Source organism: Podarcis liolepis (assembly GCF_965112155.1).
Source record: "Podarcis liolepis genome assembly, chromosome: 5".
NCBI classification, from domain to species: domain Eukaryota; kingdom Metazoa; phylum Chordata; class Lepidosauria; order Squamata; family Lacertidae; genus Podarcis; species Podarcis liolepis.
In genome coordinates, this window is record NC_139556.1 from 8,360,636 (window position 1) to 8,502,899 (window position 142,264).

Sequence of the window (142,264 nt, forward strand, 5' to 3'; positions counted from 1 at the left end):
TTTACTACATGCATAGCTTTACAGAATAAAACCAGCTTTTTCCGTTAAGGTGGACTCATCCATCCGCAGGTTGGAATCAGACCTGGTCCAACTCCTGGCATCACCAGTCTGTGGCCGGGCAACCCTAAACTGAGCTTTCTTTCTGCCAATACTACCAGGAATTCTAGTGTACACTCCCTGCCTTTCCAGAAGCAAGCTACATGGTAGGGCTGTTCCTGGATCCAATCTCTGCTTTTAATGTTTTATTTTTAGTGAGAGAGCATGTGGCTCATTTGGAGAGTGCAATATCCTCACCCCTTTAGCTCCTGTTACAACCTTGATTACTGGTGTGGGTGGCGCTGTGGTCTAAGCCACTGAGCCTCTTGGGCTTGCCGATCAGAAGGTCGGCGGTTTGAATCCCCATGACGGCGTGAGTTGCCGTTGCTCTGTCCCAGCTCCTGCCAACCAAGCAGTTCGAAAGCACACCAGTGCAAGTAGATAAATAGGTACCGCTGCGGCGGGAAGGTAAACGGTGTTTCCGTGCACTCTGTCACGGTGTCCCATTGCGCCAGAAGCGGTTTAGTCCTGCTGGCCACATAACCCGGAAAGCTGTCTGTGGACAAATGCTGGCTCCCTCGGCCTGAAAGTGAGATGAGCGCCGCAACCCCATAGTCACCTTTGACTGGATTTAACCGCCCAGGGGTCCTTTACCGTTTTACCTTTACCGGTGTTCTGCAGCCCTGTAGAATCAGGATCTATCACTGGTGTGTGTTTGGTGTGTTAAACTTCACTGGTTTGCAGTGCAAAACTCTTCAGCCATCAGATAGCCAGGGAATGTATCATAACTTTACGTCAAACACGCCAATTCTGCCTGGAAAAGCATGTTTGGGGGGAAATGACCTTCTCCCACAGTCTGCCATGTTTTCTGTTACAATATTAACAATTTACAACATTCCATTTTTCTCTTTCATGGGTGGGTATAATGGGAAGCAATGGCAGAACTCATACAATTTGCAGCACATCAGTAAGAATTTCTGATTCACAATGGTTTAACAAAAACAACATGAGAATCTGAAAATCTGAATTAAGTTGCTGAAATGAAAGAAAGCAAGGTAGAGCCGACCAGGAGGGGTTTTGTGGGGGAAGGGATTGTGAGCTCTGTTGTTTTCAGTTAATAATTATATTAAATTTCATCAAACTGGTAAATTAAAACTGGTCAAGTTCACCATCTAAAAAATTAAGAATATACAGACACAGCCAGAAAAATGAAAATGACATCTCAGAAAGTAAAGTAAATAAATCCCACTCAAGAAAAGAGGAAAGTAATATTTCTAGCTACAACATCATGTAAATAAATTTCCCATAATATGGAAATAAAAGGTGCAACAGTTCTTCAAACAATCATTAACCAAAGAAAATCTATATCACTGAAAAAGATGTAGAGGGAACTAGATGGGAGAAAGTAACACTTTTGAAGTGAAAAATGCCAGAAAATGAGAGAAAATGAGAGGATCATAAGGCACGATTTCTTACCTTCTCTGCTGTTGAAGATTTCCAGAGCCTGTTACTTTCTCTAAACTTATGTGTTTCTCATGTACAAAACTGAGCATTGCTGCTGTGCATGTTTGCTTACCTGAGGACCCTCTGCTTTCCAAACATTCAGGTGTAAATGTTTAGTAATAGTGACATGTGATAGGCAGCTTCCTGTAGCTTTGCTAGAGCCCATGCAGCTGAAACCTATCTAGTTATTACAGTTACAAAATTCAGCAAACAAACAGGAGTCTGAGGGAATGTTCCCAGCCGCCTCAACCCCAAAACATCTAAAAGTGCTTTTATTTGTTTAAATTCCCATCCTGCCCTTTCCTCCCAATGGAGACCACGGCAGAAAGCGACACAGTAATAAAACAATACAATTAAAAACCAAACCAAAATGCATTTAAAAACAATTGAGGGTGTCTAGGAACTTTTTAAAATAACCACACACAGAGAAAGCTATAATTTCAAGGTTACAGGTGCCAACTGGGCAGCACTCAGCTTACGTCATCAAATTGCACCCCTATTTTCCCTGTGATATTCTTAAAAAAATTAAAAAGGAAATCTGAATGGAACAGAAGTGTAGTCTCCACAAGTCTGGATCTAATTGGCACCGTTCTTGTGTCTTTTCAAGAAGTGTAGTTTAGATGTGTGCAGTAGCATATCGGGCATGCACCTTTAACTTTCCACACCTTCACTATTGTCTTTCCATCTCACTATTGACGTTTAGTTTTTTTAATGGCCTCCTTGAGCGCTTTGGGCTAGCTGGAATATGTCCTTCAACTGTGATACTGTCTCTTACTTGCCTGGATGGAGAACAGAAAGGTGTGTGAGTGGAAAGCAGCCAAGTGTATCAAGGTAAAAATAGCATCCTTTGCCACACTCCTTTTTGCTTCTTGCCCTGCCTGCTTTTGCCTCTAACCTTGGTCACCTGCGGGCAGTTCCTAGACATTTGCCTGTGCAGGGATGCAATCCTCAGCTGAACAGAAGATTCCTTATCCCTGCAAGAGAGGACCAAAGAATGGGCAAGAGGGTTTTCTCTTAATCCATCTAAAGTCCTCTCCAGGTGAGGGCCAACAGATGATCAGAAGTGGGATGGCAGGCCTAGTGCGCATGGGGACATTTCAGGCAGGGCTGATGAGAGCATCTCACCACACTTTTGTCCTCTTGTGTCCAGAACAGCTGAAGAGGACAAGTTGCAGACGAAACAAGGTCTTAGGGTGTTGAAAACTCCAATGTACACGTTCCAATTGCTCATCCGGATTCTTCGCCTCATTTCCATCTCATCAGAGTCTAGACACCCACAGGGGCAGGAGTGGGAAATCTTGTTGGCACCAAGGGCCCTACTTGGTAGTGGATGGCGAGTGAGAAGTTGCACATGCTTGGATACACACACATCTCACAGGTAGGAAAGCAGTAGGATCTCAGCAATCACACTGTGTAATACCCCCTTCTCAGCTGCCCAACTGATTGGCTCTGGGAATTGCTGAGAAGCATGATGATCTGGTGCCTGCTTCTGCTCCAGAGCAAGGGGGAGACTGAGGGGACCACAGTGAATCCACCAGCAGTGGGGAGGTGGGATGGGTAGCTCACTCATCTCTGATTTAGAGGATATAGAGAGGCCAATACCCATATGTCTAGCCCCTTTGAGGACATCAGCTTCCTAGCTCATAAATGTTTCAAATGCTGGTTTGCTGGAAGTGCCTTGGGCCATAAAGGTAAAGGGACCCCTGACCATTAGGTCCAGTCGAGGCTGATTCTGGGGTTGCGGCGCTCATCTCGCTTTACTGGCTGAGGGAGCCGGCGTACAGCTTCCGGGTCATGTGGCCAGCATGACTAAGCCGCTTCTGGCGAACCAGAACAGCTCACGGAAACGCCATTTACCTTCCCGCCGGTGTGGTACCTATTTATCTACTTGCACTTTGATGTGCTTTCGAACTGCTAGGTTGGCAGGAGCAGGGACCAAGCAACAGGAGCTCACCCCGTCATGGGGATTTGAACCGCCAACCTTCTGATCGGCAAGTCCTAGGCTCTGTGGTTTGACCCACAGCGCCACCAGCGTCCCGCCTTGGGCCATAGCGGGGAGTCAAAAAGGGTCCAACAAGATATTCAGATTTTGTGTCTGACACCACATATTTACAGAATCAGCTGCACGGAAAGGTGGGGAGAAATGAAAATATCCTTCCCTTACAAAGGAATGGGTTGATCCCATCAGTGGGAAGCGTTGTGATGTCAGAGGCTTTTTCCAGATAACATTTGAACATGTCATTAGTGCCCAAAAGCTTACTTTGGAAGCGGCGTAACCTCCCCTAAGAAACCTACATGCATTCCTTTTTTGCCCCCGCCTGGATTTGTTGAGGTCTCAGGACACTCCCAAAATATTGCTATTACAAAACAAAAGGGATCCCATGTCACTCCGCTGCCCTTTATAAAGCTGCTGCAAAAATTGTAGGGAGCCTATCTGAGGATTCACTCCAAAGGAGAGGGAGACACAGGCGAAGGGAGGAACAGATTAACGGATCGAGTTTCAGGTTTCAGCCACTCAGAAAGAAGAGCCATGTGCCCGGTCACTCGCTGCAGCTTCCTGAGGTTCATCCTGCTGGCCGCCTGTGGCTGCAAGGCAGCTACTGCTTTTCCCAACGCCTCGCCGCTACTCAACCAGAACTGGGGGAACACAGACAGACTCCTGCACTTGTACACGTCCACAGCAAGAAACAGCTTCCACCTGCAAATCAACTCCAATGGCCATGTGGATGGAAGTCTTCACCAAACCGTTTACAGTAAGTACCAATGAAAGGTTGAGGGGAGGCGGAGATGTTTCTCTCAGTTTCTCATTTTTCCAGTAATAAATCCAGTTCACCACTTTACAACATTGCTTGCCTTTTTAAAAAAAAGTCCTCGTGAAAATTTGTCAGCATTTCTCCCCATCCACACATTTTCATCCACAATTATGCCTAACATCATTCATTTCTGTATGTTGTTTTCATTTCATCTATGCATTCTTACGGAAACTAAGCCCCTAACCTTTTGTGAACTGCTTTGGGGTTTTGTTTTGTTTCTTTTACAATCAAAAGCCGTATAAACTTTACGAAATAAATCGATGGCAACATAAGCATTTCCGTGCACGTTATTTGCTTGGAGAACTGTGTGGCAAAGTTTGGAGAAGTGCGGATTGTGAAGGGCAGATTTCTTTGAGTTTGCATATAGTTTGGTAAGGTGCGAACTGCGGAGGTTTGCAATAAAAATGTGACCTAGAACGACATTCCCTCCATCCTGCCCCTCCAGAGGAAGAATGCTGGGAATAAACAAGGGAAAATGGGCTGCCTTCATTTGCTGTTAGTGGATTCCTAGAAGTATTATTATAACAGCTGCATTACCCAGTCCACTATTAATCCCATTTTAGGTGGAGAAACATGAAGCCCAGAGCTGTTCTCTAGTCCTAATGTTTAATATGGAGATTTAATATTTCAATATCTGTAAAAGTGGCAGACTTATTAGAAAGAGAACGTGCCCATGGTTTGTTTCCATTAAGAAAAACCAGAAACTGAGCTCTAATTAAAAGCACGATTCAGTCAAAAAATAAACGTCAACTGCATCGTGCCTTAAATTTCAAATATATACAGAAACGGATTTATTCATTCCTTTCACTGCAGACAAACTGAAGCACAGCTTTGCATAGAGGACAGGGAGCGTTTCCTGGACACGTCTGCATTTTCCAAATTTTAGGGGGAATTAGAACCTATATTTTGTAAGTGGAAATATTCATTCCACAAGCAGGGACCCACGATAGAAAAGGGCTGTTCTCGTGTTGTCTCTGGACCAGGAGCCTTGGAGGAAATTTGTTTCCTAGATCCATTTCAATCAGGGTTTAGGCCTGGTTTGTCAGGAGGAGGCACATAAAGAAAGGCCCCAAGGGATGAGTGCAGGGTCATATCACGAGAGACTTGGGTATTATGGTCCTGAGCTATTTATGGCTTTATAGCTCAAAACCAGCACTTTGAATTGGGCCCGGAAACTAATCGGCAGCCAGTGCAATCGGGCCAGGATTGGTAAGCTCAAACAATCGGTCCAGAAAGATATCATGGTCGATGGTATCAAAAGCCGCTGAGAGGCTGAGGAGAACAAGGACACGGTTCCCATGTCTCTCCAGACAGAGGTTCTCATAGAAGGTGACCAAAGCAGTTTCTGTGCCAAAGCCAGACCTAAACCCCAATTGATCTCGATCTAGAAGACCAGTTTCCTGCAAGACATCTGGATCGGGTCCACAACCACCTGCTCAGAAACCTTGCCCAAGAAGGGGATATTGGCGACTGGCCGGTAGTTACTTAGATTTTCCAAATCTAGGGAGGGCTTCTTGAAGAATGGTTTGACCATTTCAAGCCGGCAGGGGCAGCCAAATCTTGCAAGGAAGCATGCATACACACATACAGTGGTGCCTCGCAAGACGAAATTAATTCGTTCCGTGAATTTTTTCGTCTAGTGAATTTTTCGTCTTGCGAAGCACGGTTTCCCATAGGAATGCATTGAAAATCAATTAATGCGTTCCTATGGTCAAAAAAAGTCCAAACAAAGCCAAATTTGGTACAACAAGAGTTTATCAAGTGCTCTTTAAAGTCACACATACTGTAAAGAGCATTTCAAAATTCAAACCCAGAATTTTTTAAAAAAAACAGCAGAGTGGCCCAATGGTCACAGAAAATCATGAAAATGAAAGAAAAAAACCACAAGCTTCCAGATTCTTGCAAACCCCTTCCCAACACCAAGTCCTTGAATTCCAAACACCCCAACCCAAAATCCAAAACCCCCCAAAAAAGTTTTAAAAGCTTAACTTACCAAATGCCTGCAAAAGAAGTTTTGGAAAAGCTTCAAAAATCACCAAAGTCTTTAAAAACCTCAAAAAAGGCTACTATGTACACTGCGTTCTATGAGTTGCTCCTCGAAGTCAAGTCGCAACTGTATTAACGGTGTTAAGAAAAAGGAAACAAACTTGCAAGACGTTTTCGTCTTGCGAAGCAAGCCCATAGGGAAATTCGTCTTGCGAAGCAGCTCAAAAACCGCAAAACCCTTTCGTCTAGCGAGTTTTTTGTCTTGCGAGGCATTCGTCTTGCGGGGCACCACTGTACACAGATTGCGGCAGAGGTATTGTTTAGGGGTTTTTGTTGGGGGAGGGAGTTGTTAATTTTTTATATCTTTATTTTGGATCTTATGATTTATGTGAAAAATTTTCAATTTGGTTGTGTACTCAATATTTTGTTCATGACTACTTCTGTTACATTTATAGTTACATATTTTGCGTGTGTTGTAAGCCGTCTTGTGCATGGTTTGAACTTTGGAAAGGAGGCATACAAATAAATGATTGATTCTTTGCTTTTCCACGGGGTCTAGCAAAAAGGGAGGTGTGGTGTGATGCCTCAAGATCAATGAACTGCTTGCCAGAGCAGGTGAAAAGTTTTTAATCAGCCAATCACTTTTTGCCTTAGCACTCCTTCGCTCGATATGTACCTTCATACTTATCTTTGGATAAGTGAATAATAATAATAATAATAATAATAATAATAATAATAATAATAATAATTTATTATTTATACCCCGCCCATCTGGCTGAGTTTTCCAGCCACTCTGGGCGGCTCCCAATCAAGTGTTAAAAACAGTACAGCGTTAAATATTAAAAACTTCCCTAAACAGGGCTGCCTTCAGATGTCTTTTAAAGATAGGATAGCTGCTTATTTCCTTCACATCTGAAGGGAGGGTGTTCCACAGGGCAGGCGCCACTACCGAGAAGGCCCTCTGCCTGGTTCCCTGTAGCCTTACTTCTCGCAATGAGGGAACCTCCAGAAGGCCCTTGGCGCTGGATCTCAGTGTCCGGGCTGAACAATGGGGGTGGAGACGCTCCTTCAGGTATACAGGACCGAGGCCATTTAGGGCTTTAAAGGTCAGCACCAACACTTTGAATTGTGCTCGGAAACGTACTGGGAGCCAATGCAGATCTCTCAGGACCGGTGTTATGTGGTCCCGGCGGCCACTCCCAGTCACCAGTCTAGCTGCCGCATTCTGGATTAATTGCAGTTTCCGAGTCACCTTCAAAGGTAGCCCCACATAGAGTGCATTGCATTAGCGGGAGATAACTAGAGCATGCGCCACTCTGGTGAGACAGTCCACGGGCAGGTAGGGTCTCAGCCTGCGTACCAGGTGGAGTTGGTAGACAGCTGCCCTGGACACAGAATTCACCTGCGCCTCCATGGACAGATGTGAGTCCAAAATGACTCCCAGGCTGCGCACCTGGTCCTTCAGGGGCACAGTTACCCCATTCAAGACTGACATCCATCCTCCAACCGCACTTATATGCTATATGCACTTATATGCTATATGGGAGGCTTAGAATAATAGAATTGTAGAGTTGGAAGGGACCCCAAGGGTCATCTAGTCCAACCCCCTGCAATTCAGGAATCTTCTTGCGCAACGTGGGGCTCAAACCCACAACCCTGAGATTACGAGTCTCCTGCTCTACCGACTGAGCTATCTCCAGAGCATCAGTCAGGACCAGACATTACAATGCTTGCCCTGCACCTGCAACACGTATAGCTTCCCAGTCATCCAAATACAATAGTTACAACCAAGCTGGCAACATGAATCTATCCATCCAATTTATTCAAGCTATCCAAGTGTGTAACCAGGAACAGCTCATCCAGGGGCGTCTTACCCATAGAGGCTAGTGGCGCGGGGCACTGCGGTCATCTGCAAGGGATTCCCACATGGCAGGGTTAATGCTGCCAGCCTTAATCTCACATTTGCAGTCATCTTTGTAACACAAGAGTTGGTTTGCCAATTGGCCAACTCCTCATACATTTCAGCATGTACAGTGGTGCCTCGCAAGACAAAAAGAATCCGTTCTGTGGTTCTCTTCGTCTAGCGGTTTTTTCGTCTTGTGAAGCACGGCTATTAGCGGCTTAGCGCTATTAGCGCTATTAACGGCTTTTAGCGGCTTATCTGCTTATCGGATCAGCTGATAAGCGGCTTAGCGGCTTAGAAAAGGGGGGGAAGGGGAAAAACCCGCAGGAACTCGCAAGACATTTTCGTCTTGCGAAGCAAGCCCATAGGAGATTTGTTTTGCGAAGCACCTCCAAAACGGAAAACTCTTTCGTCTAGCGAGTTTTCCATCTTGCGAGGCATTCGTCTTGCGGGGCACCACTGTACAGAAGTATAGCATTACATATAAATATTAGCATACATATTGTAAACCAAATTCGAAATGAAGTGATAGCATACCAGAATACACTATCTTTTCTTAGAACTTTCCTGTTCCGATTAAAATTGTGGGCAAGCTTTTTTGCCATACCTCAACTAAAAAATGGAAGGGTTAGCCAGATAACTCTTAATACTTTGGGACTGGGTCTTGCCCTATGGCCACCAGATGGGCATCGTTGGTTTACGGCATTAAATTATCTCCTAATGTTTAACCATTTAAATTTCAGGTGCCCTGATGATCAAATCTGAAGGTGCAGGCTATGTGGTGATAAATGGCGTAAAAACTGGGCGCTTCCTCTGTATGGATATTAATGGCAATATCTTTGGATCGGTGAGTTCTCATATGAATTTTTCTGGCATCTTTCAAGTGGTGCCATGTGCCACAACAGCCAAAGTGTGATTCTTTAACTTGGAAATGCAATAAACCGGTTCTGCTGCACTTCTAAGGAAACCATTGTCTTTTACCCTTTCGCTTATGCCTGGGATATCGTTTTCCTTCAGGCCCTTGCAGTTCTTACGAGACACAATGATTTATGAAGGATGTCCCACATTTCTTTCTGCCTGCACAACACCACCGGCATGCCACACCTGTGCTACAGACAACACAGAGGGCTGCACAATTTGCCCTCTTCAGTTTGATATTGTGAAACCCAGGGCTTTACATAACTGTGAGGCTGTTAACCTAAGAATAGGTAAAGGTAACGGGACCCCTGACCATTAGGTCCAGTCGTGACTGACTCTGGGGTTGCGACACTCATCTCGCTTTATTGGCCGAGGAAGCCGGCGTACAGCTTCCGGGTCATGTGGCCAGCAGGACTAAGCCGCTTCTGGCGAACCAGAGCAGTGCACGGAAACGCCGTTTGCCTTCCCGCTGGAGTGGTACCTATTTATCTACTTGCACTTTGACGTGCTTTTGAACTGCTAGGTTGGCAGGAGCAGGGACTGAGCAATGGGAGCTCACCCCGTCGCGGGGATTCAAACGGCCAACCTTCTGATTGGCAAGCCCTAGGCTCTGTGGTTTAACCCACACCGCCACCCGCCAAACTTGGAAGATGTGAACTCTCTTTCCACCCACAAATATGCACACAATCCTGGCAATCACTCAAACAACTGCCAATCTGCATGTTCCTCAACAAGTATTTCAGATCAAAGTATGCTGCTTTATATCAGGGATGGAGAAGCTTTGGGGCAGGCAAGAGGGGGCGCATCTTTATCTCTTCCCCTGCAGACCAACGGCTTAGTCATGTTGGCCACATGACCCGGAAGCTGTACACCGGCTCCCTCGGCCAATAAAGCGAGATGAGCGCTGCAACCCCAGAGTCGGTCACAACTGGACCTAAGGGTCAGGGGTCCCTTTACCTTTACCTAAGACAACCCATCTGCCCATCACCTTATGACATAATGACATCAGATAATTGTCCAGTGCGTGGTCTAGTCCAGTGTTTCCCAACCTTTTTTGGGCAAAGGCACACTTGTTTGATGAAAAAAATCTCGAGGCACACCACCATTACAGCCCCGTGACGTCAGCGCACAGCGTCACGCCGGGAGGAACGCACGAAAGTGTAAGTTTCAATTTTTCCCCCTCCCCCTTGCCGGGGAACCTCCAAGCTTTGGGGGTGGGGGGGGGAGGAGGCAGCAAAGCGAGGGACTGAGGGACTCCTCCAACAACAAGGGTTGGGGAAGAAGAGAAAGGGCTATTCCGCTCCAGTCCTTTCTGAAGGAGCTGAGGGTGGGGGTCCTCCGGCGCCTTCGGCGAAACGGCGCCGGCCCAGAGCGCTTCTAGGAGGCTGCCTTTGTGCGCGATGTAAAGCCCTCTTTCCCTCCCTCCAGCCCCGTGTCACCTGTGGAAAAGGGGGCTGGATCCAGTGACGCAACTCGGAAAACTGTTAGGGAAGCCAGAGCAGGAAAGTGAGTGGGGGGCGTCGCCACCGCTTTAACCCACGTTTCCTTTTTGAAAGAGAAACTTAAGACTAGATGACCCTTGGGACCCCTGCCAACTCTACAGTTCTATGGCCCTTTGTGGACGGGGGGCAGCACCTGGAAAGACGGGCTAGGGGATAATTGGGGCGGCCGCCTTAGGCACACCAGAAGCGAAGCACGTCCTGAGCTACAAAAACAAACCCAATTCCTGCCTCGTTTTTTGCAGTTTCTGCAAAGCGAGGGAGTCTCCCCCGCCTCCATTCCTCGGTGCCTCCTCCTCCCCCTGCTCCCCACTACAGGTCTCCCCTGCACTTGGCCAGGCCGCCTCGCCCTCCTTCCTTTCCCAGAGCAGTGGCTCAGAGCGCCTCCTTGCACCGCAGGTACACTCCGTGGGGAGGGGAGGGAGCGGAAGCCCAGACCAGCCCCCAACCCGCTTAGTCCGACCCCTCAAACCTTCCCAAAATAAGAACTCTGCGTTCTACAACGTAGAGGAAGCTCATGCAACGCGGAGGCAGACCCCGGCTGGCGTGTGTTAGAGCAGTGTTTCCCAACCTTTTTTGGACTCGCCCGCCTCCCTCCAGGCAACATCTCGCGGCACACTAGTGTGCCGCGGAACACCGGTTGGGAAACACTGGTCTAGTCCACCGGTTGATGTTTTATTGAAACTGCTGCTAAAAAGGAGCTTTTCCTTTCCATTTTAGCAGTGGTTTAAATGCAAACCACTCTGTGCTCCTGGAACAAGGCCCACTCCCACTACACAGCTGGGCACTGTTTGCAAGGAATAGTTCTATGGGCCAAAGTGGTACCCCTGCCAAGCCACATTTGGCTCATGAGATGGAGGTTCTCACCCCTGCTTTATATCTTTATTCACTGCAAAAAAAGTCCAGGTGTCCATTTATTAAATGGTAGCTTATCACGGGACATATAACCATTTGATAAAGCTTAGTTATCACACTTTTAAAAAAAGGATTTCATCACTTTTCTGCTTCTGTGGATTTCTGATCCCCTCCCCCCAGCATTATTTGTTTTGAATGTGGTATTTTTCTGTGCAGAATCTGGATTTATTTTTTATTTTGTTTTATTTTTGGTAAAGGTAGAAGGGTTATCACTTGGAGAAAGAAAATAAGTAAAAACAAAGAACCATTGACAATGCAGTGGGAAAGACTAATAACTCATGAGTTCAAATGTTTTAGATGTGAATGGTTTGGAAGGTACCAAACATCTCACAAGCTGTAATCTGTCAAACAGTAACACTCTTATCTATAAAATACTGCCAATGCTAATTCCATTGAACATGCAATTAAAAATACTAAAATATAAAATGTTGAAATCAAATATCGTAAAGACATTTAGACATACCAAATACAGTGGTGCCCCGCAAGACGAATGTCTCGCAAGACAGAAAACTCGCTAGACGAAAGAGTTTTCCGTTTTGGAGGTGTTTCGCAAAACGAATCTCCTATGGGCTTGCTTCGCAAGACGACAATGTCTTGCGAGTTCCTGCTGTTTTTTCCCCTTCCCCCCCTTTTTCTAAGCCGCTAAGCCGCTTATCAGCTGATCTGATCAGCAGATAAGCCGCTAAAAGCCGCTAATAGCGCTAATCAGCTAATCTGCTAATCCGTCAATGGGCTTGCTTCGCAAGACGAAAAAACCGCTAGACGAAGAGAATCACAGAACGGATTCTTTTCGTCTTGCGAGGCACCACTGTATGTGATAATAACCCGGACACCATTCAACATCTGTAGCAGAGAATTTTGATGAGCATTTTCCACTCGAATTTTAATACTGTTCTGATTGTGGTTGTTGTTTCTTCCTTCAGCACTTCTTCAGTTATGAGGACTGCACTTTCAGACATTGGACCCTGGAAAATGGCTATGATGTCTACCAGTCTCCCAAGTACAACTATCTCGTCAGCCTAGGAAAAGCTAAGCAACCTTTATTCCCCGGTATGAATCCACCACCGTACTCCCAATTCTTGGCCAGAAGGAACGAAATTCCTTTAGTCCAATTCAACACACCAAAACCTAGCAGACATACGAGAAATGCGAGTGCCGATCCCTGTGGCAGTATCATATCAGCCGGAAACCTCTCTGACAACCCAAAGGCGCAATCATCCACATATCATGATGTAGATGATTCACATGCCGAAAATGGAGACCCCAACGGTGCAACGTTCAGCAGGTGGTTTTCAAGCCCTAGGACTGATATCAAAACCTGAACCAATCTGTAACAGTAACCCGTTTTCTGTCCTGACGAGGACATAATCTGAACAATTATTTTAAAGTATTTGAAAAAATGCTTTAGGACTCTTGATACAGTTCACAGTATCAGTTTAGAATAAGGGTTTAAGAAATAATTTCTATATATTTTTAAAATTCTGGAATGTTTAGGCATTTTTGTCTATATATAAAAAAGAAAACGCAGCAACTTTTGGGGTGCCCTGGTTTTTACATTTTGAAATATGGCAACTTGAGGCTAAACAGTACTGAATCAGAATAACCCATGGTCTGACAATATAAGGCAGCGTCATGTTGAGAACTTGTCTTGGAAGCAGCCATAACTCACAGAAGGGATAATTTTGTAATGTCCAGTATCCCCAAGAGTTGTTTCCTGGCAGGTAGATAGATATAGCATGGGGTAAGATGGACCAATGGTCTGATCCTGTGTCAAATACATCACTGTTTTCCTCCCTTCTCTCCTTCGCTGCAACTTTTACTACCAATTGTCCACTGTGTCTAACCATCCCTTATTAAGAGCAGAATAGGTAAAAGGTAAAGGGACCCCTGACCATTAGGTCCAGTCGTGACCGACTCTGGGGTTGCGGCGCTCATCTCGCTTTATTGGCCAAGGGAGCCGGCGTACAGCTTCCGGGTCATATGGACAGCATGACTAAGCCGCTTCTGGTGAACCAGAGCAGCGCACGGAAACACCATTTACCTTCCTGCTGGAGCGGTACCTATTTATCTACTTGCACTTTAACGTGCTTTTGAACTGCTAGGTTGGCAGGAGCAAGGACCGAGCAACAGGAGCTCACCCTGTCACGGGGATTTGAACTGCCGACCTTCAGATCGGCAAGTCCTAGGCTCTGTGGTTTAACCCACAGCGCCACCCGCGTCCCTTGATTAAGAGCAGAATACAGTATAACAAATATGAATCTGCTTCTCTCCTGCGCAAATCATTGCCATAATGTAAGGGATTATTTGAATATTCTCACATGAAATGAAGCAGTGTAAGTGTGACAGATTGGCTACTAAACCATTATAGTCTGAAACAGAGCAAAACTTGGAACAACGTCCGCTACAGCTGAATTGGAACCAGGAAACGTAGCAAATGGACTTGCCTGGTTCTGTTTGCAAGGACCAAATTTTTCTTGACTGAAGCTGTGGGTGAATATATAAGCCATGGATGAGGAAAATAGAAATAAACATCTGTCTGGGGTTTTAATAATACTTGGCATGTGTATGGGAGGGTGGGGGGGGGGCAGAGATACTAAGCAAATACATTTGTTTCAGCCCTAATGTTTTCGTAGCCTTTCAAGCTCTGAATTTTTGGTGTAGCGTGAAGAGATGGCAAGTTATTAATACTACCACAATGGAACATATTTCCTTCAACTTACATAATCCTGCTGAGCTCTAAGAAACAAGCCAAGCTACATGATCAGCAGAATTATATGCCAGAGCTCTTAGTGGAGACAGTATCACTTCAGACTGCAAGTTAAAAATTACATGTTTGAATGCTTTTAAAATCTGTTAACATATCCCTTGCTCTTTGACTTATAGCCAACTGTCATACTCGAAGCAGAAACACTGAAATCTGTAGACTTTAGTTAAGTCCACAGATTTCTGTGGGCAGACTCCAGAGTATGACTTAATTGGATGCCACCCAGATCCTCCACATTTGATGTACACATTTTGTTCATCTCTGCAAAAGCTGGTCCAGGAGCTCCCATGGGGTGCTTCAAGACTTCAAGCTGGTATTCTTCCTTTCTTCAAATCTCTTGAAAGTCCAAGTAGGAAAATAAACCTACAATACGCTGGAGAGATTTCACACTTTTCCTTAGCACACTATAATAACCTATAGTGCTTTTCAGAACGGCTTTTTGTTTGCACTGAACTATGAACTCTTCAAGATAGAATCATAGAATCATAGAGTTGGAAGAGACCACAAGGGCCATCGAGTCCAACCCAAGATACTAGACCTTATTAATAAAGAGACAATTTTGCTGACCTGTTCTTAGGATAAGGGTGCCAGACAATCGTGGTCATATTTACTCAGAAGTAGGTCCCACCGTAGTCACTGGAATTTACTCCCACAGAAGTATGCGCGATTGTGGCCCCAATGCTCAGTTCTAAGGAAACATTGATATTATACTGTCAATTAACCAAGCCGCAGGACTGGCTCCCTGCCTATCACTATTAAGATGGTATACAGAAGAGGTTTCAATGTATGCTTTCCCTGTTATGAATGATTATTTCCCACACTATTAAAACTACAGGACTCTTACATCACTGGAAAATGTAAAATGGCTTTCTCCATAGGTGGATATTCCTAATCTCAAACAACAAGGGAATTGTTGAAAAAAAGAGCCCCTGGATGTTTCCTAGCTAATAGGGAAAATGTGGTTTAATGCATTTTATGTTGTTCTATTTATTTATTTATTTATTTGAATTCTTTGCCGCATTTAAGAGTATTTATTAATATTTATAATGATTATGTATACCCACCATTTCCAATTTGTAATGAAAATACAAATAAACTTTCTGAGAAATAAATCATGCCTTGTTTTCTTCCTCCTGTGTTTTAAAAATGCCCCTTTCCAAGCCTATCCAATGTAATGATTCCTAAGCTGTGAGCCAGGGCATCCAACTGGACCACGAGAATTAAGTAACTGAAAGGTCCTGGGGTCACGGTCACACCACACGTTTAAAGCATTGAAAGTACATCATGGGTACGTAAAGTGGTATCTTAGTGGTGCACTGGCTCCCGGTGGAGTACAGGATCAGGTTTAAGGTGCTGGCTTTAACCTTTAAAGCCCTATACGGCCTAGGACCCTCGTACCTACGGGACCGCCTCCTGGTATGTCCCACAGAGGACCTTATGGTCTTCAAATAAAAAGATCTTGGAGACCCCGGGTCACAGGAAGGTTAGGCTGGCCTCAACCAGAGCCAGGGCTTTTTCGGCTGTGGCTCCGATCTGGTGGAACGCTCTGTCACAAGAGACATGGGCCCTGCGGGACTTGACATCTTTCCGCAGGGCCTGCAAGACAGAGCTGTTCCACCAGGCCTTTGGCCAAGGCACAGTCTGACCCCCTCCTTTGGTAATCCTCACAGAACTCTAGCCCAATGGTTGCCATTAATTTCATTTTGAATTGATTTTAGAACGAATTGATTTTAGAATGTATTTCAATTAATTGATTGTGATTTTATGTAAACGGTATTACTTTTATTGTTGCTAGCCGCTCTGAGCCCGGCTTCGGCTGGGGAGGGTGGGATATAAATAAATTATTATTATTATTATTATTATTATTATTATTATTATTATTATTAAATATATAATATGAACACGGCCTTGTAAGCCTAGCAACAAAGGAAGCTACCCTTTACATCTTTGCATCATGTACCGCACTGGCCTTGATACCTTCCAACCAGCTGTTACTGGTGACGGGCAATTCTGTTCTTTCTACACTTGGAGTCACAGGAGTGATGCATCACTCCCGAAGAAGCCAAATTTTTGAGAGACAACAGATCTGGGTTTGACTCCTTGCATGTACCTGCGCGTTCTAGTACTGATCCAGCCTGAGTCCTGCCTAACCTTTATAAAGTAGAGGTGGGGAGACAAAGCGTAGTAGGGATGGACAGGAACTCTTCCACCCAATCTGTTACTTAATAATAATAATAATAATAATAATAATAATAATAATAATAATTTATTTGTACCCCGCCCATCTGGCTGGGTTTCCCCAGCCACTCTGGGCGGCTTCCATAGAAACCAAAAATACAGTAAAATATCACAGATTAAAAACTTCCCTGAACAGGGCTGCCTTAAGATGTCTTCTAAATGTCAGGTAGTTATTTATCGCTTTGACATCTGATGGGAGGGCGTTCCACAGGGCGGGCGCCACTACCGAGAAGGCCCTCTGCCTGGTTCCCTGTAGCTTTGCTTCTCGCAATGAGGGAACCGCCAGAAGGCCCTCGGCGCTGGACCTCAGTGTCCGGGCAGAACGATGGAGGTGGAGACGCTCCTTCAGGTATACTGGACCGAGGCCGTTTAGGGCTTTACAGGTCAGCACCAGCACTTTGAATTGTGCTCGGAAACGTACTGGGAGCCAATGTAGGTCTTTCAAGACCGGTGTTATGTGGTCTCGGCGGCCGCCCCCAGTCACCAGTCTAGCTGCTGCATTCTGGATTAGTTGTAGTTCCCGAGTCACCTTCAAAGGTAGCCCCACGTAGAGCGCATTGCAGTAGTCCAAGCGGGAGATAACCAGAGCATGCACCACTCTGGCGAGACAGTCCGCGGGCAGGTAGGGTCTCAGCCTGCGTACCAGGTGGAGTTGGTAGACAGCTTCCCTGGATACAGAATTGACCTGCGCCTCCATGGACAGCTGTGAGTCCAAAATGACTCCCAGGCTGCGCACCTGGTCCTTCAGGGGCACAGTTACCCTATTCAGGACCAGGGAGTCCTCCACACCAGCCCACCCCCTGTCCCCCAAAAACAGTACTTCTGTCTTGTCAGGATTCAACTTCAATCCATTAGCCGCCATCCATCCTCCAACCGCCTCCAGGCACTCACACAGGAGCTTCACCGCCTTCACTGGTTCTGATTTGAAAGAGAGGTAGAGCTGGGTATCATCTGCATATTGATGGACACCCAGTCCATCAATAGCACACCCTAACTGTATTCCAGACATTTTTCTCTTGTGAGGGGTTACTTCCAGTTTCAGACTCAAACTGTAGATCAGCTACAACATTCTCTATGGCAAAAAGTGCAGGCAAAGCCCAACTCCCTACCATGTCTGAACTTTCTCTCAGGTTAATAATAATAATAATAATATAATAAATAATAAATTTTATTTATATCCCGCCCTCCCCAGCCGAAACCGGGCTCAGGGCAGCTAACAACAATAAAACAGTACAACACAACACAACACAACACTCTAAAATCATTCATTATAAAATTAATTAATTCAGGCCACTGGCAACGATTGGGCCAGAGCTCCGCGAAGATTGCCGAAGGAGGGAGTCAGGCTGTGCCCTGGCCAAAGGCCTGGTGGAACAACTCTGTCTTGCAGGCCCTGCGGAAAGATGTCAAGTCCCGCAGGGCCCTAGTCTCTTGTGACAGAGTGTTCCACCAGATCGGAGCCACAGCCGAAAAAGCCCTGGCTCTAGTTGAGGCCAGCCTAACCTCTCTGTGGCCTGGGACCTTCAGGATGTTTTTGTTTGCAGACCGTAGGTTCCCCTGTGGGGCATACCAGGAGAGGCGGTCCCGTAGGTATGAGGGTCCTAGGCCGTATAGGGCTTTAAAGGTTAAAACCAGCACCTTAAACCTGATCCTGTACTCCACCGGGAGCCAGTGCAGCTGGTGTAGCTCTGGGTGAATGTGATCCCGCGGTGAAGACCCCGTAAGGAGTCTCGCCGCGGCATTCTGCACCCGCTGGAGTTTCTGGGTCAGTCTCAAGAGCAGCCCCACGTAGAGCGAGTTACAATAATCCAGTCTGGAGGTGACCGTCGCGTGGATCACAGTGGCTAGGTCAGGGCAAGAGAGGTAAGGAGCCAACTGCTTAGCTTGGCGGAGATGAAAAAATGCCGCCTTTGTCCTAGGTGCAATCTGCACCTCCATGGAAAGGGAGGTGTCGAAGATTACACCCAAACTCTTAACGGACGGTGCTGGCACTAATTGCACCCCCGCAAGAGATGGGAGGTTAGTACTAGAGATGAGAAGGCCTGGGGGGGGGGGAAGCCAGAAAAATTGGGAAAACCCAAGCTTTTCCCCAGTTTTCCCCAAAGCTGGAATATTTTACACACTTTTTTTCAAATTTTTTTGGGGAAAATGGCTTTGGGGGGAAAACGGGGATGGGACGCCCCCCCATTTCCCCTCCTAGGCCTTCCCATCTCTAGTTAGTATTGATCCTACAACGGCAGCCTATAACTAGTCCTAATGATTTTCCATCCTATATACATAAAAATGTAATGCTGTCATCAGGCAGCCCCCATTGGATTTGTGGCACTGCATCACAATCCCGGATTTGCACGAAGTCAGGGTGACATAAGGGAGTAAAAGAGAATGCAACCTGTGAGCATGGCATGGGAATGAGAAGGGAGAGACAGTGATGTGGGGGGGGGGATAGCGGTTTTAAATAACAGCAGAGGTTTGAATAAGTGGGAACCGAGAAAACTGGGAGGGAAAAAGTGATAATCTTAAACAGTGGCAGAGGTCTGAGTAGAGTGAGTAAGGAGCGATGGCAGTTTAAAGCAAGGTTTGAGGACCCTGAGAAGGGGGCTGGGTTCTGTTGTATTAACTTTCTGTGTTGTGCCCATCTCAGCTATTTCTCCTTTTTAAAACTGGTTGATCTCTCTACTCCACTTTACTCAAACGTCTGTTGTTGGGTGAACAGTGAAAAATGAGAAACACTGAAGGGGGGGGGCTGACCAATGAGGAATTTATCAGCAAATGGCAGAAAACCATGGCTAAAAAAGCCACCTCTATTGGTCTGTCAGCCCCCCCCCCCAACTGTATTACCTGGGTTATGAAGGTGCCCAAAAGATGTTAAAGCAAAGATTATGGGATAATACACACAGTGACTTGCGATCTCAATCACACGCAGTCTGTAGTCCGCTGGCAGTAGGGCATGTCTTTAAGTTAACATCTTACATTAAAAACCTGACAGTACCAAACTATCGAAGGCTTTTCACCAAAGCCAGACTAAACGTCTTTCCTTCTGCAGTGTTGGAAGGCAGGTTGAGAAGAGTTCCCTACCAGGACAGACTTTGCATGTGTGCTCAAGACATCGATTCCATAAAACATATTTTGTTGCACTGTGCAAAATACGAGCAAGCCAGGGCTGAACTGATACTACCCTTGCTGGTACTTTTCCCGGGAAAATCAGAGGCTCACTATGTCAGGTTCCTATTGGAAGACCGGACAAATGCTAGAACATTAGCAGTGGCAAAGTTTTTATCGGTGGTTGCAAGAACCAATGATCCCTATATTCTGAACAAAATGCTTGTTTAACCTGGAGGTAGGCTGTATGAATTGTGTATTGCTTTGTAACGATTTTTTGGGGTCTCTGGACCGTAATAAAGATTGTTGTTGTTGTTGTTGTTTAAACTTCTCCCTCCTCCATGACTCAGCGGCATCATGTGAGAGAGATAAAGAATGCACAGCCCTCAAATATTCCATAATACCTTCCCACAACCATGGATTTCACTCTTGGTACCGTGTGTCGCCTACAACAGGAAGTTCCAGATTCAATGTAGAACAGATACTTTATTAACAAGCAAACATCCACACATGTACAATATTCATCAGTTGAACTTAACATTCTCTGATTGAGCTGACAGCCTTAAGAGTCTATTCAACATAAAGATACAGTAACAGACATCAGCTTGGAGTGCATGCGCCAAGGGGACTGCAGAACAGAGGAGAGGGGGAGGCACAGAACTGGAGGTGGTCTGTGTGCAAGGGAGAGCAAGGAGGAGGGAGGGGAAAGGGAGTGCAGGTGCCAATGGTGTGTGAAAAGGGGGCTGCACACTAGAGGAGTGGATGTGTGTAAAAGAGTTGAGAAATGCAAGGGAAAAGGCAGTGCAAAGGGGGTTACAAAAAAGGGGAAAGTGGGGCTGAAGGGAGGGATGCAGGCTTCATATTTGGGTGGAAGGCGAAAAAGGCGCTTAGCTGCAATGTGTGGGCATTGTTTGTGTGCAGGGGGCTGCACAAAAGGGGCAGGGAAGGTGCAAAGTAGGATTGCAGAAGAGAAGAATGGGCTTCAGAAGGCGAATGGTTGGGTGAATAATGAGCTTCCTAGTTGCATCTCTAGGGAGTTGATATGGGGGGGGTGGTGGCAGGGGGTGGTTGACGAGCAATGTGTGTGTGCATGTAAAGTTCCTTAGACTTGATTACTATTTCTGTGGGTCTCATCCATGCATCCATGGAGATATTGGAATTACGGTATTTCCACGTGAGTGGGAGGACTGAAATTTGGTACACATGTAGTCCAAAAGCGGAACACTTTTCGGACCTCTCCCGAAAAGCGGACCTGCTGTGTAAACCAGGATGTGCAGCCCTCACGGCAAACTGAAATTTAACACACACATCTCCTGAAACACACTGGTTATATCAAAAAAGACTGAAAGAGGACATTTCTACATCTCCCTTAAAATGAGAAGCATGATTTTTATCTCCCAGTATAGGGCAAAATGCATGCTCCTTTACTAGGAAGGGGATATCTGAGACATGCCAATTTTAAGTCAGATAAATCTAATTCAGATTTTCATTTGCTCTTTGAGGTGGAGGCGTGCCATGCAGTTGGAACGATGCCCTCTCAATGAGGCATTACTGACTGCTGTCAATCAATGGGACAACGCTATTTTGATTTAATTAATAAAAATCTTTGGGTTTAACATGTTGTGTTAAATGCTTCCCATGTCAACTGAGCACTTAACAGGTGAATCATTTAGACAACACTGATATGTTTTGGTATCGTATAATGCGCTGTGGTTAGTTGCAACCCTAATTCATAACTTCTTCCATCTTTTTTCAAAAACGCATTTGTTGCTACAGCTAGAAAAGCAGTGGTAGCCAGCAGTAGTTGGCAAACCCATAAAGGATGGAGAAACCTGCTTAGGGAAAGGAGGTGGGAACTCTTACTTCAAACCTTATTTCGCTTAATAAATGAGCTGTTTGTATCTGGGCCACTGGAAGAGCAATGAAGTGCTTCACTAAACTTCTCCCGCCCACCTCCCCCTCACTGATAGGAGATAGTCATATAAATACCTTTACTATCATCTGAGAAAGCAGAAATACAGAAAAGGGGCCTAAAGGATATAACATTATGTGTCAGGTGCTCTACACTAAGATGCAACATTGGGGGAAATTTGCTGGGTCCACTGGTGTGAACTATCCAGGACAACTGCTTGGAGAGGAAAGAGGAGGTGTGCTCTCCACTGTGTGTAGGCCCAGGTGGCTGGGCTGGTGGGGTAGGCAGGAGGTGGCATAGGGGGCACAGTGGCAGAGCACACTTGAGCTTCTCTGTGCTGTGCTGAGAGAAAGGATGTCCTTTTCACCCAGCCCAACCACCAAAAGGTCTTCTCATGGCTCCCTGCCCCTGCTTTAAACCAAAGGAAGCGACAAACCTGCTTTCTGCTCACCTACTCCTTCCACTGTTTACCATCTTGGATCTGAGTTAGCATTGCCTAAACTTCTCCCAGCTTCTCTGTCTCAGAACAGAACTTCGGAGGCAGCAGTGACTGGTTGGAAGCACCCAGAATGAACCACGACTGGTCCTGGGACACTAAATTGGGGCGGGGGGGATTGAAGCGCTTGCAGCGGATTGGGTGTGGCACTGGTCTGTTTTCAAAAAGTGCACTAATGCTCTTTTGCTCTTGGGTTGGCAACTGACGCTAGAGGTCTTCAGTTAATCCTTTGTATATAATACACCCACCTAATCTCTGCAGTCTGCAACTTCATCTAATGTTAGTTGTGACAAGCAACATGTCAAGATCACATTACATAACCATCAGATTCCAAAAACACATGAGGACACTATGCATTGTCACCAACTCTGTTCCTGGATCTGCTCTTGGAAGAAAGCAATTTGGGGCAGGGGAGGAGCTCTTTATCAAAGGCAAGGCAACCAGAACGTCTCCGACGCTGGGCAGGAGTTGCTGTTCTTCTGCCAACACTGGGCAGGAGTTGCTGTGCTTCCAGACAAGAGGAACTTGTGCTGGAGCTTTCTTTTCCCTCTTCCCTCCCCTTACTTTTTCCTCGTGTATCATGTCTTTTTAGATTCTGAGCCTGAAGACAGGGACTGTCTCAATACTGATTTTTGCCATTCTGAGAGCCTTTTTGACAAAAGGCCAGGGCGTGAACGTCTTAAAGTGAGTTAGTACAAAATAAAATGAAATGTACTTATTAATTTATACAGATTAAATGTTCACACAGCAGAGGAAAAATGCATGCTCAAGGGCATCAGAATGGCAGGGCTCTCTGTAGAACTGGGCTACGCACCTGAGTGCTACAGTGAACAAGTTGCTGTGAACCACACGCATCCAGGTTTAGCCATTTTAAGTCTTCATGCAGCAGAAATAAGCGCAGGGGGTGGGAGGAAATACGAGGCCCCCGCTCCATGTTTGCTCATGCTCCTTCATGCATATTGAAACAAGCAGCCAGGTTTAGAATGGGGTCAAAATGGCTACAGAGGGTGAAATCTTGCTTTGCAGAAGAGCCACCACTGATAAATAATCCTCCGGTAAATACATGGCGTAACCGTATAGAGTTCTCTGTGCACAAATAGAACGTTTTCAGTTAATACTGCAGCACTTGCTAAAACGTTAAGGTAATTTCAGCCGTGTATATGAGTAAACAAGTGCTGCTTTCCATTTATGCAATACTGGGCTGTATGGCATGCTACCAATAAGCAGTTGCTACAAACTTTCCAAACTGAATCAACTCCATTTTTTTCCCTCCCGAGTAAGAAGACCTTTGCCTTCCAACAGGCAAGTCCACTGAAATATGCTTTTACAGACTGCATACATAAACTTTGTGATTTTAATCTTTCAGAGCTCCATGTTCCCAGCCATCATCTTTTCACCTAAATGATCATCTCTATTAAGAAAGACGCATTGGATTTTAGGTTTACTGTCCTCTCTCATCTCTAGTGTTATATTGAACCGACTAATTCCAGTATTGGGACTCACAGAAGACAGCTCAGTCTTTGACAAAGCGCTTGGTAAAGTGCACGCCAGGTCTGAAATGAAATAGCCCACCCAGCTTCTCATGAATGCCCCGTGACTCACAACCAGTATGTTGGCATCCAGTATTTCAGCACCTCGGTCGGAATTAAATTCCAGTCTGTTATGGTGGTTGGTCAATGAGCTGCTAGAACTTCCACTTGCCATTTCTGTGCTACTTCCTTCTGTCTCGTCTTCAGCTTTATTTTCTGGACATGCTTCTTGGGCAACAAGACAGCAAAGGTGTTCAAAAAAATCCTTGCCACGTGCTTTTACCTAAAGCAAGGGGGAAGGACAGAGTAAAGTGATTGCAAATTATTTCAAAAACGCTTTACCCTATTAAGGGACACTGTTTGCTTCTTTTGTGCCAGGCCCTGTATCACCTGTCCCTCCTTCCTTCTTTTTAAAAGTTAACTTAAAAAACATACAAACTTTTCTTTCAGGGTGGTTGGTTGCACTGCAACACACAGTGCCAGCCACATGCAATCTTAAGTTGCTTTCTAGTTGTGGCACATGTTGTATTGCTCTGTGGTTACTTCCTGCAGCCAATCAGAAGCTGCGCTTTGGTTTCCAAACGTTTATGGAAGTCAAACGGACTTCCAAAACGAATACTGTTCAACTTCCAAGGTACGACTGTATCGACTTGCATACAAAAGAGCGAAAAACATGCACACAAACCATAAAAGGGACTTTGTGGGGTGACTTTCTGTATATGATAGAGCTCATCTTCCTAGGCATTTTGGTATATGTTATATTTATGCCACATTCTTTGAGGCTAAGTACTATCTGAACCAGGCCAACTTCTCTGAATGGCAACTAGAGACCCTTCAGAGATGCTACCATTCTTTGGCATTAGGCAAATTCCACTAAATAATAGTTCTAGTGAGATAAAGGCTGGACTTGCAGTATGAAGATATATACTACTGATACTGTATAGAAAAGTTTTTGCATGACAGCCAGGTATAAGTAAAGGTAAAGGAACCCCTGACCATTAGGTCCAGTCGTGACCGACTCTGGGGTTGCGGCGCTCATCTCGCTTTATTGGCCGAGGGAGCTGGCGTACAGCTTCCGGGTCATGTGGCCAGCATGACTAAGCCGCTTCTGGCGAACCAGAGCAGCACCCGGAAACGCTGTTTACCTTCCCGCCAGAGCGGTACCTATTTATCTACCTGCACTTTGAGGTGCTTTTGAACTGATAGGTTGGCAGGAGCAGGGACCGAGCAATGGGAGCTCACCCCGTTGCGGGGATTCAAACCGCCGACCTTCTGATCGGCAAGTCCTAGGCTCTGTGGTTTAACCCACAGTGCCACCCACATCCCGACAGCCAGGTGTACTGGACAACAAATCACTACGAAAAGTACTGCTTACTTCTTCAAGTGTTTCTCCTCCAGGAGGTGTAAAAGACGGACACTGCTCCCCTGCAGCTTTTGCCATTGTCCTGAGATCACTCAGAGGCCTCCCTTCTGCCGCTCCATATTTCTGTAAAAAATAGTAATAGGGCTGTATTAGGTGATGGTGATGCAAATCAAGTGTTGAGGAGGCTAGAAGGCATCCCATGGGGAGAGAGCGGAGCCCTGCCAAGGTGATTTACAATAAAAGTCTTCTGGCTAGGAAAACTCTTCTGCCAAGCATCCAATATGCCTGAAAATCCAGTAAATGCCAGTTTCTACCAGGTTCTTCCCATGCCCATAAAGATATAAAAGGTAATGGTAAAGGGATCCCTGACCAATAGGTCCAGTCGTGACCGACTCTGGGGTTGCTGCGCTCCTCTCACATTATTGGCCGAGGGAGCCGGCGTACAGCTTCCAGTCATGTGGCCAGCATGACTAAGCCGCTTCTGGCAAACCAGAGCTGCGCACGGAAATGCCATTTACCTTCCTGTCGGAGCGGTACCTGTTTATCTACTTGCACTTTGACGTGCTTTCGAACTGCTAGGTTGGCAGGATCAGGGACTGAACAACGGGAGCTCACCCCGTCGCGGGGATTCGAACCGCCGACCTTCTGATCGGCAAGCCTAGGCTCTGTGGTTTAACCCACAGTGCCATCCGCATCCCTATCATAAAGATATGCAAGGCTTCCTTAAATACACACACACCAGGTTCTGTCCTGCAGAGACCAGCACTTAGGGAATCACTGCACAAAGGCGCATGCTGAGGAAACGGTTCTATCCCCTGCTGTCCTCTTCTGCATGCCCCGCTAACTCCCCTTAAAAACAGAGAAGTGGTAAGCAATGTAGGAACTGCCAACAGAGCTGCCCAGCAGGGGAAATATGAATCAGGCCTATGCTGCATAACAGAGAAGACACAAGCAGACTTAATTCATATCACTTGGCGACTCGGCTTCCTCCTCTTCTGCTTTCAAGGGGGCTTTTGCTCTTGAATGCTTCTTCTTCTTTCCATCCTTCCTTTGCTTTTCTCAGGGCATGAAGGTCCTTAGTTTGATTTTAGTGGTCTCTGTGCTGTGGAGTGTTGGCAGGCTACCTAATTACTGACTGCATACGGGTTCCTTCATTTTGACATTATTGGGGGTTACTTCTGGCACTTAACTGACATAAATTTGGCGGATGTGGATTGCCTAATTGTGGGGAGGGGGGAGGTACTGCCTTAGGTTGTTTTTTTGGGTGGGCCTTTAGATCAAATAGAAGTAAACACAAATAATAAATAGAAATAAAATACATTTCATGGCATATTTTTTTAGTTTATCATACTTTTTTTAGTTGCAAAAAACAATTCAAAGGCTATTGAAACTACCTCCAAATTATCTTCGCCCAAGAATTGGTACACTGCCATACATATTCTCATCCTATCTAAAGCCACTTTGCGCACATGAATTCTGACATGGACAGACATACATTACAGAATCACAAATGCTGAAAGAAATGTAACAGTAGAAATAATAGTTTCTGTTCTTACCCGCTCTCTGAGTCTTGCATCATATTTTACAGCAACATCTTTGCAGAACTTACTCTTCTTTAGAATTGCGTCTGTTGTCTGAAACATTAAGCAGGCAAGTCATGCTTAAAAAACACACAAATACTATGAAAGATAAAGGGCTTAAAACTTGAAGTTCAAACCAGGCAAGACAGATATCACAGAATCATAGAGTTGGAAGGGACCGCAAGAGTCATTTACTCCAACTTCCTGAAATGCAGGAATCTTTTGCCTAAAGTGGAGCTCAAACCCCATGACCCTGAGATTAAGAGTCTCTGATGCCCAACTGAGAGATATGATCCCTTCTGTTTGCCACTGGTGGCTGCAATGATTTCAGCAGATCTTGGACGGACTGCGCAAGCAGTGGCAGCATCACAACCAGATACAGTGGTGCCCCGCAAGACGAGTGCCTCGCAAGACGAAAAACCCGCTAGACGAAAGGGTTTTCCATTTTTCGATGCGCTTCACAAGACGAATTTCCCTATGGGCTTGCTTTGCAAGACGAAAACGTCTTGCGAGTCTTGCAATTTTTTTCGCTTCCCCCCCCTTTTTCTAAGCCGCTAAACCGCTAATAGCCTTTTAGTTGCTAAGCCGCTAAGTCTTTAATAGCCGCTAAACTGCTAATAGCGCTAATCTGCTAAGCCGCTAATAGGGTTGCTTCGCAAGACGAAAAAACCGCTAGACGAAGAGACTCGCGGAACGGATTATTTTCGCCTTGCGAGGCACCACTGTACTTAAAAGCAGTGGTGGTGGCACTGTAGAAATTGCAAGTAACAAGCAGGCAAATATTTCAGAGTTCCCATACAGCCCTGAACAGCTACAGCAGAAGTTTCTGAATAAACATATTGATGGGGAGGGGGAGTAGGGAGACTGGGTCCATAAGCACATGAAACTATCTCTGGCAGAATTTTGGGATGTAAGCCAACCTCCCCTTACTGATCAGGTGGCGGTGGTAACGGAATGGCAGGCTCATCTAGAATAAGAATCATTCATTATTTGATGACTTGAGAGAGAATAGGGTTGCTGCTGGCGTCCTGCCCATGATGCAACCCAACAGCCACCCTGACTAAGCTATTGGCGACTGCCTCTGATATGGCGTTGGAGGCTTCCTCTTCTGTGGTGCTGGGGAACTTCAACATTCATGCTGAGACCTCCTCTAGTGTGCCAACATGGGACTTCAGTGCCCTCCCTCCATGAGAACCAGGGATGTCTCAATAGAGTCACAGCATATATGATTGAACCTGCTTTTTTTGCCATGGAGTGGGCTAGTGGGAATCAATATATGATTAGGGAGGTGGATGGCAAGCCCGTTGCCATAGACTGTTAATTCTCTAGGGAGAGTGAGACTGTCAGCGGCAGCGCCCCCTTAAGACTGCCCAGAAACATGTGGCATGGCTGGGGCTCCTTGTTGGAATACTCTAGAAGAAACTTGTAAATGGTCTTGAACAAGTTGCTAGGCAATGGGAAATTTCCTCAGCAACAGGTGTCCTTATCAGGGCAAGTTACAGGGAACCAGGCAGAGGGCCTTCTCGGTAGTGGCACCCTCCCTGTGGAATGCCCTCCCACCAGATGTCAAAGAGAACAACAGCTACCAGAAGACATCTGAAGGCGGCCCTGTTTAGGGAGGCTTTTAATGTTTGATCCTAGTACAGTATTTTAATATTTTTGGAAGCCGCCCAGAGTGGCTGGGGAAGCCCAGCCAGATGGGTGGGGTATTAATAATAATAATAATAATAATAATAATAATAATAATAATAATAATTTATTAATTATGTGATTAACTAAGTCTGGGTCAGTGTAAATGAGTATGTGAATGAGTCAGCATTAGGTCTCTGGCCGAATGGCTAGAAAGAGAAAAAGATTATGTTGCTTTATTTGTTTTCTTTCTTAATGGCCAGTGTAAAGTTTCTGTAAATAATAAAGACTCTGAGAAGCAGAACCAAATGGTGTTTATTCCTGTAATGGGAATTTCACTAAGAGATAGCTGGAATACTGCTGATGCTATAAAGAAGTAAGAGATTCTGGAAAGCTTTTCTGTAAAAGGAACTCGGCTGCAGAAAGAAATGAAAACCGAAGAGTAGATGCTTATGCACCAACACTCCTACAGAGACTTTTCTTGCTTTGCAGAGCCAACTATAAAACTGCTCTCATGTGCCCTCATCAATGTTCTGGAGACCATGGAAAATCAATGGGACTGACCACTGGGATCACTGTGCATCTGATCAGACACAGGTGAGAACATAATATTGTGCCTACCATCACCACTGCATCTTTGTTGAGTGGCAAGTCAGTGAGTAGCATCTGGACTGAAGGAGAAGATAAGGGTACCTGGACACCTGCTGTGATAAATTTGAGAGGCACTTGGGCGATAAAATCTCTCATATTCACACAGAATTACCGTATATATTCGAGTGTAAGCCGACATTTTCAGCACATTTTTTATGCTGAAAAAGCCCCCGACTTATACTCGAGTGAGGCAGGCGGCGGAGGGACGAGTGGCCCGAAAGGAGCCCTTTCTTGCCGCTCACCACTTGCAAGGGCAGGCACAGGAGCTGCGGTTGGGAGGGATGCTGTGCCTCCTCCTTCTCTGCCTTTGCCGCTGTCAGTGGTGGAGGGACAAGCAGCCTGAAAGCAGCCCAGCTTATACTCGAGTCAATAAGTTTTCCCAGTTTTTTGTGCTAAAATTCGGCTTATATTTGGGTCGGCTTATACTCGAGTATATACGGTAGATGCCTCACAAAAACAAATTAAACTGAAATTACAGAACGTTTGATCTTGCATAATCTCAACTGCATCTTATACAAGCTTACCTGCTTTGCCCGAAGCAGATCACTTGTGAAGACATGAGTAAATTTTATGTTACTGAGATACAGGCCAGCTGCATTGGCTTGTCTGAAGCCAGTCTCTGAGAGGGGCTCATCTATACCTTGGCCTATAGGAGTCAAAATAGGCCAAATTATTAAGGAAAGCCTGTTTTACCAATCATCAACTTATATACAGACAATTTGTGCATGTATCAGGTCTTCCACTGAAATTACTGAGAATCCTTTAATGTGCAAAAACCCCACCCATGAAATCTTTGGCTTGACCCCTTAGTTTGTAGACAGAGAAAAATCAAAATTGTACTAGATTCATTCCATAGCCCTTGTCTTTTCCCAATCCCAATTCACATGTTCCAAACTCAGAGGAAATCTTGTCGGAGCAGAGAACTAGCTTTTGCTTTTGTTACATTCCTCTCAATAGTACCATATATATGAATGGCATGGTAGAATTCATGTATGCTTCTGAAAATTCCAATATGTCTGCCTCTTCCCCCTCCCACTGCTTTTCTGAATTCCACAGAGGGGGAAATTCTTATTAATTTTTGCCTACTCTGCTAATTTGAAAGGGTTCAATTGCTTTAAAATAGCTCTACACAGAATGAACACATCTGTCTGCTTGCCCAGGTAGAACTGCAATTCTCCCAGGAAGGCTAGTTATTAAATTTCTGGTTTTGAAAACTTGAAATTGGGTCACCCCAAGCTAGTCTTTCTTGTGCTCTAACCACTGACCCACAGCAGTTACATAGCTGGAGATATCCAAACGTTGTTAAATTTGTTCCTATGAAGCCTTGACTGATAATGAAGTTGTCACACAGAAAAATGACCAGATTTCAAGGTACTACTGAGCCGTGTCAGCAAAGGCACTTAAAGTGAACAGAGTCTAGAGAGAAGATAAACCCTGTTAACAATTTACTGAGGATACTAAACAAAAACAGTGTATAATTTAAGAAGGAACAGAAGTTTTTATCTTTCTTGCACAGCAGGGAGACATTCAACCAAACATACAGAAGAAAACTCCCTCAGAACTGCACAGCCAATCAGAGCATGTGCTATCTCAGCAAACACCATGCCACTTAGGTTTTAAGCAACACTTCTCCCCTTCAGTTGACTTTAACAGAATTAACCGTTTAGCTGCACACAGAATAACATTGCAACTCCAACATTTACTACAAATGAAAGATCTTCATTGGCTCCCAGTATGTTTCCGAGCACAATTCAAAGTGTTGGTGCTGACCTGTAAAGCCCTCAACGGCCTCAGTCCTGTATACCTGAAGGAGCGTCTACACCCCCATCGTTCAGCCCGGACACTGAGGTCCAGCGCCGAGGGCCTTCTGGCGGTTCCCTCGCTGTGAGAAGTGAGGTTACAGGGAACCAGACAGAGGGCCTTCTTGGTAGTGGCGCCTGCCCTGCGGAACGCCCTCCCAGCAGATGTCAAGGCAATAAACAACTACTGTATTTTACTTTTAAAAGACAACTGAAGGCGGCCCTGTTTAGAGAAGTTTTTAATGTCTGATGCTGTGTTGTTTTTAATATTCAGTTGGATGCTGCCCAGAGTGGCTGGGGAAACCCAGCCAGATGGGTGGGGTATAAATAATAAATTATTATTATTATTATTATTATTATTATTATTATTATTATTATTCATCTTGCAAATCTTCACCTGATGTTTGAAAAAATGCAGGGCGACACACAGAGAAATGATAGCTGAGACCACTCGGTGATGGACTTAGTCTGTTCTCAGGATACTGAACGGAAAAATGTTTCTGCCCTGCTTTTTCAAAAAACCATGCCCAATCTAATTAGGGCTCTGTGTGCACCGAAGCAAGCTTCTATGGGCGTTTATCAGCTGTTTAAGAAAGTGTATGTACCAAAGGGTGCCTCTGTGTTTCTCCAAGCTGAAAAGGCTTGGGAGTCAGAATTGTCTGGATCCAGCCACCCACCCGATCTGGCAAGGTACTGCATGCTGCTTGAGTTCTTTAATAGCTTTTCAGCCCAAGGAGCTGCTGGGCAGAGGCTTGAGGTACTATTTTAATACACTCAACATAAATAATCATTTGACTACACAAGACAAAGCCAAAAATATTTGCCAAAATATTTCAGCATGTAATGAGAGTGCAGAACTGAAGCTAAAGGCAATTGTGACTTGTTATGAAGCATGACTTATTACTCTTGCTGCAACAGAAGAGACACACACCTTGCAGAATCTTCTCTTTGTTGTATCTTGTTTCCCCACTGAAAGAGAGAAAATATTTTCAAAAAAAGAATTCTTATTTATGGAGACAACTTACATAACACAGAGGAGGAGGGTAGAGAGAAAGGGAAGGGGTAGAGCCATGCTGGAAGTGGCCTCACCATAAAATTCAGGTGTTTATTTTCCTTATTGGTCAAATTGAAAAAAATATGGTTCAGCAGATTGTGGCTGAAGCGGACTGAGCATACCATCTATTGCCAACCCCAGACACCAGTCAACACACAAACACACATACATGCATGCACTCCCCAAAGCACTTTTTTAAAAAAAGAAAACAAATGAATTTATAAATGCATGAACATTCATATAACAGCAGACAACCCACCTGAAGCAAGGGAATAAGGGCAAGGCTGATAACCAAGTCAATACTTAATCTCCTGCTTGCACATTTCAACAGGGAACCTGGGAGGAAGCCAGGATCATTCCTCGGCTGAGGAACATACTGCAAGCTATTTTTAGATTTATTCTGCCTCTCTTTAACAGATCTCAAAGCAGCATATGAATTATTTCCCTGGGGAGGTCACTTTGGTGCAGCTAGCACAATCCATTGTCTCTGAAGACAGATGGATGCCAACAAATGTCTGATTTTTTTTGTATTTATTGATATTATCAACAAGTTGAATGAATACAACTTAAAAACAAGATTAAAATACATTAAAATATTAATTTATGGACCTCATCTAAAGCCATTTGCACATGCAGAATGAGAGCCTACACAACACAAAACACTGTTGCTGCATGTAGGTTTTATTTGTTTTTTAGCTTATATTTTGGAAATGTACATCCAGTTTCCCCCACCCCCCGTAATTAGCATGTTTAGCATATATGTAAATCCGCCCCTCCCTCAGGTTCCCGAGAGGCTCTCTCCCTCCCCCCCCCCACCCGAGCCAAGGGCAAAGGGCGGCCGCGTGAGGGGGGCCGTACTCACTGCCGGACGACGGTTAAGCCGAACGCGGCCGGCCTCATCCTGGCCATTCGCCCGCCCGGCAGCCGCGCTCCGGACCCGCCCCTCCCCCAACCCAACTGCCGGCCGGCTTCTTCCTCCACCGCCGCGCGCGGAGATGACGTCACGCGGCGCGCCAGCCTCTCCGTTCCGGCCAAGGGGCGGGGGAGAGTTAATGGTTCCGGATCTGAGCCGGGCGGGGGGGGGGCGCAGGGTAAATACCTCAGGCCGCCCGCAGGTCACCTTCGTTGAAAGTAAAAAGTTCTGATTTTGGCAGAATAAAGGCTCGCGCTTGCTCAAGGCTAGCCCTTAATGGGTGAACAAAACCCCCGCTTTGGTTTCCCACGTGCCTCGTCCCCCCCCTCCGGGTGAAAGAGAAGCGGGCGGGAGCTCCCTTTGGCAGGGCCGGATTGAGGTTTGATGAGGCCCTAAGCTACTGAAGGTAACGGGGCCCTTGATATGTCCAGCTGTCCTTCGTCAACAACAAATGGCCGCTGTTTTGTGTGTTGAATATATGCTATATATGGAATATATGGTAATTTATGGTATCTAAAGCCTTTTGCACATGCGGAATGTAGGCACCCTATATATAAGGTAAAGGTAAAGGGACCGCTGACCATTAGGTCCAGTCGTGGCCGACTCTGGGGTTGTGGCGCTCATCTCGCTTTACTGGCCGAGGGAGCCGGTGTACAGCTTCCGGGTCACGTGGCCAGCATGACTAAGCCGCTTCTGGCGAACCAGAGCAGCGCCCGGAAACGCCGTTTACCTTCCTGCCAGAGCGGTACCTATTTATCTACTTGCACTTTTGATGTGCTTTCGAACTGCTAGGTTGGCAGGAGCAGGGACCGAGAAATGGGAGCTCACCCCATCATGGGGATTCGAACTGCTGACCTTCTGATCGTCAAGTCCTAGGTTTAACCCACAGCGCCACCCGCGTCCCTATATATATAAATGAACAAATCAGCGATATGGTAATTTATGGACCTAATAAGTATCTAAAGCCATTTGCACATGCAGAATGTAGGCACCCTATATATAGAAATGAGCAAATCGGTGATATTTTGGGGAGCAGGCTAGCAGGCGGGGCAAATGACTTACATCATAGGAGCCTACGCAACACAAAACACTGCTGCTGTATGTAGGTTTTGTTTTATTTGTTTTCTATCTTATATTTTGGAAATGTACATCCAGTTTTTTCCCCTTTGAATTTTTTTTGGGGGGGCCCCTAAGTTATAGCTTGTTTAGCTTATACGTAAACCTGGCACTGCCTGTTTCATTCACAGACCTGTTGCACATGGTGCGGCGGAGTGGCGGCCCGAGAAAGTGCTTTCTGTTCCCCTGTGCCTGCAGCATTCTTGGGATCGCAGCCTTTCCCGCTCCCCCCCTAGCACCAGGTCTGCCTTTCTCCTCTGCTGGCGGCAGCCACCGCATGGCCCGCTTTGTGCGGCAAATGACTGGCCAGATGCTGCGGGGGGGGGGGGAGAGAAACTCATAAAAGCGCCATGTGGCATCTTCACAACCGTGACTGGCACGGGAAATGGTCCTGCCGCCTGGGCCTTAGGCAGCAGCAGCACACAACAGGCCCGGCGTGTGGAGCGGAGGCAGCAGCAGGACAGTGCCCTTCGAAGGCACAGCAGGAAAAGCAACAGGCGGTGGCTCCGGAGCGCCCAGAAAATCGTGAAAGCGAGCTTGCATTTCCTCGCAGGCGAGTCACTCTATCACTGCTCGGTGTTGTGGCTTTGCAAGCTCTGACCATAGCTGTCAACTGTCCCTTATTTGGCAGGAAACTCCCTTATCCCAGCGCCGTGTCCCACTGCTGTCCCTTATTGATGATGTCCCTTAAATTTCCTGGGTTTCATGCTCGCCCGGCTCGGGAGGGAAGCAGCGGCTCGGGGTCCTCTGCCGTGAGAGAGAGCGTGCACACGAGCTGCCGCATCTCTGTCTCCCTTTTCCCCTTCAGGGGCATGTCGTGAGGAGACAGGTGGCGACGGGCAGGCAGGCAGCCCCTCTCTTGCGAGACTTCCGTCGCGCTGCCAGGGGAAGCCGGAGGCGGCAGTGGTGGCTGAGGAGGCGAGCTGAGAGAGGAGGGGATGGGGAGGGACGCAGAAGGGTGGCACTTCAGCGGCCGCCATGGCGCTGCAACCGCCTCATGCCGGGCTGGTGGGCGGCGTGGGCAGAGTCTCCCTCCCTCCCCCCCTCTCTCAGGCGGGGAAGGGCCAATGGAACTCCTCGCACCAGGACGACGGCAGCCCCGACGTGCTGCTTCGCATCCCCTCCAACCAGTGCAGCATCTTAATGTAGTGATTTCCCCCTCTGCATCCCTTTCATAACTCTATTTTTATAAATCATTTGTCCATCCATAGTTCAAATTTCTACTACAAGTTTTCTGTCAATCCTACCAACGTATGTAACTCTTGACAATAGCTTTTCAACTAAATTATAAACTTTCCCCATTCGTTATCAAAGTGGTCCTCTTCCTGGTTTCTAATTCTGCCTGTAAGCTTTGCCATCTCCACGCCGTTCACCAGTTTTGTCTTTGGTGGGAGCTGTAGACCCTTAGGGTCATCTAGTCCAACCCCCTGCAAAACACAGTCAGTGGCAGCAGCCAAAGCAGCCTGGCTCCATCAGTGCATAAACTAAGCCCAAATCCCTTATTTTGGCTGCTGATCCCTTCTTTTCCAGGCTTCTGGTCCCTTATTTTCAAATCTTGTAAATTGACAGCTGTGGCTCTTGACAGCTGAGAGGCGGCGGAAGGGGCGGGCACGAGAGGGCGGAAGCGGCGGGGAAGAGGGGGGCGGGGCGCGCGCCCGTCAGTCAGGCGGGGCAGGCCACGCCCCCTCCCCGCCCCCTGCCTGAAGAAGGGAAGCTCCGCCTGAGGGGGCGAAGGAGGAGCGGCTGCCGCCAGGTGGCTCTTCTGCGTTACATGTAAACAAACGGCCCCGGAGCTGCCGGTTCGGCGCGAGGAGAAGCCGGTGGGGGTCCCGTTCCGCCCGCCCGCCGCGGCCTCTTTCCTCCCCGGCTCCCTGGGCGCGAGGGAGAAACCCGCGCTCTGCACATGCTCTGGGACACCGCCGCCGCCGCTGAAAAGGCCAGAGCAGCGGGGCGGCCCCGGATAGCGCTGGGGAGGCTGGCTGCGCTTCCGCCCAGCGGAGCCCTCCCCGGGGGGCTCGGGGTTTAGCGCCGAAGAGGCGCCTTCCGAGCCGGGGGGGGCAACTTGGGGGGGCAGGTAAGCCTGATCGATCACCAGACGTGGCACACGCAATGCCCCTCAACTTTTGGAAGGGAATCCGGCCCCCTTCAAATATTTTATTTGGGGTGGGGGGGAAGCAAAGGGACCACGCAGAGACACCCCCCCAAGAGCTGGCTCCGGTGCTTCCCGGTTGACTTGGGGACCACTTCTTCCTCCCAGGATGCGCCCCCCGTGGATGTTTGCAGGTGAAATTGCAGAACAAGGTGTTGGGAGTAGGAGGCAGAGGTTGACAGGACACCACCCGGAGTGTCCTTAAAGGGCTTTTCCCCTGTGATTTGAGTCCTCTATGAGGATCTGTAAGAACTCTGCATCGGTTTTAAACTTTGGAAATGTTTTCTTCCCCATCCCCCTCAAGAATTGCAAGCCAGCGAAAGTTTTTTGCGACCAGAATTTCACTCCTGCAACTGCTCTGATTCTTTCAGGAAATGTCTGGACCGTTTCAAGAGATGTCTCAGGGAGCAGATGAGCTCTCTCATGATATGGCAGAGCACCTCGAAGAAATGGACACGTCGGATACCCAGTGGGGTTGGTTTTACTTGGCTGAATGTGGCAAGTGGCATATGTTTGAGGTAGTCATTTCTGTAGATAGCCCACCTTATTCAACATTCTGTTTTCCTGTCCTCGCACTCTGCAAAGTAGGTTGTGGTTTTCATTTCACAGATGGAAAAGTGAGGCTAAGAATCTCTTGCAAGTCGTAGTATATTTTATAAATATATTAAAATACATGAATGAACAACAACGTGCTCTGCTGGAAGTATCAGAGGGATCAACTTTTATACAAATACAAATATATGCACAATTGGAAAACAGTTTTAGGTGTTAGTTTCAATACCATATTTTGGTTTACAAAAATCAGATAACTGATTGCCAGTTCTTCACGTCTCTGCTCCTCCACGTGCAGCTGCTGGGTGACCTTGGGCCAGTCACACTTCTCTGAAGTCTCTCAGTCCCACTCACCTCACAGAGTGTTTGTTGTGGGGGAGAAAGGGACAGGAGTATGTTAGCTGCTTTGAGACTCCTTCTGGTAGTGATAAAGCGGGATATCAAATCCAAACTCTTCTTCTTCTTCTTAGCAACCTTTTGCATTATATTGTTTACTCTTGCCTTCACTTAATTTAGATAGCTTTGCTTATTGCCATGCTTTCTTTATCAATTATTTTGTTGTAGGAAATTTTGCAGAATGCCAGTTACTTGCAATAACTGATTTTGTGATAGTGGATAAATCAATTCCTTTGACTTCAGTGGTGCTTACTCACATCCAGTTGTGTGTAGTATTGCAGTTCAAAACAAGGACATTGTTCCGATTAATAATAAAGGTTGAAGGAGACCCCAGCTTACAGCTTTTGCAGAATTATGCTGGGTTTATTAGGTGTAAGATACCATGAATGCAAAATCTCAAACAAGGAATGTTCTAAAATTTAAATGAGAACTTTGGCAGTTCTTCTTTACTTCCGATATTTACATAATCTTGTAGCTGAAAGTATTAAAACTACTGAGGCACCTCTGTATCTATTCTCCTAAATTCTTCTAAAATTCACTCTAAAATGTTGTTTATGTGCTAATAATTATTGGGTCACTTTTTTATAACCTTTAAAAGTGTGCTCTTCATTTGTTTTGAAGACTGATTCTACTAGCCAGTGTTCACTTAGCAGTGAAGACATTGAAGGAATGTTCAAAATTAATCCACAAGGTGCCATTTCTTTTACAACTGCAAAATTCGACTATGTGCTGGACTTTTCAGGTATGTATATCTATTTACTGAGAAGGTATAAGACATTTATAAGCCAGGGGAAATACCCTATGTTGTAATTGGGAAGTTTTCTGATTGCGTGGGTGAATAATTAACAGAGAACTTTTACTTGTAGTAAGGCATATGATGCAGTGACTATGTTGAAGAGAAGCACATTTGTATTGGTTACTGCCTGGGAGACTTACTTGATTGATTTTTATCACATCAGTGGCTTACGACATTTTAAAACACAAGTTTTAACTTATTCTTACACCCTTATTAAGTTCACAGTACCCTAGCATTTGGTATGGCTTATTCTGTGAGCTGCCCTATGTGTCCTGCCTAGAGGCCTTGAAGACAAGATAGGATAGAATTCAGTAACTCCGTATAAATGTAGTGCGAATCAGGAGGGAGAGCAGGATACTAGCAAAAGGGAAAGTCGTCCTCCCGCCCCCAGTGTGCGTTTCCTTAAGCTTGTAAGAAAGGGCAAGAGCTACATTTGAACAGATCAAATCGATTTACCGACAATAGATTTTGATTGGCTTGTGAACTGATCATGGTGCACTTTTATGTGCTGTTAACTAAAATTCCCATGAAAGAACACTGAAAAAAGTGCTCGGCAAAATTCTTTGTGTGCATTTTCTAGACCAGCTTTTCCCAACCTGGTGCTCTCCAAAAACTGGGACTAAAACTCTCATTACTCCTGATCTGGAGGGCACCAGCGTGTGGTAGGCTGATTTAGATTTTGGCTAACTCTGGTTTTTTACACAGGGATGAAACAAACTAACCAAACAACTGGAAAAGAACGTCCCATAAAAAGAGCTCCATTTTCTATCACTGCCTTCAGGTAACAGTCACTCACATTTTCCTTGTGACATAGTTATTTTTTTCTTTAAATGTTTTAGTGTTAGGTCAGGCTTCTTCAACCTTGGCCCTCCAGATGTTTTTGGCCTACAACTCCCATGATCCCTAGCTAGCAGGACCAGTGGTCAGAGATGATGGGAATTGTAGTCTCAACATTTGGAGGGCCGAGGTTGAGGAAGCCTGTTTTAGGTTAATTCTGATAGTCTTCCCCCTACCTTGAGTATATTAAAATGCAAAAGACAGATGAAACTATATTCACAGTTCATCACTTGGTGCACCTCAGACATTGTGGAAACAAATTATCGTAGCCATTTTGCAATGTCTGATGCAATTTATACACCAGCCCTATATTTACTTCATTTCTCTTTTTTTCTTTTTAACTTTGCATCCCTGAAAACATTCAGTTTTGAATGAGCTCTCTTGCAGTCCGCCGAGCAAAAGTTATTTTGTTCAAGCCTCATTGAATAGAAGCTGTGCAAAGTACATTATTTATTTCCTTGTTTTCATCTCTCTTCCTGTTTTGATTAACTTCTTGATCATCTAAACGAGTAAGATATTCAATAAGGAAAAAGGAATGGGTAGGTGAATCAGACTTAATTACTTCAAGGGAAAGAGCTGCAAGTCTTTTGGGAAACCCATTCCTTCAGTCTCTGGTTTCTGGCCATAGATCTCTGCTTTGCATGCAAAAGGTGCCACGACCAAGGCCTGACGTCTGCAGGCAAGAGACCCCAGTCTGAAATCCTGGAGAACCACTAGCAGTCAGCATCATCAGCACTGAACTAAATGGGCCAGTGGTATCACTAGGTTTAAGGCAGCTTCCTGTGTTCCTAACCTTTCCAGAACTGATTTTTAAAAATAATCTAAGATCATTTCCTCTTCAGGTGACCTCTTACATTTACTTAGTGTTCTGGGTTCTCCCTAGGACAAAGAAGTGGGAATAAGTTAAGTAACCTCTGCCCCTTGTAGGAAAATTGGAGAAAACATAACTAAATAGGCACACCTAAAACCTTAGGTTCTAATTCATCAAATCATTAAAGCACCTGATTGACTGATTATTTTCTTTTTATTCTGCCCTTATTGTTCAAAAACAAAATCCAAAGAGGAAACTAAAACTCTTTCCAATCCTCTGCCTTTTTGTAAATGTACATTTTGCATTTTGTGTACTATTTCTGTCTTGAGTGGGGGATGTGGCAGCGTACTGACTACTGCTTTTGTGCTTAAAGTTTCATCTGTGAAAATCAGTCTATCCCCATGCCTTCACACTGGGAGAATGTAAATTCAGAAGAGCCATACCAGGTAAGACCTTAGTAGGTTATTTTGAAATGGTTAGAAGCAAAGGACTTAATGCAGCTGGGTAAAGTTCCATGTTTCTCTCTCCTTCAGCTAATTACTTTGCATAAGCTGACAAATGAATATAAGGAGGTTGCTAGCCAGTTTGGGAAAACAATGGATAGTAATCGGATTAGAAGAATTCAGAGAATTCAGAATCTAGACTTGTGGGAATTCTTTTGCAGGTGAGACTATTTTTAAAGTGGTTTTGTGCTAAATAGCATCTCTTTTAAAGACAGATCATTTCAGTATTTACATTGACTTAATTTCAAGCTTAAATTTCATGTTTCCTTTCGTTCATTCTTAATCAGACCTGTCTTTATCTGCCTTGCAGTGCATGTATTTCATTCTTTTCTCTATTAATACATTGTGCACTGAGCCTCAAACTACATAAATGGCCAGTATCAACTCATATCTCCTACTAGCTCACCCTGGTAATGTTTTAATTAAAAGATAACATTGTTATTGTGGTCCTGACAGTTGACTCTACAAGTTTTGGTGGTTGTTGTTTTAAAAATTCTTTACCGCTCTTTATCTGAGGATCAGAGGGCAGTTTACTGTATAAAAACACAAAAATCCATCGCATAATAACAAACAAATTCAATTATTTAGGTTTAACTGACTTGAATTGGCCTGCTCAAATGTCACATTTCAATTCAAAGTCCCCAAATATTGTTGTTGAAGGTTGCAGGAGTTGAAGGCAGTATTTTAAAAAAAACTGGACCAGTCTGCACGTTTTCTTCATCACAGAAATGCCACTTGAAATGTTCTTTGCATGATCTTTTTGCATAACGTTGACTCATCATGATTTTCCCTTGATCTGTTTTGTATTTCCATGCCAAAATATATCCATGTCATTAATGTGCTAATTCATAAAGTGCTCTGGCAGCAGAAACCTTGTCGAAACCAGTATGGTTTACTCATCCTTTCAATTAGACCGGCATAACTTAAGTAGCCTACCTGCCAGAGGAAAACAAAAACAACTTTTTGGAAGCCTCCCTGCCTGGTTATCTAGAAACATGTCTTACCACAGGCAGCTGGGCAAGTGTCTGCTTACATGCCTGTAAAATGTTTTAGAAATTGCCGTTTTGGAGCCTTTTTAATCAGCTTTTTTATAATTAGTTTCCTAGCTGTATGCAGATACTTACAGAAATACATTAAGCAAAGATCTGCTATTTGTTTTGCGTAATGATTTCTCAGCCAAGAACCCCACAAGAGGGAATTCATTGGTCTCCAATGGTTGCGCCGAAACTATTTTATAGGTTAGCGCCAACAATATTTGCTAGCAGTAGATCCGTTAATGGTTTTTGCATGATGAATTATAGTGATATCCCAGTGTTGTTTTTTAAAATTTATTTAGGGCTCTGATTTATAAAATACCAAATTTCTAATGTGTGCGATTGTGTGGTAGAAAGGACTGTATTAGTTCAGGCAGCTGGTGTATGGAGAATATTATTTTTGAAATGTTACCTTGTATGCAACTAAAAAAAGCCACAAAACATTTCTGCAAGTAGAAGACTAGTTTATCAGTGATCTGGCCTAGGCCTCTCCCTGTGTTCACAAGTGCAGTCTCCTACCTGCAGTCTGCAGTCTATTTTTTAAAGGAATTTACTACCTCTTCAACTGTGAGATGGCAATGGCTTTCCGACCTTGGCTTTTGCTTTGCCCACATTTTTATTTTAGTAGAGTATTTCCATTACAAATTGTTTGTTATTTTGTCCTTTTGACAGGAAAAAGGCTCAGCTAAAGAAGAAAAGAGGTGTCTCCTTCATTAACGAACATATGTTGTTTCATGGCACCAGCAGTGAATTCGTGGAAGCCATCTGCATTCATAACTTTGACTGGAGAATCAATGGCATGCATGCCGCTGTATATGGAAAAGGCAAGGAGCTGCATGAGATATCTTTTATGGGTTTTCATGCACATTATGTTCTTGCAGCTTTCTCCTAGTTAAATGTTTTACTACAAAGTAGTTTCATGCTGCCCTTGTGAGCATCCCTTAATCTGAAAAAAAAGTCTTGCTAAGGGTCAGAATTGAGAGCCATAAATTAGAGCTAATCCCAGAAATTAGATCCGCAGCAAATCACCAACAAGTTCCCAAGCACACCCACTAGTCCTCAAGTGAGGGGTGTTCCAAGGAAAAGTAAGCAAGGACTGGAATTGGCACTCCACGATCTGGATTTCTCTGGAAGCTTTCCACATAGTCCCAGCAACCCATCGCAGCGCAGGTGGTGCATATACTGCCTCCACCTCCAGCTGCTATCCAATGGTGCGGGTCAGGAAGTGCGTGACATCATTATATTTTATTGTGTGTTTCCATTGATACATGTTTTAGGCCATGGGTAGGCAAACTAAGGGCCGCGGGCCGGATCAGGCCCAATTGCCTTCTGGATCCGGCCCATGGACAGTCTGGGAATCGCCGCGTGGCCCGCCAGTGTGCACGTTCTTTCCCTCCCTTACACAGTGGCGGCGCCTCCTCCCTCCCTCCTCCTGGCTTTTTCCTGTCCTGCCTAGAGGAGGAAGGGGGCTGGGCTTTGTTGGTGCCAGCAGCAGCAGCGCTCGAGCGGCTGCCATTTTAAGCAGCCCCTCTCCGGAGCCCTTATGCGCACTGCTCATCATCCCTCCGCCGCTGCCACCAGCCCCTGCTGCTCGCACGACACAGGTAAGCAGCCACCGAGGCTCGTGGTGCTCTTGCATCAATATTTTTTTTTCAAAATATAGTCCAGCCCCCCACAAGGTCTGAGGGACAGTGGACCGGCCCCCTGCTGAAAAAAATTGCTGACCCCTGTTTTAGGCGATAGGTAAAGGTAAAGGGACCCCTGACCATTAGGTCCAGTCATGACCAACTCTGGGGTTGCGGCACTCATCTCGATTTATTGGCCGAGGGAGCCAGCGTACAGCTTCCGGGTCATGTGGCCAGCATGACTAAGCCGCTTCTGGCGAACCAGAGCAGCTTACGGAAACGCCGTTTACCTTCCCGCCGGAGTGGTACCTATTTATCTACTTGCACTTTGACGTGCTTTTGAACTGCTAGGTTGGCAGGAGCAGGACCGAGCAACGGGAGCTCATCCCGTTACGGCGATTTGAACCACCGACCTTCTGATTGGCAAGTCCTAGGCTTTGTGGCTTAACCTACAGCGCCACCTGCATCCCTAGAAGTGGGGATTTGACCCGGTTGCCATTTTTGGCAGCAATCCCATGCCTTTGATCATGTGAGGTTCCACCCTCAGGCTTCAGTAAGTAGGATGACTGTACTTCTGGACTATGCTCAAGCACTTTTCTTTTTCTGTAGGGACGTATTTTGCAAGGGATGCTTTATATTCCAGCCGCTTCTGCAAAGATGACTTGAAGCATGGCAGCACATTACAGATTCATGGAGTTGACCTGCAACTTCAGATGTTTTGGAAGCATAAAGTGATGTTTCTCGCTCGTGTATTGACGGGGGACTATGTCAATGGGGACTCCAAATACGTGAGACCACCTTCAAAAGATGGGAGCTTTGTGAATTTATATGACAGCTGTGTAGACAGCACCTGGAACCCAAGGATTTTTGTCATCTTTGATGCCAACCAGATCTATCCAGAATATTTAATAGAGTTCAGCTGACTGAGCTGAGTGGCAGTATTTAATTTGTTTGCTAAAGAAAATAAAACTTACTTCGTGGATAAGTGTTTGGCAGAATGGAAGTATGAAGCTTGACTAACTTCAAATTTCAGATAATTTAAATTTCAAATCCTTCATAAGCACGGTTATTGATCATGCCACATTACATATGGCTATTAATCTTGGAACTTGGGCCAAATAGGAATTGAAAATATCAGGGCAACAATTGGTTCAGCTTGCTTACTTCACAATCCGTCACCTGTCAAAACTGGCTGTTTCATAAAATTCAAGTAACTGGCAGAGCTGGGTGGTTCTTCAGTAGGATTGAAACATCTAACTTAAATTTATCCCTGTGATAAGATGATCAGCCTTTGTGGCTAAAAGTGAGATATACTGCTCATATCCAAATGGACATTTTATAAAATGGGAATTAGGTCTGGTGTGTTATAAATCCTGCAGCTTTCCTACAGCCACCAGTTCACAGTGTTGGTGCTGACCTTTAAAGCCCTAAACGGCCTCTGCCCAGTATACCTGAAGGAGCATCTCCACCCCCATCGTTCTGCCTGGACACTGAGGTCCAGTGCCAAGGGCCTTCTGGCGGTTCCCGCATTGCAAGAAGCAAAGCTACAGGGAACCAGGCAGAGGGCCTTGTCGGTGGTGGCGCCCGCCCTATAGAATGCCCTCCCATCAGATGTCAAGGAAATAAACAACTATATGACTTTTAGAAGACATCTGAAGGCAGGCCTGTTTAGGGAAGCTTTTAATATTTGATGTTTTATTGTGTTTTTAATATTCTGTTGGAAGCTGCCCAGAGGGGCTGGGAAACCCTGCCAGATGGGTGGTGTATAAATAAATAAATTATTATTATTATTATTATTATTATTATTATTATTATTATTACAGCCTCTGAAGTGGAACGGGGGCACAAGTCCAAGGGGATGGTAGGCAGTATGGGGTAGAGCTAATCGTCAGACCAAATATTTGTGGTAGCATCTTGTTCCAGTCTCAGAAAAACCAAAAGCCTACATTCGCACAGGAATATGAGAATGGGTACATGACAACATGGTCATGTAACAAGGGCTCTACCCTGTGTCTGAACTTCTCTATAGTGGGATGGGAGTGCTGGGGAAAAATTCACACCTGGCAACCCATGCGCCCCTTTGGTTTCAGAGAGTACATGGTTTAAAAAGCCCAGGGCACAAATGTTCACAACCCTCTAGCGGCTACGATGGCTCATTTACCAGAAGCAATGTATTTAGCATGAACTCTGGATGTGTATACTCAATTCTGACCAAACTAAGCCTCCTAAAGCAAAATATAGATCAGGTTTAACCCCCCATATATATATATATATATATATGCTTTTATATATTAGGACTGAAGAGTTGGAAGGGACCCCAAGGGTCATTTAGTCCACCCCTGAAAATAACGGCCGTAAAACCTGCATTCCCCCCTTACTCAATTTAACAGCATCCCATCTCATGATTCACGCTGTCACTAAAGAAAAAATTATAGATAAGCCGTCTCCTCTGGGGCTGAGTGTTACGTTATTTTCAGCTCTCCCAGCCCCATATTTAATGCACTGTTCTGTGGACGATGTAGCCAGGTGAACGAACATCATCCCACTGAATTCAATGATATCTGGGACGCTTCTCTGTGTTATACTTGGGGCTTGCCCACATGCATGGAAAGCAGGGACCCAAGAGGTTTTCCATTTGCCTCGTACTTTCTAGGCACAGGTCTGAGCGGTTTTGCATTTGCCCTATGGATTACCGTATTTTTTGCTTTATAAGACTCACTTTTTCCCTCCTAAAAGGTAAGGGGAAATGTGTGTGCGTCTTATGGAGCGAATGCAGGCTGCGCAGCTATCCCAGAAGCCAGAACAGCAAGAGGGATTGCTGCTTTCACTGCGTAGCGATCCCTCTTGCTGTTCTGGCTTCTGAGATTCAGAATTTTTTGTTGTTGTTGTTTTCCTCCTCCAAAAACTAGGTGCGTCATGTGGTCTGGTGCGTCTTATAGAGCGAAACATACGGTTATCCCCCCCCCCCCCCCCGAAAAGGTGATGTTTACCACTAAATTGGAAGAAATGGCAATCTGTGGAGCCTCGATAAGGAAGCGGCTGTTTTTAGAGGAAGCACTGTGAGGGGAGAGAGACTTTGTGCTGTTCACCAGGCGATGGCTTTTCCCACCTGCCTTGCGCCACCCTCCAGCCCCAGGGGCCTTTCCCACACCATGACTTTAGGAACAGCAGAAGCAGCTGGGAAGAGAGAAGAGGTCAGGGGTATTTTTAAAAAATAATTTTATAAGTTGTGTGTCTTTGCTTCTCAATTTGTATTGCATTATTTTATGCACTGTTGACTTGCTGTTATTTTTATGGATTCTAGTTTCAGAAATTATTTATTGTAATTGTTAAGAGTGAATTTCTGTTTAATGTTTGCTGATATTTAATTTTATTGTGTGCTATTATAATCTAATGGATTGTTTAATATGACATTTTTTTAGATATAAGTTGTTTATTTTAAAGTTTTTTTTTATTATGGCATTTTTGTATTGGATCAGATTATGTGGTGTGTGAGATCTTTGTTGTTTTTTCAGCTTGTAAACCGCCTAGTGTACAGTAGTATAGAAAGACGGTACAGTGGTACCTCAGGTTAAGTACTTAATTCATTCTGCAGGTCCGTTTTTTACCTGAAACTGTTCTTAACCTGAGGTACCACTTTAGCTAATGGGGCCTCCCGCTGCTGCTGCGCAGTTTCTATTCTCATCCTGAAGCAAAATTCTTAACCCGAGGTACTATTTCTGGGTTAGCGGAGTCTGTAACCTGAAGCGTCTGTAACCTGAGGTACCACTGTGTACGAATTAAAAGTGAAATGAAATGAAACGGCTTCAGCTGGCTGGCTAAACCAGGTGAGGATAGCCGATGGGTCTTGAACCCGGGACTAATAGTGGATCCAATGGTCTGAAGAAGATTTATTGCTCAGATAAGTCCTGGCGTCCATCCCGCTTCGGCTGCGCAGCTACCAGCCACATTCCGATGCTCTGAGCAAACGCAGAGTTAAGCAGCGGTAAGAGAAAGCTGCAAACTTCAGTGCTTTCTTCAGTGTGCTTAAATAAAGTCCAGACAGGATATTAGCAGCTAGAAGCAGTTTTTATTTACAGCAGACTATCCATTGTCGAGCAGCATCGTGAAAACACGTCCACTCTCCTCAAAAGCGAAAGTAGAGAGAACAAAAGGCTGGAGACTCTCGGATATGACGCAGAATCGCCCCCCTCCCAAATAGTAGGCAGGGCGTACACTCTGAGCTGTTTAACCCTGTAAGCTCAGGTTCTCCTCACATGGTCAAGGTGTTTTCTACATGAGTCTATGTGCTGTTAGTGGAAGGGGGGGGGCAGATGGGGCTCGTCAACCTGGGAAGGTAGACATCTAGGAGAAAACTGATCCTAAACGTCAGCTGCCTTGCGGGATACTTTTCAGACAAGAAAAGGCTAAGGATCAAACCTTACACAAGTCCAGAGTGGAGTCCCTAAGACAGTTGGACAGTGCTTTGTACTCCTCCTTCCTGTAACTCCTGCAGACATACAAGCTGGTGACAAAGTGTATTGCTCTCATTTACTTTGGACCACATCAGTGAGTTGGGGGGGGGGGGAGTCTTGTCGTCTGGGCAGCCCAGGACGTCCAGAAACACTGCCCAGGTTTGCACCCTGGGGAGGTCACTTCGGTGCTGGTAGCGCAGCAAAAACACTGCAGAATGCAGCTGTTGCCGACCATTTAGCTTGGCGTTGATACAGTGGTGCCCCGCAAGACGAATGCCTCGCAAGACGGAAAACTCGCAAGACGAAAGGGTTTTTGGTTTTTTGAGTTGCTTCGCAAGACGATTTTCCCTATGGGCTTGCTTCGCAAGACGGAAACGTCTTGCAAGTTTGTTTCCTTTTTCTTAAAACCGTTAATACAGTTGCGACTTGACTTCGAGGAGCAACTCATAGCCCTTTTTGAGGTTTTTGAAGACTTTGGTGATTTTTGAAGCTTTTCCAAAACTTTCCCGACACCGTGCTTCGCAAGACGAAAAAATCGCAAGACGAAAAAACTCGCGGAACGAATTAATTTCGTCTTGCGAGGCACCACTGTACCAGGAAAGGTACTAGGGCAGATAATTAAACGGTCAGTCCGTGAGCACTGAGGATGCTGTGGTTCCTAAGCTGCAGCCTAGAATAGCGTTGGCTTTTTTTGCTGCTGCATCACACTGTTGGCTCATGTTAAGCTTGTGGTGTACTAAAAAACCCCAGATCCTCCAAAACTCTGGCTAGCCTCGCTCAGCGGTTTCATGTAGATGTTAAATAGTATAGGGGATAAAATTGAGCCCCAAGGAATCCCACATTGAAGGCTCCATGGGGCCAAAGAACACTCCCCATTCATCGCCTTCTGGAAACGACCATCCAAGGAGGATTGGAACCACCGCAAAGCAGTGCCACTCATCCGCAACTCGTACAGCAGCTCCAGAAGGACAACCAGCGTGAAAGTTGCTGAAAGGTTGTGGGAAATTATCAAGGACGCATTTCTGTGCCAAAACACGGGTCTAAACCGTGATTGAAATGGATCTACAAAATCAGATTCCTCCAGTGCCTGGATCTGATCCATGACTCAAGAACCTTGCCCAAGAAGGGGCGATTTGCAACTGGCTGGTAAAGGTAAAGGTACCCCTGACCGTTACGTCCAGTCGCGGACGACTGGAGTTGTGTGCTCATCTCGCTCTATAGGCCGAGGGAGCCAGCATTTGTCCACAGACAGCTTCCAGGCCATGTGGCCAGCAGGACTAAGCTGCTTCTGGCGAACCAGAGCAGCGCACGGAAATGCCGTTTATCTTCCCGCCGGAGCGGTACCTATTTATCTACTTGCGCTTTGACGTGCTTTCGAACTGCTAGGTGGGCAGGAGCAGGGACCAAGCAACGGGAGCTCACCCCGTTGCAGGGATTCGAGCTGCCAACCTTCTGATCGGCAAGCCCTAGGCTCTATGGTTTAGACCACAGTTACTTAGATTTCTGAGTCCAGGGAGGCTTTCTTAAGGACTGGCTTCACTACTGCCTCCTTCAAGCAGGCATGCTAAACATTAGAACTTTCCGGTGACCAGAGCGGTTCAACAGTGAAACAGACTCCCACTGAAGGAAGTGGATTCTTCTTATTGGTGTTTCTTCAACAGAGGTTGACTAGGTCTCTTCCCACCCTACAATTCTATGATAAAGTAAGCTAAAGGAATAGGATTACACACAGCTTCCACCAGGTGGCCTTTGCAGCAAACATTGCTGCTCCCCTGGGTTATAACGGGGCATCAAAACCTTGACATTTGAACCGCTGCTCAGAATGTCTCTAAACCAATGAAAACATGCATTTCTTAACAAGCATGAGGAAAGTACCTCAACAGTAGTTTTCACCAAAATCAGAAATCCCCATTTAAATGAAATAAAAAGGGTAAGTATCTGTTTTAACCTGCTGTACCTTTGGAAATTTTTATTGAATTGGGCCGAAAATTGACACATTTGTAGACCATGAAAGCCAAGATTCAAGTTTTTAGGTCAACAGGTATAATTTTTTAAGCAGCATAATATTGAGGCTTCTAATGGTGGAACTATTTGTGGGATTGTTGTTGTTTTTGCCATGCCCCTATAATAAGGAATGAAGATGCTATTTGCCTTTCTGTGTCTTGATATGGGATAAGTATAATTATTAGGTTACTGAGGATTTTATTGTTTTAGAATTGTATTATTCTGTTGCTGTTGCCTTATAACGATGGAATGCCTTGAATAATGTGGTTTGCAAATGTCTCAGGCCTTGATAACCTTGCCCTTCGTGAATTTATGTAATCCCTGTTCAAAGCTGCCCCAGTTGATGAATGTCACTACATCTTGTGGTAATGAATTAAGAACATAAAGAGAGCCTGCTGATTAAGAGAGCTTATCACCAAAGTCCACCTGTGACAAAATATGTGCGCTGTATGAAGTACAGTGGTGCCCCGCAAGACGAATGCTTCGCAAGACGGAAAACTCGCTAGACGAAAGGGTTTTCCGTTTTGGAGGTGCTTCACAAAACGAATCTCCTATGGGCTTGCTTCGCAAGACGACAATGTCTTGCGAGTTCCTGCTGATTTTTCCCCCTTCCCCCCCTTTTTCTAAGCCACTAAGCCGCTTATCAGCTGATCCGATAAGCTGCTAAAAGCCGCTAATAGCGCTAATCCGTCAATGGGCTTGCTTCGCAAGACGAAAAAACCGCTAGACGAAGAGAATCACAGAACGGATTCTTTTCGTCTTGCGAGGCACCACTGTACCTCCTTTTTTAAAATTCAATTGATGCCACCTGCCTTCTTATAATATTACGAAAAGGGGAGGAAAATGTCTCATCACAGGGGCCAAGGTCCCTTTGTGGTCCTCCCCATAAAATATTTGAGGGGGCCGTCACCCCCAAGTTGATAGGGATTGCCATTCAAATGGTTCATTTGCACTGTGTCATGTGATGGATTGTGTGGGGTAGGGCTTACCTGGCCCTCCCCCAGTATTTTACACAAGTTGGCACCCCTGCGTAGAATCAATAGAATTGTAGAGTTGGAAGGGACCCCAAGGGTCATCTAGTCCAACCCCCTGAAATCCAGGAATCTCAGCTAAAGCATCCATGACAGATGGCCATCCGACCTCTGCTTTAAAATCTCCAAGGAAGGAGAGTCCACAGCCTCCTGAGGGAGACCGTTCCACTGTCGAACAGCTCTTCCTGTCAGAAAGTTTTCCCTGATGTTTACTCAGAATCTCTTGTAATTTGAAGCCACTGGTTCAAGTCCTACCCTCCAGAGCAGGAGAAAACAAGCATGTTCCCTCTTGCATGTGACAGCCATTGAGATATTTGAAGATGGTTATCATATCTCCTCTCAGTTTCCTGTTTTCCAGGCAAAACATACGCAGCTTCTTCAACTGTTCTTCATAAGGCTTCGTTATCAGACCCTTGATCATCTTGGTCACTCTCTTCTCTCCAGCTTGTAAACATCCTTCTTAAATTGTGGTGCCCAGAACTGGACACAGTATTTCAAGTGTGGTCTCACTCAGAATAGAGTGGTACAGTGTTACCTCGGGTTAAGTACTTAATTCGTTCCGGAGGTCTGTTCTTAACCTGAAACTGTTCTTAACCTGAAGCACCACTTTAGCTAATGGGGCCTTCTGCTGCTGCCGTGCCGCTGGAGCCCGATTTCTGTTCTCATTCTGGAGCAAAGTTCTTAACCTGAAGCACTATTTCTGGGTTAGCGGAGTCTGTAACCTGAAGCGTATGTAACCTGAAGCGTATGTAACCTGAGGTACCACTGTACTTTTACTCCCTCCGATCTGGACACTTTATGCAGTCTAGAATAGCATTACCTTTTTTTTTTTTTTTTTTTTTTTTGCTGCGGCTGCACTAACTTATGTTCAGCTTATGGTCTACTAAAACCCCTCGATCCCTTTCGCAGGTGTCCCCCATTGTATATTTGTGCAGCTGGTTCTTCCTGCCTAAGTGCAGAAACTTACCGTATTTTTCGCTCTATAAGATGCACCAGACCATAAGACGCACCTAGTTTTTGGAGGAGGAAAACAAGAAAAAAATTATTCTGAATCCCAGAAGCCAGAACAGCAAGAGGGATCTGGCTTCTGGGATAGCCTATTGCTGTTCTGGCTTCTGGGATAGCCGGGTGAAGCCTCTTCAGGACAGTGGGATGAAGGCTCCCCCAAGAGCCATGCTCCCTTTAAAGAGCGTGCGGAGCGTGTGTGCGGTTCTTGGGGGCTTTTCCCCAAGGAGAGAGGAGGGCAGCCCTTCTCCCTCCGCGGGTAAAATCCCCCAAGAGCCGCACGCATGCTCCATGCACTCTTTAAAGGAAGCGCTGAGCAGAGCCTCCCGCCTGCATTCGCTCCATAAGACACACACACATTTCCCCTTACTTTTTCGGAGGGGAAAAGTGCATCTTATAGAGCAAAAAATACAGTACATTTGTCCCTATTGAAATTCATTTTGTTAGCTTGGGTCCAGTTCTCCAGTCTGTGAAGGGCATTTTGAATCTCGATTTTCTCTTCTGGGGCATTAGCTACCCCTCCCAGTTTGGTGGCATCTGCAAATTTGATGAGCATCCCCTCAATTCCTTCATCCAAGTCACCCCATCATGATTTTGTATTCATCAATCATATTCACTGTTTTTCTAAACAAAAAAACCCCTCAAATGTCATAGCCATTCCTAGGAGAGGAGTGCTCCAGCCCTTGATCATTTGACTTGCCCTTTCTTTTAGAATCATAGAATCATAGAGTTGGAAGAGACCACAAGGGCCATCAAGTCCAACCCCCTGCCAAGCAGGAAACACCATCAGAGCACTCCTGACATATGGTTGTCAAGCCTCTGCTTAAAGACCTCCAAAGAAGGGGACTCCACCACACTCCTTGGCAGCAAATTCCACTGTCAAACAGCTCTTACTGTCAGGAAGTTCTTCCTAATGTTTAGGTGGAATCTTCCTCCTTGTAGTTTGGATCCATTGCTCCGTGTCCGCTTCTCTGGAGCAGCAGAAAACAACCTTTCTCCCTCCTCTATATGACATCCTTTTATATATTATATTATATATGGCTATCATATCACCCCTTAACCTCCTCTTCTCCAGGCTAAACATGCCCAGCTCCCTTAGCCGTTCCTCATAAGGCTTCGTTTCCAGGCCTTTGACCATTTTGGTTGCCCTCCTCTGGACACGTTCCAGTTTGTCAGTGTCCTTCTTGAACTGTGGTGCCCAGAACTGGACACAGTACTCCAGGTGAGGTCTGACCAGAGCAGAATACAGTGGCACTATTACTTCCCTTGATCTAGATGCTATACTATTGATGCAGCCCAGAATTGCATTGGCTTTTTTAGCTGCCGCGTCACACTGTTGGCTCATGTCAAGTTTGTGGTCAACCAAGACTCCTAGATATTGTCTACGATATTGTTCATGAAATGGAGCAAGCTGAATGCAGTATTTCAAGAGTAGTTGCACCATAGACTGTGTTGTGATGTAGCAGGGATGAAGCCCTTTCTCTTATTTCACAGCAAGCACAACAATGTCATTTCCTGGGGTGCTATTTGCCAATTGTCTGTGTGCCAAACACATAAGCCTTTCCTGGAAAGGGATCTAGCAGATAAGCCAAGCAGCGAAAGGTAGACAGCTCAAAGAAGAAAATACTAGAACATGCAGTACAGTGGTACCTCGGGTTACATACGCTTCAGGTTACATACGCTTCAGGTTACAGACTCCGCTAACCCAGAAATTTTACCTCAGGTTAAGAACTTTGCTTCAGGATGAAAACAGAAATTGCACGGCGGTTGCGCAGCGGCAGCAAGAGGCCCCGTTAGCTAAAGTGGTGCTTCAGGTTAAGAACAGTTTCAGGTTAAGAACAGACCTCCGGAACGAATTAAGTACTTAACCTGAGGTACCACAGTACCTGCAAAAATGAACGACGACTAGACCTCAGCACAACAAAATTGCACTGTCACTGAAACCTGCCAGCACTGCTCATGTAGCTGGTCTTCTCTAAAAGGCTGGAGGCCTGCATATTTCAGTGCAATCCAAATTGCTGCTCACATGTCAGAAAAAGGGAGTGCAACCCAGTGGCCTAATCCTTATACAACCCAGGTAGCAGTGTGTTGCCAATACTGGACACGGTCCTGAATATGTAAAGGTAAAGGTACCCCTGACCATTATGTCCAGTTGTGGACGACTCTGGGGTTGCGCGCTCATCTCGCTCTATAGGCCGATGGAGCCGGCGTTCGTCCACAGACAGTTTTTCCAGGTCATGTGGCCAGCATGACTAAGCCGCTTCTGGCGAACCAGAGCAGTGCACGGAAACGCTGTTTACCTTCCCACCAGAGTGGTACCTATTTATCTACTTGCACTTTGACATGCTTTCAAACTGCTAGGTGGGCAGGAGCTGGGACGGAGCAACGGGAGCTCACCCCGTTGTGGGGATTCGAACTGCTGACCTTCTGATCGGCAAGTCCTAGGCTCTGTGGTTTAACCCACAGCGCCACCCGCATCCCCAGAGTTAATGCTATACACGTCCAGAGCTATACACTCTTCGTGACCCCATGGACCAGAGCACGCCAGGCACTTCTGTCTTCCGCTGCCTCCTGCAGTTTGGTCAAACTCATGCTGGTAGCTTCGAGAACACTTTCCAACCATCTCGTCCTCTGTCGTCCCCTTCTCCTTGTGCCCTCCATCTTTCCCAACATCAGGGTCTCTTCCAGGGAGTCTTCTCTTCTCATGAGGTGGCCAAAGTATTGGAGCCTCAGCTTCACGATCTGTCCTTCCAGTGAGCACTCAGGGCTGATTTCCCTAAGAATGGAGAGGTTTGATCTTCTTGCAGTCCATGGGACTCTCAAGAGTCTCCTCCAGCACCAGAATTCAAAAGCATAAATTCTTCGGCGATCAGCCTTCTTTATGGTCCAGCTCTCACTTCCACACATCACTACTGGGTTAACCATAGCTTTAGCTATACGGACCTTTGCTGGCAAGGTGATGTCTCTGCTTTTTAAGATGCTGTCTAGGTTTGTCATTTGCTTTTCTCCCAAGAAGCAGGTGTCTTTTAATTTCGTGACTGCTGTCACCATCTGCAGTGACCAAAGTCCTCTAGACTCCGCTATCTCTATGCGCCCTCACAGCACCACCCATTTAGCCGGATCTGTACTGTTTGTGGCAAGACGGGAGAGAAGGAGATTTAACTCTCCTTGGAGGCCTCAGTTTAGTGGTAGAACCTGCTTTGCAATGCAGATCTAAGGTTCCATCTTTCCTTGGTGCCTCCAGGTAGGGTTTTAAAGATTTCTTTGTGAAAACTTGCAGGCTGTAGTCAAATGGACCAATGGTCTGGTTCTGTACTGAGCCAAATGGACCAATGGTCTGATTCAGTGTAAGGCAGTTTTCTGTTTTCATGTAATGCGTAGAACACCTCTCCCCTTCTTACAGTAAATTTCTATAGGGACAGCTACCTTGAAACATACAGTTTGTCCAAAAGATGCCCTGGAACTCTGATGAGTATAGCTATATGATCCACGTGTTTCCAAATATGTGTTTGTGTAATTCCCACATTTTTTAGGAGTCAACTAAACCACAGAGCCTAGGACTTGCCGATCAGAAGGTCGGCGGTTCGAATCCCCGCAATGGGGTGAGCTCCTATTGCTCAGTCCCTGCTCCTGCCAACCTAGCAGTTCGAAAGCACGTCAAAGTGCAAGTAGATAAATAGGTACCGCTCCGGCGGGAAGGTAAACGACGTTTCCGTAAGCTGCTCTGGTTCGCCAGAAGCGGCTTAGTCATGCTGGCCACATGACCCGGAAGCTGTATGCCGGCTCCCTCGGCCAATAAAGCGAGATGAGCACTGCAACCCCAGAGTCAGTCACTACTGGACCTAATGGTCAGGGGTCCCTTTACCTTTACCTTTAATGAAGAAGAAGAAGACCTTAAAACATGTGTTGAGTGTCTTTAAAACTGTGCATTCCAATACCAGCTATCATGACTTAACTACTGTTACTCGAGGATCAAAGCATCAACTGCATATAAAATGAAACTACTCTTGTGGCTAAACTGTATGTATATGTGGGTTTGACAAGATGGGAGGAAAAAGAAGAGGCAGAACAGGTTAGACTCGCTCTGTCCCGCCCACAGCTTCTTGTATAAAATTCATGTTGACTCAGCAATGTTTTGGAAGTGCTTTGCCCCCTCTGATTCGCTCTTCCTTCTTCCTCTATGTGCACACAACTAGCCTCAGAAAACAAGCTTAGGACTTGCAGCCGGACGCGGCTGAGCGCGTTCCTTTGCACGAGAGCCATCTGCGGATATGTATTTTGTTCTTCCAGGGCAGTGAGCAGAGGTAAGTTGTCGGGGGGTTTTAAAATAAAGTACAAATAACTGGCCAGAAAGCAAGCAGAGTAATGTTTAATGACACATATGCTGAAGCCAAAGCTAGCTGAAGGATTGAGCTTGCCAGCAACGACTGGAACACGTCTGTTACTGAAGCATTGGTTTCCACTTCCTCTGTCTTTTATGTGTTGAAATGCGGCAAAGCCATAATCTCTTTCCTGTGTCGAAGATCCAGTGCGGGGCCTCCCTTGCTTAGAGTAAATTCAAAGGATGTAAGCGTAACTCACTGAAGATGACAAGACAAGTAATATGGCACTTCCTTCTAGGTGCTGTTAAGAAAAGGAGAGCAGTTTTATTCGGTGGGTTGTCAGGGGAGGAGAACGGATATTCAGGACAATCTAAAAGTTATGTAGATTTAGTTGCAATCTCAACCTGTTTTAATAGCATCGGTGGGTTTTGTTTCTCTTCCTTTTCTCATTATAACAATATACCTTATTTTCTGCTCTATAAAACTCACTTTTTCCCTCCTAAAAAGTAAGGGGAAATGTGTGTGCGTCTTATGGAGCGAATGCAGGCTGCGCAGCTATCCCAGAAGCCAGAACATCAAGAGGGATTGCTGCTTTCACTGCATATTGATCCCTCTTGCTGTTCTGGCTTCTGAGATTCAGAATATTTTTTTTTCTTGTTTTCCTCCTCCAAAAACTAGGTGCGTCTTGTGGTCTGGTGCGTCTTATAGAGCGAAAAATATGGTGAATATTCTAAACCTGATCAAATAGGCACCCTTTCTTTAAGCAAAGGGTTTTTTGTTCTCTTTGATGTGGGCAGCTAGCACGTAGGCCCATTTGCACCGCCATTTTTAATGGGGCTACTCCAGAGTAAGTTCCACTGAATTCAAAACTCAATGGGGCTTACTCCCAGGTAAGTGAGTATGTGATTGCACCCTGAATTGTTTGGAACTACAGGAATTGGTGACGCAGTGCTCGGGAATATCATTTAGTGGGACTTGTTTACAGCTAAGCATGTGTAAGGTCAACCAAGTTGTTGAAGCATCTTAAAAAGGGTGCAATTCCAGGGTATGGTGTGAAGGTGCATGAGACCATCAACTTGCTATGGCTAAACAGGTCTGGGTCCGGTCAGTGCCTGGATGACTGACTATCTGGGAATTACATGTAAGCTTCTTGGGTTCCATAACAGAAGAAAGGGGGGTATATAATTATTCTCATGTAGTATACAGTGGTGCCTCGCAAGATGAAATTAATTCGTTCCGTGAGTTTTGTTGTCTTGCGATTTTTTTTGTCTTGCGAAGCACGGTGTCGGGAAAGTTTTGGAAAAGCTTCAAAAATCACCAAAGTCTTCAAAAACCTCAAAAAAGGCTACCACACCGCGTTCTATGAGTTGCTCCTCGAAGTCAAGTCGCAACTGTATTAACGGTGTTAAGAAAAAGGAAACAAACTTGCAAGACGTTTCCGTCTTGCGAAGCAAGCCCATAGGGAAAATCGTCTTGCGAAGCAGCTCAAAAAACAACAAACCCTTTCGTCTAGCGAGTTTTTTGTCTTGCGAGGCATTCGTCTTGCGAGGTACCACTGTATGTAGTTGTTAAAACCAATACATAAAAAATCCATTTCTGGGGCAAACCTCCAACTCATCCCTGAAAATTGCCAATACTAGTTCAACTAGACAGCATAAAAATTTTAAGGCAGTGGTTTCCTAATAATAATAATAATACTTAATAATAATAATTTTATTATTTATATCCCACCCATCTGACTGGGTTTCCCCAGCCACTCTGGGTGGCTCCCAACAGAATGAAAAGCACAATACCTCGGGTTACATACGCTTCAGGCTAAATACGCTTCAGGTTACAGACTCCGCTAACACAGAAATACTACCTCGGATTAAGAACTTTGCTTTAGGATGAGAACAGAAATTGTGCAGCGGCAGCGCAGAGGCCCCATTAGCTAAAGTGGTCTTCAGGTTAAGAACAGTTTCAGGTTAAGAACAGACCTCCGGAACGAATTAAGTTCTTAACCTGAGGTACCACTGTAAAACATTAATCATTGAAAACTTCCCTAAACAGGGCTGCCATGTGCTAGCTTGATATCAAACATTCCCATATTTAGCAGGGTGTATTTAAGTGGGCTTAGGTAAATGCACTTAGAATCTTCCCTTTGCTTGGGACTCCACTGTAATTATTATTATCATTATCATTTATTTATTTCTACCCCACCTTTTATCAAGAGTTTAATTTATTTATTTTATTTCATAAATAAAAAATATATACTGCTTGAGTGCAAAAACATCAAAGCTATTTTTCATTAAACGTTTCCAGTTGCAGGAATGATTCTACGTGAACCCCTGCCTTCTCAAAATCCCCTGTGCATTAATGTCTGTGGAATAAAAAGTTTGACAATGAATCAATAGATAGATATAGGTTCAAACATAGATCAGCAACCTGAGATTATTAGGACATAAGAACAGTGGAACAGATTCCCATGGAAGGGTGTGGACTCTCCTCCCTTGGAGGTTTTTAAGCAGAGATTGGATGGCCATCTGCCATGGGTGTTTTTTGAGATTCCCACTTTGCAGCGGGTTGGGCTAGATGACCCTTGGGGGTCCCTTCCAGCTCTACAATTCTATGCTTCTGTGAAAAGCCTGCTGGATCTGGCCAATGGCCCATTTGATCCAGCATCCTGTTCCCACAGTGTCCAACCAGATTTCTGTGGGAAGCCTGTAAACAGGATTTGAACCCAAGAACATCCCTCCCCTCCTTAGTTTTCCAGCTGCTGGTATTTAGAAGTGTTGCTGTGAAGGCAAAGCATAGCTCTCATGGCTAGTAGCCATCAAGAGCCCTTTCCACCTCCATGAATTCGTCTAAACGTTTTGAAAGGTAAAGGGACCCCTGACCATTAGGTCCAGTCGTGACCGACTCTGGGGTTGCGGCGCTCATCTCGCTTTATTGGCCGAGGGAGCCGGCGTACAGCTTCCGGGTCATGTGGCCAGCATGACTAAGCCGCTTCTGGTGAACCAGAGCAGCGCACGGAAATGCCGTTTACCATCCCGCTGGAGCGGTACCTATTTATCTACTTGCACTTTGACGTGCTTTCAAACTGCTAGGTTGGCAGGAGCTGGGACCAAGCAACAGGAGCTCACCCCGTCATGGGGATTCGAACCGCCAACCTTCTGATCGGCAAGTCCTAGGCATTGGTGGGATCGAGTGCCATAGTTTAACCATCTTCTGGGTGAAGAAGGATTTTCTTTTCAGGATTTTCCCGAATCTTCCAACATTCGGCTCAATTGGATGTCCATGAATTCTAGTTGTTATGGCATCCTCTCACCAAATTGAGACAAAAAAACCAAAATAAATCAAAAATCAAATATGTGTGTAGAAATATCTCTCTCAACTAACACTTCATTTGCTGTGTTGAGGAGGGTCAGCTGGAGGGGGGAGTGAGAAATGTCCCTATTTTCATCTGAGGAACATTGAAGAGTATGTGGTTATGCTTTGTGGAGAAAGGGAAGTCTCAGTACCCAACTAATAGGTCAAGGAAGGTTGATAATATTACCCCAGATAACAGAGGACACCCCATTACTCCCCCATTCTTTTCAAAGCACTTCTATTTTTCTTGCTCACTCGCTGTATTTTTCATTTCCCCAAATTTCCTGTCTTCCTTCCTTCCTGTGTTATTTTCCTTCTTTCCTTCCTTCCTTCCTCTTCCTTCCTTCCTTCCTTCCTTCCTTCTTTCCCATGCCTTTCTCTGTTCATTCTTATTTTCTCTCCCATCTTCCATATTTCTTTCTTTTAGTTACAAAAAGTTTGGGGCTTGGTGGAAACGCTCAGAATGAACTCACACTTGAAGTGGCCGTCATGTTTCCTGTGGTCACACCAGTTTCCTCACCCACCCACCCACACCTAACTTAGACATGCTACAGGCACATGTGAGTTTCTGAACCGGCAAGGGCGCATGCTTGCGAGCCACAGCCACTTCCCACACATGAGCATGCTAGCTCAAAGCTCATGTCCTTAGGTACTGCTGTATAATGTTGCCTGCCACCCCAGTCTCTGAGCAGTGCAAAATTCCAGCCGTTCCAGGCACCTTGACCCAGGATTTGGTTTCCTTTAGAATGAGGAATAGCAGAAACAGTAGTGTCTTTATGATATATGGTATACCCATGGCATCCTTCTCGATGGCACTGCTCTCCCCAAGGAAGTTCGCCTGGTGCCTTCATTGTATACCTTTAGGCACAAGGCAAAAACGTTCCTTTTTAACCAGGCCTTTGGTTGACCTGATCAACATCCTATACCCTTTTAAAATGTGTGTGGGGTTTTTGGGGGGGCTATTGGGTTGTTGCTTTTATTTTTATTATGTATTTTGTGGTTTTACATCTTGATTTTATTCCGTGAACTGCCCTGAGACCCCCGGGTTTAGGGGGGTATATATAAATTTAATAAATAATAATAATAATAATAGCCACAGCCTTGGATTCCAGCAGCAACCAGGCCTGGTTCTGTCTCCCAGCCTGCAGTCTTGTCAGCTTCCAGTTTCCAGGTTCTAGCTCATTAAGTTCAACTCTTAACTCTAGCCTTTCTCGTTCTAACAACCAGTGAGTTGAGGAAGGCCCACCCATTTGATATCTGGCACACAGCCACTTCCTTTGTTAGCTTAATGGCCCATATTTAGAGGGTCATTACCTCACCAGGAAACAAGTCTTTCTATACCAGGAATTGAATCCGTGCTGGATCCAGGAATCAGAAGCGGGCTCAGGCATACAGCTGCCCCAACTCATAACAATATTATACTATATTAACTATTAGGAACTATAAAAGAAACACTAGTGAGTTTATAGAAGTGGAAACCACCCTAAGTAATTATTTGCTGCTGCAGCGTGTTTGGAGATAAGGCTCTTAAGAGTTTATTCTCTTGTCCTGTGACTTAAGTGACCTGTGTTTACACTTTTATACAAACAGGATCTAACACGGGACAGCGAAAAGCAAAGGTAATATAAAGGGAGGCGCTTCTATTTAGTTAAGTCTGATATATTACCAGGTGATGGATGAAAAATGGTGCTCAGTGCATTTTTACGTTCTGGGTGAAATGGTCTGAAAATTGTCAGTGAACATTTAATGTTCTCCCCTCCATGCGTTGGAGGTCCCACCTGCACATCCTACTCTTCCTGTGAACTATACATGAAGAAAAAAGGGAGGCGGGTGGCGCTGTGCTCTAAAGCACTAAGCCTAGGGCTTGCCAATCGGAAGATTGGTGGTTCGAATCCCCATGATAGGGTGAGCTCCCGTTGCTCTGTCCCAGCTCCTGCCAACCTAGCAGTTCGAAAGCACACAGTGCAAGTAGATAAATAGGTACCACTCCAGCGGGAAGGTAAACAACTACCAGACTTTTAGAAGACATCTGAAGGCAGCCCTCTTTAGGGAAGCTTTAAATGTTTAACAGACCACGATGTTTTTATTTTATTTTATTTTTAGACCACTGTATTTTAATACTTTGTTGGAAGCCGCCCAGAGTGTCTGGGGAAACCCAGCCGGATAGGCGGGGTATAAATAATAAATTCTATTCTATTCTAAACGGCATTTCCGTGCGCTGCTCTGGTTTTGCCAGTCCTGCTGGCCACATGACACAGAAAAATGTCTGCTGACAAACGCCGGCTCCATCAGCCAGTAAAGCGAGATGAGCGCCACAACCCCAGAGTCGTCCGTGACTGGACTGAACTGTCAGAGGTCCTTTACCTTTAAACACGAAAAAACATTGAGTTCAGAGGACAATATTGCAACGACATAGATTAGAACGAAGGAATTAGAATTAGGGAGGGCTTCTAACTACAGTTCCCATCATCCCTGACCATTGGCCATGCTGATGGAAACGGGAGTACAGTAACATCTGGGAGGCCACAGATTCCCCAGCCCTATAATAGGAGAAGGTTTTGTTGCACGCAACCCCAAACTCTGAGTTGTGCAATATGTCAGGGGTTCCAGGCACTTATCCAGCATCTCTGTTTCCTTTTGGGAATGAGGCACAGCGGAGACTGCGGTGTCTTTAGGATATATGGTTTATTTACACATATTTACAGCCTGAGCCTACGGTGGAGGAGCTCACAGCATCAACACCTCAGAAGGGTCGTGCTTCTCCTATAGCTACAGCCTTGCATTCAAACAGACATCAAATATCATTCTGCGCCTATCTGGCTTTGTAGCTTGTTGCTTTCCTTCTAATTCACATCACATCTTACTAATCTTACTAATAGAGGAGGGAGAAAGGTTGTTTTCTGCTGCTCCAGAGAAGCGGACACGGAGCAATGGATCCAAACTACAAGAAAGAAGATTCCACCTAAACATTAGGAAGAACTTCCTGACAGTAAGAGCTGTTCGACAGTGGAATTTGCTGCCAAGGAGTGTGGTGGAGTCTCCTCCTTTGGAGGTCTTTAAGCAGAGGCTTGACAACCATATGTCAGGAGTGCTCTGATGGTGTTTCCTGCTTGGCAGGGGGTTGGACTCGATGGCCCTTGTGGTCTCTTCCAACTCTATGATTCTATGATTCTATTCTATGATTCTATAATCTCTCTACTCCAAACTCTGGTTTAGAGAGGAGACGTCTCACACCGTGCCCCTTGATCCCTTGTTCTCTTAATGGCCCATCACCCAGGCGATTGCCTCAAAACAGGAAGGCAGCCCGTCTTAATTAGCTGTTAACACTTCCTGAATCCAGAGATTATAACTGTCTGGCACCCACAAATTCATAACAGTATTAAAGGTAAAAATTCTGTGTTTACCATTTTTGATCAGGCTGGCTCTATTTTTGATATAATTTCTAGATGTGCTCCATCTTCCCCAGCCCCACTTTTCCATTCATTGACCTATTTGCAGTTTGAGTTGTCCACTCTATGAAAGGAAGAGATCGTGGTGGCCATTTTGTTCAATAAAAGAGACCCCTTCCTTCTGCTATGCTTCAGCAGCTACCTAAAGAGCGGTGGTTGCTAAAAGATGAAGGAGAGCAATGTTGAGATATGTTTTATTTCTTTCAGATTCAGGTGCGGGGCCGAAATTGGAGACCAAACTATATGGTTGCTTCCTGAAATGCTTCTGCAATCAAAGCGGTGAAGATGGAAAGAAAGAAAAGAGTCATTGCTCCTCGTGAGCGACAAGAAAATGCAGAAAGTAGCAAATCGACAGATGGAAATTCAGGAGCACAACTGGATATGTTAGCAAAAGCACACGAGTGCTTTCAGATCTGTGATGTGGAAGGCAAAGGATTCATTGCTCGTTGTGACATGCAGGTAAAGTGTACAATGCGGCTTTGTGGAGCATTTCATCATTTAATTGACCAGGCAATCTTCTGCAAATCTAAATTATTTGTTGTTGTCTGACTTTAAGATTTACATTAACTGAAATTCATTTTTATACGAGGAACAATTTGTCATTTCAGAGGCTTCATGGTGAGTTACCTCTTAGTCTGGAAGAGCTGGAGAATGTATTTGATACTCTGGATGCAGATGGCAATGGTTCACTTACTCCAGAGGAATTTTCCACAGGATTTAGTAAGTTCTAAAATGAAAATGGTGCTTCAAAGACCTTTCTGATGATGATGATGATGATTTATTATTTATACCCAGCCCATCTGGCTGGGTTTCTCCAGCTACTCTGGGCAGCTCCCAGCAGAATATTAAAAACACAATAAAACATCAAACATTAAAAAACTTCCCTAAGCAGGGCTGCCTTCAGATGTCTTCTAAAAGTCAGGTGGTTGTTTATTTCCTTGACATCTGCTGGGAGGGCGTTCCACAGGGCGGGCGCCACTAAGTAACCTTGCTTCTTGCAGTGAGGGAAGGCCCTTGGACCTGGCTCTCAGTGTCCGGGCTGAATGATGGGGGTGGAGACGCTCTTTCAGCTATAACAGGGCCAATGACCTATTAACTGATCTAAATAGCCACACTCAGCTAATTTGGTGGCCTCGCGGAGCACACCCATTCATTCGTTCAGATTATCCCGTCGTGGCTTGGGTGGTTGGGGAGAGGGAGAAGCTCTCCTCCCTGTCACTTGTCTCACTGCAGTTTACTTGGACGGGACAAGGGTGGGGCAGGGCAGTTGCAATATTGTGACTGTGCCCTTGCCAGTTCCAGATTGACTTGGCCAGTTCCGCCTCGGCCTCAATGCTGCTCTGCTCCACTCCTGCCCTATCTAAGTCTGCTGCAGTGATGCTAGTTTCAGGTGAGGGGCTCCACAGCTCTGCCATCCTCACCAACGGCTATTGATTTTGTTGTTGATTAGTCGTTTAGTCGTGTCCGACTCTTCGTGACCCCATGGACCAGAGCACACCAGGCATTCCTGTCTTCCACTGCCTCCCGCAGTTTGGTCAAACTCATGCTGGTCGCTTCGAGAACACTGTCCAACCATCTCGTCCTCTGTTGTCTCCTTCTCCTTGTACCCTCCATCTTTCCCAACATCAGGGTCTTTTCCAGGGAGTCTTCTCTTCTCATGAGGTGGCCAAAGTCTTGGAGCCTCAGCTTCAGGATCTGTCCTTCCAGTGAGCACTCAGGGCTGATTTCCTTCAGAATGGAGAGGTTTGATCTTCTTGCAGTCCATGGGACTCTCAAGAGTCTCCTCCAGCGCCAGAATTCAAAAGCATCAATTGATTTTACCCAATGGAAATTGATTTGATTTTACCCATTGATTTGATTTTTACCCTATTGATTTTACCCAATGGAAATCTGGCCCTGCAGATGATGTTGAAGTACAACTTCCATCATCATCCATCCTTCACCAGACTGCCGGGAACCAATGGGAGTCCAACAACATTCCTCTTGTAGAATCTGGGACACAGGTGGCACTGTGGTCTAAACCACTGAGCCTCTTGGGCTTGCCGATAAGTAGGTTGGCGGTTCGAATCTCTGCGATGGCGTGAGCTCCCATTGCTCTGTCCCAGCTCCTGCCAACCTAGCAGTTCAAAAGCACGCCCGTGCAAGTAGATAAATAGGTACCACTGCGGCAGGAATGTAAACGGCGTTTCCGTGTGTTCTGGTTTCCGTAACGGTGTCCCGTTGCGCTGGAAGTGGCTTAGTCCTGCTGGCCACATGACCCAGAAAGCTGTCTGTGGACAAACACTGGCTCCCTCGACCTGAAAGCAAGATGAGCGCCGCAACCCCATAGTCGCCTTTGACTGGACTTAACCGTCTAGGGATCCTTTACATTTACCTTTACCTTTACCTTGTAGAACCTAGTTTTGAGAGTTACGTAGTTCATTTTCCAGGCTGTTGTAAGTCAATATTTTCAATTCCTTGGAATTATCCTGAGGGCCAAACATTTTATCAGATGAATGTTGGGAGTCATTCTGCAAAGAAACAGTAAAGATGTTTGTAACTTTAAGAACTGTTTCTGTGAGTTCTGGGCGTGAGCTCTGGGCAGATTAGGTACAGCTGGTCATGACTACAAAAGGAGGAAAAGTTGCAATTTCAATTTTGCCTGCAGAGAGAAAACACCCAAAAGCTTTGTTGTTTTTGTAATAAAACCTTTATTTGATTTGTTTTACACCGGTCTCGTGGTGTTGTAGTTTCTGTCATCTGCCACCAGAGGAAAACCCTCCTCTAAAAATGAACTCTTTTTAATTTGTAGGTCAGTTTTTGTTGGGTCGGACGGCATCTGTTTCCGACACACAAGAATGTGAAACTGAAAATGTGTATCAGTCTGAATGGAAACAAAACAGCATGGAAAGCAATGAAGAGGAATATCAGTTCTCGAATCTTATGGAGAGGCTTGGCGCTAACAATATCTTAGAAGAGTAAGTGTTGTCAAAAAACAACCGAGAATCACAAGAATCACACGGCGCTGTACTTTGGGGGCTGTACCATCTCAGGTTGTATGTGCAGTATCACCTATCTGCACCTGCAAGATAACTGTGAAAAAGACACAACACAAAGAGCGACATTCTTTAGGATTTCCACTTGGCAATTTGGACACCAAATCTCTCAGTGCAGCAGAAAACAAGAAAGCTGTGGTTCCTCTCGGTCCTGTTGCTTACCTTCTGTGCAGCCCTGCAGCCCTAAACTCTACGTTTCTTTGTCTTGAGGTTTCACAGAGGTCTCCATTTCAGTACATTAAGCAGCTAATTCAGAGCTAAATTCACAGGTTCAGTCTTTTTGGAGCCTTCCTATTCCCCTTTGGCCTCCCCGCTTCATGGAGTGCTTGGACGCAGAGAAGTGAACCATAAGTGCCAAGTTCCGCCCAACTTTTGGGGGGCTGTCGCATGTGTGATGTCATGCATATGATGCGCATGTGTGACGTCACACAGCAGGAGGAGGCCACGAAACCCACTGCAGTTGCGGGGAGGCCTGGCGAGGTCTGGCGTGGCTCACAGCAGCCGCAGGAAGGCCCAGTGCAGCCATGGGTGATGCCACTCCTCAGGCAAATGGGAACAGATTCAGAGGAGGACAACCAAGTCATGCAAAATAAGGTCCATGAAGAACCAGTATGTTTAGCATAGAGTGGGTAACTCTGCGAGGGAGACATGAAGGCAGTTTTCAAACACCCGAATTATTGTCACAAAGACAAGTACAACGAATTGTCTTCAGCCTCCCCAGAGGGCAGGACTGCAGCTAATGAACTTAAGCTACAGGGGCGTTGTTCAGCCAAGGGGCAGAGGTTGTTTTTAGATATGGACCCAAAACACACCAGGCCAGTTGTTTAAGAAACAGGTTTTATTAATAGGATGAAGTAATAAAGAACAGAGCAAAGCAAAGACAGTCAGCTTAAGTCCCTTCCTTTGGTTGCTGAAAGCTCCACAGGACAGCATCCAATCTTTGCTTTAAAGCAGGTCATAATTTCAAGCTATTTGTTTTGGTCCTACCATCCCAAGCAGGAGAAAATGAGCTTTTTCCATCTTCTATTTTTGCACTTAGTCATTCTGAGACTAGCAGATAAACCTACCAGGTGGCACCACAGGACTCTGCTAAAATATGACAAAAATCTTACCTTCAATTTCTCCTTTTTCTGTTACGTTTTGGATGAGCATAAAAACTCACCTCAGCCCAGCATCGGGAAGTTTTTTAATGTCTGGTGTTTTAGTATGTTCTGATATGTGCTGTGAGCCACTCAGAGTGGGGAACCTAGCCAGATGGGCAGGGAATAATAATAATAATAATAATAATAATAATAATAATAATAATAATTATTATTATTATTATTATTCCTTGACCATTCTTTCTTTTATAATTTTATCCTATCATGCCTCTCACAAGGTCAATTATCCCTGCCAACTTTCATATTGATAGGATACATTGTCCTGATTTTATAATTTCATCGTGGCGGTAAGCATATAATAGGCCTCATGACTATAATAGCGATTGTGATTTTTGCTTTGCGATACACAAATGCTGAAACTTTTGCTGCTACAGGAACCCTGCAAGTAACACAGATTCCTTTTTCTTTCTTTCTCCAGCGAGAGTGACATAAAGCAACTCTGGTCTCACCTGAGGAAAGATGAGCCACATTTACTGTCTAGTTTTGAAGAGTTCCTGACAAAAGTTTTCTCTCAGCTTCAAGAAGCTGATAATGAGAAGAGTGAATTGGAGCGTGTCCTGAATAGGTTAGTGCTTTTTATGATATCCTAAATGCTTGGGGGGGGGGCAGATAGGAAGTAAATAGCTGGTGCAAAAGCACCCATAGGTTTTGTCTTGCCAGGGCTCAGGGTAGCAGTTTGCTTTGAGTAGCACTAAGGTAAGTACTTACTTAAGGTAAGTAAGCACTATGGTGCTGGAGGAGACTCTTGAGAGTCCCATGGACTGCAAGAAGATCAAACGTATCCATTCTTAAGGAAATCAGCCCTGAGTGCTCACTGGAAGGACAGATCGTGAAGCTGAGGCTCCAATATTTTGGCCACCTCATGAGAAGAGAAGACTCCCTGGAAAAGACCCTGATGTTGGGAAAGATGGAGGGCACAAGGAGAAGGGGACGACAGAGGATGAGATGGTTGGACAGTGTTCTCGAAGCTACCAGCATGAGTTTGACCAAACTGCGGGAGGCAGTGGAAGACAGGAGTGCCTGGCGTGCTCTGGTCCATGGGGTCACGAAGAATCAGACACGACTAAGCGACTAACAACAGCACTAAGGTTCTGTGTAGCACTTTGTCATCACAGATTTGGGGATGGAGGTGGACCAAAGTATGTGTGGGGGTGTGAGAGAGAAAATCCTAACAGTTTCCAGTGTTTTGCCTGGAAAAGCAGTGACAAAAGCACCTGCCCCTCCTGTTGTCTTTCTTAAACAGTTTTGTTGCTGCCACAAGAGGCAGCTACTTCCCTCCCATCCATCTCTTCGATATGCTGGGCTGTTCCCACTGCAAAACTAAGTTTAACAGTGCAGGTGGCGTTGTGGTCTAAACCACTGAGCCTCTTGGGCTTGCCAATCAGAAGGTCTGTGATTCAAATCCTCGCGATGGGGTGAGCTCCCATTGCACTGTCCCAGCTCCTACCAACCTAGTAGTTCGAAAGCACGTCAAAAAGTGCAAGTAGATTAATAGGTACTGCTCCGGTGGGAAGGTAAACGGCATTTCCGTGTGATTTGGTTTCCATCATGATGTTCCGTTGCGCCAGAAATGGTTTAGTCCTGCTGGCCACATGACCTGGAAAGCTGTCTGTGGACAAACGCTGGCTCCCTCGGCCTGAAACCAAGATGAGCGCCACAACCCCATAGTCTCCTTTAACTGGACTTAACCGTCCAGGGGTCCTTTACCTTTAACTTTACCTGCTGGGCTGTTCCCGCTGCAAAACTAAGTTTAACCGAGAAAGAAGGAAGAGCTGCTACTGCTGGTGATTTTCTTGGCAACCATCCACCGCTGGAAATCACTATAACCTATCTCTCCCTGCCTGCCCGCCCTCTCAATTACTGAAATGGTTCTCAAAAATTGCTCCGTCTGAGTTAAGAGGTCAAAGTTGGTCGGGAAATATTTACTAAAACACCTTGCTTCTTCATCCATGTATCTTCCTGTCCTCAGACTTCTGTTTCGGCTCTGGGAGAATAGAGTGCTGGTAGCCCAAAGCACTTGGTTTTCACAACTTTAAACCTTTTAGGAGGAAAGGGTCGAGGGGGCATTACTAACAAGTGCACTTAAAAGGTTTTTCTTTTTCTTTGTCACAGACCACCAATTGTAATTGGTGATCAACAGCTTGCAATAATTTATGGGGTACCAAAGTTACAGCACTCTTAACAAAGTCTTACAGGCAGCACATTTGTGACGCCTGCTCTGACTCTTGGCTTTGCACATAGTTGTACAATAAAATGAAAAGGAAGAGAGGAGAAAATGAGGTTCTCACAGCTCTGAAAAACAAGGTAACTCTGGCTGGTGGGTAACCTACCCTATTTTCATGATTTGGAAGCCTGTTTTGGCTGAAGAGCTGAATAAAGAGAAAAAACGGAATGAAGTAATAATTGCACGAGGGACAGAATTTAGCACAACACAACTTTTATTCAGCGAAATCTTCCTCCTCCCACTGAAACATACACACACACAGGTACTCAGAAGTAAAAATGTGCGATTGGCTCCTTATATATGAATCCAAAAGCCACTACTACAGCAAGAATTTCACCTGATGTACTTTTCTCTTTCTGTCTAGGAAGATTGCCGCCTATGATGAGGAAATTCAGCATCTCTATGAGGAAATGGAACAGCAGATCAAAAATGAGAAAGAAAAATTCCTTTTGAAGGCAAGTTCCTTATTTGCAGCATTTTATCATGGATTTCTGCTCTAATGTTGTAATAATCAACGAAAAGGAAAGAACTCACTCTGAAACTCACTTACAGGTGGTGCCTAACACAAGGAAACTAGCACTAATATACCCAGGAACCTCACCAAAATGCTGGAGAGGGTGCACCTCCACAGGCACATACCTCCACATGTGGTGGGAGTGCCTCAAAATCCAACTATTCTGGACAACAACCATACGAGAAATACCGTATTTTTAGCCCCATAGGACGCACCGGCCCATAGGATGCACCTAGTTTTTTGGGGGGGAAATAAAGGAAAAAAATTTTATTCCCCCCCCCCCGGGCGCTGCGCTAATCCTGAAGCTTGGGGCATGCGGAGCTCAGCACGCCCCAAGCTTCTGGGTGCCGGCAAGGTCTCCACTAGCCGTGGGAGAGTCACATGACTTCGCGCGGCTCTCCCACAGCTAGCAGAGCGCTGCGCTAATCCTGAAGCTTGGGGCGTGCGGAGCTCAGTGCGCCCCAAGCTTCTGGGTGCCGGCAAGGTCTTCGCTAGCCGTGCGAGAGCTGGGTCTCCCACAGCTAGCGGATAGCTTCCTGAAGCCTGGAGAGCGAGAGGGGTCGGTGCGCACCGGCCCCCCTCGCTCTCTAGGCTTCAGCGAAAGCCTGCATTCGCCCCATAGGACGCACACACATTTCCCCTTCATTTTTGGAGGGGAAAAAGTGCATCCTATAGGGCGAAAAATACGGTATGTAAAATAACTAAGCAAGTATTAGAAGTCACCCCAGAACTGGCCCTACTAAACATCTCCCAAGATTATAATGCCCACTCACATCACAAAGAGCACATAACCCACCTACTCTCAGCAGCCAGAAGCATCATAGCCAGACACTGGAGAAACCTGTCAGGAGTCAACATGGACCAATGGTACCAAATAGTATGGGAAACAGCCCTACTAGAAAAATTAACCAATAAACTGAAACTGACACTGGCACAAATCGAAGAAGACACCTTCACCCCGGTATGGCTCCCCTTTATCAAATACACAGCCCAACAAGACAACGGCAAGAATCCACCAACAGTATACAGTGGTGCCCCGCAAGACGAATGCCTCGCAAGACGGAAAACCCGCTAGACGAAAGGGTTTTCCGTTTTGGAGGTGCTTCGCAAAACGAATTTCCTATGGGCTTGCTTCGCAAGACGACAATGCCTTGCGAGTTCCTGCAGGTTTTTTTCCCTTCCCCCCTTTTCCCCAAGCCGCTAAGCCGCTTATCAGCTGATCCTAAGCCGCTTATCAGCTGATCCGCTAAGCCCGCTAAGCCGCTAATAGCGCTAAGCCGCTAAGCCGCTAATGGGCTTGCTTCGCAAGACGAAAAAACCGCAAGACGAAGAGACTCGCGGAACGGATTCTTTTCGTCTTGCGAGGCACCACTGTACAAATCAATATGGCTGACCTGACTCAAAAACACCCACCCACCCCACTCACACATGCAAACAAAGTTCACCACAGCCAGTCACAAACAAACAACCACACCCTAGTCCAACCCCAACCTCTCTCACCACCAAAGAAACACAAGCAAACAGTAAAGAGAACCCACACAAGCGACACTGACACAAAACTCCACACATACATTAAGTAGAATAGAAACATCGCCACGCCACCCCCACTCACCACGGCCCCCTCCACCTCTTCCCCCCTTTTCTTCCTAATGTAACACTAATTTCTCAGCAAATGAAACTGATCTATAGAAAATGTAACTTGAAAAAAGAGACATTGCACATACTTTTGTAAACCAAGAAATCTTTAATAAAAATATGTTTAAAAAAATAAGGAGAGTGAAGACGCAAGTTCATTTGAACCAAAGAGCATAGACATAGAGATATGAGACACTGATTTAAATGATTTATCTCAAGTAGGGAGAACAGACAACAAAAAACCCATGCAAAGTGAAGTAAGCTGATATTTAATGCACACAACCCTTGCTCATATTCTTGTACAATATGCGTGTGATATTTTGTTAGATGTACCATATTAAGCCATGGCTTTCCCAGTAGTGATGTATGGAAGTGAGAGCTGGACCATAAAGAAGGCTGATCGCCGAAGAATTGATGCTTTTGAATTGTGGTGCTGGAGGAGACTCTTGAGAGTCCCATGGACTGCAAGAAGATCAAACCTCTCCATTCTGAAGGAAATCAGCCCTGAGTGCTCACTGGAAGGACAGATCCTGAAGCTGAGACTCCAATACTTTGGCCACCTCATGAGAAGAGAAGACTCCCTGGAAAAGACCCTGATGCTGGGAAAGATGGAGGGCACAAGGAGAAGGGGACAACAGAGGACGAGATGGTTGGACAGTGAGTCAGACCAAACTGCGGGAGGCAGTGGAAGACAGGAGTGCCTGGCGTGCTCTGGTCCATGGGGTCACGAAGAGTCGGACACGACTAAACGACTAAACAACAACAACAACACCATATTAAGAATTTGGACTAGAAATAAATATAGGTTATGTGCAAAGATTACCCTTATGGATTTCAACACAAGAACCGTTTCCTAGAAAAGAGGAGACAGGCAAAGAGAAATGGTTAACTTATCAAGAGTTAGTAGAGTGGAGTCAAAGAGACTGTAAAATTAAAACAAGGAAACAGTTAATAGCAGTTTATGGCCTTCAGTTGTTTTTTCTCATTTACAATTAACAGAGAGATTTAAGTTGGATAAAAAGACCTTTGATATAGAACAGAAAATGATATTTCAAAACCAACTGTGTACAGATGACGAATATGTTATTGCAAAAATTTATAACCGTTTAATGTGTTCTTCTTGCATTTCAAATTTCAACAAAGATTGCATTATTAAACGGGCAAAAAGTGGTTATAATATACAGATTGAATACTGGGAACATGATCACATGCCTAGACGTCTTAATTAATACCCTGGTGCTCTTAACAATAATTTTTTCTAATTTTACAGGACACAGAAAGGTTTCAGTCCCGAAGTCAGGATCTGGAGCATAAGCTTACAGCAAAAGAGCAGGAAATGGAACAACTGACTGAGAAACAGAAAAGAGTAAGTGAGATGCAGATACAGAGAAAGTTTTGTTTGCTTGCTTGCTTGCTTGGCAAAACTTGACATGCGAGTGGGAGAATTGTAATTATATTTATTACAGCAGGATACCATTTTGTTTTTTGCTTTCTTGGTAAAGCAGCTTGGTAAACCACCAAAAGGCTGCTTTGTGCTGTTCTGTCTTCATCTGTTTGCAGCTATCTTTGAAAGAGTGCGTTCCTGATACGTATCCAATGGTTTCTTTTTGCAATGTTTTGATTTTTCCTTTAATCTGACATGAATATAAGTTACCCAAGTTAGGTAAATAAGGAGCATAACTTGCGTAACCTATGTTAAATAGCTGACAGTTAGATGAATAACTTAGTATTTAGCAGAAACTGAACTGCAGTTGAACAGAAACAGCACTGATTGTGACAAAGGCAAGTCAGAATGAAAGCAGCTGCCATCTAACATAAAACTTTGTTTCTTTTTGTTCTCGTATGAACAATACTTCCATTTCTGAAAGGAAGTTTTCTTGCGCCTAATAGCTTCTTTGACTTTAGTTGTTAAGCACACTAACATCTTTTTGTCTCTGGGTTGCTTTCTTGACATACATTATACATTTCAGCTGAACTTTTAATACTGTGTTTTTAAACAGCTCCCTAGCATTTTGGAGAGATTTGACTCCCTTGGCTTTTCTGTTCCTTTCTTTTCCAATCACTTCATTTGCGTAAAGTTTCCTCTTATGAAGTCAAGTATGATCATGCTGGATTTTCATCATAATTTGCATACACACACATAAACAAATTTAATAGCACTATGGTTGCTGTTTCCAATCCATTCAGTTAAAAAATGAACTTGATTGACTTTTAAAATACATTTGTTGTTTTTTTTCTTTCCCATCCAGTTAGAGGGACAATTTAAAGAGCTGCACAATGACAAGCAGGAGACCAAAGTAGAAAATACCAAGCTGAAGCTTACAAACAAAGGGCTGCTGGAAGAACTGGAGAGAACATCCCAGGAGCTCCTCATTGCACAGCAGCACTTGCAGATGCTCCAGGATGAGGCCAAAAAACTGCAGGAAGAAAAGGAAATGTGAGTGGTTCCCAGAGCTGGAATACAGCTTAATGTGTCCAATTTGCATTGCTGACACAGGCACATAACAGGTGAAGGGAGGGCCACAAGAATGAACACAGGGGACTGGTATTGGGTTGAATTAGGCCGTGACTTTATTGATTACGGGACGTGGGGGACGCTGTGGGTTAAACCACAGAGCCTAGGACTTGCCGATCCGAAGGTCGGCGGTTCGAATCCCCGTGATGGGGTGAGCTCCCGTTGCTCAGTCCCTGCTCCTGCCAACCTAGCAGTTTGAAAGCACGTCAAAAGTGCAAGTAGATAAATAGGTACCGCTCCAGCGGGAAGGTAAACGGCGTTTCCGTGCGCTGCTCTGGTTCGCCAGAAGCAGCTTAGTCATGCTGGCCACATGACCCGGAAGCTGTACGCCGGCTCCCTCGGCCAATAAAGCAAGATGAGCGCCGCAACCCCAGAGTCGGCCACGAAACCCTAACCCTTTTATTTTCCTGCCAGAGTGGTACCTATTAATCTCCTTGCACTTTTTGGCATGCTATTGAACTGCTAGGTTGGCAGGAGCTGGGACCGAGCAACAGGAGCTCAACCCGCCGCGGGGATTCGAACCGCCGACCTTTTGATCGGCAAGCCCAAGGCTCAGTGGTTTAGACCACAGCGCCACCTGCGTCCCTAAGGTTGCCGGTTATTGTTACAAAAACCCCAACACTAAATCCAGAACAAAGATCCCAGTTCTCTAAGAATGGTTATTATTAGGTTTTATTGTGATGCTTTTTATTTGTCTCCTTCAGTGAGGTTTACAGAGTGACAGAAATGCTACAGAGGGAGAAGTCAGGGCTCCTGAAGCAGCTGGACTTTTTAAGGTAAGAAAATAAGGTGCGATAAATCCACCCCTGCCAGCAGCGGGAATCAGAGCAAATATTATAAAACCTCAATACAGGCAACTCCCCACTCGCATGCAATCAGCATGGGTATGACTGCTCACATGCATGCCATTCTCAGCGTTGAAGGGGGGTGGAGCAGGGCGGGGCAAACTGGACTGGACTTGTGTACAGTGGTGCCCCGCAAGACGAATGCCTCGCAAGACAGAAAACTCGCTAGACGAAAGAGTTTTCCGTTTTGGAGGTGCTTCGCAAAACGAATCTCCTATGGGCTTGCTTCGCAAAACGACAATGTCTTGCAAGTTCCTGCTGGTCCCCCCCCTTTTTCTAAGCCGCTAAGCCGCTTATCAGCTGATCCGATCAGCAGATAAGCCGCTAAAAGCCGCCAATAGCGCTAAGCCGCTTATCAACTGATCCGATCAGCAGATAAGCCACTAAAAGCCCCTAATAGCGCTAATCCGCTAATCCTTCAATGGGCTTGCTTCGCAAGACGAAAAAACCCGCTAGACGAAGAGAATCACAGAACGGATTCTTTTCGTCTTGCAAGGCACCACTGTACATCCCACAGAACAGAATCACCGTGTAAGCTGGGATTCCCCTGTAATACGGTTTGGTTTAATATCCTCTCAGCTTTCTTACCACAATACCATATCAATTTCTTGACACACTGGACTCCCCCACTGATAAGCGGGTAGAGTTGGAGGATATGTTGTAAGTTCCATGTTGTTTTCCTTTCTTTTTGTGCCCCACCACTGCAGAGAAAGGAACAAATATCTGAGAGATGAACACGACGAATGTTTACAGGTGAGTGGGCAGCCCCAGACTACCTTCTCATAAAACGTGTGGTTTTTTTCTTAGCCTTGACAGATTCTTAACTATATTGTGGCGACACACCTCTGTAGTTAAGTGGAAGAGCACCTTCTGTGCATGCAGAAGGTCCCAAATTCAAATCCCGACATTTGCAAGAGGGCCTAGGACAGTTTCCTGCAAGAATCCCTGGCAAGTTGTTGCCCGTCTGTTCTGAGCCAGATGGACCAGTTGCCGGACTTTGTAGATGGCGACTTCCTGTGTTACTGATTCACAAATGTGCACATTTTATTTGCAAAATAAAAAAAAATCCTTCCAGTAGCACCTTAAAGACCAACTAAGTTAGTTCTTGGTATGAGCTTTCGTGTGCATGCACACTTCTTCAAATACACTGAAACAGAAGTTGCCAGATCCTTCTATATAGTGAGAAGGTGGGGAGGGGTATTACTCAGAAGGGTGGTGGGAATGGGTGATTGGCAGATAGCTGAGATGAGCCTGTTGACGACTCTTATTTGCACCCACTTTTACCACAAGCGCTAACAACATCATCAAAAACCAAATACAATACCATATTTTTCCGTGTATAACACACTCCTGTGTATAAGACGATCCCTATTTTCGGAGACTCTAAATTAAGAAAATAGGGGAAGATTGCCCAGAGTTGTTGAGCTTTTTTTGATTGCCGAAAATCTATCACACACCTGACCGACGCTGCCAATCGCACGCGTCGTTGAAGCCACCAATCACCCGCCCAATTGCTGCCACAGCAGCCAATCGACAGCAGCCCTTGCCACAGCCACCAATCGCCGCTGACAATCTCCTGCTCAAGGCTGCAACCAGTCACCCGTCCCCCCTCTGCACTATCCGTGTATAAGATGCCCCCCAATTTTAAACATTATTTTATAATAAAAAAAATTATCTTAGACACGGAAAACTACTGTACTTTCAGGTGATTTGGGGCATTGGTGTATTATCAATCTGCAGGAGGCAACAATTTGGGCACGAGCTCCTCTCTTCCAAAGATCCTTGCATATTTGTTTTTCTGATTATTCCGAATCCCACTTCTGGTTTTCTGTTTTCACCTCCTTCCCTGCACCCATTCCCATCTTGGTGCCTTTAATGCTCATGTGGTTTCCATTTTCTCTTGGCGCTCAGATATTCCAAAGGTTGATATCCCCAGGCCTTTCTAGGGTACATCCAAGAACATGAGCCCGCAAATCTAGCCCTAACAGAACATCTTTTGTCAACTAGCTAAGGGGTGGACCAAGAGACAGGGAAGTTTCCTTGCTGATGTAGATCCAGAACACAATTTATGGAAAGTTCTCATGTGCAAATGCCATTGAAATGAATGGCTGTCCCACAGGAGCACAGTAGGATGCTTGTATAGTTCCACCCCTCCTCATCCACTGTTTAAATGACACCTTAATAGGAGTATAAAAAGGTAAAGGGACCCCTGACCATTAGGTCCAGTTGTGGCCGACTCTGGGGTTGCGGCGCTCATCTTGCTCTATAGGCCAAGGGAGCCGGCGTTTGTCCGCAGACAGCTCCCGGGTCATGTGGCCAGCATAACTAAGCCGCTTCTGGCGAAACCAGAGCAGCACACGGAAACACCGTTTACCTTCCCACCGGAGCGGTACCTACTTGCACTTTGACATGCTTTCGAACTGCTAGGCTGGCAGGAGCTGGGACTGAGCAACGCGAGCTCACCCCGTCACTGGGATTCGAACCGCCGACCTTCTGATCAGCAAGTCCTAGGCTCTGTGGTTTAACCCACAGCGCCACCCACGTCCCTTCACAGGAGTATACTGCTCTGAAAATAGTGTTGAGTCTGCCATTTTATGTAACTCATTTTGAGGCAGTTTCTATAATATTTCTACAGAAATGTAAGAATGTTCCAACTGCAAGGTGGAAAGAAAGGTCAGGCTCGATCATCGGCAAATATATGGAGAAAAAGGCTTTGCCAAAAAGGTAAGGTCTTAGTTTTGCTATTGCGCGCATTTATTCTTAACGTAGGGTGCAGAATGTACTGTAGTTAGATACTGTTCCTGCATCTATATAGTTTTTCTCCATACAGAAATATAGATTGCTTTTATATTTCTTTGCTGTCCTGTTCAGATAGGGTTCATATTCAAAACATATTCAAAATATGAACCCAAATTTCAATTTCAAAGTTCCGAATTAAATTTGTACAGACATCCAACGTGATATAGAGATGTGATAAGGAGAGTTTAAATGATACAGAGATGTGGTGTAGAGAGTTTAAAATACGTTATGTTTCATAATGCTTTTTCTAGCCAGTCTTCAGAAGACGACGATACATTTAACACTGAAAGGAGAAGAAATTCCACTGGTTTGAATGGGTATCTTTCATTTGATTCTGATTCTGCTGCCGGTGAGGGACTGACTCAAAGAAGGCCTCTACAAAGACTAATATCAATTGAAGAAGATCACCTGCCCCAGCTTCTAAATAGACCGGGAGACAGGACACTAACCAAATGGTCTGAAGAAGATGAAACTAACTTGCCAGAACTGGAAATGAATGAGATCCAAACAGAATCATCATCTGAACAAACACCTTCCTTTCCCAGGGGACAGCCAGTAGGGAAAGAAACACTAGCAAATGTAAGAAACAAAAGTGCATTGTTTTTATTTTGGAGGTGGATTTTGGCTAATTTATGGCTATCTCCGCTGTGTGCATTACATTAATAATAATAATAATAATAATAATAATAATAATAATAATAATAATTTTTATTTATACCCCGCCCTCCCCAGCCACGGTCGGGCTCAGGGCAGCTAACAAGCAATAATAAAAACAAGTTGAATGAATACAACTTGAAAACAAGATTAAAATACAACATTAAAATATTGAAACATTAAAATATTAAAAATGCAGCCTCATCACAGGAGGAAAAGGGGAAAAGAAAGAGGGGGAGGGAATCAAATTGACTCCAAGCCAAAGGCCAGGCAGAACAACTCTGTCTTACAGGCCCTGCGGAAAGAAATCTGATCCTGCAGGACCCTGGTCTCATGAGACAGAGCGTTCCACCAAGCCGGAGCCAGTGTTGAAAAGGCCCTGGCTCTGGTTGAGGCTAATCTAACTTCCTTAGGGCCCGGGACCACTAGGGTGTTGCTATTTATGGACCTTGAGGCTCTCCGTGGGGCATACCGGGAGAGGCGGTCCCGTAGGTACGAGGGTCCTAGGCCGTGAAGGGCTTTAAAGGTCAAAACCAGCTCCTTAAATCTGACCCTGTACTCCACCGGGAGCCAGTGCAGCTGAAAAAGCACTGGGTGAATATGCTCCCATGGCAGAGACCCCGTGAGGAGCCTCACTGCAGTATTCTGCACCCGCTGGAGTTTCTATTTGTTTTATTGTTTTTGTTTTTTTGAATTTGCATTTTATTTATTTGTTAACATTCTTATATTACATTGGTAAACATTGTCGTATTACATTGCAGGACTTACTATAATATAATTTCCAACATGTATACAAAAATGATATACAAATTTTATATACCTAGAAAGAAAATGAAACAAAAAAAGAAAGAAAGAACAAAGAGAAAAAACAAAAACAATCCCCCCCCAAATCATATACATGCCAACACACTAGACTTCCTGTCTATCCCTTTGTATATTCCTTTTTTACAAATGAATGTATATTTCTTATTACTGCATATTTCTTTACATTTTATCTAATACATTCCTATATCAATATGTGCTCTTAGTCTTATTTCTCAACTCAGTCTCACTCCAACGTCAATCAAATGCTAGCATAGATAGCGAACCTTTACTGTATTTTTGAACATATGTTTTATATCTATCCCACTTTTCCCACTATTAAGCCTGTTTGAGCTGTGTCAACAGCAAAAAAAATCATAGTGAGTGTGTATTGCGTGGCAAGTCCCCTCCCCCATGTGAAATAAAGACACTAGACACGGTATTTAAGGTTAATGGGCATGAAAAGGCCACAACTTTATTGATTACAGAATTGAAAGGTATTGGCCTTAGGCATTGGCTCCTAACTACTACCCGGCATGGGGACCGGGAAGGGTTGTCCACAAGCCGTGGGAGTCCTGTTGAAGTACGCCAACTAGGATCCCAGCGGGTGTCACCGCTCTGGGGCATGCCGGAGGCCCTTACCTACCAAGGTTTCGGACAAGGCAACGCCCCCCGGAGTCCTCTACCGGACTACCCTTAGCCTTGGGGAAGGTGATGGCTTTTCCCGCTCAGCTGGAAGGGGCAAAGAGGGCAGTCCCCGGGCGTGCCTAGCCTTTAATAAGCTAGACCACGCCTCCTCGGCCCGCTGATTGGCGGGCCGGGTCGCCGACACGCCCGGGGATTCCCTACTCTCGCGGGGGCAAAGGCTAGCCCCCGCGTGAGGATGTGGGAGGATTTCTGCACGCAACCCCCTCTCCTCTCAAGTCGGAAATGGCTTTGAGGATACAGCAGGGAGAGGCAGTGTGGTGCTTTCTCCTTGTTTGGGGAATGCCCCTCAACCCCAGCTAATCCGACCAACACTTGTGGATTATGGGAGCTGTAGTCCAAGAGATCTGGAGGGCACCATGCTGAGTACTATATTACAACATGTATTAGACAGCAGAGCTGCGGCACAATTGTAGCTGGAGGCATAGCAGTGGCAATTTGGGTTAATTTTGTCTAATCCTCCTTTAAAGCTATCCTAATGGTTAAAGCTACCCTAATGGTCTAATCCTCCTTTAAAGCTATCCTAATGGTCCCATAAGGGACGCGGGTGGTGCTGTGGGTTAAAGCACAGAGCCTAGGACTTGCCGATCAGAAGGTCGGCGGTTCGAATCCCTGCGACGGGGTGAGCTCCCGTTGCTCGGGCCCTGCTCCTGCCAACCTAGCAGTTCGAAAGCACGTCAAAGTGCAAGTAGATAAATAGGTACCGCTCCAGCGGGAAGGTAAACAGCATTTCCGTGCGCTGCTCTGGTTCGCCAGAAGGGCCTTAGTCATTCTGGCCACATGACCCGGAAGCTGTGCGCCAGCTCCCTTGGCCAATAAAGTGAGATGAGCGCCGCAACCCCAGAGTCGGCTACGACTGGACCTAATGGTTAGGGGTCCCTTTACCCTTTACCTTAGTGGTTGGCCATCATAACTTTTTCTGGAATCAAATTCCATAGTTTACCTCTGCACTGTGTGAACAAATACTTCTTTTTGTGTATCCCAAATCTCCCAATATTCAGCTTCGCTGGATGGCTCTGAGTTCTGTTGGACTGAAAGTTTAATCCATCCATTTTCTCTGCACCATGCATGATTTTATACACTTCTATCGTGTCCTTTTTTCTAAATTAAAAAGACCTGAATATGTTTACCATTCTTCATAGGCAGCTGTTCCACCCCAAGATAATTTCCGTTGCCCTTCAGTATCCCGCAAAGCGTGGCAACAGAACTGTACCTAGTTTTTCACGTGTCAATTTGTTTAATGGCATTATAATGGGTTAAAAAATTTTTAATCCCTTTCTGAATGATCCCAAGTAGGGAATTCACCCTTTTCACAACCACCACATATTGGCGTGATGTTTTCATTGAGCTATCCTGTATGACTCCTAGTCAGTCGCTGTTAATTTAGACCTCGTGAATGTACATGTGAATTTAAGATTGATTTATTGTTCCAATGTGCTTCACTTTATTATTATTCTTTTGTCTTACCACTCTGAACAATTTGGTGTCACCAGCAAACTTAGCCACCTCACTGCTCTTCCCTGTGTATCTGAAGAAGTGTGCATGCACACGAAAGCTCATACCAAGAACTAACTTAGTTGGTCTTTAAGGTGCTACTGGAAGGAATTTTTTTATTTTGACTATGGCAGACCAACACGGCTACCTATCTGTAAATACAAGAAGACTGTATTGTTTTTATCTTTTGATGTCATGAGTCTCTTGCAATGAGCGCAGCGTGTTGGGTTTTTTTGTTATTGTTTATTTGAATTATATAAGCCAACTTTGAAATACTATCAGACGTACGTTAGTTGCCCTTGGGTGTGACTAAAAACAATTAGAAAAGATATTGCTATCAGTTGATGTAAGTGGAACCAAAATTTACCTTATTTATTCTGGGTCCAGCCCATAGTACTGAAGAATGGATATAAATGTATTAAATAAATAGATATTTTATTTCTAAATATCTCCTCACCTCAAAAAGCAAAATGATTTAGCAGTAGGTGCAGTGCAGCTTACTGAACATTTGCACTTGTCTTTGTTTGCAGGATGAACAAGGGTACTTTGCTCCAAATGGTTTATTCAAGATCGTCATCGTAGGCAATTCAAGCGTGGGGAAGACTTCCTTTTTAAGGCGTTTTTGTGAAGACCATTTTTTCCCAGGCACTGCTGCTACAGTCGGTAAGTAAGTTAAAGGAAAAAAGAACACACAAATCGCATTTGTCTGGGCTGCTCGTACATATCCAGACTTGGTGACCCGCACTTATTTCCATTGTTTATACGTGTCCTTGTATTTTCAGTCCTCGCTAAACACTGGCTTTTTAAAAGCTGTGTCTCATTTCTTTGGAATTGTTTCTAATTATACCATGGGTAGGCAACCTAAGGCCCGGGGGCCAGATCCAGCCCAATCGCCTTCTAAATCCGGCCCACGGATGATCTGGGAATCAGCGTGTTTTTACATGAGTAAAATAAAATAAAATAAAAGTGTTCTTTTATTTAAAATGCATCTCTGGGTTATTTGTGGGGCACAGAAATTCATTCATCCCCCCCCAAAATATAGTCCAGCCCCCCACAACGTCTGAGGGACAGTGGACCAGCCCCCTGCTGAAAAAGTTTCCTGAATTATACCTTTAGTGACGTCAACTGATGGAAAGGTGGGTGTGGTTTGAGGGGAACAGCCTGGCAAGGCAAATTGGATTCCCTTGTGGTTCAAGACTGGCCTGCAGGCTGTAGGTCCTGTCCCCCCCCCCACACACCTGGAGATAATCTAAGCTGTGTTCCTTTACAGGTGTGGATTACAGTGTAAAAATGGTGCCAGTGGATAACCACCAAGTGCTGCTGCAGTTCTGGGACACTGCTGGGCAAGAAAGGTGAGAAAATGCCCTTACGTCCTGCCAGTGGCGTAGCGTGGGTTGTCAGCACCCGGGGCAAGGCAAGTAATTTGCGCCCCCTAACCCGTGGATTTTAGCACTCGAGTGCGAGCGCGCACCCCCCAGATGTTGCACACGGCCCCCCTGCACCCCCCACGCTACGCCACTGGGGCTGGGGGCGAGCGAAGGAGCCAAGGACCCCCCCCCAAAGGCTCAGCAGGAATTTATTAAATTTATTATTTGCGGAGCCCCCGCGGGCCGAGGCAGCCGAAGCCCCCTCCCCTCGGGCGCCTCCCCGCCCCCTCCTCTCCTTGGGCTGTAGGTGGAGCTCCAGATCCGGGCTTGGCGAGCGCCTCTCCTCCTCCCGGCTGGGTCCGGGGGCTTCCAGCCATGCTCCGTCCTGCCCCCCCCCCCCCGCGGCTGAGACTTGCGCTGAGAGCCGGAGCCAGCGGCGCCCCCTTCTGCCGGGAGAGCCTCGCCCGCCCGCCGGCTTCCTCTCGGAGGGTTTTGGGGAGCGCAGGGGACGCGGAGCTCTCCTCCCTCCCAGTCCGCAGAAGCAGCCGCCGCCTGTGGCTGGGCCGAGGGGATGACGTCGGCGTCGGGGTGCGGAGGCTGCCCATGCCCGGCCAGGCGTCGGTGGCGGCGTCGGTGCTGCTGCAGCGGCTGCTCCTCCTGCGAGCAGTGAGTGGAGCGCAGCCGCAACAGCGGCGGGGGGCACGCACGCGCTAGGGCGCAAGGCTGGCGGTGGCGGCGGGGAGCCCGGCAGAGGAAGGAACTTGTCCCTTCCCTCTGGACTCGCGCCCCCCCCCCCCGATGTTGCGCCGGGTGCGGCCAGCACCCCTGGCACCCCCCACACTACGCCACTGCGTCCTGCTGCGACACTGGCAGGGCTGCCCTTTATTTCTTCGAGCCAGGCATGGGGGTCTGCTGGAGGGCTAAGGTGGGGGCAGTTGAAGAATCGTTATTTGCATCAGCCACTAACCATAGCAACAAAATAAAATAAAATGTACATCCCTAGCTAACAGGACCAGTGGTCAGGGATGATGGGAGTTGTAGTCCCAAAACATCTGGAGGGCCAAGTTTGGGGATGCCTCAGTTAAAGGAGTTAAAACTCTTGCCTATCTGCTTCCTGGTGGTTTCTACCTGTAGCAATCCAATAACCCTTATGCCAGGGGTGAGAAACTGAATATATGCTATGCCCTGCTGTGAATTGTGGTCATATCTTGCAACCTTGGGGTCACCCTATACAGTGGTACCTCGGGTTAAGTACTTAATTTGTTCTGGAGGTCCCTTCTTAACCTGAAACTGTTCTTAACCTGAAACACCACTTTAGCTAATGGGGCTTCCCGCTGCTGCGGCACGATTTCTGTTCTCATTCTGAAGCAAAGTTCTTAACCTGAGGTACTATTTCTGGGTTGGCAGAGTCTGTAACCTGAAGCATCTGTAACCTGAAGTGTCTGTAACCCGAGGTACCACTGAATGGTCATATCATCTGTTTTCTAGGCTTGTTGTTCTGTTGGCTTTATCTGCTGTATGTTTTTGGTGCTAATGACAGAAGATTCATAAAGAGAACTGATTTGCAGGTACCGCAGCATCACCAAGCAGTTCTTTCGAAAAGCTGACGGCGTGGTTGTGATGTATGACATAACAGCAAAAGAGTCGTTCACAGCTGTGAAGCAATGGTTAGTGAGCATTGAGGTAAGAAGGACTGAGAGTATGAGCACATTAGTGCTTACCCCGGCTCCAGGGATGCCGGTGGCGCTGTGATCTAAACCACTGAGCCTCTTGGGCTTGCCAGTCAGAAGGTTGGCGGTTTGAATCCCCACAATGGGGTGAGCTCCCATTGCTCTGTCCTAGCAGCTTGAAAACACGCCAGTGCAAGCAAATAAATAGGTACCGCTGCAACAGGAAGGTAAACAGTGTTTCTGTGCGCTCTGGCTTCCGTCATGGTGTCCCATTGCGCCAGAAGTGGTTTAGTCATGCTGGCCACATGACCCGGAAAGCTGTCTGCGGACAAACGTCGGCTCACTCGGCTTGAAAGCGAGATGAGCGCCACAACCCCATAGTCGCCTTTGACTGGACTTAACTGTCCAGGGCATAGCTGTCAACTTACAGATTTGAAAATAAGGGACCAGCAGCCTCAAAAATAAGGGATCAGCAGCCAAAATAAGGGATTTTCCCAGCACAGGTATGTTCAACTTCTGAGCCCCTCCAAGCCAAAGGCAGAAAGCCCAGCCAGCAGCCAAACAAAGCCTCAAGCGGTGGTTCCCACAGCGCAGCAACCCGGCAAAGGGGATGCAGCAAGGAAAACCACCGTCACCTCTCCGCTGGGAAGTGCTGAGCAAAGGCGAGTCCCCAGGCAACGCAGCCGATTTGATCGGCACAAGGCATGCAAGCTCCACCCCCCAGTCGTTCTTAGACTCCTTATTGGGTGAGCAATGCAGCCAAGCAACACAGTTGGAGCCTCCCTCCTCCCTGGCCGGCAGGGAGGGAGGGAGATGAGCTGCTTCCTTTGAAACCTGGGATATTTAAGGGACATCATCAATAAGGGACGGCAGCGGGACACAGCGCTGGGATAAGGGACTTTCCCACCAAATAAGGGACAGTTGACAGCTATGGTCCAGGGGTCCTTTACCTTTTACCTTTACCCTGGCTCCCACACACTTCTACTGCTCATGTTTGAAACAGGACATTAGCCACAATCCAAGGTTATCTTGTCTCTTCTTGAAAAATGCTCCTGTTTGGTGTGCTTTCCCTCAAACAAGCTTACATTCAGTTAGAAAACAGAAGCCACGGTTAAGCTGAGATGCGTACAATTCAGGCAGCTCTTGGGCATGTGAATGACAGCATCAGTAATTTGGAGTTCAGCATGGGGGTCATCCACACACACTTCTCTGGTGTGAACAGCAACATAAAAAAAGCACTGGAAACGCAGCTGTTTGTTCAAAACCACTAATGTGTACGTAGTTAAAATAGGGATGTGGTTGATTAATTATATTACTATGCCACTTTGCACTCAAATTACTCTCAAAGTGGCTTGATGTTATTGTTGTTTAGTCGTTTAGTCGTGTCCGACTCTCCGTGACCCCATGGACCAGAGCACACCAGGCACTCCTGTCTTACACTGCCTTCCACAGTTTGGTCAAACTCATGCTGGTAGCTTCCAGAACACTATCCAACCATCTCATCCTCTGTTGTCCCCTTCTCCTTGTTCTCCCATAGATAGATAGATAATACTTTATTCGGCTATAAGCCCACAAGGTAAAACCAATCAATAAATAAAATAGCATTTTACATTCTAAAATATCAACTAAAATATTTCAACGCATAATCTCCTTCACATTACATACAATCTCTAGATGTCTAGATGTACCATATTGTATTGTTCTCCCAACATCAGGGTCTTTTCCAGGTAGTCTTCTCTTCTCATGAGGTGGCCAAAATATTGGAGCCTCAGCTTCACGATTTGTCCTTCCGGTGAGCACTCAGGGCTGGTTTCCTTCAGAATGGAGAGGTTTGATCTTCTTGCAGTCCATGGGACTCTCAAGAGTCTCCTCCAGCACCATCATTCAAAAGCATCAATTCTTCGGCAATCAGCCTTCTTTATGGTCCAGCTTTCAAAGTGGCTTACAAACAATAAATCACAATAGCATATTAGAACATCACAAATACAGCATAAATCATACAAAATAATTAACAAACCATCAATAAAGCAATCTGTAAAACACCATTAACAAAACAGCAACTAAAACATAAGCTAAACAGAACAACAATAGCAAAAGGCATATTATTAACAAATCAATTAGGCATTTATAATCTATAACAGAATATTATAACCACAATGTACCGGTACATCTGGAATGTTGGGTGTACTTATTTTTGTGTCTGCTTGCAGTGCTGTCTATGAGCTTTCAATGCTCTCGGGAGAGAACCCGTATTTTAACTGCTGTTCGTTATCTTATAGGAAGCAGCAGGGGAGAATATTCCTGTCCTCTTGCTTGGGAACAAAACAGATAATGAAAAAGAACGGGAAATCCCCAGGGGATTAGGAGAGCATTTAGCCAAGGTACAGTATGAAGAACATACAGTTCTGAAAACAACCAGTAATGTACACTTAACAAAAAAAAAACCTCCATGTTCCTCTTGGGAACAACTTCTGTGATAACAAGGTCAATGAATATTACCCATCTGTGGCATGAGGTCAAATATTTGATTTTGTATATCTCATTAAGCTGAGGCCTTTGAAGCTATCTCATTACGATTGAAGAAGGGCTTGCTTTCACAATGTGATGATCAAGTTTCAAGAAAAAAATCCCTCTGAATTGTCTGTTTCAATTAGAGCTGGTTTACTTATCCTCTTCGTGAGGGAGCACCTTTCTTTGAGTACATCGATTTCGTGATCTTGGGTACAAGAACAGCTTTCCTTTTGACCAGAAGGCACTATAGATGGATGGGAATCTATGGGCAGCTGCAAATTTGCCCTGTGGCCCTAGAGAAGAGGAGTAAAATACCGTATTTTTCGCTCTATAAGACGCACCAGACCACAAGACGCACCTAGTTTTTGGAGGAGGAAAACAAGAAAAAAAATATTCTGAATCTCAGAAGCCAGAACAGCAAGAGGGATCGCTGGGCAGTGAAAGCAGCAATCCCTTTTGCTGTTCTGGCTTCTGGGATAGCTGCGCAGCCTGCATTCGCTCCATAAGACGCACACACATTTCCCCTTACTTTTTAGGAGGGGAAAAGTGAGTCTTATAGAGCAAGAAATATGGTACTTCTCCTCATCCCTGGCACCAGCAGTTGCATCCTCCACCTTGGTTCAAAGCTGAAAGTCACAGCTCTTTCATAGTACAGTGGTGCCTCGCAAGACGAAAAGAATCTGTTCTGTGATTCTCTTCGTCTAGCGGTTTTTTCGTCTTGCAAAGCAAGCCCATTGACGGATTAAAGGATTAGCGCTTTTAGCGGCTTTTAGCAGCTTTTAGCGGCTTATCTGCTGATCGGATCAGCTGATAAGGGCTTAGCGGCTTAGAAAAAGGGGGGGAGGGGGGAAAAACCAGCAGGAACTCGCAAGACATTGTCGTCTTGCGAAGCAAGCCCGTAGGAGATTCGTTTTGCGAAGCACCTCCAAAACGGAAAACTCTTTCGTCTAGTGAGTTTTCATGAGCCCAACTGAAGCAGAACCAACTTGACTTCTGCAAGAGGAAAAACCCTGTAGATCTTACAAACTTATCAGAATTCTTTGAGAGTGTCAACAAGCAGATAGAGGTAATCGTTTGACATTGTGTACTTGTACTTCCAAAGAGCTTTAGACAATGTACCTCACCGAACACTCCAGAGTAAGCTTAGCAGTCAAAAATAAAAAATAACACTCAGGACAAGGTGATTCTGGTTTGAAGCCTATATAGTGGTATCTTGGTTCTCAAAATTAATCCGTTCTGGAAGTCTGTTCCAAAACCAAAGCGTTCCAAAACCAAGGCATGCTTTCCCATAGAAAGTAATACAAAACGGATTAATCTGTTCCAGACTTTTAAAAACAACTCTGAAAACAGCAATTTAACATCGATTTTACTATCTGAAGAGACGATTGATCCATAAAATGAAAGCAACAATTGATACTGTACTATAAAATAAATAAGACAGTGTTGTAGATGATAAAAATTAAAATTGCATTTTTTTCTTATCTGCACTAATGATAGTTATTGTTTGGATGGGGGGCTTTTTTCCATTTCTGCAGTCACACGATCAGTCAGTAGCTGAATTGGGTTTCACACAGTCACAAAAACAAATTAACTGAAAAAGCCACAAAAACAGAAAATAAATAGCTAAAACAAAAGCACCAAACTTAATCTGTTCTGGAAGTCCGTTTGACTTCCGAAATGTTTGAAAACCAAGGCGCAGCTTCTGATTGGTGCAGACGCCCTGGAAACAATAGCCGACAGCCGCATCGGATGTTCAGCTTCCAAAAAACGTTCGAAAACTGGAACACTTCTGGGTTTTTGGCGTTTGGGAACCAAGGCGTTTGAGAACCAAGGTACCGCTGTACCAATGATGTATTATTGATCAATGTGTCAGAAGGAGCTCTTCCCGTTCCTAAACCCAAAAGAAATGTCGGGGTATTTAGATAGCCTTCAAAAGGGCCATATGCAAATCTCTTCCAGCAAATCGAGGCCTTAAATTATGTAACTATCGGTGTATATCATCTCATTATGAAAAGTGATTGTCTCAACGCAATACATGACTACAGTGGCAAAATTATATTTTTAAAAATCTAACTGCCATGATGCAGCAATAAAGGAAGTCACAGTGGCTGTTACATAAATGCAAATATATTTTGGGGGACGGGGGATGCTTTTACAGTGGAATGAGATTCTTGAGATATATGTATAAATTTAGATTTAGTCCCTAAGGGTGCATTTAGATGCTTGTTGCTAAATGATGTGAGCAATGCTTTTTTTCTTTTCTATTACAGGAATACAATTTAATCTTCTATGAATGCAGTGCTCTGTCAGGTGACGGCATAAACAAGTCTGTCCTGCACTTGGCCAGGTAAGGAAAAGTGTTAAGGATGCTTTGCAAACTAGGGTCCATCAGGTTTTATAAATGGGTTCCAGTGAACGAGTGTGCTCATGACCAGTGGTCCTGGTGTTGGTGTTGCTTCTCATACCAGGAACTCAGTGAAGAAAACTATTATGCCACCATCAGTAGGAGAATTGTATACCAAGTACATGAATAAGATTTGAAATGGGAAAAGGAGCATTCACCATGAGTTGGGAAAGCGAACATTGGTGTAGCTTCTATTTGGAATTGTATATCAGAATCATTTTTGGTGATCTACGGCAAATGGTTATGAGTGTTGGTGCAGCGCTTCAGTGCACTCATGAGCAATATTTCATTATCTTAACTGTGTTTCATTGCCACTTTGAAAGGGGTTCTCAGCATGTAAGTAGCTTAGCTTAGTTTAAAAGGATAGTTCGTAGAAGGTAGATCCAGAGGTGTAATTGGGGGGGGGGAGTTGTAAGGCCAGTTGCCCCAGGGTGCAAAATAGTTGAGGCAAAAAATTTCAACCACCTGGTGCTGCCATTGTTGTAAACAAAAATCTGTCCTTTTTCCCTTATGGGGTATCCAAGAGCCCATATAGAGTCCTTACATAGGTTCCCTATTGGTAGGAGAAAATAACAGAGGCCAACCAGAGAATATTGAGAAGCAAAGCAGCTTGTAAGATTGATCTTTATTGATTTGTTGCAACAGGCTGCTCCCCTCACCTGCAGGCGAGGAGGAGGACCCAGAAAAATGGTGTGCAAGGCCTTATAAAGACTTTTGAAATTGCCACCCTGTAGATCAGGACCACCCCCAGAAACAGCATACATACATCACAGAAGGGGTGTAACCTAAGACCACCCCCCAGATACATCACACCTACATCACAAAAAGTGGTCTAAAACAGAAAGTTGAATGTTGTTTTTCTCCTGTCCCTGTTTATCTCCTGTCTGGCAGGTTACAGTGGTGCCTCGCAAGACGAAAAGAATCCGTTCCGCAAGTCTCTTCGTCTTGCGGTTTCTTCGTCTTGCAAAGCAAGCCCATTAGCGGGCTTAGCGGATCAGCTGATAAGCGGCTTAGCGGATCAGCTGTTAAGGGGCTTAGCGGATCAGCTGATAAGCGGCTTAGTCGCTTAGGATCAGCTGATAAGCGGCTTAGCGGCTTGGGGAAAAGGGGGGGAGGGGAAAAAACCCACAGGAACTCGCAAGACATTTTCGTCTTGCGAAGCAAGCCCATAGGAAATTCGTTTTGCGAAGCACCTCCAAAACGGAAAACCCTTTTGTCTAGCGGGTTTTCCGTCTTGCGAGGCATTCGTCTTGCGGGGCACCACTGTATTAGATTGGATTGCCTGGGGAGCCTGGCCAGTCTTTTGTAATGATAAATACATAGTTCCTGGGCCATGTCACAGGTTCACACCCTATTCAAACACAGACATACCCTTAAGACAGGATTTGTGAAGGAAAAGACAATGGGGAGGCTTTTCCATTTTCCTTTGACCTTGCAGAGAAAACATTTGCTCAGTTTGGGAATCAAAATGAACGAGGTCAGTCTTCCTGTGCTGATCTATGTACGTGCTTGGTTGGTACACTTATGGACATTTAACATATATCTAAGACCTCAAAATGGGACGCAGGTGGCGCTGTGGGTTAAACCACAGAGCCTAGGACTTGCTGATCAGAAGGTCGGCGGTTCGAATCCCCGCGACGGGGTAAGCTCCCGTTGCTCAGTCCCTGCTCCTGCCAACCTAGCAGTCCGAAAGCATGTCAAAGTGCAAGTAGATAAATAGGTACCGCTCCGGTGGGAAGGTAAACGGTGTTTCCGTGTGCTGCTCTGGTTCGCCAGAAGCGGCTTAGTCATGCTGGCCACATGACCTGGAAGCTGTACGCCGGCTCCCTCGGCCAATAAAGCGAGATGAGCGCCGCAACCCCAGAGTCGGCCATGACTGGACCTAATGGTCAGGGGTCCCTTTACCTTTAAGATCTCAAATTTCCTATCACACTCTATACAGCTGCACACTTCCACTTCAAACAGCTTCTCCATGCAAACCAGGAAATGACCTCTCCAGACAACTGGGCAACCTTTCTTTTCCTATCTCTGTGGCTGTGATCTGCTGGGTAACGTAGATGCCATTGGGCATGCATACTATGTCCAGTTCCCACCCACCCACCCTCTGTGCAACCCCGGGTGCTGGCAATCCATTCTACGCCACTGGTTAGATCTATCAATGGCTATTAACCCAGTTGGTTAACAGAACATAATATTCACATTCATAGGTCAAGAGGTTCAGTTTCTGGAGACAAAGAGGTTCAGTTTCTGGTGGGGCACCCCACACTCAAGCTTTGCTCAGTGGGCTTTCTAGATGCATAGAACTAAGTCTTGTTGTAAGCAGATGAACCTTGAGCCAATTCTACAAATTAGTGTTTATGTTTCTTTCTATAGGGTTTTAAAAGAACAAGAAGAAAAGGTGAAGGAAAAGACTATTCAGCTACATCAAGCCTCCAAGAAGAAGACTTGTTGTACCAAGCAGTAGAGGGCGTTTATGGCTTATACACACTTAACTTTTCCTCTGCTCTTTCTAACCACTGTTCTGCGCTTAAAAGGACTGTGGCCAAGCACTGGGATTGGGGTTTTTTTTAGCCTGGGAGCTTTTTGTGTGAAAACCTTCTCTTTAGTGCTCATTCTGAGCAAATATCAGTTCAGGTTTTCTGCAGATTGATGTTTCCTCCGTTTGAGTGCTAAAGAGCAGCTTTTGGCAAGGAAAGTTCTGGGACAAAAAACAACAAAACCCGCTCAGACACAGACCTTTTAAGGAAACAGTGGATGAAGGGTAAGAATTGTGGGGTGTGAAATACAGAGCAGTCAAATACAACATTCCTAGAGTGGACATAAAAAGGGGATGTCTGGACCAGCCAGTCGGAACTTCCTGTTTCCTCCTGGGCTGGGACAGACTTCCTCTACATTTGACTAGAGGTGGGCGTGACCTTACCTGTGCAGGTAACAAAACAGCAGAGGGCAAGACAGCCATCTCTCTGACTCCATTCCTTGAAGAAGCATCATCTCCTTAGCCTAAGATGCTCTCTTGGCAGCCAAGAGAGGACAAAGGAACTACACTGGTGCCTCGCAAGACGAAATTAATTCGTTCCGCGAGTTTTTTCGTCTAGCGAATTTTTCGTCTTGCGAAGCACGGTGTCGGAAAAGTTTTGGAAAAGCTTCAAAATTCACCAAAAACCTCAAAAAATGCTACCACACCGCGTTCTATGAGTTGCTCCTCAAAGTCAAGTCGCAACTGTATTAACAGTGTTAACAAAAAGGAAACAAACTTGCAAAAAACGCAAGCCCATTGGGAAATTCATCTTGTGAAGCAGCTCAAAAACCGCAAAACCCTTTCGTCTAGCGAGTTTTTCATCTTGCGAGGCATTCGTCTTGTGGGGCACCACTGTACTGTATTTTTCGCTCTATAAGACGCACCAGACCACAAGATGCACCTAGTTTTTGGAGGAGGAAAACAAGAAAAAAATATTCTGAATCTCAGAAGCCAGAACAGCAAGAGGGATCGCTGTGCAGTGAAAGCAGCAATCCCTCTTGCTGTTCTGGCTTCTGGGATAGCTGTGCAGCCTGCATTCACTCCATAAGACGCACACACATTTCCCCTTACTTTTTAGGAGGGAAAAAGTGAGTCTTATAGAGCAAAAAATACGGTATCGCCTTATGGGATAGATTGAAGAATCCACCCCCATCGTTCAGCCCGGACACTGAGATCCAGCGCCGAGGGCCTTCTGGTGGTTCCCTCACTGTGAGAAGTGAGGTTACAGGGAACCAGGCAGAGGGCCTTCTCAGTAGTGGCGCCTGCCCTGTGGAACGCCCTCCCAGCAGATGTGAAGGAAATAAGCAGCTATCTTCTCTTTAAAAGACATCTGAAGGTAGCCCTGTTTAGGGAAGTTTTTAATATTTAATGCTGTATTGTTTTTAACGCTTGATTGGAAGCCACCCAGAGAGGCTGGGGAAACTCAGCCAGATGGGCGGGGTATAAATAATAAATTATTATTATTATTATTATTATTATTATTATTATTATTATTATTATTATTATATTTGTACTGGATAGGATTTACTCTTGAGGAGGAGGAAGTGCCAAGTGAGCCGTGCCCCTTCACAGCCACATCATTCATGTTGGTGGCAAGTAGGATTTGGGCAAGTGAATAGCCCAAAGTTGTTTATTTTCTTTGCAAAATCTCTAATAAAAAATTGAAGTTTTTGAGCTATTTGTAAGAAAAAACGACACAGTCGACAAGGGTTGCCTATGTCCAGATTTCCCCAGACATTTAAGCAACTTCTGCTCAGACTTCTTCTGACAGATGAATGCCGGCTATGTCCAGGAATGTCTGGACATATGGCCACACTAGTGGTAAGGGAGGAAATAGGTATATAGAAAAGAGAATTCCAGGATGCAAAGGCCCAGATTTGGGTGGCACTGTGGTGTAAAATCCAGAGCCTAGGGCTTGCCGATCGGAAGGTTGGCAGTTCAAATGCCCACAACGGAGTGAGCTCTCATTGCTCTGTCCCAGATCCTGCCAACCTAGCAGTTCAAAAGCACACCAGTGCAAGTAGATAAATAGGTACCATTCCAGCGGGAAGGTAAATGGCATTTCCGTGCGCTGCTCTGGTTTCACCAGAAGTGGCTTAGTTGTGCTAGTCGCATGACCTGGAAAAACGGTTTGCAGATGAGCGCCACAACCCCAGACTGGTTTGCGACTGGACTTAACTGCTGGGGGTCCTTTACCTTTTATTCTTTGGTGAGAGAACGCTCCCCTGAGATTTAACTGCTTTGTGATTATTCCAGATAATTTGATTTACAATATTCTGAAATGAGATTCATTTGGGAAATAATACTTTTAACTGCTGAAATGAAAGAAGAGTTTTAAACATTGCTTAATAAATTCATTGGAAAGTTGTTCATAATTATATTTATTGTATTTATATGAATATTGAGACAAAAAGAAATGAATATGTTTTGATAAAAAATATATTAATTTATTTGTTCCATTTGATTTAGTTTTTGTAATCATTTTAAATAATGTAATTCAATCACCTCTGTTTTTCTCCATTTGCCTAACTACTATAAAAAGATCAAGGCTGTTTCTGTATTAGTTTGATTCACTTTAACAATTGTGGCTCCAATCCATGGCCCAGAAAGACAGATAAGATTTTTTTTCCTGTTTTCTTCCAAAGGTTTCGTTTATATTTTTCTTTTAAAAAATAAACATCTTAAATTATGAAATATTTTATGATGATGAATAACATGTTTAGCACACTGTGTTCATATATTTACTCTCCCCAAATGATTTCTGTGTACTAGGAATACTTTTGTATAATACCATGTACAGTCTCGGATCATTACAGTTCCTACACCAAATCAATATGAAATGGTACAGAAATCCAGGCTTTTAGAAGTCCATGATAAACATGATGACAAGTATTAAGAAAGAGAAACTGACAGGAGCTCAGAAAATGAGACTGACTGAATTTCAGGTCATATTCACATTGATGGTTTCTTCTTTTGACCCTCATCCCCACGACGGGGTGAGCTCCCGTTGTTCAGTCCCAGCTCCTGCCCACCTAGCAGTTTGAAAGCATGTCAAAGTGCAAGTAGATCAATAGGTACCACTCCAGCGGGAAGATAAACGGCGTTTCCGTGCGCTGCTCTGGTTTGCCAGAAGCGGTTTAGTCATGCTGGCCACATGACCTGGAAGCTGTACACCGGCTCCCTTGGCCAGTAAAGCAAGATGAGCGCCGCAACCCCAGAGTCGTCCACGACTGGACTTAATGGTCAGGGGTCCCATTACCCTTTACCTTTAAAGTAGGAAAGCCAAAGAGATGCTAGGTTCTACTTGTTACATAACCACTTCCTCATCCACAGGAGGACCTCTCCTCTTATTCCATAACTACAGTGGTACCTCGGGTTACATACGCTTCAAGTTACAGACTCTGATAACCCAGAAATAGTACCTCAGGTTAAGAACTTTGCTTCAGGATGAGAACAGAAATTGTGCAGCGGTAGGCCCCATTAGCTAAAGTGGTGTTTCAGGTTAAGAACAGTTTCAGATTAAGAACAGACCTCCAGAACGAATTAAGTACGTAACCAGAGGTACCACTGTACTAAGCTTTACACTTTGTCGAAACCCTTTTGGAAGTCCAAGAATACCATGAAAGCTGCCTCCATCGTCAGGCTTGTTGACTCTCAAATAGGTTAGTGAGACAGGACGTTCCATGTCAGCAAGGCTTGCTCAATATACTTGGCTATTTTATCTGGCAGAGCTTTCCACCAATTTTTCTGAAACAGATATTAAGCCATGGGTTGTCAACCTGGTCCATATCGCCCACTGTTTCAGGATTCTAGGTGGGCAGTAGGGGGTTCTACGACACAAGCTGAATCCTCCTTCCATCGAGCACTGGGGGGCAGTAAGGAAATTTCACCATCAAGAAAGATGCATTAGTGGGTGGTAGGTATAAAAAGGTTGACCCCTGTATTAGGGATGCGGGTGGCGCTGTGGATGAAATCGCAGAGCCTAGAACTTGCCGATCAGAAGGTCAGTGGTTTGAATCCCTGCAACGGGGTGAGCTCCCGTTGTTCGGTCCCAGCCCCTGCCAACCTAGCAGTTCGAAAGCACGTTCGCCACTCTTGGCGACTTCCACAGAGACCAAAAATACACTAAAATGTAAAGACTGCAATGTGAAGTCTTCATTTATTCAGCTTCCAGATGATGTATTTTGATATATGGATGTGAATCCTCTGAATCTGGTTTGTCTCGTGCTGAATGTGGAAATATATGAGCCAACAGTGTGACGCGGCAGCTAAAAAAGCCAATGCAATTCTGGGCTGCATCAATAGGAGTATAGCATCTAGACCAAGGGAAGTAATAGTGCCACTGTATTCTGCTCTGGTCAGACCTCACCTGGAGTACTGTGTCCAGTTCTGGGCACCACAGTTCAAGAAGGACACTGACAAACTGGAATGTGTCCAGAGGAGGGCAACCAAAATGGTCAAAGGCCTGGAAACGATGCCTTATGAGGAACGGCTAAGGGAGCTGGGCATGTTTAGCCTGGAGAAGAGGAGGTTAAGGGGTGATATGATAGCCATGTTCAAATATATAAAAGGATGTCACATAGAGGAGGGAGAAAGGTTCTTGTAGTTTGGATCCATTGCTCCGTGTCTGCTTCTCTGGAGCAGGAGAAAAAAACCTTTGCAAAAGTTTGGCACCATTTTTGAGTGAATTGCAGAACGTCAGATTTTTTCTGGAATTGTGAAAAAAAGTTGTTCAGACGTTGAGGGCTGCTTCTGTTTCTGATGATAAAAACCCATCTGCTTCCACCGAAAAACCTTTCAGGGTATCGTTTGTAACAGTTTACCAACATTTTTGAGTGAATTTCAGAACATCAGATTTTTGCTGGACTTGTGAAAAAAAGTTGTTCAGACATCGAAGGCTAATTCTGTTTCCGATGATAAAAACCCATCTGTTTCTACCGAAAAACTGTCAGGGGATCGTTTGCAACAGTTTGCCAACATTTTTGAGTGAATTTCAGAACGTCAGATTTTTACTGAAATTGTGACCGCGCGGCTTAGGGATTTTTTCAAAAAATGTAGTTCAGACGTGGAGGGCTAATTCTGTTTCCGATGATAAAAACCCGAAAAACATTTCAGGGGATCGTTTGCAACAGTTTGCCAACATTTTTGAGTGAATTTCAGAACGTAAGATTTTTGCTGAAATTGTGACTGTGCGGCTTAGGGACTTTTTCAAAAAAAGTTGTTCAGACGTCGAGGGCTAATTCTGTTTCCGATGATAAAAACCCATCTGTTTCCACCGGAAAACATTTCAGGGGTTCGTTTGCAACAGTTTGCCAACATTTTTGAGTAAATTTCAGAACGTCAGATTTTTGCTGAAATTGTGACTGCGTGGCTTAGGGATTTTTTCAAAAAAAGTTGTTCAGACGTCGAGGGCTAATTCAGTTTCCGATGATAAAAACCCATCTGTTTCCACCGAAAAACATTTCAGGGTATCGTTTGCAACAGTTTGACACAATTTTTGAGTGAATTTCAGAACGTCAGATTTTTGCTGGACTTGTGAAAAAATGTACCGTATTTTTCGCTCTATAACACGCACCTGACCATAACACGCACATCGTTTTTAGAGGAGGAAAACAAGGAAAAAAACATTCTGAATGAAACAGTGGGTGTATCGTTTTTGTGCTTCATGCTGTGGCCACAGACATGTGATCTGATGGTGAATTTGGGGTGACCCAATGCAAAAATCATGAGAATTCCTGTGGATCCATGCTTTGTAACCACGTTTTTGCACCATTGCAGCCCCAGGCAACAGTGGGTGCGCGTGGTAAAGAAATTGACCGCCTTCTGGGAAGATGGCGGCTGTAACAACTTCTCCTTCGTGAACCCTCCGGATTACAAACCTTTTATAGCCTTTTACTGCCGTTTTTATAGCTGTTTTACTAGACTTTTAAATTATTTTACTTCTGTTAGAAGTTTTTAATCGTTTTACTTCTACGGTTGGCCTGTTGGGGCCAATATGCGTATCAACAAGGATATTCAAACCCTCTGCTGAGAAAGCCTGCCGCTGATTAGTAACGCCGCCTTGAAGACTGGGTTATGTTGAGAAGTGGAGGAGGAGTAGCAGAGGAGTTGCACCCATAAAAGATAAGTTCTCTCTTTTATCTCCGTTTATCTCTACTCTGAACCTCCGTAGTTAGTGAGACAGCGACAAATGGGTCATGGCAAGCGACCAAGATCTGCTGAGAAAGGTTGCTCACCTCCAAGAGTAAAGCAGTCGAAGCTTGAATCTCCCCCACCATCTACTAACAATAACAGCAAAACAGAGCAAGTAATTGTTTCTGCGGTCGAAACATACAACCGCTTTTGGCCTCTGTATGATCAAGGAGAGCCGGGAAAGCTAGCTGAAGCCATAGGGAAGCCCTCCTCCCTGACACCTAAATTACACCTCCGTCATTGAAACGGGACGCATTAGGGCAAACTGCCCATGAATTAGTACCTGATCAAATACATCTGGTAATCAGGACTTTAAGCTTCATTTTCAAGGAATTGGAGGGGATTTCTTTGTCATTGAATAAACTTTCACAGGCCCTTCTGGCTCATCTACCTTCCTCAACTGAGCTATCTAATTTGCATCAATCTCCTGTGCCGCTTGTAAGTGCCTTAAAGAGACAACCTGACCAGAAATCTCACCTTAAGAGCTCAAGACGCAGGCCACCACTGCCCCAAAGGAATAGGCAATCCTTGATTTTTCAACCTAATAAAATATGTCTAGCCATTTTTTCCCGTGACGCCCCCAGACTTAGGTGGAATAACCTGAGGGTGGCTAAAGGGTACCTACGTGATTTGTTAAATATTCCTTTTTTCCAGATAGATCTTATATCTGTAGTACCCCTAAATGCCACGCCCTGGCCAAGGAAATTTATGCTCTCCTTCCAGTCCGCAAGGATCCCACATCTTCTTGCAAGACAGAAAGATCGGCTGGCACCTTGGGAGATTGTAACAACAAGAGTCTTTAAGGACACGAGTGTTAAACCCCTTTTTGCCAACATCTTAACCGGCAATGAACGCTCGTTTCCTCCTTCTGTTCCTATAATAAAGGGGAAAACACCTAGCCGGGTACCCCCTGTTCCACCTGCGACCGCAAGTGACCATCTAGCTAAGCTGAGGAGTGATCCAATTGCAAGCGGAGATTGGAATATCCCTGAAGAGAGAAATCTTATCTCCTCTTATGGAAAACTCCCTTCGGAAGAACAGCAGGCTATTCTCGATAGATTGGATCTACTCAAACAAAGACTCCTATCGCAAGGGGACCCCTCTATGCCGATGAGAGAGGAGAGCAGGCGCTCCACGTCCCACAAGGCGTCTCCATCAAATGCCCTGATAATCTCTCAACCTGCTACTTTGTTACCTCCTACTGATCTGAATCAGCAGTCACCTGTTGACCAACAGCACCATTCTACCGTGGAGGAAGTCGATAAACTCAATACTCCCGTCTTAGACCTTATGTCCAATCAAAATATGGAAGTTGATGATTCCTTTGCCTCAATGCCTGAGCTAGAATCTACCCTGTCTGAAGATCACCAGGAAATGACTATGCATGTACCACCCCCACGTTCACGTCTTTCTATACATCTGCATGATAATTCTTCTCCATCTGCGCAGCAACTACAAGTGATGACTGGAACACCTCTTAGCGCTACCCTGGTTAAGACTGATAACTCTGACGGATCTACTAGTATAGCCCATCAAAGACTTACTACTACTCACCTCAATGAACAGCATCCGACCTCACCAACTTTGCCTAATTCTTCCTCCCCGGCAAAGCCCTTCCTGCCTGTTAATGTTACCAAATCACGGATTCAATCAACACAGAAGAAGACTTTATCCGCACAAACTAAAATTACTGATTTCCTTATGGGTCCTCGTTCTACCTCCAAGAACCCATTAAACAACTCAAAGTGACAATTACCGGGACAGCACAAGGACCCGACATTATCAATACTTAGCTGGAACATTGCTGGTTGGAGAACCAAAAAATCAGACCCCGAATTCAGGAAGTACATAAATTCATTTAACATCATCCTATTCCAAGAAACATGGGATGAGGAAGAGATTACCATAGACGGCTTTGATCTTCTAACACTTCCGGCCTCCCCTTCCTTGAAAGGTGGTCGCCCCAAAGGGGGTCTTTTGATTGGGATCTCACTCCAACTTCGCGCCAAATTCACTCTGGTACGGGCTTCCCCGCCTTTTGCTCTTTCTGGACTGATCGCAGAAGGGAAGTCCTCATTACTAATTACTAATGTTTATCTCCCCCCCGAAGGCTCAGCACCTGATCTTGATTGGAGATGGGAATCATTTGAAAATCACCTACTGTCATGTCATACCAAATGCCCTAACTCGTACTCCTTAATTGGGGGAGACTTTAATGCTCGAATTGCCACAAATTGGGACCTACTAACCAAGTCCAAATGGTGGACTCCCCCATGTTTGGACAACTTCGACTTGGAACATGCTAGAATTAGAACTTCAAAGGACAACAGAGTAAACAAAGCTGGAGTGACCCTTTACCAAATGGCCATTCGCCTGAATTTAGTATTCTTGAATGGCACCTTCCCCCCCGATATACCGGGGGAGTTCACTCACCTGGGACCAGCATCTAACAGTGTTATCAATTACTTCTTGATCTCCGCAAATTTGGCCGTCAATGTACTTTCCTTCCAAGATGAAAACCAACATTTCAGTGATCACCTCCCAATAGTGACCACTTTGTCATTGTTCCGGTACCAGAAGGACTATAAACACTCAGTCCCTCTGGAAACCTCATCAGCGACCAAAATAAGAGGGATCAAATGGTCGGAGGCTGTGGCCCAAAAATACCAGGATTTTTTCCATAGGGAAATCACTGCCTATCTACCTCAAATAGCTACTGATTTACAAGATTCCAATTCGGTTTTGAAACTTTTCAACCTTCTTATAACAAACCTTACCATCTTTTTTACATCACCTCCTCAAAAGGCGAAAGTAGCGCATTGCAGTGCTGGGGCCCCTTGGTTTAACACCTCCTGTAAACAAGCAAGATCCCTTCTTCGTTCCATCTATAATGAATATAAAAACTCTAATGCCCAGGCTCTACCACCCTCCTATTTACAAGCCAAAAGAACATACAAACAGACTTTAAATATGTTTGTACATATTTTATGGGCTAATAGCCGTAAATAAATAAATGAAAATGAATGAAATGAAAGCTGGCCAAACGTGAGTGGTATCTAAAGCGTTGGCGAGCCTTGATTGCGGCCTCTAGATCCCGCAGACCACAGGAATTTTGGGCTTTGATAAACAAAAGAGGAAGGAAGTACCCACTGACGATTATCCCTGCGCCCACATGGGAACAATTCTTGAGTAAATATTTCTCCCTGGCAGAGGAATCCAACTCATCCACGGAATTCCGAGCCGACCATCTACCTTTGTGGCCCTCTACCGACCCAGACCGGATAATGGACTTGATATTAGATCTGAAAACGGGCAAAGCCCCCGGGCCGGATCTAGTCCCCACTGAGGCTATTGTTGCGCAACCGAGGTGGTGGGCTGAAATCCTGGCCAAAGTCTTTGACGCAATTAATTCTACGGGGCTTATCCCTAGGTCATGGAAGGAGGCCGTGATCGTGCCAGTCCATAAAAAGGGTCCCCCTGCTGCCCCGGAGAACTATCGGAACATCAGCCTTTTGTCTATCATCGGGAAAATCTATGCAAAATTTTTGCTGTCTAAGCTATCCCATTGGGCAAACGACTCAAATTTGATTGGCCATGAGCAAGCGGGCTTTAGGAACAATTATTCGACCACTGACTATATGGTAATTATGTATCATCTCGCCAGAAAATATTCTGCCCCGAGTCGGGGGCGCCTATGTGTCGCTTTCATAGACCTAAAGGCCGCCTTTGACAGTATCCCAAGAAACTGTCTATGGAAGAAATTAGAGAGATGGGGCATAGATAGAAGGCTGTTATGGCTTATAACCCAATTACATCAGGGGGCGTCGGCTAGAGTGAGACTCACACCGGCGGGAAACCTATCCAACGAGGTTCCAATAAATAGAGGTGTGCGCCAAGGTTGCATTTTGGCTCCACTCCTCTTTAACTTGTTTATCAGCGATATGAAGCTCTTTCTGAATGAGTCTCAAGCCAACATTCATGCCCCCCGCCTAGATGATTTCCGCTGCCCTCTGCTCCTATATGCCGACGATGCAGCGATCCTTTCCTACTCTAGAGTGGGTTTATGCAGAGCTCTAAAGACTTTTGCGGCTTACTGCAAACTTAACCATCTGACAATTAATTATGAGAAATCTAAAGTCCTGGTCTTTACCAGGTCTCGGAAAACTTACAGCTGGAAGTTGGATGGAGTCCAATTAGAACAGGTTTTCAAATTTAAATACCTGGGAGTCTTCTTTCACTACAACCTAAGCTGGAAGCCACAGATACAGTATTTACTAAACAAAGGGAGAACAATACTTTATACTCTACTCCAATTTTTTGCGGCCGACGGAGCCTCCCACATCCCTTCTGCATTGAAGGTATACCACGCAAAAGTGGTTTCCACCCTCTGTTATGCTGCCCCGCTCTGGGCCCCAGGGTCCAATTTAACATCGCTTGAGACATTGCAGAGTCAGTTTCTCCGTCGCCTCCTGAAACTCGCCATGTGTGTGAGCAACGCAGCCATACGTTTGGAGTTAAGGATTGCATCATTGGAGACTGTCATCTGGAAGCGAGTCTTTGGCTATTGGCTGTCTAGCTGGCATAGGCTTCCCGACCATTACCTTTTCCAGTGCCTCTGGCGGGACGACTTTGTCAATCCGTGGGTAGGAAAAATCCAAGCCAAACTTCTGAGCATCGGAATTTCCCCAGCGGACTCCTTAAAGACGAACTTATGCTCAGCCAAAAGCCTTATAGAGCAAAGATTAGCAGACATTGAAAATCAACACAACCTTGCCTGGGGTGGGGGTGTCTGTCCCCCAGGTATCACAGAATAACCCCACCACTTGGCCTTCCATCATACATGTCATCTCTTTCATCTGTACCACACCGACTTGCATTTATTCGTGCAAGGTTCAATGTCCTTCCATCGAACCTGCTGAGCCACAGATTTTCCAAGGGTTTGGTGTCTCCGCTATGCGTGTGTGACGGGAAAACTGTTGAATCTCTTCCACATATAATGTTCAACTGTCCCCTACATAGCATAGCCAGGACTAAATTTCTAGGCCCTGCTTTACTGCGCTTGGTGGGCAGGCCTGTTGAGTCACACGCCGCACTACTTTTGCAGGACACAGATCCCTCTGTAACTCTGCAGGTGGCGAGATTCCTGAACGCGGTTATCTCACACACAAAAACCACTAAAAAACAACAACATCACCAAAACTAATCGGACAGTTATGATGAGAGTGCATGTCGGATCTCGTCTTCAGTTTTCCTTTTTCTGCGATCCGTCCCTTGGAGCTCCCCGGGCCCCAAGCTGATATTTGGCTCTTCTCAATGACCCACCCTTGCATCGTGATGCTCTCCTTCTGGTGCCGAATATATCGGTCTTTATGCCTCTGTCCTTTTATGTTTGTACATATTTTATGGGATAATAGCCGTAAATAAATAAATAAATAAAAAATAAATAAATAAATCACAGGACAAGAAATCAGCCCTCAAAAACTTAACCGGCAGAAAATATTTTTTTTGAAAAAATCCCTAAGCCCCGGGATCACAATTTCAGCAAAAATCTGACTTTTGGCAGTTCACTCAAAAATGGTGCCAAAAGCTTGAAAATGCTCCCCTGAAAGCTTTGGCGATGGAAACAGAAGGCTTTTTATCACAGGACAAGAAATCAGCCCTCAAAAACTTAACCGGCAGAAAATATTTTTTTGAAAAAATCCCTAAGCCCCGGGGTCACAATTTCAGGAAAAATGTGACTTTTGGCAATTCACTCAAAAATGGTGTTAACCGGTTGCAAATGCTCCCCTGGAAGGTTTGGCACTCGAAAAAGAAGGCTTTTTATCACAGGACAAGAAATCAGCCCTCAAAAACTTAACCGGCAGAAAATATTTTTTTGAAAAAATCCCTAAGCCCCGGGGTCACAATTTCAGCAAAAATCTGACTTTTGGCAGTTCACTCTAAAATGGTGCCAAAAGCTTGAAAATGCTCCCCTGAAAGGTTTGGCACTCGAAACAGAAGGCTTTTTATCACAGGACAAGAAATCAGCCCTCAAAAACTTAACCGGCAGAAAATATTTTTTTGAAAAAATCCCTAAGCCCCGGGGTCACAATTTCAGCAAAAATCTGACTTTTGGCAGTTCACTCAAAAATGGTGCCAACCGGTTGCAAATGCTCCCCTGAAAGCTTTGGCGATGGAATCAGAATGCTTTTTATCACAGGACAAGAAATCAGCCCTCAAAAACTTAACCGGCAGAAAATATTTTTTTGAAAAAATCCCTAAGCCCCGGGGTCACAATTTCAGCAAAAAATCTGACTTTTGGCAATTCACTCAAAAATGGTGCCAAAAGCTTGAAAATGCTCTCCTGAAAGGTTTGGCACTCGAAACAGAAGGCTTTTTATCACAGGACAAGAAATCAGCCCTCAAAAACTTAACCGGCAGAAAATATTTTTTTGAAAAAATCCCTAAGCCCCGGGGTCACAATTTCAGCAAAAATCTGACTTTTGGCAGTTCACTCAAAAATGGTGCCAACCGGTTGCAAATGCTCCCCTGAAAGTTTTGGCGATGGAAACAGAATGCTTTTTATCACAGGACAAGAAATCAGCCCTCAAAAACTTAACCGGCAGAAAATATTTTTTTGAAAAAATCCCTAAGCCCCGGGGTCACAATTTCAGCAAAAATCTGACTTTTGGCAATTCACTCAAAAATGGTGCCAAAAGCTTGGAAATGCTCTCCTGAAAGGTTTGGCACTCGAAACAGAAGGCTTTTTATCACAGGACAAGAAATCAGCCCTCAAAAACTTAACCGGCAGAAAATATTTTTTTGAAAAAATCCCTAAGCCCCGGGGTCACAATTTCAGCAAAAATCTGACTTTTGGCAATTCACTCAAAAATGGTGCCAAAAGCTTGAAAATGCTCCCCTGAAAGCTTTGGCAATCGAAACAGAAGGCTTTTTATCACAGGACAAGAAATCAGCCCTCAAAAACTTAACTGACAGAAAATATTTTTTTGAAAAAATCCCTAAGCCCCAGGGTCACAATTTCAGCAAAAATCTGACTTTTGGCAGTTCACTCAAAAATGGTGCCAACCGGTTGCAAATGCTCCCCTGAAAGCTTTGGCGATGGAAACAGAATGCTTTTTATCACAGGACAAGAAATCAGCCCTCAAAAACTTAACCGGCAGAAAATATTTTTTTGAAAAAATCCCTAAGCCCCGGGGTCACAATTTCAGCAAAAATCTGACTTTTGGCAATTCACTCAAAAATGGTGCCAAAAGCTTGAAAATGCTCTGCTGAAAGGTTTGGCACTCGAAACAGAAGGCTTTTTATCACAGGACAAGAAATCAGCCCTCAAAAACTTAACCGGCAGAAATTTTTTTTTGAAAAAATCCCTAAGCCCCGGGGTCACAATTTCAGCAAAAATCTGACTTTTGGCAGTTCAGTCAAAAATGGTGCCAAAAGCTTGAAAATGCTCCCCTGAAAGCTTTGGCAATCGAAACAGAAGGCTTTTTATCACAGGACAAGAAATCAGCCCTCAAAAACTTAACTGGCAGAAAATATTTTTTTGAAAAAATCCCTAAGCCCCGGGGTCACAATTTCAGCAAAAATCTGACTTTTGGCAATTCACTCAAAAATGGTGCCAAAAGCTTGAAAATGCTCTCCTGAAAGGTTTGGCACTCGAAACAGAAGGCTTTTTATCACAGGACAAGAAATCAGCCCTCAAAAACTTAACCGGCAGAATTTTTTTTTTGAAAAAATCCCTAAGCCCCGGGGTCACAATTTCAGCAAAAATCTGACTTTTGGCAGTTCAGTCAAAAATGGTGCCAAAAGCTTGAAAATGCTCCCCTGAAAGCTTTGGCAATCGAAACAGAAGGCTTTTTATCACAGGACAAGAAATCAGCCCTCAAAAACTTAACCGGCAGAATTTTTTTTTTGAAAAAATCCCTAAGCCCCGGGGTCACAATTTCAGCAAAAATCTGACTTTTGGCAGTTCAGTCAAAAATGGTGCCAAAAGCTTGAAAATGCTCCCCTGAAAGCTTTGGCAATCGAAACAGAAGGCTTTTTATCACAGGACAAGAAATCAGCCCTCAAAAACTTAACTGGCAGAAAATATTTTTTTGAAAAAATCCCTAAGCCCCGGGGTCACAATTTCAGCAAAAATCTGACTTTTGGCAGTTCACTCAAAAATGGTGCCAACCGGTTGCAAATGCTCCCCTGAAAGCTTTGGCGATGGAAACAGAAGGCTTTTTATTACAGGACAAGAAATCAGCCCTCAAAAACTTAACCGGCAGAAAAAAATTTTTTGAAAAAATTCCTAAGCCCCGGGGTCACAATTTCAGCAAAAATCTGACTTTTGGCAGTTCACTCAAAAATGGTGCCAACCAGTTGCAAATGCTCCCCTGAAAGCTTTGGCGATGGAAACAGAAGGCTTTTTATCACAGGACAAGAGATCAGCCCTCAAAAACTTAACCGGCAGAAAATATTTTTTTGAAAAAATCCCTAAGCCCCGGGGTCACAATTTCAGGAAAAATGTGACTTTTGGCAATTCACTCAAAAATGGTGTTCACCGGTTGCAAATGCTCCCCTGAAAGGTTTGGCACTCGAAACAGAAGGCTTTTTATCACAGGACAAGAAATCAGCCCTCAAAAACTTAACCGGCAGAAAATAATTTTTTGAAAAAATCCCTAAGCCCCGGGGTCACAATTTCAGCAAAAATCTGACTTTTGGCAGTTCACTCAAAAATGGTGCCAAAAGCTTGAAAATGCTCTCCTGAAAGGTTTGGCACTCGAAACAGAAGGCTTTTTATCACAGGACAAGAAATCAGCCCTCAAAAACTTAACCGGCAGAAAATATTTTTTTGAAAAAATCCCTAAGCCCCGGGGTCACAATTTCAGCAAAAATCTGACTTCTGGCAGTTCAATCAAAAATGGTGCCAACCGGTTGCAAATGCTCCCCTGAAAGGTTTGGCCCTCGAAACAGAAGGCTTTTTAACACAGGACAAGAGATCAGCCCTCAAAAACTTAACCGGCAGAAAATATTTTTTTGAAAAAATCCCTAAGCCCCGGGGTCACAATTTCAGCAAAAATCTGACTTTTGGCAGTCAACTCAAAAATGGTGCCAAAAGCTTGAAAATGCTCCCCTGAAAGCTTTGGCGATGGAAACAGAAGGCTTTTTATCACAGGACAAGAAATCAGCCCTCAAAAACTTAACCGGCAGAAAATATTTTTTTGAAAAAATCCCTAAGGCCCGGGGTCACAATTTCAGCAAAAATCTGACTTTTGGCAATTCACTCTAAAATGGTGCCAAAAGCTTGAAAATGCTCCCCTGAAAGGTTTGGCACTCAAAACAGAAGGCTTTTTATCACAGGACAAGAAATCAGCCCTCAAAAACTTAACCGGCAGAAAATATTTTTTTGAAAAAATCCCTAAGCCCCGGGGTCACAATTTCAGTAAAAATCTGACTTTTGGCAGTTCACTCAAAAATGGTGCCAAAAGCTTGAAAATGCTCCCCTGAAAGCTTTGGCGATGGAAACAGAAGGCTTATTATCACAGGACAAGAAATCAGCCCTCAAAAACTTAATCGGCAGAAAATATTTTTTTGAAAAAATCCCTATGCCCCGGGGTCACAATTTCAGCAAAAATCTGACTTTTGGCAATTCACGCTAAAATGGTGCCAAAAGCTTGAAAATGCTCCCCTGAAAGCTTTGGCGATGGAAACAGAAGGCTTTTTATCACAGGACAAGAGATCAGCCCTCAAAAACTTAACCGGCAGAAAATATTTTTTTGAAAAAATCCCTAAGCCCCGGGGTCACAATTTCAGCAAAAATCTGACTTTTGGCAGTTCACTCAAAAATGGTGCCAAAAGCTTGAAAATGCTCCCCTGAAAGCTTTGGCAATCGAAACAGAAGGCTTTTTATCACAGGACAAGAAATCAGCCCTCAAAAACTTAACTGACAGAAAATATTTTTTTGAAAAAATCCCTAAGCCCCAGGGTCACAATTTCAGCAAAAATCTGACTTTTGGCAGTTCACTCAAAAATGGTGCCAACCGGTTGCAAATGCTCCCCTGAAAGCTTTGGCGATGGAAACAGAATGCTTTTTATCACAGGACAAGAAATCAGCCCTCAAAAACTTAACCGGCAGAAAATATTTTTTTGAAAAAATCCCTAAGCCCCGGGGTCACAATTTCAGCAAAAATCTGACTTTTGGCAATTCACTCAAAAATGGTGCCAAAAGCTTGAAAATGCTCTGCTGAAAGGTTTGGCACTCGAAACAGAAGGCTTTTTATCACAGGACAAGAAATCAGCCCTCAAAAACTTAACCGGCAGAAATTTTTTTTTGAAAAAATCCCTAAGCCCCGGGGTCACAATTTCAGCAAAAATCTGACTTTTGGCAGTTCAGTCAAAAATGGTGCCAAAAGCTTGAAAATGCTCCCCTGAAAGCTTTGGCAATCGAAACAGAAGGCTTTTTATCACAGGACAAGAAATCAGCCCTCAAAAACTTAACTGGCAGAAAATATTTTTTTGAAAAAATCCCTAAGCCCCGGGGTCACAATTTCAGCAAAAATCTGACTTTTGGCAATTCACTCAAAAATGGTGCCAAAAGCTTGAAAATGCTCTCCTGAAAGGTTTGGCACTCGAAACAGAAGGCTTTTTATCACAGGACAAGAAATCAGCCCTCAAAAACTTAACCGGCAGAATTTTTTTTTTGAAAAAATCCCTAAGCCCCGGGGTCACAATTTCAGCAAAAATCTGACTTTTGGCAGTTCAGTCAAAAATGGTGCCAAAAGCTTGAAAATGCTCCCCTGAAAGCTTTGGCAATCGAAACAGAAGGCTTTTTATCACAGGACAAGAAATCAGCCCTCAAAAACTTAACCGGCAGAATTTTTTTTTTGAAAAAATCCCTAAGCCCCGGGGTCACAATTTCAGCAAAAATCTGACTTTTGGCAGTTCAGTCAAAAATGGTGCCAAAAGCTTGAAAATGCTCCCCTGAAAGCTTTGGCAATCGAAACAGAAGGCTTTTTATCACAGGACAAGAAATCAGCCCTCAAAAACTTAACTGGCAGAAAATATTTTTTTGAAAAAATCCCTAAGCCCCGGGGTCACAATTTCAGCAAAAATCTGACTTTTGGCAGTTCACTCAAAAATGGTGCCAACCGGTTGCAAATGCTCCCCTGAAAGCTTTGGCGATGGAAACAGAAGGCTTTTTATTACAGGACAAGAAATCAGCCCTCAAAAACTTAACCGGCAGAAAAAAATTTTTTGAAAAAATTCCTAAGCCCCGGGGTCACAATTTCAGCAAAAATCTGACTTTTGGCAGTTCACTCAAAAATGGTGCCAACCAGTTGCAAATGCTCCCCTGAAAGCTTTGGCGATGGAAACAGAAGGCTTTTTATCACAGGACAAGAGATCAGCCCTCAAAAACTTAACCGGCAGAAAATATTTTTTTGAAAAAATCCCTAAGCCCCGGGGTCACAATTTCAGGAAAAATGTGACTTTTGGCAATTCACTCAAAAATGGTGTTCACCGGTTGCAAATGCTCCCCTGAAAGGTTTGGCACTCGAAACAGAAGGCTTTTTATCACAGGACAAGAAATCAGCCCTCAAAAACTTAACCGGCAGAAAATAATTTTTTGAAAAAATCCCTAAGCCCCGGGGTCACAATTTCAGCAAAAATCTGACTTTTGGCAGTTCACTCAAAAATGGTGCCAAAAGCTTGAAAATGCTCTCCTGAAAGGTTTGGCACTCGAAACAGAAGGCTTTTTATCACAGGACAAGAAATCAGCCCTCAAAAACTTAACCGGCAGAAAATATTTTTTTGAAAAAATCCCTAAGCCCCGGGGTCACAATTTCAGCAAAAATCTGACTTCTGGCAGTTCAATCAAAAATGGTGCCAACCGGTTGCAAATGCTCCCCTGAAAGGTTTGGCCCTCGAAACAGAAGGCTTTTTAACACAGGACAAGAGATCAGCCCTCAAAAACTTAACCGGCAGAAAATATTTTTTTGAAAAAATCCCTAAGCCCCGGGGTCACAATTTCAGCAAAAATCTGACTTTTGGCAGTCAACTCAAAAATGGTGCCAAAAGCTTGAAAATGCTCCCCTGAAAGCTTTGGCGATGGAAACAGAAGGCTTTTTATCACAGGACAAGAAATCAGCCCTCAAAAACTTAACCGGCAGAAAATATTTTTTTGAAAAAATCCCTAAGGCCCGGGGTCACAATTTCAGCAAAAATCTGACTTTTGGCAATTCACTCTAAAATGGTGCCAAAAGCTTGAAAATGCTCCCCTGAAAGGTTTGGCACTCAAAACAGAAGGCTTTTTATCACAGGACAAGAAATCAGCCCTCAAAAACTTAACCGGCAGAAAATATTTTTTTGAAAAAATCCCTAAGCCCCGGGGTCACAATTTCAGTAAAAATCTGACTTTTGGCAGTTCACTCAAAAATGGTGCCAAAAGCTTGAAAATGCTCCCCTGAAAGCTTTGGCGATGGAAACAGAAGGCTTATTATCACAGGACAAGAAATCAGCCCTCAAAAACTTAATCGGCAGAAAATATTTTTTTGAAAAAATCCCTATGCCCCGGGGTCACAATTTCAGCAAAAATCTGACTTTTGGCAATTCACGCTAAAATGGTGCCAAAAGCTTGAAAATGCTCCCCTGAAAGCTTTGGCGATGGAAACAGAAGGCTTTTTATCACAGGACAAGAGATCAGCCCTCAAAAACTTAACCGGCAGAAAATATTTTTTTGAAAAAATCCCTAAGCCCCGGGGTCACAATTTCAGCAAAAATCTGACTTTTGGCAGTTCACTCAAAAATGGTGCCAAAAGCTTGAAAATGCTCTCCTGAAAGGTTTGGCACTCGAAACAGAAGGCTTTTTATCACAGGACAAGAAATCAGCCCTCAAAAACTTAATGGGCAGAAAATATTTTTTTGAAAAAATCCCTAAGCCCCGGGGTCACAATTTCAGCAAAAATCTGACTTCTGGCAGTTCAATCAAAAATGGTGCCAAAAGCTTGAAAATGCTCTCCTGAAAGGTTTGGCACTCGAAACAGAAGGCTTTTTATCAAGGGACAAGAAATCAGCCCTCAAAAACTTAACCGGCAGAAAATATTTTTTTGAAAAAATCCCTAAGCCCCGGGGTCACAATTTCAGCAAAAATCTGACTTTTGGCAGTTGACTCAAAAATGGTGCCAAAAGCTTGAAAATGCTCTCCTGAAAGTTTTGGCACTCGAAACAGAAGGCTTTTTATCAAGGGACAAGAAATCAGCCCTCAAAAACGTAACCGGCAGAAAATATTTTTTTGAAAAAATCCCTAAGCCCCGGGGTCACAATTTCAGCAAAAATCTGACTTCTGGCAGTTCAATCAAAAATGGTGCCAACCGGTTGCAAATGCTCCCCTGAAAGGTTTGGCCCTCGAAACAGAAGGCTTTCTATCACAGGACAAGAAATCAGCCCTCAAAAACTTAACCGGCAGAAAATATTTTTTTGAAAAAATCCCTACGCCCCGGGGTCACAATTTCAGCAAAAATCTGACTTTTGGCAGTTCACTCAAAAATGGTGTTAACCGGTTGCAAATGCTCCCCTGAAAGCTTTGGCGATGGAAACAGAAGGCTTTTTATCACAGGACAAGAAATCAGCCCTCAAAAACTTAATGGGCAGAAAATATTTTTTTGAAAAAATCCCTACGCCCCGGGGTCACAATTTCAGCAAAAATCTGACTTTTGGCAGTTCAATCAAAAATGGTGCCAAAAGCTTGAAAATGCTCTCCTGAAAGGTTTGGCACTCGAAACAGAAGGCTTTTTATCAAGGGACAAGAAATCAGCCCTCAAAAACTTAACCGGCAGAAAATATTTTTTTGAAAAAATCCCTAAGCCCCGGGGTCACAATTTCAGCAAAAATCTGACTTTTGGCAGTTGACTCAAAAATGGTGCCAAAAGCTTGAAAATGCTCTCCTGAAAGTTTTGGCACTCGAAACAGAAGGCTTTTTATCAAGGGACAAGAAATCAGCCCTCAAAAACGTAACCGGCAGAAAATATTTTTTTGAAAAAATCCCTAAGCCCCGGGGTCACAATTTCAGCAAAAATCTGACTTCTGGCAGTTCAATCAAAAATGGTGCCAACCGGTTGCAAATGCTCCCCTGAAAGGTTTGGCCCTCGAAACAGAAGGCTTTCTATCACAGGACAAGAAATCAGCCCTCAAAAACTTAACCAGCAGAAAATATTTTTTTGAAAAAATCCCTAAGCCCCGGGGTCACAATTTCAGCAAAAATCTGACTTTTGGCAATTCACTCAAAAATGGTGCCAAAAGTTTGAAAATGCTCCCCTGAAAGCTTTGGCAATCGAAACAGAAGGCTTTTTATCACAGGACAAGAAATCAGCCCTCAAAAACTTAACTGGCAGAAAATATTTTTTTGAAAAAATCCCTAAGCCCCGGGGTCACAATTTCAGCAAAAATCTGACTTTTGGCAATTCACTCAAAAATGGTGCCAAAAGCTTGAAAATGCTCTCCTGAAAGGTTTGGCACTCGAAACAGAAGGCTTTTTATCACAGGACAAGAAATCAGCCCTCAAAAACTTAACCGGCAGAATTTTTTTTTTGAAAAAATCCCTAAGCCCCGGGGTCACAATTTCAGCAAAAATCTGACTTTTGGCAGTTCAGTCAAAAATGGTGCCAAAAGCTTGAAAATGCTCCCCTGAAAGCTTTGGCAATCGAAACAGAAGGCTTTTTATCACAGGACAAGAAATCAGCCCTCAAAAACTTAACCGGCAGAATTTTTTTTTTGAAAAAATCCCTAAGCCCCGGGGTCACAATTTCAGCAAAAATCTGACTTTTGGCAGTTCAGTCAAAAATGGTGCCAAAAGCTTGAAAATGCTCCCCTGAAAGCTTTGGCAATCGAAACAGAAGGCTTTTTATCACAGGACAAGAAATCAGCCCTCAAAAACTTAACTGGCAGAAAATATTTTTTTGAAAAAATCCCTAAGCCCCGGGGTCACAATTTCAGCAAAAATCTGACTTTTGGCAGTTCACTCAAAAATGGTGCCAACCGGTTGCAAATGCTCCCCTGAAAGCTTTGGCGATGGAAACAGAAGGCTTTTTATCACAGGACAAGAAATCAGCCCTCAAAAACTTAACCGGCAGAAAAAATTTTTTTGAAAAAATTCCTAAGCCCCGGGGTCACAATTTCAGCAAAAATCTGACTTTTGGCAGTTCACTCAAAAATGGTGCCAACCAGTTGCAAATGCTCCCCTGAAAGCTTTGGCGATGGAAACAGAAGGCTTTTTATCACAGGACAAGAGATCAGCCCTCAAAAACTTAACCGGCAGAAAATATTTTTTTGAAAAAATCCCTAAGCCCCGGGGTCACAATTTCAGGAAAAATGTGACTTTTGGCAATTCACTCAAAAATGGTGTTAACCGGTTGCAAATGCTCCCCTGAAAGGTTTGGCACTCGAAACAGAAGGCTTTTTATCACAGGACAAGAAATCAGCCCTCAAAAACTTAACCGGCAGAAAATAATTTTTTGAAAAAATCCCTAAGCCCCGGGGTCACAATTTCAGCAAAAATCTGACTTTTGGCAGTTCACTCAAAAATGGTGCCAAAAGCTTGAAAATGCTCTCCTGAAAGGTTTGGCACTTGAAACAGAAGGCTTTTTATCACAGGACAAGAAATCAGCCCTCAAAAACTTAACCGGCAGAAAATATTTTTTTGAAAAAATCCCTAAGCCCCGGGGTCACAATTTCAGCAAAAATCTGACTTCTGGCAGTTCAATCAAAAATGGTGCCAACCGGTTGCAAATGCTCCCCTGAAAGGTTTGGCCCTCGAAACAGAAGGCTTTTTAACACAGGACAAGAGATCAGCCCTCAAAAACTTAACCGGCAGAAAATATTTTTTTGAAAAAATCCCTAAGCCCCGGGGTCACAATTTCAGCAAAAATCTGACTTTTGGCAGTTCACTCAAAAATGGTGCCAAAAGCTTGAAAATGCTCCCCTGAAAGCTTTGGCAATCGAAACAGAAGGCTTTTTATCACAGGACAAGAAATCAGCCCTCAAAAACTTAACTAGCAGAAAATATTTTTTTCAAAAAATCCCTAAGCCCCGGGGTCACAATTTCAGCAAAAATCTGACTTTTGGCAGTTCACTCAAAAATGGTGTTAACCGGTTGCAAATGCTCCCCTGAAAGCTTTGGTGATGGAAACAGAAGGCTTTTTATCACAGGACAAGAAATCAGCCCTCAAAAACTTAACCGGCAGAAAATATTTTTTTGAAAAAATTCCTAAGCCCCGGGGTCACAATTTCAGCAAAAATCTGACTTTTGGCAGTTCACTCAAAAATGGTGCCAACCGGTTGCAAATGCTCCCCTGAAAGCTTTGGCGATGGAAACAGAAGGCTTTTTATCACAGGACAAGAGATCAGCCCTCAAAAACTTAACCGGCAGAAAATATTTTTTTGAAAAAATCCCTAAGCCCCGGGGTCACAATTTCAGGAAAAATGTGACTTTTGGCAATTCACTCAAAAATGGTGCCAAAAGCTTGAAAATGCTCTCCTGAAAGGTTTGGCACTCGAAACAGAAGGCTTTTTATCACAGGACAAGAAATCAGCCCTCAAAAACTTAACCGGCAGAAAATATTTTTTTGAAGAAATCCCTAAGCCCCGGGGTCACAATTTCAGCAAAAATCTGACTTCTGGCAGTTCAATCAAAAATGGTGCCAAAAGCTTGAAAATGCTCTCCTGAAAGGTTTGGCACTCGAAACAGAAAGCTTTTTATCACGGGACAAGAACTCAGCCCTCAAAAACTTAACCGGCAGAAAATATTTTTTTGAAAAATCCCTAAGCCCCGGGGTCACAATTTCAGCAAAAATCTGACTTTTGGCAGTTCACTCAAAAATGTTGCCAAAAGCTTGAAAATGCTCCCCTGAAAGCTTTGGCACTCGAAACGGAAGGCTTTTTATAACAGGACAAGAAATCAGCCCTCAAAAACTTAACCGGCAGAAAATATTTTTTTGAAAAAATCCCTACGCCCCGGGGTCACAATTTCAGCAAAAATCTGACTTTTGGCAGTTCACTCAAGAATGGTGTTAACCGGTTGCAAATGCTCCCCTGAAAGCTTTGGCGATGGAAACAGAAGGCTTTTTATCACAGGACAAGAGATCAGCCCTCAAAAACTTAACCGGCAGAAAATATTTTTTTGAAAAAATCCCTAAGCCCCGGGGTCACAATTTCAGCAAAAATCTGACTTTTGGCAATTCACTCAAAAATGGTGCTAAAAGCTTGAAAATGCTCTCCTGAAAGGTTTGGCACTCGAAACAAAAGGCTTTTTATCACAGGACAAGAAATCAGCCCTCAAAAACTTAACCGGCAGAAAATATTTTTTTGAAAAAATCCCTAAGCCCCGGGGTCACAATTTCAGCAAAAAATCTGACTTTTGGCAGTTCACTCAAAAATGGTGTTAACCGGTTGCAAATGCTCCCCTGAAAGCTTTGGCGATGGAAACAGAAGGCTTTTTATCACAGGACAAGAAATCAGCCCTCAAAAACTTAACCGGCAGAAAATATTTTTTTGAAAAAATCCCTAAGCCCCGGGGTCACAATTTCAGCAAAAATCTGACTTCTGGCAGTTCAATCAAAAATGGTGCCAACCGGTTGCAAATGCTCCCCTGAAAGGTTTGGCCCTCAAAACAGAAGGCTTTCTATCACAGGACAAGAAATCAGCCCTCAAAAACTTAACCGGCAGAAAATATTTTTTTGAAAAAATCCCTAAGCCCCGGGGTCACAATTTCAGGAAAAATGTGACTTTTGGCAATTCACTCAAAAATGGTGCCAAAAGCTTGAAAATGCTCTCCTGAAAGGTTTGGCACTCGAAACAGAAGGCTTTTTATCACAGGACAAGAAATCAGCCCTCAAAAACTTAACCGGCAGAAAATATTTTTTTGAAGAAATCCCTAAGCCCCGGGGTCACAATTTCAGCAAAAATCTGACTTCTGGCAGTTCAATCAAAAATGGTGCCAAAAGGTTGAAAATGCTCTCCTGAAAGGTTTGGCACTCGAAACAGAAAGCTTTTTATCACGGGACAAGAAATCAGCCCTCAAAAACTTAACCGGCAGAAAATATTTTTTTGAAAAATCCCTAAGCCCCGGGGTCACAATTTCAGCAAAAATCTGACTTTTGGCAGTTCACTCAAAAATGTTGCCAAAAGCTTGAAAATGCTCCCCTGAAAGCTTTGGCACTCGAAACGGAAGGCTTTTTATAACAGGACAAGAAATCAGCCCTCAAAAACTTAACCGGCAGAAAATATTTTTTTGAAAAAATCCCTACGCCCCGGGGTCACAATTTCAGCAAAAATCTGACTTTTGGCAGTTCACTCAAGAATGGTGTTAACCGGTTGCAAATGCTCCCCTGAAAGCTTTGGCGATGGAAACAGAAGGCTTTTTATCACAGGACAAGAGATCAGCCCTCAAAAACTTAACCGGCAGAAAATATTTTTTTGAAAAAATCCCTAAGCCCCGGGGTCACAATTTCAGCAAAAATCTGACTTTTGGCAATTCACTCAAAAATGGTGCTAAAAGCTTGAAAATGCTCTCCTGAAAGGTTTGGCACTCGAAACAAAAGGCTTTTTATCACAGGACAAGAAATCAGCCCTCAAAAACTTAACCGGCAGAAAATATTTTTTTGAAAAAATCCCTAAGCCCCGGGGTCACAATTTCAGCAAAAAATCTGACTTTTGGCAGTTCACTCAAAAATGGTGTTAACCGGTTGCAAATGCTCCCCTGAAAGCTTTGGCGATGGAAACAGAAGGCTTTTTATCACAGGACAAGAAATCAGCCCTCAAAAACTTAACCGGCAGAAAATATTTTTTTGAAAAAATCCCTAAGCCCCGGGGTCACAATTTCAGCAAAAATCTGACTTCTGGCAGTTCAATCAAAAATGGTGCCAACCGGTTGCAAATGCTCCCCTGAAAGGTTTGGCCCTCAAAACAGAAGGCTTTCTATCACAGGACAAGAAATCAGCCCTCAAAAACTTAACCGGCAGAAAATATTTTTTTGAAAAAATCCCTAAGCCCCGGGGTCACAATTTCAGCAAAAATCTGACTTTTGGCAATTCACTCAAAAATGGTGCCAAAAGCTTGAAAATGCTCTCCTGAAAGGTTTGGCACTCGAAACAGAAGGCTTTTTATCACAGGACAAGAAATCAGCCCTCAAAAACTTAACAGGCAGAAAATATTTTTTTGAAAAAATCCCTAAGCCCCGGGGTCACAATTTCAGCAAAAAATCTGACTTTTGGCAGTTCACTCAAAAATGGTGTTAACCGGTTGCAAATGCTCCCCTGAAAGCTTTGGCGATGGAAACAGAAGGCTTTTTATCACAGGACAAGAAATCAGCCCTCAAAAACTTAACCGGCAGAAAATATTTTTTTGAAAAAATCCCTAAGCCCCGGGGTCACAATTTCAGCAAAAATCTGACTTCTGGCAGTTCAATCAAAAATGGTGCCAACCGGTTGCAAATGCTCCCCTGAAAGGTTTGGCCCTCAAAACAGAAGGCTTTCTATCACAGGACAAGAAATCAGCCCTCAAAAACTTAACCGGCAGAAAATATTTTTTTGAAAAAATCCCTAAGCCCCGGGGTCACAATTTCAGCAAAAATCTGACTTTTGGCAGTTCACTCAAAAATGGTGCCAAAAGCTTGAAAATGCTCCCCTGAAAGCTTTGGCAATCGAAACAGAAGGCTTTTTATCACAGGACAAGAAATCAGCCCTCAAAAACTTAACCGGCAGAAAATATTTTTTTGAAAAAATCCCTAAGCCCCGGGGTCACAATTTCAGCAAAAATCTGACTTTTGGCAGTTCACTCAAAAATGGTGCCAACCGGTTGCAAATGCTCCCCTGAAAGCTTTGGCGATGGAAACAGAAGGCTTTTTATCACAGGACAAGAAATCAGCCCTCAAAAACTTAACCGGCAGAAAATATTTTTTTGAAAAAATCCCTAAGCCCCGGGGTCACAATTTCAGCAAAAATCTGACTTTTGGCAATTCACTCAAAAATGGTGCCAAAAGCTTGAAAATGCTCTCCTGAAAGGTTTGGCACTCGAAACAGAAGGCTTTTTATCACAGGACAAGAAATCAGCCCTCAAAAACTTAACCGGCAGAAAATATTTTTTTGAAGAAATCCCTAAGCCCCGGGGTCACAATTTCAGCAAAAATCTGACTTCTGGCAGTTCAATCAAAAATGGTGCCAAAAGGTTGAAAATGCTCCCCTGAAAGCTTTGGCACTCGAAACAGAAGGCTTTTTAGCACAGGACAAGAAATCAGCCCTCAAAAACTTATCCGGCAGAAAATATTTTTCTGAAAAAATCCCTAAGCCCCGGGGTCACAATTTCAGCAAAAATCTGACTTTTGGCAATTCACTCAAAAATGGTGCCAAAAGCTTGAAAATGCTCCGCTGAAAGCTTTGGCGATGGAAACAGAAGGCTTTTTATCACAGGACAAGAAATCAGCCCTCAAAAACTTAACCGGCAGAAAATATTTTTTTTGAAAAAATCCCTAAGCCCCGGGATCACAATTTCAGCAAAAATCTGACTTTTGGCAGTTCACTCAAAAATGGTGCCAAAAGCTTGAAAATGCTCCCCTGAAAGCTTTGGCGATGGAAACAGAAGGCTTTTTATCACAGGACAAGATATCAGCCCTCAAAAACTTAACCGGCAGAAAATATTTTTTTGAAAAAATCCCTAAGCCCCGGGGTCACAATTTCAGCAAAAATCTGACTTTTGGCAATTCACTCAAAAATGGTGCCAAAAGCTTGAAAATGCTCTCCTGAAAGGTTTGGCACTCGAAACAGAAGGCTTTTTATCACAGGACAAGAAATCAGCCCTCAAAAACTTAACCGGCAGAAAATATTTTTTTGAAGAAATCCCTAAGCCCCGGGGTCACAATTTCAGCAAAAATCTGACTTCTGGCAGTTCAATCAAAAATGGTGCCAAAAGCTTGAAAATGCTCCCCTGAAAGCTTTGGCACTCGAAACAGAAGGCTTTTTAGCACAGGACAAGAAATCAGCCCTCAAAAACTTATCCGGCAGAAAATATTTTTCTGAAAAAATCCCTAAGCCCCGGGGTCACAATTTCAGCAAAAATCTGACTTTTGGCAATTCACTCAAAAATGGTGCCAAAAGCTTGAAAATGCTCCGCTGAAAGCTTTGGCGATGGAAACAGAAGGCTTTTTATCACAGGACAAGAAATCAGCCCTCAAAAACTTAACCGGCAGAAAATATTTTTTTTGAAAAAATCCCTAAGCCCCGGGATCACAATTTCAGCAAAAATCTGACTTTTGGCAGTTCACTCAAAAATGGTGCCAAAAGCTTGAAAATGCTCCCCTGAAAGCTTTGGCGATGGAAACAGAAGGCTTTTTATCACAGGACAAGAAATCAGCCCTCAAAAACTTAACCGGCAGAAAATATTTTTTTGAAAAAATCCCTAAGCCCCGGGGTCACAATTTCAGCAAAAATCTGACTTTTGGCAGTTCACACAAAAATGGTGCCAACCGGTTGCAAATGCTCCCCTGAAAGGTTTGGCACTCAAAACAGAAGGATTTTTATCACAGGACAAGAAATCAGCCCTCAAAAACTTAACCGGCAGAAAATATTTTTTTGAAAAAATCCCTACGCCCCGGGGTCACAATTTCAGCAAAAATCTGACTTTTGGCAGTTCACTCAAGAATGGTGTTAACCGGTTGCAAATGCTCCCCTGAAAGCTTTGGCGATGGAAACAGAAGGCTTTTTATCACAGGACAAGAGATCAGCCCTCAAAAACTTAACCGGCAGAAAATATTTTTTTGAAAAAATCCCTAAGCCCCGGGGTCACAATTTCAGCAAAAATCTGACTTTTGGCAGTTCACTCAAAAATGGTGCCAACCGGTTGGAAATGCTCCACTGAAAGCTTTGGCGATGGAAACAGAAGGCTTTTTATCACAGGACAAGAAATCAGCCCTCAAAAACTTAACCGGCAGAAAATATTTTTTTGAAAAAATCCCTAAGCCCCGGGGTCACAATTTCAGCAAAAATCTGACTTTTGGCAATTCACTCAAAAATGGTGCCAAAAGCTTGAAAATGCTCTCCTGAAAGGTTTGGCACTCGAAACAGAAGGCTTTTTATCACAGGACAAGAAATCAGCCCTCAAAAACTTAACCGGCAGAAAATATTTTTTTGAAAAAATCCCTAAGCCCCGGGGTCACAATTTCAGCAAAAATCTGACTTCTGGCAGTTCAATCAAAAATGGTGCCAACTGGTTGCAAATGCTCCCCTGAAAGGTTTGGCCCTCGAAACAGAAGGCTTTCTATCACAGGACAAGAAATCAGCCCTCAAAAACTTAACCGGCAGAAAATATTTTTTTGAAAAAATCCCTAAGCCCCGGGGTCACAATTTCAGCAAAAATCTGACTTTTGGCAGTTCACTCAAAAATGGTGCCAACCGGTTGCAAATGCTCCCCTGAAAGCTTTGGCGATGGAAACAGAAGGCTTTTTATCACAGGACAAGAAATCAGCCCTCAAAAACTTAACCGGCAGAAAATATTTTTTTGAAAAAATCCCTAAGCCCCGGGGTCACAATTTCAGCAAAAATCTGACTTTTGGCAATTCACTCAAAAATGGTGCCAAAAGCTTGAAAATGCTCCCCTGAAAGCTTTGGCGATGGAAACAGAAGGCTTTTTATCACAGGACAAGAAATCAGCCCTCAAAAACTTAACCGGCAGAAAATATTTTTTTGAAAAAATCCCTAAGCCCCGGTGTCACAATTTCAGCAAAAATCTGACTTTTGGCAGTTCACTCAAAAATGGTGTTAACCGGTTGCAAATGCTCCCCTGAAAGCTTTGGCGATGGAAACAGAAGGCTTTTTATCACAGGACAAGAGATCAGCCCTCAAAAATTTTGTGACTTGTAGTCATTAGCCGTGACCCCCGCTAATTGATTTACGAACCTCGATTAGCGTTTTATTACTGACCGGTCCGGCGCGCTTCCATCAGCTGTGCCACTCAGTCACGGCTCAACAGAGCTTCACACAGCGGTGTAAACTGTCACGTTCCAGACAAAACACATAGAGAGTCCAGGTTTGTCTATTTACAGCATTTATTCCGACATTTCCCCCAGGGATTTCCTGGGCTCCTCTCAGCCATTACAGGCTACGTCTTTTCCCCACAGCTCACATCGTGGGACTGACAAACTTTGCCTCAAGCTCCGCCCGAGCTTCCAAAAGTGACGTCAGAATGGTGTAGCATCCTGGGAGAAACTTAACCCGTTAAGTTCCAGCTCTCACACCCCCCCTTGCTGCACCTTCTGACAAAACCCTCTGAGTTCAACACCTTCCCCTGCCTTGTGCCCCTCCCCGGCATCTTTCCCAGGCACCTGTTGAACCCCTTCAACACTCCCAGAATCACACTGTGCGACACTTTTCCACGCACCTGTGACCTGATACCCTACTGACCCATTAGGTCCAGCAGCTGTGTCTTCTCGGTCAGACTCTTTCCCCTCTGACTTGACAACCCTTCCGTGAGCTTTCTCCATTACCGGAGATGAAGCCTCACACCTGGACACTCCTTTCACAACCCTTGGAGATGCCCAAACCTGCCCTGAACCCCGATCCTGGATCTGGCCCCCATCACCGGGATCTGAACCCTGATTCTGGACCTTATCCCCATCACTGGGTTCAGCCACAGCCTCCCTTCTCCCTTGAGAAGACTTTGCACCCGTCACCTGGTGACGTATTCCCTTTTCCTTGAAAAATTCCTCCAGAGCAGACCCAGTAAACTGTGACCCTCGGTCGCTCTTGACCCCTTGCACCCTGGTGGAGAAACTTTGTTCCACCCCCGCAACCCAATCCTGGATCAGTTGCGTCACCTCCCCCTGTGATTTGAGAGAGAAACACCAGCCAACCTGGCTGTGGTTACCTGTCAGCGACAGCACATACCTGGCCCCACCCAGACTCTCAGACCTCTTGGGTCCTGACAGATCTGTGTAAACCAGCTCCAAACCTCCTTGGCTACCCTCCCAAACCCGGGAAAAACCAAGCACCTTTGCACCTTTGCATGCCCTGCACCCTTGGGACCTCCTCCCACATTTCCGGAGCTTGTACCATTTTGTGCACCTGTGCAACTTTTGCACATCTTTGGGAACCTTAGCACACTGCACCTGTGCTTTTTCAGCATTCCCACCACCCTCCAGAGGTGACTCCAGAACAAAGACGTTGTTCTCCCTCTGCATGTTGACCCGTTGTCTCCCCCCTCTGAAAATGGAACATGTGTCATTTTCAGAACAAGCATTGTATCCCTGCTTCATTAGAGCTGAGACAGATAAAAGACAACACTTCAGTCCCGGCACAACGTTGATCTCTCGCTTCTCCTGTGAAGTAGAGAAAAACACGTTAGCCACCACACCACAGACTGATTTTTGTGTTCCGTCTGTGAACCCAACAGTCATCCCTGTCAAAACAGCCCTGCATTTCCGCAGCTTCCCAGCAGATGTCTCTGGAATCAAATTGCAGTCAGCAGCAGAGCCAATAACAACACTCTGCTCTGGCCTTGTCCCACGAGTCTCTTGCTGGCACCTGGCACGAACACCAGCCTCAGTCCCGCGCCTGGTTGTTTTTCCAGACCGGTTGCCATGGTAACCCGACTGGTTCCCATGAGAAATCAACAGTTTGACCTTGGCAACATCCGCAACATCCTGCCTTTTCTCTCTGCTCCGGTGGGGGCAATCTCGCCGCAGATGTCCCGGAGCTTTGCACACGTAGCAACGACGAACTCTAGTGGAAAAACACTGCCTGGGGCTCCCAGCTGGCTTTGCCTTCCTCCTCCTGGAACGGCGCCTCCCACCAGCCTCGCCCCCCCTGAAGCCGCTCTCCGCTCCAGCAGGTTCAGTGGAAAACCGTTCAAACTTGCCTTTGGAAGTTTCCACCCCCCCCGACATGCTCACTAGCACTCCTTGAGGCTAAATCATCAGGAACAGGGGCTCCAGCCATCTTTAGGCTTCCAGCTTCAATCTGTCCTTGGCCTCCTGCTGAGCCTTCACAGCAAACACAGCAGTACATTCCCAAGCGTCAATAGTCCCTTGCCCCCCCCTCTGGGGCCCACAGCCTTTTCCAGCTGTGCACCGGCTCTCACGTAGGTGATCAGCGCCATCTTGTCTTTCTGTTCTGAAGCAGCCATCTCCCGGCCCTTGCTTTCCGCCTCCAGCCTCACAAACACCCTGGAGCGCTGAACGGCCTCTGGCTTCCTGGCACCCAGAACAGTAGACTTCAGATCAGCAGCCAGGTTGCCCAACTTCTTAAAGTGAGCCTCCCACAGTCCTCCAAGACCTGGCAGCCTGCCGTCTTCCCCCGGGGCCCAGCGTACTCACGTAAACAACCAGCCGCTTCTTTCGCTCCCGGTCTAGCAGATCAGCTCCCCTGCCTCTTTGAACTTTAGGCAGAACTATAAGCTGGCTTCAGCAACGTCGTCAGCTTGCCTCCACACGTCAGGCACATTTCCAAGCTCTCTGCAGCCTTCCTGCACAGCGGCTTTCAGCTTGCCTGCCTGCTTGCCTCAGACTCCGGCCTCCCGATCTCCAAAGACGCCCCCAAGCTGTACTCACAAGACTTCCAGCTCCCCTGGCGTGGAGAAACGATACCTCAGCTGCCCTCAGCTCTTGGCAGTTCTCAGCACCACAGGCACTTCTCTGCGTCTCGCAGCTTGCTTGTTTGCTTCTGCCTGCTCTTCCTGCCGTCTCTGCTTGACACTGCAGATTTTACAGCTCCCGGCAGTATCTTCCGTGACTGTTTTACAAGCGATAATTTATGGGTCCATAACCTGTGACCTTGTAGTCATTAGCCGTGACCCCCGCTAATTGATTTACGAACCTCGATTAGCGTTTTATTACTGACGGGTCCGGCGCGCTTCCATCAGCTGTGCCACTCAGTCACGGCTCAACAGAGCTTCACACAGCGGTGTAAACTGTCACGTTCCAGACAAAACACATAGAGAGTCCAGGTTTGTCTATTTACAGCATTTATTCCGACATTTCCCCCAGGGATTTCCTGGGCTCCTCTCAGCCATTACAGGCTACGTCTTTTCCCCACAGCTCACATCGTGGGACTGACAAACTTTGCCTCAAGCTCCGCCCGAGCTTCCAAAAGTGACGTCAGAATGGTGTAGCATCCTGGGAGAAACTTAACCCGTTAAGTTCCAGCTCTCACAAATTTAACCGGCAGAAAATATTTTTTTGAAAAAATCCCTAAGCCCCGGGGTCACAATTTCAGCAAAAATCTGACTTTTGGCAGTTCACTCAAAAATGGTGCCAACCTGTTTCAAATGCTCCCCTGAAAGCTTTGGCGATGGAAACAGTAGGCTTTTTATAACAGGACAAGAAATCAGCCCTCAAAATCTTAACCGGCAGAAAATATTTTTTTGAAAAAATCCTTAAGCCCCGGGGTCACAATTTCAGCAAAAATCTGACTTTTGGCAATTCACTCAAAAATGGTGCCAAAAGCTTGAAAATGCTCTCCTGAAAGGTTTGGCACTCGAAACAGAAGGCTTTTTATCACGGGACAAGAACTCAGCCCTCAAAAACTTAACCGGCAGAAAATATTTTTTTGAAAAAATCCCTAAGCCCCGGGGTCACAATTTCAGCAAAAATCTGACTTTTGGCAGTTCACTCAAAAATGGTGCCAAAAGCTTGAAAATGCTCCCCTGAAAGCTTTGGCACTCGAAACAGAAGGCTTTTTATCACAGGACAAGAAATCAGCCCTCAAAAACTTAACCGGCAGAAAATATTTTTTTGAAAAAATCCCTACGCCCCGGGGTCACAATTTCAGCAAAAATCTGACTTTTGGCAGTTCACTCAAAAATGGTGTTAACCGGTTGCAAATGCTCCCCTGAAAGCTTTGGCGATGGAAACAGAAGGCTTTTTATCACAGGACAAGAAATCAGCACTCAAAAACTTAACCGGCAGAAAATATTTTTTTGAAAAAATCCCTAAGCCCCGGGGTCACAATTTCAGAAAAAATCTGACTTTTGGCAATTCACTCAAAAATGGTGCCAAAAGCTTGAAAATGCTCTTCTGAAAGGTTTGGCACTCGAAACAGAAGGCTTTTTATCACAGGACAAGAAATCAGCCCTCAAAAACTTAACCGGCAGAAAATATTTTTTTGAAGAAATCCCTAAGCCCCGGGGTCACAATTTCAGCAAAAATCTGACTGCTGGCAGTTCAATCAAAAATGGTGCCAAAAGCTTGAAAATGCTCCCCTGAAAGATTTGGCACTCGAAACAGAAGGCTTTTTAGCACAGGACAAGAAATCAGCCCTCAAAAACTTATCCGGCAGAAAATATTTTTCTGAAAAAATCCCTAAGCCCCGGGGTCACAATTTCAGCAAAAATCTGACTTTTGGCAATTCACTCAAAAATGGTGCCAAAAGCTTGAAAATGCTCCGCTGAAAGCTTTGGCGATGGAAACAGAAGGCTTTTTATCACAGGACAAGAAATCAGCCCTCAAAAACTTAACCGGCCGAAAATATTTTTTTGAAAAAATCCCTAAGCCCCGGGGTCACAATTTCAGCAAAAATCTGACTTCTGGCAGTTCAATCAAAAATGGTGCCAACTGGTTGCAAATGCTCCCCTGAAAGCTTTGGCGATGGAAACAGAAGGCTTTTTATCACAGGACAAGAAATCAGCCCTCAAAAACTTAACCGGCAGAAAATATTTTTTTGAAAAAATCCCTAAGCCCCGGGGTCACAATTTCAGCAAAAATCTGACTTTTGGCAGTTCACTCAAAAATGGTGCCAACCGGTTGCAAATGCTCCCCTGAAAGCTTTGGCGATGGAAACAGAAGGCTTTTTATCACAGGACAAGAAATCAGCCCTCAAAAACTTAACCGGCAGAAAATATTTTTTTGAAAAAATCCCTAAGCCCCGGGGTCACAATTTCAGCAAAAATCTGACTTTTGGCAGTTCACTCAAAAATGGTGCCAACCGGTTGCAAATGCTCCCCTGAAAGCTTTGGCGATGGAAACAGAAGGCTTTTTATCACAGGACAAGAAATCAGCCCTCAAAAACTTAACCGGCAGAAAATATTTTTTTGAAAAAATCCCTAAGCCCCGGGGTCACAATTTCAGCAAAAATCTGACTTTTGGCAATTCACTCTAAAATGGTGCCAAAAGATTGAAAATGCTCCCCTGAAAGGTTTGGCACTCAAAACAGAAGGCTTTTTATCACAGGACAAGAAATCAGCCCTCAAAAACTTAACCGGCAGAAAATATTTTTTTGAAAAAATCCCTAAGCCCCGGGGTCACAATTTCAGCAAAAATCTGACTTTTGGCAGTTCACTCAAAAATGGTGTTAACCGGTTACAAATGCTCCCCTGAAAGCTTTGGCGATGGAAACAGAAGGCTTTTTATCACAGAACAAGAGATCAGCCCTCAAAAACTTAACCGGCAGAAAATATTTTTTTGAAAAAATCCCTAAGCCCCGGGGTCACAATTTCAGCAAAAATCTGACTTTTGGCAGTTCACTCAAAAATGGTGCCAACCGGTTGCAAATGCTCCCCTGAAAGCTTTGGCGATGAAAACAGAAGGCTTTTTATCACAGGACAAGAAATCAGCCCTCAAAAACTTAACCGGCAGAAAATATTTTTTTGAAAAAATCCCTAAGCCCCGGGGTCACAATTTCAGCAAAAATCTGACTTTTGGCAATTCACTCTAAAATGGTGCCAAAAGATTGAAAATGCTCCCCTGAAAGGTTTGGCACTCAAAACAGAAGGCTTTTTATCACAGGACAAGAAATCAGCCCTCAAAAACTTAACCGGCAGAAAATATTTTTTTGAAAAAATCCCTAAGCCCCGGGGTCACAATTTCAGCAAAAATCTGACTTTTGGCAGTTCACTCAAAAATGGTGTTAACCGGTTACAAATGCTCCCCTGAAAGCTTTGGCGATGGAAACAGAAGGCTTTTTATCACAGAACAAGAGATCAGCCCTCAAAAACTTAACCGGCAGAAAATATTTTTTTGAAAAAATCCCTAAGCCCCGGGGTCACAATTTCAGCAAAAATCTGACTTTTGGCAGTTCACTCAAAAATGGTGCCAACCGGTTGCAAATGCTCCCCTGAAAGCTTTGGCGATGGAAACAGAAGGCTTTTTATCACGGGACAAAAAATCAGCCCTCAAAAACTTAACCGGCAGAAAATATTTTTTTGAAAAAATCCCTAAGCCCCGGGGTCACAATTTCAGCAAAAATCTGACTTTTGGCAGTCAACTCAAAAATGGTGCCAAAAGCTTGAAAATGCTCCCCTGAAAGCTTTGGCGATGGAAACAGAAGGCTTTTTATCACAGGACAAGAAATCAGCCCTCAAAAACTTAACCGGCAGAAAATATTTTTTTGAAAAAATCCCTAAGGCCCGGGGTCACAATTTCAGCAAAAATCTGACTTTTGGCAATTCACTCTAAAATGGTGCCAAAAGCTTGAAAATGCTCCCCTGAAAGGTTTGGCACTCAAAACAGAAGGCTTTTTATCACAGGACAAGAAATCAGCCCTCAAAAACTTAACCGGCAGAAAATATTTTTTTGAAAAAATCCCTAAGCCCCGGGGTCACAATTTCAGCAAAAATCTGACTTTTGGCAGTTCACTCAAAAATGGTGCCAAAAGCTTGAAAATGCTCCCCTGAAAGCTTTGGCGATGGAAACAGAAGGCTTATTATCACAGGACAAGAAATCAGCCCTCAAAAACTTAATCGGCAGAAAATATTTTTTTGAAAAAATCCCTATGCCCCGGGGTCACAATTTCAGCAAAAATCTGACTTTTGGCAATTCACGCTAAAATGGTGCCAAAAGCTTGAAAATGCTCCCCTGAAAGCTTTGGCGATGGAAACAGAAGGCTTTTTATCACAGGACAAGAGATCAGCCCTCAAAAACTTAACCGGCAGAAAATATTTTTTTGAAAAAATCCCTAAGCCCCGGGGTCACAATTTCAGCAAAAATCTGACTTTTGGCAGTTCACTCAAAAATGGTGCCAAAAGCTTGAAAATGCTCTCCTGAAAGGTTTGGCACTCGAAACAGAAGGCTTTTTATCACAGGACAAGAAATCAGCCCTCAAAAACTTAATGGGCAGAAAATATTTTTTTGAAAAAATCCCTAAGCCCCGGGGTCACAATTTCAGCAAAAATCTGACTTTTGGCAATTCACGCTAAAATGGTGCCAAAAGGTTGAAAATGCTCCCCTGAAAGCTTTGGCGATGGAAACAGAAGGCTTTTTATCACAGGACAAGAGATCAGCCCTCAAAAACTTAACCGGCAGAAAATATTTTTTTGAAAAAATCCCTAAGCCCCGGGGTCACAATTTCAGCAAAAATCTGACTTTTGGCAGTTCACTCAAAAATGGTGCCAAAAGCTTGAAAATGCTCTCCTGAAAGGTTTGGCACTCGAAACAGAAGGCTTTTTATCACAGGACAAGAAATCAGCCCTCAAAAACTTAATGGGCAGAAAATATTTTTTTGAAAAAATCCCTAAGCCCCGGGGTCACAATTTCAGCAAAAATCTGACTTCTGGCAGTTCAATCAAAAATGGTGCCAAAAGCTTGAAAATGCTCTCCTGAAAGGTTTGGCACTCGAAACAGAAGGCTTTTTATCAAGGGACAAGAAATCAGCCCTCAAAAACTTAACCGGCAGAAAATATTTTTTTGAAAAAATCCCTAAGCCCCGGGGTCACAATTTCAGCAAAAATCTGACTTTTGGCAGTTGACTCAAAAATGGTGCCAAAAGCTTGAAAATGCTCTCCTGAAAGTTTTGGCACTCGAAACAGAAGGCTTTTTATCACAGGACAAGAAATCAGCCCTCAAAAACTTAACCGGCAGTAAATATTTTTTTGAAAAAATCCCTACGCCCCGGGGTCACAATTTCAGCAAAAATCTGACTTTTGGCAGTTCACTCAAAAATGGTGTTAACCGGTTGCAAATGCTCCCCTGAAAGCTTTGGCGATGGAAACAGAAGGCTTTTTATCACAGGACAAGAGATCAGCCCTCAAAAACTTAACCGGCAGAAAATATTTTTTTGAAAAAATCCCTAAGCCCCGGGGTCACAATTTCAGCAAAAATCTGACTTTTGGCAGTTCACTCAAAAATGGTGCCAACCGGTTGCAAATGCTCCCCTGAAAGCTTTGGCGATGGAAACAGAAGGCTTTTTATCACAGGACAAAAAATCAGCCCTCAAAAACTTAACCGGCAGAAAATATTTTTTTGAAAAAATCCCTAAGCCCCGGTCACAATTTCAGCAAAAATCTGACTTTTGGCAATTCACTCAAAAATGGTGCTAAAAACTTGAAAATGCTCTCCTGAAAGGTTTGGCATTCGAAACAGAAGGCTTTTTATCACAGGACAAGAAATCAGCCCTCAAAAACTTAACCGGCAGAAAATATTTTTTTGAAAAAATCCCTAAGCCCCGGGGTCACAATTTCAGAAAAAATCTGACTTTTGGCAGTTCACTCAAAAATGGTGCCAAAAGCTTGAAAATGCTCCCCTGAAAGCTTTGGCGATGGAAACAGAAGGCTTTTTATCACAGGACAAAAAATCAGCCCTCAAAAACTTAACCGGCAGAAAATATTTTTTTGAAAAAATCCCTAAGCCCCGGGGTCACAATTTCAGCAAAAATCTGACTTTTGGCAGTTCACTCAAAAATGTTGCCAAAAGCTTGAAAATGCTCCCCTGAAAGCTTTGGCGATGGAAACAGAAGGCTTTTTATCACAGGACAAGAGATCAGCCCTCAAAAACTTAACCGGCAGAAAATATTTTTTTGAAAAAATCCCTAAGCCCCGGGGTCACAATTTCAGCAAAAATCTGACTTTTGGCAGTCAACTCAAAAATGGTGCCAAAAGCTTGAAAATGCTCCCCTGAAAGCTTTGGCGATGGAAACAGAAGGCTTTTTATCACAGGACAAGAAATCAGCCCTCAAAAACTTAACCGGCAGAAAATATTTTTTTGAAAAAATCCCTAAGCCCCGGGGTCACAATTTCAGCAAAAATCTGACTTTTGGCAATTCACTCTAAAATGGTGCCAAAAGCTTGAAAATGCTCCCCTGAAAGGTTTGGCACTCAAAACAGAAGGCTTTTTATCACAGGACAAGAAATCAGCCCTCAAAAACTTAACCGGCAGAAAATATTTTTTTGAAAAAATCCCTAAGCCCCGGGGTCACAATTTCAGTAAAAATCTGACTTTTGGCAGTTCACTCAAAAATGGTGCCAAAAGCTTGAAAATGCTCCCCTGAAAGCTTTGGCGATGGAAACAGAAGGCTTATTATCACAGGACAAGAAATCAGCCCTCAAAAACTTAATCGGCAGAAAATATTTTTTTGAAAAAATCCCTATGCCCCGGGGTCACAATTTCAGCAAAAATCTGACTTTTGGCAATTCACGCTAAAATGGTGCCAAAAGCTTGAAAATGCTCCCCTGAAAGCTTTGGCGATGGAAACAGAAGGCTTTTTATCACAGGACAAGAGATCAGCCCTCAAAAACTTAACCGGCAGAAAATATTTTTTTGAAAAAATCCCTAAGCCCCGGGGTCACAATTTCAGCAAAAATCTGACTTTTGGCAGTTCACTCAAAAATGGTGCCAAAAGCTTGAAAATGCTCTCCTGAAAGGTTTGGCACTCGAAACAGAAGGCTTTTTATCACAGGACAAGAAATCAGCCCTCAAAAACTTAATGGGCAGAAAATTTTTTTTTGAAAAAATCCCTAAGCCCCGGGGTCACAATTTCAGCAAAAATCTGACTTCTGGCAGTTCAATCAAAAATGGTGCCAAAAGCTTGAAAATGCTCTCCTGAAAGGTTTGGCACTCGAAACAGAAGGCTTTTTATCAAGGGACAAGAAATCAGCCCTCAAAAACTTAACCGGCAGAAAATATTTTTTTGAAAAAATCCCTAAGCCCCGGGGTCACAATTTCAGCAAAAATCTGACTTTTGGCAGTTGACTCAAAAATGGTGCCAAAAGCTTGAAAATGCTCTCCTGAAAGTTTTGGCACTCGAAACAGAAGGCTTTTTATCAAGGGACAAGAAATCAGCCCTCAAAAACGTAACCGGCAGAAAATATTTTTTTGAAAAAATCCCTAAGCCCCGGGGTCACAATTTCAGCAAAAATCTGACTTCTGGCAGTTCAATCAAAAATGGTGCCAACCGGTTGCAAATGCTCCCCTGAAAGGTTTGGCCCTCGAAACAGAAGGCTTTCTATCACAGGACAAGAAATCAGCCCTCAAAAACTTAACCGGCAGAAAATATTTTTTTGAAAAAATCCCTAAGCCCCGGGGTCACAACTTCAGCAAAAATCTGACTTTTGGCAGTTCACTCAAAAATGGTGTTAACCGGTTGCAAATGCTCCCCTGAAAGCTTTGGCGATGGAAACAGAAGGCTTTTTATCACAGGACAAGAAATCAGCCCTCAAAAACTTAATGGGCAGAAAATATTTTTTTGAAAAAATCCCTACGCCCCGGGGTCACAATTTCAGCAAAAATCTGACTTTTGGCAGTTCAATCAAAAATGGTGCCAAAAGCTTGAAAATGCTCTCCTGAAAGGTTTGGCACTCGAAACAGAAGGCTTTTTATCAAGGGACAAGAAATCAGCCCTCAAAAACTTAACCGGCAGAAAATATTTTTTTGAAAAAATCCCTAAGCCCCGGGGTCACAATTTCAGCAAAAATCTGACTTTTGGCAGTTGACTCAAAAATGGTGCCAAAAGCTTGAAAATGCTCTCCTGAAAGTTTTGGCACTCGAAACAGAAGGCTTTTTATCAAGGGACAAGAAATCAGCCCTCAAAAACGTAACCGGCAGAAAATATTTTTTTGAAAAAATCCCTAAGCCCCGGGGTCACAATTTCAGCAAAAATCTGACTTCTGGCAGTTCAATCAAAAATGGTGCCAACCGGTTGCAAATGCTCCCCTGAAAGGTTTGGCCCTCGAAACAGAAGGCTTTCTATCACAGGACAAGAAATCAGCCCTCAAAAACTTAACCAGCAGAAAATATTTTTTTGAAAAAATCCCTAAGCCCCGGGGTCACAATTTCAGCAAAAATCTGACTTCTGGCAGTTCAATCAAAAATGGTGCCAACCGGTTGCAAATGCTCCCCTGAAAGGTTTGGCCCTCGAAACAGAAGGCTTTCTATCACAGGACAAGAAATCAGCCCTCAAAAACTTAACCGGCAGAAAATATTTTTTTGAAAAAATCCCTACGCCCCGGGGTCACAATTTCAGCAAAAATCTGACTTTTGGCAGTTCACTCAAAAATGGTGTTAACCGGTTGCAAATGCTCCCCTGAAAGCTTTGGCGATGGAAACAGAAGGCTTTTAATCACAGGACAAGAAATCAGCCCTCAAAAACTTAACCGGCAGAAAATATTTTTTTGAAAAAATCCCTAAGCCCCGGGGTCACAATTTCAGCAGAAATCTGACTTTTGGCAGTTCACTCAAAAATGGTGCCAACCGGTTGCAAATGCTCCCCTGAAAGCTTTGGCGATGGAAACAGAAGGCTTTTTTATCACAGGACAAGAAATCAGCCCTCAAAAACTTAACCGGCAGAAAATATTTTTTTGAAAAAATCCCTAAGCCCCGGGGTCACAATTTCAGAAAAAATCTGACTTTTGACAGTTCACTCAAAAATGGTGCCAACCGGTTGCAAATGCTCCCCTGAAAGCTTTGGCGATGGAAACAGAAGGCTTTTTATCACAGGACAAAATCAGCCCTCAAAAACTTAACCGGCAGAAAATATTTTTTTGAAAAAATCCCTAAGCCCCGGGGTCACAATTTCAGCAAAAATCTGACTTTTGGCAGTTCACTCAAAAATGGTGCCAAAAGCTTGAAAATGCTCCCCTGAAAGCTTTAGCACTCGAAACAGAAGGCTTTTTATCACAGGACAAGAACTCAGCCCTCAAAAACTTAACCGGCAGAAGATATTTTTTTGAAAAAATCCCTAAGCCCCGGGGTCACAATTTCAGCAAAAATCTGACTTTTGGCAGTTCACTCAAAAATGGTGCCAAAAGCTTGAAAATGCTCCCCTGAAAGCTTTGGCGATGGAAACAGAAGGCTTTTTATCACAGGAGAAGAACTCAGCCCTCAAAAACTTAACCGGCAGAAGATATTTTTTTGAAAAAATCCCTACGCCCCGGGGTCACAATTTCAGCAAAAATCTGACTTTTGGCAGTTCACTCAAAAATGGTGCCAACCGGTTGCAAATGCTCCCCTGAAAGCTTTGGCGATGGAAACAGAAGGCTTTTTATCACAGGACAAGAAATCAGCCCTCAAAAACTTAACCGGCAGAAAATATTTTTTTGAAAAAATCCCGAAGGCCCGGGGTCACAATTTCAGCAAAAATCTGAATTTTGGCAATTCACTCTAAAATGGTGCCAAAAGCTTGAAAATGCTCCCCTGAAAGGTTTGGCACTCAAAACAGAAGGCTTTTTATCACAGGACAAGAAATCAGCCCTCAAAAACTTAACCGGCAGAAAATATTTTTTTGAAAAAATCCCTAAGCCCCGGGGTCACAATTTCAGCAAAAATCTGACTTTTGGCAGTTCACTCAAAAATGGTGCCAACCGGTTGCAAATGCTCCCCTGAAAGCTTTGGCGATGGAAACAGAAGGCTTTTAATCACAGGACAAGAAATCAGCCCTCAAAAACTTAACCGGCAGAAAATATTTTTTTGAAAAAATCCCTAAGCCCCGGGGTCACAATTTCAGCAGAAATCTGACTTTTGGCAGTTCACTCAAAAATGGAGCCAACCGGTTGCAAATGCTCCCCTGAAAGCTTTGGCGATGGAAACAGAAGGCTTTTTATCACAGGACAAAATCAGCCCTCAAAAACTTAACCGGCAGAAAATATTTTTTTGAAAAAATCCCTAAGCCCCGGGGTCACAATTTCAGCAAAAATCTGACTTTTGGCAGTTCACTCAAAAATGGTGCCAAAAGCTTGAAAATGCTCCCCTGAAAGCTTTAGCACTCGAAACAGAAGGCTTTTTATCACAGGACAAGAACTCAGCCCTCAAAAACTTAACCGGCAGAAGATATTTTTTTGAAAAAATCCCTAAGCCCCGGGGTCACAATTTCAGCAAAAATCTGACTTTTGGCAGTTCACTCAAAAATGGTGCCAAAAGCTTGAAAATGCTCCCCTGAAAGCTTTGGCGATGGAAACAGAAGGCTTTTTATCACAGGACAAGAAATCAGCCCTCAAAAACTTAACCGGCAGAAAATATTTTTTTGAAAAAATCCCTAAGGCCCGGGTTCACAATTTCAGCAAAAATCTGACTTTTGGCAATTCACTCTAAAATGGTGCCAAAAGCTTGAAAATGCTCCCCTGAAAGGTTTGACACTCAAAACAGAAGGCTTTTTATCACAGGACAAGAAATCAGCCCTCAAAAACTTAACCGGCAGAAAATATTTTTTTGAAAAAATCCCTAAGCCCCGGGGTCACAATTTCAGCAAAAATCTGACTTTTGGCAGTTCACTGAAAAAAATGGTGTTAACCGGTTACAAATGCTCCCCTGAAAGCTTTGGCGATGGAAACAGAAGGCTTTTTATCACAGAACAAGAGATCAGCCCTCAAAAACTTAACCGGCAGAAAATATTTTTTTGAAAAAATCCCTAAGCCCCGGGGTCACAATTTCAGCAAAAATCTGACATTTGGCAGTTCACTCAAGAATGGTGCCAAAAGCTTGAAAATGCTCTCCTGAAAGGTTTGGCACTCGAAACAGAAGGCTTTTTATCACGGGACAAGAAATCAGCCCTCAAAAACTTAACCGGCAGAAAATATTTTTTTGAAAAAATCCCTAAGCCCCGGGGTCACAATTTCAGCAAAAATCTGACTTTTGGCAGTTCACTCAAAAATGGTGCCAACAGGTTGCAAATGCTCCCCTGAAAGCTTTGGCGATGGAAACAGAAGGCTTTTAATCACAGGACAAGAAATCAGCCCTCAAAAACTTAACCGGCAGAAAATATTTTTTTGAAAAAATCCCTAAGCCCCGGGGTCACAATTTCAGCAAAAATCTGACTTTTGGCAGTTCACTCAAAAATGGTGCCAACCGGTTGCAAATGCTCCCCTGAAAGCTTTGGCGATGGAAACAGAAGGCTTTTTATCACAGGACAAAATCAGCCCTCAAAAACTTAACCGGCAGAAAATATTTTTTTGAAAAAATCCCTAAGGCCCGGGTTCACAATTTCAGCAAAAATCTGACTTTTGGCAGTTCACTCAAAAATGGTGCCAAAAGCTTGAAAATGCTCCCCTGAAAGCTTTAGCACTCGAAACAGAAGGCTTTTTATCACAGGACAAGAACTCAGCCCTCAAAAACTTAACCGGCAGAAGATATTTTTTTGAAAAAATCCCTAAGCCCCGGGGTCACAATTTCAGCAAAAATGTGACTTTTGGCAGTTCACTCAAAAATGGTGCCAAAAGCTTGAAAATGCTCCCCTGAAAGCTTTGGCGATGGAAACAGAAGGCTTTTTATCACATGACAAGAAATCAGCCCTCAAAAACTTAACCGGCAGAAAATATTTTTTTGAAAAAAATCCCTAAGGCCCGGGTTCACAATTTCAGCAAAAATCTGACTTTTGGCAGTTCACTCAAAAATGGTGTTAACCGGTTACAAATGCTCCCCTGAAAGCTTTGGCGATGAAAACAGAAGGCTTTTTATCACAGAACAAGAGATCAGCCCTCAAAAACTTAACCGGCAGAAAATATTTTTTTGAAAAAATCCCTAAGCCCCGGGGTCACAATTTCAGCAAAAATCTGACTTTTGGCAGTTCACTCAAAAATGGTGCCAAAAGCTTGAAAATGCTCTCCTGAAAGGTTTGGCACTCGAAACAGAAGGCTTTTTATCACGGGACAAGAAATCAGCCCTCAAAAACTTAACCGGCAGAAAATATTTTTTTGAAAAAATCCCTAAGCCCCGGGGTCACAATTTCAGCAAAAATCTGACTTTTGGCAGTTCACTCAAAAATGGTGCCAACCGGTTGCAAATGCTCCCCTGAAAGCTTTGGCGATGGAAACAGAAGGCTTTTTATCACAGGACAAGAAATCAGCCCTCAAAAACTTAACCGGTAGAAAATATTCTTCTGAAAAAATCCCTATGCCCCGGGGTCACAATTTCAGCAAAAATATGACTTTTGGCAGTTCACTCAAAAATGGTGCCAACCGGTTGCAAATGCTCCCCTGAAAGCTTTGGTGATGGAAACAGAAGGCTTATTATCACAGGACAAGAAATCAGCCCTCAAAAACTTAATCGGCAGAAAATATTTTTTTGAAAAAATCCCTATGCCCCGGGGTCACAATTTCAGCAAAAATATGACTTTTGGCAGTTCACTCAAAAATGGTACCAAAAGCTTGAAAATGCTCCCCTGAAAGGTTTGGCACTCAAAACAGAAGGATTTTTATCACAGGACAAGAAATCAGCCCTCAAAAACTTAATCGGCAGAAAATATTTTTCTGAAAAAATCCCTAAGCCCCGGGGTCACAATTTCAGCAAAAATCTGACTTTTGGCAATTCACTCAAAAATGGTGCCAAAAGCTTGAAAATGCTCCGCTGAAAGCTTTGGCGATGGAAACGAAGGCTTTTTATCACAGGACAAGAAATCAGCCCTCGAAAACTTATCCGGCAGAAAATATTTTTTTGAAAAAATCCCTAAGCCCCGGGGTCACAATTTCAGCAAAAATCTGACTTTGGCAATTCACTCAAAAATGGTGCCAACCGGTTGCAAATGCTCACCTGACAGGTTCGGCACTCGAAAAAGAAGGCTTTTTATCACAGGACAAGAAATCAACCCTCAAAAACTTAACCGGCAGAAAATATTTTTTTGAAAAAATCCCTGAGCCCCGGGGTCACAATTTCAGCAAAAATCTGACCTTTGGCAGTTCAATCAAAAATGGTGCCAAAAGCTTGAAAATGCTCCCCTGACATGTTTGGCCCTCGAAACAGAAGGCTTTTTATCACAGGACAAGAAATCAGCCCTCAAAAACTTAACCGGCAGAAAATATTTTTTTGAAAAAATCCCTAAGCCCCGGGGTCACAATTTCAGCAAAAATCTGACTTTTGGCAATTCACTCAAAAATGGTCCCAAAAGCTTGAAAATGCTCCCCTGAAACGTTTGGCATTCAAAACAGAAGGATTTTTATCACAGGACAAGAAATCAGCCCTCAAAAACTTATCCGGCAGAAAATATTTTTCTGAAAAAATCCCTAAGCCCCGGGGTCACAATTTCAGCAAAAATCTGACTTTTGGCAATTCACTCAAAAATGGTGCCAAAAGCTTGAAAATGCTCCCCTGAACGGTTTGGCCCTCAAAACAGAAGGCTTTTTATCACAGGACAAGAAATCAGCCCTCAAAAACTTAACCGGCAGAAAATATTTTTTTGAAAAAATCCCTAAGCCCCGGGGTCACAATTTCAGCAAAAATCTGACTTTTGGCAATTCACTCAAAAATGGTGCCAAAAGCTTGAAAATGCTCCGCTGAAAGCTTTGGCGATGGAAACAGAAGTCTTTTTATCACAGGACAAGAAATCAGCCCTCAAAAACTTAACCGGCAGAAAATATTTTTTTGAAAAAATCCCTAAGCCCCGGGGTCACAATTTCAGCAAAAATCTGACTTTTGGCAATTCACTCAAAAATGGTGCCAAAAGCTTGAAAATGCTCCGCTGAAAGCTTTGGCGATGGAAACGAAGGCTTTTTATCACAGGACAAGAAATCAGCCCTCGAAAACTTATCCGGCAGAAAATATTTTTTTGAAAAAATCCCTAAGCCCCGGGGTCACAATTTCAGCAAAAATCTGACTTTTGGCAATTCACTCAAAAATGGTGCCAACCGGTTGCAAATGCTCACCTGACAGGTTCGGCACTCGAAAAAGAAGGCTTTTTATCACAGGACAAGAAATCAACCCTCAAAAACTTAACCGGCAGAAAATATTTTTTTGAAAAAATCCCTGAGCCCCGGGGTCACAATTTCAGCAAAAATCTGACCTTTGGCAGTTCAATCAAAAATGGTGCCAAAAGCTTGAAAATGCTCCCCTGACATGTTTGGCCCTCGAAACAGAAGGCTTTTTATCACAGGACAAGAAATCAGCCCTCAAAAACTTAACCGGCAGAAAATATTTTTTTGAAAAAATCCCTAAGCCCCGGGGTCACAATTTCAGCAAAAATCTGACTTTTGGCAATTCACTCAAAAATGGTCCCAAAAGCTTGAAAATGCTCCCCTGAAACGTTTGGCATTCAAAACAGAAGGATTTTTATCACAGAAGAAATCAGCCCTCAAAAACTTATCCGGCAGAAAATATTTTTCTGAAAAAATCCCTAAGCCCCGGGGTCACAATTTCAGCAAAAATCTGACTTTTGGCAATTCACTCAAAAATGGTGCCAAAAGCTTGAAAATGCTCCCCTGAACGGTTTGGCCCTCAAAACAGAAGGCTTTTTATCACAGGACAAGAAATCAGCCCTCAAAAACTTAACCGGCAGAAAATATTTTTTTGAAAAAATCCCTAAGCCCCGGGGTCACAATTTCAGCAAAAATCTGACTTTTGGCAATTCACTCAAAAATGGTGCCAAAAGCTTGAAAATGCTCCGCTGAAAGCTTTGGCGATGGAAACAGAAGTCTTTTTATCACAGGACAAGAAATCAGCCCTCAAAAACTTAACCGGCAGAAAATATTTTTCTGAAAAAATCCCTAAGCCCCGGGGTCACAATTTCAGCAAAAATCTGACTTTTGGCAATTCACTCAAAAATGGTGCCAAAAGCTTGAAAATGCTCCGCTGAAAGCTTTGGCGATGGAAACGAAGGCTTTTTATCACAGGACAAGAAATCAGCCCTCGAAAACTTATCCGGCAGAAAATATTTTTTTGAAAAAATCCCTAAGCCCCGGGGTCACAATTTCAGCAAAAATCTGACTTTTGGCAATTCACTCAAAAATGGTGCCAACCGGTTGCAAATGCTCACCTGACAGGTTCGGCACTCGAAAAATAAGGCTTTTTATCACAGGACAAGAAATCAGCCCTCAAAAACTTAACCGGCAGAAAATATTTTTTTGAAAAAATCCCTGAGCCCCGAGGTCACAATTTCAGCAAAAATCTGACCTTTGGCAGTTCAATCAAAAATGGTGCCAAAAGCTTGAAAATGCTCCCCTGACATGTTTGGCCCTCGAAACAGAAGGCTTTTTATCACAGGACAAGAAATCAGCCCTCAAAAACTTAACCGGCAGAAAATATTTTTTTGAAAAAATCCCTAAGCCCCGGGGTCACAATTTCAGCAAAAATCTGACTTTTGGCAGTTCACTCAAAAATGGTGCCAAAAGCTTGAAAATGCTCTCCTGAAAGGTTTGGCACTCGAAACAGAAGGCTTTTTATCACAGGACAAGAAATCAGCCCTCAAAAACTTAACCGGCAGAAAATATTTTTTTGAAAAAATCCCTAAGCCCCGGGGTCACAATTTCAGCAAAAATCTGACTTTTGGCAGTCAACTCAAAAATGGTGCCAAAAGCTTGAAAATGCTCCCCTGAAAGCTTTGGCGATGGAAACAGAAGGCTTTTTATCACAGGACAAGAAATCAGCCCTCAAAAACTTAACCGGCAGAAAATATTTTTTTGAAAAATCCCTAAGGCCCGGGGTCACAATTTCAGCAAAAATCTGACTTTTGGCAATTCACTCTAAAATGGTGCCAAAAGCTTGAAAATGCTCCCCTGAAAGGTTTGGCACTCAAAACAGAAGGCTTTTTATCACAGGACAAGAAATCAGCCCTCAAAAACTTAACCGGCAGAAAATATTTTTTTGAAAAAATCCCTAAGCCCCGGGGTCACAATTTCAGCAAAAATCTGACTTTTGGCAGTTCACTCAAAAATGGTGCCAAAAGCTTGAAAATGCTCCCCTGAAAGCTTTGGCGATGGAAACAGAAGGCTTTTTATCACAGGACAAGAAATCAGCCCTCAAAAACTTAACCGGCAGAAAATATTTTTTTAAAAAAATCCCTAAGCCCCGGGGTCACAATTTCAGCAAAAATCTGACTTTTGGCAATTCACTCAAAAATGGTGCCAAAAGCTTGACAATGCTCCCCTGAAAGGTTTGGCCCTCGAAACAGAAGGCTTTTTATCACAGGACAAGAAATCAGCCCTCAAAAACTTAACCGGCAGAAAATATTTTTTTGAAAAAATCCCTAAGCCCCGGGGTCACAATTTCAGCAAAAATCTGACTTTTGGCAATTCACTCAAAAATGGTGCCAAAAGCTTGAAAATGCTCCCCTGAAAGGTTTGGCACTCAAAACAGAAGGATTTTTATCACAGGACAAGAAATCAGCCCTCAAAAACTTAACCGGCAGAAAATATTTTTTTGAAAAAATCCCAAAGCCCCGGGGTCACAATTTCAGCAAAAATATGACTTTTGGCAGTTCACTCAAAAATGGTGCCAACCGGTTGCAAATGCTCCCCTGAAAGCTTTGGTGATGGAAACAGAAGGCTTTTTATCACAGGACAAGAAATCAGCCCTCAAAAACTTAACCGGCAGAAAATATTTTTTTGAAAAAATCCCTAAGCCCTGGGGTCACAATTTCAGCAAAAATGTGACTTTTGGCAGTTCACTCAAAAATGGTGCCAAAAGCTTGAAAATGCTCCCCTGAACGGTTTGGCCCTCAAAACAGAAGGCTTTTTATCACAGGACAAGAAATCAGCCCTCAAAAACTTAACCGGCAGAAAATATTTTTTTGAAAAAATCCCTAAGCCCCGGGGTCACAATTTCAGCAAAAATATGACTTTTGGCAGTTCACTCAAAAATGGTTCCAAAAGCTTGAAAATGCTCCCCTGAAAGGTTTGGCACTCAAAACAGAAGGATTTTTATCACAGGACAAGAAATCAGTCCTCAAAAACTTATCCGGCAGAAAATATTTTTCTGAAAATATCCCTAAGCCCCGGGGTCACAATTTCAGGAAAAATGTGACTTTTGGCAATTCACTCAAAAATGGTGCCAAAAGCTTGAAAATGCTCCGCTGAAAGCTTTGGCCCTCAAAACAGAAGGCTTTTTATCACAGGACAAGAAATCAGCCCTCAAAAACTTAACCGGCAGAAAATATTTTTTTGAAAAAATCCCTAAGCCCCGGGGTCACAATTTCAGCAAAAATCTGACTTTTGGCAGTTCACTCAAAAATGGTGCCAAAAGCTTGAAAATGCTCCGCTGAAAGCTTTGGCGATGGAAACGAAGGCTTTTTATCACAGGACAAGAAATCAGCCCTCGAAAACTTATCCGGCAGAAAATATTTTTTTGAAAAAATCCCTAAGCCCCGGGGTCACAATTTCAGCAAAAATCTGACTTTTGGCAATTCACTCAAAAATGGTGCCAACCGGTTGCAAATGCTCACCTGACAGGTTCGGCACTCGAAAAAGAAGGCTTTTTATCACAGGACAAGAAATCAACCCTCAAAAACTTAACCGGCAGAAAATATTTTTTTGAAAAAATCCCTGAGCCCCGGGGTCACAATTTCAGCAAAAATCTGACCTTTGGCAGTTCAATCAAAAATGGTGCCAAAAGCTTGAAAATGCTCCCCTGACATGTTTGGCCCTCGAAACAGAAGGCTTTTTATCACAGGACAAGAAATCAGCCCTCAAAAACTTAACCGGCAGAAAATATTTTTTTGAAAAAATCCCTAAGCCCCGGGGTCACAATTTCAGCAAAAATCTGACTTTTGGCAATTCACTCAAAAATGGTCCCAAAAGCTTGAAAATGCTCCCCTGAAACGTTTGGCATTCAAAACAGAAGGATTTTTATCACAGGAGAAGAAATCAGCCCTCAAAAACTTATCCGGCAGAAAATATTTTTCTGAAAAAATCCCTAAGCCCCGGGGTCACAATTTCAGCAAAAATCTGACTTTTGGGAATTCACTCAAAAATGGTGCCAAAAGCTTGAAAATGCTCCCCTGAACGGTTTGGCCCTCAAAACAGAAGGCTTTTTATCACAGGACAAGAAATCAGCCCTCAAAAACTTAACCGGCAGAAAATATTTTTTTGAAAAAATCCCTAAGCCCCGGGGTCACAATTTCAGCAAAAATCTGACTTTTGGCAATTCACTCAAAAATGGTGCCAAAAGCTTGAAAATGCTCCGCTGAAAGCTTTGGCGATGGAAACAGAAGTCTTTTTATCACAGGACAAGAAATCAGCCCTCAAAAACTTAACCGGCAGAAAATATTTTTCTGAAAAAATCCCTAAGCCCCGGGGTCACAATTTCAGCAAAAATCTGACTATTGGCAATTCACTCAAAAATGGTGCCAAAAGCTTGAAAATGCTCCGCTGAAAGCTTTGGCGATGGAAACGAAGGCTTTTTATCACAGGACAAGAAATCAGCCCTCGAAAACTTATCCGGCAGAAAATATTTTTTTGAAAAAATCCCTAAGCCCCGGGGTCACAATTTCAGCAAAAATCTGACTTTTGGCAATTCACTCAAAAATGGTGCCAACCGGTTGCAAATGCTCACCTGACAGGTTCGGCACTCGAAAAATAAGGCTTTTTATCACAGGACAAGAAATCAACCCTCAAAAACTTAACCGGCAGAAAATATTTTTTTGAAAAAATCCCTGAGCCCCGAGGTCACAATTTCAGCAAAAATCTGACCTTTGGCAGTTCAATCAAAAATGGTGCCAAAAGCTTGAAAATGCTCCCCTGACATGTTTGGCCCTCGAAACAGAAGGCTTTTTATCACAGGACAAGAAATCAGCCCTCAAAAACTTAACCGGCAGAAAATATTTTTTTGAAAAAATCCCTAAGCCCCGGGGTCACAATTTCAGCAAAAATCTGACTTTTGGCAGTTCACTCAAAAATGGTGCCAAAAGCTTGAAAATGCTCTCCTGAAAGGTTTGGCACTCGAAACAGAAGGCTTTTTATCACAGGACAAGAAATCAGCCCTCAAAAACTTAACCAGCAGAAAATATTTTTTTGAAAAAATCCCTAAGCTCCGGGGTCACAATTTCAGCAAAAATCTGACTTTTGGCAGTCAACTCAAAAATGGTGCCAAAAGCTTGAAAATGCTCCCCTGAAAGCTTTGGCGATGGAAACAGAAGGCTTTTTATCACAGGACAAGAAATCAGCCCTCAAAAACTTAACCGGCAGAAAATATTTTTTTGAAAAATCCCTAAGGCCCGGGGTCACAATTTCAGCAAAAATCTGACTTTTGGCAATTCACTCTAAAATGGTGCCAAAAGCTTGAAAATGCTCCCCTGAAAGGTTTGGCACTCAAAACAGAAGGCTTTTTATCACAGG

General features: G+C 44.3%; 4 protein-coding genes across 10 annotated transcripts; 3 read left to right on the forward strand and 1 right to left on the reverse strand.

Moving 5' to 3' along the window:
- Nucleotides 1-1,892: 1,892 nt before the first annotated feature.
- Nucleotides 1,893-32,673, reverse strand: TIGAR (TP53 induced glycolysis regulatory phosphatase). 3 transcript variants are annotated; one of them, XM_083503578.1, is made up of 7 exons: nucleotides 32,550-32,668; nucleotides 31,565-31,602; nucleotides 29,359-29,480; nucleotides 26,531-26,608; nucleotides 24,987-25,097; nucleotides 23,685-23,894; nucleotides 1,893-2,513 (listed from the first exon to the last, which is right to left on the reverse strand). In XM_083503578.1, exons 1-7 carry the CDS (start codon nucleotides 32,594-32,596, stop codon nucleotides 2,508-2,510), a joined length of 612 nt encoding a protein of 203 aa, XP_083359704.1. In that variant the 5' UTR covers nucleotides 32,597-32,668; the 3' UTR covers nucleotides 1,893-2,507. The 3 variants fall into 3 exon arrangements, with proteins under 3 accessions (XP_083359704.1, XP_083359703.1, XP_083359702.1); XM_083503577.1 differs by lacking the exon at nucleotides 1,893-2,513 and adding an exon at nucleotides 20,141-23,168; XM_083503576.1 differs by lacking the exon at nucleotides 1,893-2,513 and having other exon boundaries at nucleotides 20,141-23,894; nucleotides 32,550-32,673.
- On the forward strand, nucleotides 3,622-14,555 carry FGF23 (fibroblast growth factor 23). The gene is made up of 3 exons (XM_083503591.1): nucleotides 3,622-4,292; nucleotides 8,985-9,088; nucleotides 12,497-14,555. Exons 1-3 carry the CDS (start codon nucleotides 4,070-4,072, stop codon nucleotides 12,893-12,895), a joined length of 726 nt encoding a protein of 241 aa, XP_083359717.1. The 5' UTR covers nucleotides 3,622-4,069; the 3' UTR covers nucleotides 12,896-14,555.
- Nucleotides 32,674-35,361: 2,688 nt separating the features above from the next.
- On the forward strand, nucleotides 35,362-43,404 carry PARP11 (poly(ADP-ribose) polymerase family member 11). 3 transcript variants are annotated; one of them, XM_083503545.1, is made up of 8 exons: nucleotides 35,362-35,790; nucleotides 36,237-36,383; nucleotides 37,435-37,555; nucleotides 38,315-38,390; nucleotides 39,631-39,703; nucleotides 39,791-39,921; nucleotides 41,467-41,618; nucleotides 43,029-43,404. In XM_083503545.1, the coding sequence occupies exons 2-8, from the start codon at nucleotides 36,240-36,242 to the stop codon at nucleotides 43,340-43,342; spliced, it is 1,011 nt and encodes a 336-aa protein (XP_083359671.1). In that variant the 5' UTR covers nucleotides 35,362-35,790; nucleotides 36,237-36,239; the 3' UTR covers nucleotides 43,343-43,404. The 3 variants fall into 3 exon arrangements, with proteins under 3 accessions (XP_083359671.1, XP_083359672.1, XP_083359670.1); XM_083503546.1 differs by having other exon boundaries at nucleotides 35,405-35,536; nucleotides 36,237-36,339; XM_083503544.1 differs by having other exon boundaries at nucleotides 35,406-35,536.
- A 149-nt stretch (nucleotides 43,405-43,553) lies between these two features.
- CRACR2A (calcium release activated channel regulator 2A) lies at nucleotides 43,554-90,911 on the forward strand. 3 transcript variants are annotated; one of them, XM_083503357.1, is made up of 19 exons: nucleotides 43,554-46,246; nucleotides 55,110-55,217; nucleotides 62,240-62,491; nucleotides 62,641-62,752; nucleotides 64,824-64,989; nucleotides 66,646-66,792; nucleotides 68,816-68,906; nucleotides 71,871-71,966; nucleotides 72,850-73,037; nucleotides 73,820-73,891; nucleotides 74,668-74,713; nucleotides 76,596-76,684; nucleotides 77,011-77,338; nucleotides 80,944-81,076; nucleotides 81,684-81,765; nucleotides 83,349-83,463; nucleotides 85,730-85,831; nucleotides 88,232-88,308; nucleotides 90,739-90,911. In XM_083503357.1, the coding sequence occupies exons 3-19, from the start codon at nucleotides 62,318-62,320 to the stop codon at nucleotides 90,827-90,829; spliced, it is 2,109 nt and encodes a 702-aa protein (XP_083359483.1). In that variant the 5' UTR covers nucleotides 43,554-46,246; nucleotides 55,110-55,217; nucleotides 62,240-62,317; the 3' UTR covers nucleotides 90,830-90,911. The 3 variants fall into 3 exon arrangements, with proteins under 3 accessions (XP_083359483.1, XP_083359484.1, XP_083359485.1); XM_083503358.1 differs by having other exon boundaries at nucleotides 43,554-45,613; XM_083503359.1 differs by lacking the exon at nucleotides 43,554-46,246 and adding an exon at nucleotides 48,558-48,576.
- The last annotated feature ends 51,353 nt before the right edge of the window (nucleotides 90,912-142,264 follow it).

Bases quoted from the DNA above. Each gene is read 5' to 3' on its own strand.
- FGF23 (XM_083503591.1), top strand. From the start codon at position 4,070: ATGTGCCCGGTCACTCGCTGCAGCTTCCTGAGGTTCATCCTGCTGGCC. The intron at 4,293-8,984 runs GTAAGTACCAAT...TTTAAATTTCAG, and splicing joins TCTTCACCAAACCGTTTACA to GTGCCCTGATGATCAAATCT. The intron at 9,089-12,496 runs GTGAGTTCTCAT...TTCTTCCTTCAG, and splicing joins ATGGCAATATCTTTGGATCG to CACTTCTTCAGTTATGAGGA.
- TIGAR (XM_083503576.1), bottom strand. From the start codon at position 32,596: ATGGCCAGGATGAGGCCGGCCGCGTTCGGCTTAACCGTCGTCCGGCA. The intron at 31,603-32,549 runs GTGAGTACGGCC...TCTCTCTTTCAG, and splicing joins GGCTTAACCGTCGTCCGGCA to TGGGGAAACAAGATACAACA. The intron at 25,098-26,530 runs GTAAGAACAGAA...TATTTTTTACAG, and splicing joins ATGCAAGACTCAGAGAGCGG to AAATATGGAGCGGCAGAAGG.
- PARP11 (XM_083503545.1), top strand. From the start codon at position 36,240: ATGTCTGGACCGTTTCAAGAGATGTCTCAGGGAGCAGATGAGCTCTCT. The intron at 36,384-37,434 runs GTAGTCATTTCT...TTTGTTTTGAAG, and splicing joins GCAAGTGGCATATGTTTGAG to ACTGATTCTACTAGCCAGTG. The intron at 41,619-43,028 runs GCAAGGAGCTGC...CTTTTTCTGTAG, and splicing joins TGCCGCTGTATATGGAAAAG to GGACGTATTTTGCAAGGGAT.
- CRACR2A (XM_083503357.1), top strand. From the start codon at position 62,318: ATGGAAAGAAAGAAAAGAGTCATTGCTCCTCGTGAGCGACAAGAAAAT. The intron at 73,892-74,667 runs GTAAGAAAATAA...CCACCACTGCAG, and splicing joins AAGCAGCTGGACTTTTTAAG to AGAAAGGAACAAATATCTGA. The intron at 81,766-83,348 runs GTGAGAAAATGC...ACTGATTTGCAG, and splicing joins GACACTGCTGGGCAAGAAAG to GTACCGCAGCATCACCAAGC.